Source organism: Lutjanus erythropterus, chromosome 6 (assembly GCF_056507025.1).
Source record: "Lutjanus erythropterus isolate fLutEry1 chromosome 6, fLutEry1.hap2, whole genome shotgun sequence".
Taxonomy (NCBI): Eukaryota; Metazoa; Chordata; class Actinopteri; order Lutjaniformes; family Lutjanidae; genus Lutjanus; species Lutjanus erythropterus.
The window spans coordinates 25,752,798-25,896,976 of NC_139322.1; the positions used below are offsets into that span (position 1 = coordinate 25,752,798).

At 38.2% G+C, this 144,179-nt stretch overlaps 6 protein-coding genes across 9 annotated transcripts; 1 reads left to right on the forward strand and 5 right to left on the reverse strand.

Annotated features, from left to right (window-relative positions):
- Positions 1 to 2,268: 2,268 nt before the first annotated feature.
- On the reverse strand, positions 2,269 to 67,278 carry pex14 (peroxisomal biogenesis factor 14). 4 transcript variants are annotated; one of them, XM_084721387.1, is made up of 10 exons: positions 67,193 to 67,278; positions 64,947 to 64,997; positions 39,895 to 39,979; positions 32,319 to 32,444; positions 28,944 to 29,029; positions 25,229 to 25,331; positions 18,573 to 18,670; positions 8,983 to 9,074; positions 4,558 to 4,961; positions 2,269 to 3,121 (listed from the first exon to the last, which is right to left on the reverse strand). In XM_084721387.1, exons 1-10 carry the CDS (start codon positions 67,226 to 67,228, stop codon positions 3,102 to 3,104), a joined length of 1,101 nt encoding a protein of 366 aa, XP_084577513.1. In that variant the 5' UTR covers positions 67,229 to 67,278; the 3' UTR covers positions 2,269 to 3,101. The 4 variants fall into 4 exon arrangements, with proteins under 4 accessions (XP_084577513.1, XP_084577510.1, XP_084577511.1 ...); XM_084721384.1 differs by having other exon boundaries at positions 4,492 to 4,961; XM_084721385.1 differs by having other exon boundaries at positions 2,269 to 4,961.
- A 3,035-nt stretch (positions 67,279 to 70,313) lies between these two features.
- Positions 70,314 to 76,631, forward strand: dffa (DNA fragmentation factor, alpha polypeptide). The gene is made up of 6 exons (XM_084721388.1): positions 70,314 to 70,559; positions 71,769 to 71,927; positions 72,023 to 72,177; positions 73,061 to 73,265; positions 74,447 to 74,574; positions 75,225 to 76,631. The coding sequence occupies exons 1-6, from the start codon at positions 70,466 to 70,468 to the stop codon at positions 75,447 to 75,449; spliced, it is 966 nt and encodes a 321-aa protein (XP_084577514.1). The 5' UTR covers positions 70,314 to 70,465; the 3' UTR covers positions 75,450 to 76,631.
- Positions 76,632 to 79,691: 3,060 nt separating this feature from the next.
- On the reverse strand, positions 79,692 to 86,094 carry masp2 (MBL associated serine protease 2). The gene is made up of 6 exons (XM_084721389.1): positions 85,992 to 86,094; positions 85,693 to 85,918; positions 85,433 to 85,610; positions 83,089 to 83,220; positions 80,072 to 80,268; positions 79,692 to 79,868 (listed from the first exon to the last, which is right to left on the reverse strand). Exons 1-6 carry the CDS (start codon positions 85,997 to 85,999, stop codon positions 79,695 to 79,697), a joined length of 915 nt encoding a protein of 304 aa, XP_084577515.1. The 5' UTR covers positions 86,000 to 86,094; the 3' UTR covers positions 79,692 to 79,694.
- A 22,719-nt stretch (positions 86,095 to 108,813) lies between these two features.
- On the reverse strand, positions 108,814 to 110,071 carry sst6.1 (somatostatin family member 6.1). The gene is made up of 2 exons (XM_084720018.1): positions 109,680 to 110,071; positions 108,814 to 109,310 (listed from the first exon to the last, which is right to left on the reverse strand). The coding sequence occupies exons 1-2, from the start codon at positions 109,782 to 109,784 to the stop codon at positions 109,083 to 109,085; spliced, it is 333 nt and encodes a 110-aa protein (XP_084576144.1). The 5' UTR covers positions 109,785 to 110,071; the 3' UTR covers positions 108,814 to 109,082.
- Positions 110,072 to 115,732: 5,661 nt separating this feature from the next.
- Positions 115,733 to 120,680, reverse strand: srm (spermidine synthase). Its single transcript, XM_084721391.1, has 8 exons — positions 120,361 to 120,680; positions 119,885 to 120,005; positions 119,687 to 119,779; positions 119,425 to 119,578; positions 119,253 to 119,336; positions 117,163 to 117,308; positions 116,880 to 117,002; positions 115,733 to 116,760 (listed from the first exon to the last, which is right to left on the reverse strand). The coding sequence occupies exons 1-8, from the start codon at positions 120,489 to 120,491 to the stop codon at positions 116,743 to 116,745; spliced, it is 870 nt and encodes a 289-aa protein (XP_084577517.1). The 5' UTR covers positions 120,492 to 120,680; the 3' UTR covers positions 115,733 to 116,742.
- Positions 120,681 to 124,676: 3,996 nt separating this feature from the next.
- Positions 124,677 to 138,078, reverse strand: exosc10 (exosome component 10). Its single transcript, XM_084721392.1, has 25 exons — positions 137,920 to 138,078; positions 136,627 to 136,763; positions 136,102 to 136,225; positions 135,911 to 136,015; positions 135,558 to 135,717; positions 135,343 to 135,451; positions 135,180 to 135,255; positions 134,994 to 135,104; positions 134,627 to 134,770; positions 132,828 to 133,018; positions 131,743 to 131,899; positions 131,395 to 131,543; positions 131,149 to 131,199; positions 130,924 to 131,035; positions 130,752 to 130,799; positions 130,567 to 130,642; positions 129,686 to 129,795; positions 129,504 to 129,596; positions 129,339 to 129,407; positions 128,149 to 128,254; positions 127,999 to 128,072; positions 125,366 to 125,546; positions 125,179 to 125,243; positions 125,020 to 125,096; positions 124,677 to 124,919 (listed from the first exon to the last, which is right to left on the reverse strand). Exons 1-25 carry the CDS (start codon positions 138,040 to 138,042, stop codon positions 124,889 to 124,891), a joined length of 2,679 nt encoding a protein of 892 aa, XP_084577518.1. The 5' UTR covers positions 138,043 to 138,078; the 3' UTR covers positions 124,677 to 124,888.
- Positions 138,079 to 144,179: the final 6,101 nt, after the last annotated feature.

Here is a 144,179-nt window from a genome sequence, read left to right on the forward strand (position 1 = left end):
GTTTCCTAAACTTTGCTACATGTTTTGCCACCAAATACAGATATGAGCAATGACACATTCACTTTATAATGAGATACAGTTTCCACAGCTGTGGTTTTATCTGCTATGATCTCTGCTCGGGATCCAGTATCTCATAGAGTCCCTATATGATAGTATTTTAATCTAAAGCAGCATCCTATCAGCATATAGTTTGTGTAAGAGAGCACTGATTTCATCAAACATTCATGCATAACACACTTGAATCTTCTGCTGAGTCATCAGTGGTCGAGTTGCATTGTGGGGAATGTAGGCACCAGGTTTTGACAAGGTAGAAGAATGGGTGAAATAAAATTTAAAAAAATATCTCCAGTTCTGCAGCATCAGTATTGAGCTTTTTTTTCTCAAAGCATTTCTGACTGTTTAGCCATGAAAAAATGACTTATGCCACCAAGGGGAAATACAGAGTTTTTTTTTAAAAACATGGGCACATTTTATTAAATATCTTGAAAGTTATCAATCAAGATGTTTGCTGAGCACTTGAAAATGAGAAAACTAATGTTTTTTGTTTGTTTGTATGTTTTGATTTGTTTTGTTTGTCTGTTGGGGTGTGTATGTAAATATATGTAAATATTTAAGTTCACCTATTGATTTTGTTTTATTTGGAAAAATTCAATAAATATACTTTTCAAAAAAAAAATTGGGGGGGCAAGTTTTGGTGGTAGAATACTTTCAAATTACATACATATTCATACATGTTTCATGCACTAACATAGCAATAGCTAATGTGTGTAACTTTTTGCAAATTAATGTCCTATATACTGTAGGTTAGCAACATTAGAGCATGTACCCATGTGCAGCATCCGAAGCAGTACTTTAAGTAGGATTAGCATGTTAACAGTATAACTAAATTTGGCTCTGGGCTGAACAATTTTGAAAAAATATCTGAGATTATTTTGACTGATTTGCAATAGCAATATGACTTGTGATATTAGAGAGAATGATATTTTTACATAATTATTCTCGTTTTGATTGACAGTTCTCCTGCTCATAGACCTTATCTGACAGTGCCTACATGTACCAGAATGCACTGCCCACAATGCTGTCATCACTAACCTAGCCTATGGCTATTGTTTTGACCAAAATATAGTGTTGGGTGACAAAAATACTCATCCAGCACTCCCCCTGGCTACTCTGAGGTAGAGACTAGAAAACCACGCTGCCTGTTGTGACACTAACTGGAGACTGACATGAAAAATGTTGAATTTTCCTTTAGGAAATATTGCGCCTCCTGTGATTTGAAAATTCCAGTAGGCCATATTGGCATTTCAATTTAATCTCAATTAACTAATCAGTCCAGGTTTTGGCTGGAAATGACACAAAAAAGCTTCACTTGCTGAAAGGGTCTGAGTGTAAAACTGAGCCTGATATTGATCTAGGCTTTTCTCTCATGCCACCTCAGCCCATGTGATTTTTTTTTTTACCCCACTAGTTATGAGAATTTAAGCAAGGCAAAGCAATCTCTAGATTCTGCATCTATAAAGAGGGTTTTTTGTTTGTTTGTTGTCAACCTCACAGGAAGAAGCTACACTGTGGTGACATCAGATTGCTGTGAAGAATCACATCTCACCTTTTTGTCTCTGCAGCCATTACCTGTACACCATCACTCTTTCTTTTCCCTCTCTCTGCCTCTCACGCACCCCCAATGATTCTGTGCATTAGATCAAGCAAACATTATAAAACTGAGTATTAAAAAATAATTTAACTCTAGAATCTTCAACAGCTTCAAAATAATTAAAATAGAAGAGGAAACCCTATTTGAGAAGCCAGCACCCCCACAACAGAAACTAAAAGATTGACAAGCCACCTACAGAAATAAACAAAACTTCACACATACACTGTAGAACTATGTCACTTACTCATTCCAAGAGAGAAAGCTGAAGAAAGGCTGAAAGTCCCTGCTCCGTCATGCTTTCTGAAAAATCAGTAAAGGGTGATTCATGATTCTATACAGAGTTTGCACACAAGTACTGTAGTACTCTCATCTGTATCTGGTCTTAGAGGTACTGTACGTCACAGCTGGTTAAGAGATGAGACACACAAAAAAGAACGTTTGTGAGCTAAGAAGATTCATCAGAGACTTTGACTAAAAAAATGGTTTTAGAATTTTTTTTCAAATGGTGAAAATTTACAGCACTGATGTTAGTTGATATATAAGGCTAAAATGATTAAAAAAAAAAAAAAAAAAAAAGACGTTGTCTCACAGAATGGAAAGTCTCCCATGGTTTGATTTTATTTTTTCCCCAAAATATTTAGCTAAACAGAAAAAATAGACACAAGAAGTTACAGAAAACCCTCCTGCACCTGAATATAGGCATCCAAGCACATTCACTCACATCTCAGAGATTAAAAATGAAGATTTGTTTACTTTTCTTTCATTTAATGTTAACTGGACGGATGGAAACATAACTTAGGTACATTTTACTCAATTATGACTCAGAATAAGCACCCTGTTCTTTTACTGCAAGTCAAGTATTTAGCTGAGAAAGTTTCAAAACATATATACTTATGTAAATAAGGGAGAACAGACAAACATGAAAAACAGTAACTGAATTCAAGAAATGCAAAATATAAACATGGAATCCCATGAATACTATGTTTATCATTTAATGGTAGCATACAGTAGTATTCTGTGTCCAGCTGGTTTAATATGAATATAATAGAGATTCTGCTTGAAATAAACCAAATTTATTACATTTATGTACACTGTTGGCTGAAATTCAGACACTAATCAGCAGGTTACAGAGCAAACAATCACTGAGACAACAGTGGCTAAGAAGCATAAATTCCACCTCTTGATTGTTTACTTTCTGTATTTAAAACACCGTTATTCATCCATACAAATTCATCTCAAATCAAAAATAGATATTTACAGCACACTGCAATGCTATTGTGTCATCATTCAACACTTTTAACATAAGATCAATCAACCAAACTAAACATAATCTGCAGGTTAGAAGTGTCACACAAACGTGTCGCAGTGCCCCTCTACCTGTTCTGTGTTCCTATGAAGGCCATGTGATGGAGGAGGAAATGGCACGAGAGCTGATATCCCTTCTTCTCACTCATGGACTCTTCTTGTTAGCTGGAGACAGAGTGAGTAATTCAATAAGTCAAGTATTCATTTATTACTTTCCTTTTCAATCATGGGGCAATTTTTTTTAAACTTCCCCCATCCACCTCCACACTGAGGAGAACAAAAAGTGATACAAGTTCTGCAACTTCCATCTGTGGCAGCCCTCATCGTCTTACTGCAGCTTAATTACAAAATATTGGCGCCGTTTTCTGTAAAGATTACTCACTGTAGGAGGCCCTACATAATTTGGACCGCAGGGTTTGTCACGGAAAATAATACAATGCAACTGGGCTTTCTGTATTAGATTTCCGCTTTTAGCCTCCTTGACATTTCAAGCTGCATGAACTAATACATCTGTTATTTGTTGATCATTTGATTATTAACATACTTCACAAACCAAATCAGCTGCCCTGCTGGAGACACAGATACAGCTCAGCAGACAGCCTGTTTTTTTTCTCGCCTGCAAACACGCTCGCAAAGATGCACAATTCAGCCCTCAGTGAAAAAGGAAAGCGGGGGGAAAAAACATTTATCTTCCCCTCCTTTGAGCGTATGAGCACTCTGACACCGGCATGGAACAAAGCCCGTCATCACATTCTAATCTCGAATTTCAGGGCTTTTATTTCACCCAAATGCCACCCTGCTGGCCTTGTGAATTATTGACAGACTGACACCAATGCGAAAGGACACATAAAAGAGGCTAAAAGCTCCGGCCCTGGAAGAGCTTGTCTTCTCCTATTGCCGTCAACAGGGAGACAAACTCTGCTAATGCTTCTCTGGAAGCTCACGGTAACTTTGAGACTGAAGTAGCAACATATGACTCCTGACCTACAGCTGCACTATATAGGGGGAGAGATAGATGTGCAGCACTGCCTCTTTGGTCTGCATAAGAGAGCCTTAGTACAATTACAAGGGCGCCAAGGCAAAGCTGTGAATTATCTGATCAAATCATGAAAATTAAAAACAGTAAGTCACATACGGTTAGTGCTGCATGAAGCCTTTTAAAGTCATTCTGATTTGACTACTGGCCGTCACTTCTGCTTTCAAAGAAACGTCACATCGTGGTACTCGGCTCGGCATGCAGTCATTTAGTTTGCATGATGAAAAGTAAATCGAGGTAAGCTGTGTGTCAACTAGACACTCCAATATTTGTCAGTTTTGCGTCTTCTCACGCCCTCGCCTACTCCTCATTTTGCTCAAGATTAAGATGTTACAGAAACAAGTGGAAACAGACAGTGAGGATGGATTTAAAACATAAAAAACAAACAGAATGAGTGTGAGCAGAGAGGAGCAGAATAAAAACAAAGCCGTCAGCAGAGATGAGAAGCTGTGTTTGGAGAGTGTTTTTGTGCTTTCTACTGTCATCTAATCCACCTCACTCTCATTGCTGGCACCCTCGGGCCGCCTCAGTTTGTCCACCTGTTCGTTAATCTGTCCATCCCCACCTCGCCGATCCTCTGTCTGCATGCTTAGACCGTCCTCCTCCTCCTCCTCCTCCTCCTCCTCCTCCTCCTCAACATGGCTGACATCATCCTCTTCTTCCCCCTTTTTCTCCTCCTCTCCCTGCACCTCCATGCGGACCTGGTCCTTCAGGTCCAGGGGCAGTGTAGTGCTGAGGCCCACAGGGCCGGCATCTCCGTTGATTCCATGAGCTCCATCAGGCCCTCCCAGTGTATCCTGGGAGCTGTGATGTCCATCTTTAACAGGGGAGGAGTTGGCCGACTCATTGCTGACAGGAGAGATGTCGCTGCTGCTGTTGACGGACGGCGAGCCGGGAGCTGAAGGCGGCTTCAGGGGAATCTGCCATGAGGGGATTTTAGGAATAGTTGGAGTAGAAGGGAATTGTTTCCTGAAAAGAAAAAATAAGGAAGAAAATGAGGTCTGATCACAATCTCATTGGGATCAAAATTATAGCCCGACTGATGTTTTTGGCTGTTACTGATATTAGGGTGTAAAAAAAAAAAATTAGAAAAAAAAAATCTGATATTGATATATCAGTATATATTCTTCAGACAGAATATAATATTCAGAATACAGAATATAACATGATACACTAGTTATCTTCACACTAGTGAAGATATGCAATGGAGGCATGACATTTAACAGTTTAACAATAAACTTTATTGTCCAAAAAAAGGGCTCTAGACGAGCCCCACTTGTCACAAACTAGCTGAGGGAATGTGACAAGTATTACTACTAGAATTCAATAATGCAAGTTTGATGCTGACTGTAGGAAGGGAGAGACCGAGTGAACACAGGGGCCAGTTTTTCCAGCACAAGGCTCACTTTAGCTTAATGTGTAACTGTGTGAGGGGCATCATAAAAATGATATCAGGACACTGAAACAGTACAAGTTTCACCAGTATTTTTTAATAATTACAAGTAACAATAAATAAAAAACAAAAAACAAATGGAGCAAAATATATGTCTGTATAAAGCCTGCATAAGAAAAAAAGGCAAATTGTACTTAAAATACTACCTGTAAAAGAAACTAATGAAACTAATAAAAAAAATCTGCATCATGTGTTAAAAAAAAGCTTCCAGAGTGGTGCATATGGACAACATGTATAACAGATACTGATTGATATAGACTGATATAGCAATAAAGGGCCAACAACATGGGGTGACTGATATATTGGTGGGACTCTAATCAAAATGTCTGAAAAGAGCTTTCTCACAATGTAATCAGTCATAATTGGGCAGAATGCAACCACAAAACTACACATAGCTTCTTATGTCAGGTGGTGAGTGAGAACATAGCCTCAACACGAGTTTATATTTTAGCATGCAGCCACACACAAAGCACCCTATGTAATTCTCATAATTATAGCCGAGAAAATGGCATTTCCCCCCCCAAACAGCCAGATGTTCATCACACCTGGTAAAGAAGCTCTAAGATTTTTTTAATTACATCCACTGCAGCTTTAAAGATCAAAAAGACAACGTTGAATTGTAATGGGATCAGCACTTCTTGGTGGTTAAAAAAAGAAAGGAAAAAACAGTTTGGAGATGATTTGGATCATTTGAACAGGAAGGGAACACGTTTGGAGACAGATGGTGATACAGAGCCTTTATTTTGTGATTCAAGCCTTTGCCAGAAAACTCATTGTGAGAGTCAGGCTGGAGTCAAGAAAGCAAATGACAAAGGGATTATTACTGATTAGAATGTACGAGAGGGAACAAAACATGCTCAACTAGACAGTTCTGAGGCAATTTTCGTCCTCGCCCGCTTTTCTGATGTACACTCTTACTTCAGGCTTCATTATAGACACTGATACATAATCATGCATGCTAATGGGCCTGACTGAGCTGGGCTGCGCCTGACTAGATTGAGGAACAGAGCTGGAAAGAATGAGGGGACGTCCAGCAGTATATCGCAGAAATATTAACATGTGGTGATCAGATTGTACCCTGACAACAGATGAAATGATTGACAAAAGCATAGACATTTGATTTTCTAGTTCATATAAACGTTTTCTCTGGTTGTGTTTTTATATTCATGTGTATCTAGCTCTCATAAAATAGCTGAAAGTTGCATCGGAGCAATTATGTACATGTGCCTGGTCACCTTGCTTACCAATAAAAGCATTAAAACACAGAAGAGCAGCTGATGCCTGCAGTATGCTAATCAGCAGAGGCAAGTTGTAAAGTAAAAGAAACAGTGCATTCAGTATTATAACTTCTAGTGCCCAAGAGATTACACATTTTTGAGATTAATGATTACGCTTTATGTAATTTGGAAGAGAAATGTGACTGTATGTGTTCTTTAACTTTATTTATGTATGCACAAATACAAACCATCAGACTGTACTGTAAAAGCTGGAATACAAAGATGATGCATGATGTTGGTTTTGACATTGTTTTTTGAGATCTAAACTGAGAATTCCAGAAGTGACATATGTATTTAAACAGTAAATCTTAACTCAAAGCAAACTTAGTGGCTTTTCGGAGAGCTTTCGACCACAACACACAGTCTTCGCAGGCAGATGAGAGGTCACTCGGTTATGTTCAGGCCTGCAAACTCCAGTGGGATGAACAAGCTGACGGTTCTGAGAAAAGTGTCGCTGCCGCTGAGCCAGTCAGAGCTAGTTAATTTCACTTTGTTACAACAATAAATATTCATCATTTTTGTGCACTTTTGGAGTGTTTGTTTTGCAGCTGGCATTTCCTCAGAGCTCTGACTGGACTTTTGATCATTATGAGGGTCTGGTAGCTCTGAGTAACTGGATCACTTCCAACTGATGCCTGCTCTCTGCATGATTAAGTGCTGATGCAATTTATTAGTGCTTTAAAACACAGAATCAACTCAGGAAGGGGTTGTTGTGATATTATGACCCTGCTAGCACATAAAAAAAACACAAACCATGTCCCTTGCTCCTGAACATATCTGTCATTTTGCAGCATTAAGCTGCATTTTCCTCTGGACCTTTTCTCCTTTTAATGCACTACTTCTCAACTCCGCCTTTTCTCTCTTTCTCCTGTGCTGTCCTGTTTTTTCTCCACACTGCTCAACCAAGAGGTGTATGTGAATGCAACAGGCAGAAATCATACCATAAGGTTAAAAGCAGGTGGAGGGGCTAACAGTTTACAGTTCTGAGCGACTACAGCTGTTGTTTTCACTTTCATTTTCCCATTTCATTTTGTATTTTTAACACTGGCCTGGCACTCTGAGCCAATCAGCTGGCCAGGCCACCAGGAATTCTCCTGGTGCTCTTGATGGCCTCTCAGGGCCTGATTTCAAATAACAGAAACCCACAACAGTTTCATTTCGAACTTGAAGCCAAGCAGGGTCTTGCCTTAAAGGACAAGCCTGCTCCCTCTGTAGATATAAACAGCTCATTCTAAGGTAACAAAAACACAACAAAGAAAACATATATACAATAATTTTGTTTTTCATTTTTGACCATCTTACACACCGGACCTTGAAGTGCAACGTGTCTGTCCAAGTGGAGAATGAACGTCCCCTCTCCCCCAAAATAATACTCTTTTTCATTCAAAACATCACATTTTTCTAAAAGGCAATGTATTTTCTAATTGTCAGTCATTGACCAGGTCTCAGTTGATGGCTATCCCTAAACCACGCTACGTGTTTCCATACTTCAGTCACATGATGGCAACAGAGCAAAGTCAAAAATTAACTTTAATGCTCAATATGCACTATAACAAGAAACAGGCTGCTTGGCTCGTTTGACACTTTATACACATTTCTTATTAAAATATGTATCATTGTTTGTATCTCAGATTGATACGCTATTCTTCTCTGTGATATGGGCAAACCACAAACAGTATTTTAATTTCAAAGGGCGGATCCATCATTTTTAAATTTTTCTGTTTCTGTTTTTACAACATTATGTATCTTCTTAGTAGTCTTCCCTATGGGTTCAAATCCAAACATTCAAATTTCAGTTGAAGTATGTATGCTTTAGCCTTACTGAAATACTTTCCGAAGCCCTTGTAAAAACATTTTCCCACATGACCTGACATAGGTTTCTGCATGATGATGTTGCTGCATATAATCCCCCTACGTTGAGGGAGGGGAGGGCATCAGCGCTTTAACCTACATCACTGCTTTTTGCTAGCACTTGAATGGGTGTTTCCATTTGAAAAACCCAGAAAAGGACGCAAATGGAGTTGCCCTTTAATGTCAGGTGTGCATGAAATACGGCCAAACACCTGGTATGCTTGAGTAAATTATTAATAATACCAAGTCGGCGATGTGTTATTAATGTTAAACACTGTGAAATGGTTCAAATGGACTGCATCCAGGAACTCAAAAGTTCATGAAAACAGTGAACTATCCAGCCTTAAACTAACACACACAGACACACACCTGCGGTTTTTCATGTGATGGGGTCTGGGGACTTTGTTACCTGCTGAGCAGTAAGCCCTTCAAAGAGACGATCTCAGCCTTCAGCTCTCCAACTGTTTGGTTGTCCAGGATACGGCTGGTTGAAGATGATGCCTAAGGGAAACACCACAAGTGAGACGCACACAACTGTCACACGCACACAGACCAGCACTGTTCAGGTCACATGCAGGGTCGCAGCACAAAGTCAACATACGCCTTTCAACAACCTCTATGCTCGGTCTCAACAATATCAAACAATAGGAAAGCTTTGTTAAAAAGGGGCATAGGCTACAAGGTAAACAAATATGGCAAATGCAAATGCTAAAAGCCACAGGTTTTTGTGTAGTCAAGTCATTCGTCACCATAACAACCTCACAACTGCCTACTGCTGGTGATGACAGAAAGGAGGACAGACAATCCCACTACAGTCACGTTTATGGGCTCTGCTGCTCAGAAAGTCCTGTGAGTGGGAATCGTGCTGTTTTTACATAATTTTCCATACTATCTAGAAAAGATTAGGCCACTGTGCAGTGTTTTGGATAATGACTTTATCTTGAACAATGGCCACATTCATGAAGGCAGACCATAGCTTAGCAGTTTGTTTTGTTCTTTTTGTCTTTTATCAAAGGCATGTGTTATCGCACACACTGGTGCGGCATGAAATGCTACAGGGTATTTGAATGGCAAATTGCTGCCAAAAATCTGTTGACCCAGCACTTTTTTAGGGATAGGCAGGACTTTGACACAGGCAGCTATAAAATGACCAGTTTTGATAGAGGAAAAAAAAACATCACATGGTATGACAATACAACAACAAATATACAAATTCAAAACTGGACTACAACTGCTGTAAAGTCCTGTAAACTGCTGGGTCTCTGTTAAATTAATGAAAACCTTATAGAAACCGAGACGGGGAAGACCTTAAAGGGATAGTTCAGATTTTTTATATTATTTATTTATTTATTTTTGAAGTAGGGTTGTATGAATTACTTAGTGATAGTCAATTTATTACCTGCAGAAAATGTCAGTTTTAGGTCCGTCAGCTTTTAGGTGGGTAAAATACATTTTTATGCTGACCCTGTACACAGCAGCACATTGCTTATCTTCCACGCTGAAGTACTACAGCCTGCTTCTCCAAACTGGGGGCATGTTGACTGGCATCTACTGGTAATACTGGGTGTATTACTACAACTATTAGAGTTGCACTTGTAAGCACTTTCACAATCACTGGTAATTGCATATAACAAAAAATACCAAATATGTTTTTCCCCCTCAATCAAAACGTTATTTCCACTTAAACATAATGAATATTCTCCAACAGCATTAAATAGTCTATAAAACATAATATAAAGATGTAAAGGCAAACACATTACACACACACACACACACACACACTTATCTGATAGTATATCGATATTTAATTTTTACGTAATTGATCAGTTATCATCTCTGCTAACTATTGTACCTCATACAACCTAATTTCAAAAAATTTGAATGACCTCTTTAAAGGCCCAACATGGAGGTTGGGACCCTCAGGGGGTCTCAAGAAAAAAATCTGAGGGGTTGTGAGATGATGAACAAGAAAAGAGAGAAGAAGAAAAAACAACTCTGTGACAAAGAACAGTGTATTCTTTCTGACATTTCAGGAATCACTGCAATTTTATTTTGAAAAACTGGGAGTTACTCCTCATCAAATGAAACAATTATTGGTTGAACTGCTCATAGACAAATGCATGGGGCATCATGACAACGCACTGCCTGGCTGTAAAAGGTTTCAAGCCAAAAGGCTGGAAACCAGTGACGTACATAATTGCTCCCCATTCACAGTGTATTTCCTGAATAAGAAGCACAAACATGTGCAAGAACATGACAGACTGATGAGACCAGAGGGAGGAGAAGGAGAAGACAAGGGAAAAAAGTGGGATAAAAGAAAAGTAAAAACTGTAATTAAGACTCTCCTGACTCACCAGAGGAAGCTTGTTAGGAAACGTGGACCCCCTATTGAGGGGAGAGGGATAACTTGGACTCTTTCGCTTGTAATTAAATCTAAGAGAAATTAATTGAATCACATCTGAAAGGGATCAGACTCATTTACAGTGGAAGGAGGGAGGCAGAGGAGGAGAAGTGAAGGGAGACAGAAAAGGAGGAGAGGAGGGGAAGGAGTTTTTTTTTTTTTTTTTGGCTCTTATCGACTCCTAAACCTCTCTGATAAGGAGCCCTGTTTTAGAGGTGGTGCATTGGAGGCCGGCTGAAGACACTCTTATTACAGCCGTCACCTCATTAGAATCATCTTAATCCCTCGCCTCCCCAAGGCACCCGTATAATAAGGCTAGATTCTGCTTCTCTCTCATTTTACATCGAAAAAAATTAATTGCTGGATGGGCTGAGCTAAAAGACTTCCGAAGCACAGAATCAACTCAGGAAAAATGCAAATTTCTCCAATTCACTGAAACGTGTCACATAAGACAAAAAAATGCTTTACACTGTGTTGCACCCACAAAGATGAATTTAAGATTAGTTCTAATCATAGTTCAGCAAAACTAGGTTTAAATTTAGTAAATCAAAATGTAAAATTAAGCAGAGCTCTGTTGCACATTTAAAAAGTAATATTAGTTTAGTTAATCCAAGATTAGTGGTGTAAACTGAATAAAATAAAGTTTGATCAGTACGGAAATGCTTAGCAAAATCAAATGCGCTGTTGAGACCTTGTAAGTATAAAAGAGTTGGGAAACCATTAACTTTCCCCACTCTGTTCTTAACAAAACATCACATTATGTTTGCTAGCTAGCTTAAAAGCAAAAAAGGTTATATTGTTTGCTAGTTTACTAAAAAGTTGGCTAGCATAGTTAGCATACCCATGATGGCTTAATAGAAAATAATATCGCTCAAGCCATCTCAAAAAAAGCAGCAATTTTAAATGTTAGACCTCCTTAAATGTATGTTTAAATACTGGATCATTTTAAATGGATGTCTAGAGTAAAAACTACACTAAGGTTTAAACAGAGGTTTTAATTTAATCATTCTTCATTTTAAGTTGGTTTAAAAATTTGGTGCAACATTAAGTTAAACCATGATTTAATCAGGTTTAAAAGTGAATCCTTGTTGGTGTAACCCAGCCTTACAGTAGGATTGTTAACCAGCAGCTACATAAACATAATGTGCATTAGCTACAGAGCAGCGCCATATAATATCTCACATCAAGACTTGTCACACAACACTACCACTGACATATGTCTTATTAAGTCTGAAGAAACCTAATTAAATGTTGGGCCAGGACTGAATTTCAGCTTTGAGATACATTATGTGAGTGTGTATACACACACACAGTGTGTAAGAATCTTGTGTTAAGTGCACTAGCAGCCTGGGAGGAGGCTGAGTGGAGGGGTATCAGTGACTGGAGAGATTGAAAGAAATGCCGCTGACTTTAAAAGCCCCACCTGAAGTGCTGACACATATCCAACAGACCGCACAAGTGTGTTTTAACAAACTGCTGATCAAAATATTTAACTTCTGCAATGATTTAGCAGCTTTGATTACAAAAGCATCATCCTGAAGCTACTTCCAGGTCTGTGGATATACAGCATGACAATGCAGAGTCACTTAATGTCACTTTTATTTTAAGTTATTTATCTGCATAATACAAGCATATATATTGTTAGAAAATCACAAATCTTTTTTGTTTGTTTATCTTTATGTTACACTTGCTTTAGCAGTATAAAAATCAGTTTCCCATGCCAGTAAAGCACGTCTAAACTTAAAGTTTGACAATGCAGAATTTGATCTCCATATTATTTATTGTATTATTACTATGATTATGTATGCCAGGCATAAGCCTGGAGAGTATCATGTGATTGCTTGAGCATGTGTGCGTGATCAGTGGACAAAGGCTTATCTGCACTTAATCTCCCATACTACTGGACCATCAGCCAAACTTCATTATGTATATATTCATGACTGTATGCTGGGCATTATGTTTTCAAGTCATCCCATTCTTATGAATGTGATACCTCAAGAACATCTGGAGGAAGTTCCTCAGACTTGGTATAAATGACCACTTGGACTCAGGGATGAACTAGTTAGATTTCAGTGGTCAAACCTCACTATAACTGTATTAAACACATTTTTGGCCGTTGCTCAAGAATTCGTACACAAATTAGGACAAACTTCCACACAAATATCTAATAGGACACTAATAGTGCTGCAAAGTTAGTACTTACATGTGATTAGTTACATGTAATTTAATTACAAATGTAAATTATTATAAATGTAACAGTTACTGAGAAAAAAACATGGAACTGAATTACAATTATTGATCCAAGTGTTGGTGATTACAAAGGGGTTATTTTGCAGATCTGCACTCTACTGAGTGCACTCTTCTACTTTTACCAGTAATAACAAATATTTGTTTGTTTTTTTCCTACTGTATTTAATTTTAATATTTTGATTTCTGTATGCTCTTTGGACAGTATGTAGCAATTTGTTTTCTCTTTTTATATAAAGTCCTATACCTTTCCAATTTCCTTAAAGATTATCCCCAACAAAAATATATTTTTCTCTAACTGTTAATATTGCAGATTCATGTGTGACTGGAATGTATTTTGTATTCAATTTAAATGCATGCATACATTTTGTATTTGCTTGTTCCTGAGATGTGGACATACAGATGTTAAGAGGCTATATACATTACCCTCTTCAACTCAACTAGGAGGCCAACGTCCACTGCCGACATAACTGTGTTTCAGAGGCTGTATGATTGCCAGAACAGGAGTCCTTGCCATCTAATCAATGAAAAATGTTTTTTCTGACAGAAATCTCCACATATCAAAGGTTTTTAATACCAAATTACAGCATTATTTATCCTTTGGTGTTCCTCGAGGTCTTGGTACCTTAATGTGGTATTTTGGAGGACCATTTTTATCTATTCTTGAGTGGTTCAAAATGGTTACGTTTGGGACCAAATCTGTATAATAAATGGAATTAAATCAAACATTAATGCAACAATTTATGAGACATTATAATGGGTTATGATAGAGCATTGGAGTAGCCATCATATACTGTAATCATACTCTTAAGCCAGTAAACACTATAAACTTACAAAATTTAAATGGCTATATAGCCAACACCTATTTTTCTATGACCAACGTACAGATTACGTGTGACAATATTACCCTGAAGAAGCCAAAATGTGAAAAAAGTGAATCATAAACTTAAAAATAAAAAGATTCAGAGTTGAGTTTGCATCTCTCTTTTCATTCCTCTGGTGTTTGACTTCGATCACACTTCCTGGTGTACAGGTGCAGGGCTCTGAGGGCTCTGTTTAGCCCAAACGGTGGAGTGCATAATTCTCAATTTGGCACGGCACATCGCAAAAAGCATCATCCATGAACAAACAACCAACAAACAAACCCAAAATAACTAAACCGATGAGAGACATGCCATCTTTCACATAATTAACCACCACTGTGCTGGTTAGACGTGAGTTTTACTGTGTAAATACTATATAGTAAAGATTTCCTCTAACTGGTTTAAAAGCCTTGTAACTAATATGTCTCGGGTGGGTGCCTGAGTGTAATAGGGGACGGCCTCTTTCTGCTGGTTAACTAAGTGCTTCGAGAAAAAAAGAAAAATATATATTACAAGCAAAGAAAAAAAGAGTATCAACTCTAGCAGCACCCAAGGACGGCAACGCATCTGGCTAAATGAAGATAAATGCCTGTGGACCATTAGCAACAAGATAAGATCTTTAACAAGCCTTGTTTAAGAGTGTCTGAAGGCAAATTAATTCACAGTTACTCTGCCGGCAGACAGTGTGTTTTCGTGTAACGCATGTATATTTATGATGGAATTAGTTTCAAAAGGAAGTCCCCAGAGGAGTGTTTTTGAGTGGAAACACTGGTACAGTGCAATTGATTTCACTCTATTTATGCACTTTCCCACTGGCAGTTCGTCTCGCACAAGCAAGGAGGCGGTTTCTAATCTTCTATGTAGTATCCACTAATAAAGAGAACGATCAGTGAGTTGAGACAGCAGGGCAAACACAGTTAACAGGCAGATTTGTAATGATAATGGAGCAGAAATAGACTTGGCTGTTTAACATCAGGGATGAATCATCCAGAGGCAAATCTATCCTTAACATTGGTGGTAGAATGCAGCAGTGTCTACATATGTAGTAGTAAAAGATTTAATACTTCTGTGAATGTAAGTTTTATTTCTCTTAAATCCTGATGACATTTTGTGCACAATTTTCTTTTAAATTTCATGTTAATGAGCAATTTTTACCAAGATAATCCCTCTACCTGACAGGTATAGCATATAGAGATGCTGATTAAATAGCATGATAATTGCATGCTGACTAGGATGATAAACCATGCCAACAGACCAATCTGAGGAGATTTCTGGAATTATTTTGTACTGCCTAGGGGCACACAAGTGTGATTTTTGCATTGTCTCGCCCTGCCTATTTTACTTAATTTGTTTATTTATTCAATTTTAATTTTGTTATTTTAATTGTTTTTTGGGATGGAATGTCTCCTTTGATGTGTGGAGCTATCACATACAAAAAGTTTAATTATTAAAAAAATAGCATGATTACTGCACAGGTGTGCCTTGGAGTGGTGATAATAGGTCACTCTAAATGTGCATTTTGACCTTGATAAAAGACATTTATTAGTTACTGAAAAGTGGATATTTCACATATGGCTCCAAATAGTATTTTTTTTTCTCCTCAAGGGCAAAGTCTGTTTGGCCTACCCTAATACCCGAACCAATCACACCTCAAGCTAAACTTAACCAACCCAACCAATGAAGACAACAAGCACTAGCCAATCAGAGGCAGAGAAGGGCAGGTCATGACTTCGCCCTCCTGGGAAAAGAATTTGGTATCTGTAGCCCTATGTAAAATAGCCATAGTTCAGCATTTTAAGGTAAAACTACTGGCCTATTATTAAAATGCTAAATTATGTCTATTTTACGTAGGGCTGAAGATACATTTTGTTTTTGTCATAACTCGTTCTTCACGACCTCTGATTGGCTCATACTCTTTGCCTTTATTGGTTAGCTGGGTTAGGTTTAGGCATGGGGAGTGATTGGTCAGGGTAAGAATATCAGGGTAAGCCAATAAAGAGTAGAATAGGGTGGGTCATGACTTTGTCCTCCTGGGAAAAGAAAATATTGCTATCTGTATGTAAAACAGCCACAGCCTTATGCCTAACAAATGTCTTTTTTCAACATAAACCTGCACGTTTTAGACAATTATAACCAGTCCAAGGCACACGTGTGCAATAATAATGCTGTTTAATCAGCATCTCTATATGGCACACTAGCATGGATTTTAACAAGTTTGCAAAATTAACCCTTTGAGAAATAAGCCTCTTGTGTGCAGAGAAGAAGATCTTTTACTTCAACTCACGAAAAAGCAAAAACAAAAGTGCTGCATTAATATTTTTGTTAATATGTCTTTTAAGAGTCATGATAATGGAGAAGATAGCGAAAAGAGAGGAACTGTCTCAGGCTCTGAAGTCTGGAAATGTGCAGCATCAGCGTGTGTGTGTGTGGACATGAGTCAGTCTGTCTAAACTCACTTCCATAATGAGGTCCCCAGTTTTAGGGACAGTAAACTCACTCCGCAATTGAGTGGTTTCCAAACTACGAGAAATGTTTACTTAGCAGCTGAGGAAACAGCAGTCTCCATGTGTTTCGGGTTAAAGGCACATTTCCGCGTTGAGATGTATAATTGCTAAGCGTGGCGCACTTTGAGCAGCGTGGTAAGGCAAACCCCAAAGCCGCAAACGGTGAATGATAAGTAGCTCGCCAGCTCCCAACATGTGTTTCTCATCAAACATCCCGGACCTGAAAACAATTTCCCAATTTCCCCCATGGCCTGAGACAACAGAGGGCCTTGTGCCGACTCGCAGGGAAAATTTAAGATCAACACTATAGCTATAAAGCAGAGTTTATGATTTGTTTAATGGGTGTTTTGATGTGAATTATACTTTTTATACACTACTGCTGTCCAACAAGGCACTCATAGCAAATGAAGTAGACACTTTTTAATCCAATCTGTGATTTGGAGATGATGAATGAAAAGAAAAAATATCCCTTGTCCCTTTATGCAGGAGGGAACTCATTGTTTTAAGTGGGCCTGACAGAAAATCTTAGATAGTACTGTTTCAGACCAGCATGGGGTCAAATCAGATCATTGCTCCTATGTGCTCACACATGCTGATTTGCTTTCGACACCCCTCAGAGAGGCTGTGAGGCTGAGAACTTGAAACAGCGCAAAATGAGCTCTGACTCGACAGTTTTTGATGAACCTCGTCCAGGGAAGAGATTCATATTTTTCTTCCTCGTTTGTGCTGAAGCAGATGTGTCCGCATATGTTTTCCTGCGATATCCAGATGCTACAGTGAAACACCCATGTGCTTAACAAGCTGTGGACATAAAACATTGTCTAAGATTGTCTCTTCCAAGGCACTTTTTTAGAGCCCGGAGATCATAAAGCGATTTACGAGCGGTGTTATAAAAAGCAAGCAACATTTCATCTCAGCACATAAGTTTTTAGAACAGTCACTCAGTCAGATTCACCTAAACAGTTACAATTTTGAGGAGATTATGAAGACTGTCCATAAAAATCAAGGCGAAGAGGAATGACAATATGGTTAAAGATTATGTTCTCATGATGAGATGCTCCATGCTATCTTGTGTTCCGATGATATACAGTATAATAAGACTGTCCGTCACAGGTAGTTATGACTCGGGCCGAGCACAAGAGATTTTAGTACACAGAAGCCCTCAAGAAACCTTTTCTCCCTCCTCATCAATCCGGAGATTTCAAACTGCAACTTTACGTTTACTGAGCTCCTCTTTAATTCCAGAGTTACTGCCTGTCGAGCTTTCCTCAAAACATCAATCACATATAACAGACCTTAAAGGTGCAGCCCGTAACTTTCATGTTCAAATTACAGCAAAGATGCACTTAATGCCAGCTTTGTGAAGTTCTTTCATCTCATTGTTGTTAGTTTACAGTTAAGATATAATACCAGAAAATATGTAATTTAGCGAAACATTTAAGATACAAATTAAAGTAAAAACAACTGATAAAATCTGGGGTAAGACCAGTAAAACTAATGTAAGGAGAAGAGTGCAACAAATCACAAAACTCACATTTTATATGATATTAATTAATTAATCTTATACTTTTGATTTTGTTTTAGTCATTGTCTTGTGACTAAAATACCATTTACTTTTAGTCATATTTTAGTGATCTGAATTTATTTGGTTTAGGTCAGAGCTGGAGATTCTGGAAAAATAAAGGGAGTCAGGTCAGACTCTGCTCAGCTCCCCCTAACATTTTTGTCTGTTTATTTGTTGTTGAAAAGTGTCAATATATTTTGTCATAGTTTTTGTCATCATCTTTTACTTTTTATTTAGTTATTGTTTAATTTTTGTCATTGATGAAATCTACAGTGAAAATTATAAGCAAATGGATTTAACACTGGGATCAACTACTTACCATTAGACCACTTTAACTGAAATTACTGATATTCCCGCAAAGTGTAAAATGTTTTTGTTCCTAAGTAAAGGGTGCTGAATTGCTGATGAGGTGGTACCCACCTCTGCTGCAGCCAGCTCCTGCGAGAGCTCCTGGATCCTCTGCTGTTGCTGGATCAGGAGCTCCTGGACGGAGACCAGGGTCTGCTGCAGCTGGCTGACTGTGAAAACAAGCAGAATAACAAATGATAAAATTCTGCACACTTCAAACAAACCAAAAAAGGGGAAATAAGCTTGAATGATAAGGTTGTTTTGGTGCCTCAAAACTGAACATTTTATTTGCAGAGATGATGACAGAATTGAGGAGACTCAACTTGTGTCACTGATCAAAGCTGTCCTCTAAGAATTGTAATCAAAGCTAATACCCGGTAACTTTAGTCGCAGCTTTTTGGTCTGAGGCGCTGGGGGTAGAGGGTGCGAAGGGGAGGAAGGGGGGCACATAGGATGGAGATATTAATCTCTAGTGCCTGAACTTAAATCAAATAACAGTCTCTAACCTTCCATTATCCACCCAGACACTGCCTTCTAATGCATCTTAAATCCTCAAACGATCAACAAAGGAAAAAACAAGGCTCTCATTTGGGAGGAGGCTGCCAGACAAAATGTCCCCCCTAATCCTAATAAATATTGTTCTTTTTCCATTGACTTTGAAGATTGAATTAGTTCAAGTGTTGGTGTTGGACGAGGGTGTATGATTTCAAATAACACCGGGCACAGTTTGTTGCCCCCTGCTTCCAGTCACGCGTGTATTACCAAACAATGCATTAAGTTTCCCCGAGCTGATTATATTACAGAAAACCAATAAACATTCATATAAATCATGGGCGTGTAAAGTGTTAAATCAAGCCTAATAGGATTAACATCAACAGATATTGTGGCGGTCCACTGCTGAGGTTGTCAGGCCAATGGTTAAAAGCCTGTGCTGTAGCCGGCTGGACGGGATGTAAAGAACCCTCCTCTCACATTAACCCAGGCCGGGACAAAAGACAGAGCCTGGCTCAGAGGCTGTGTTTCTTTTGAAAAACCAGCACAGACAAAATATTTGATCTTTCAAAGAAGCTAATATCTTGTAGTGACACCTGTGTTTAAATGGGTGGAGTTGTATCAATATGGGTGGGGTGCTGAAACGTTTGATCTTTTCATGCTTGCAGAATCTTACTACGGGATACGAGTTTGAGCAGGATCGTTATTGTACAAACAGTCTGAGTTTGTTACGTGGTTTGTGATTGAGAGTGTGACGAGGCTTTCAGAAGAAGGCGATAAAACTACAATACTGCAGCCATCCCTGAAAAAAAAAACGGGTGTTACTCTGGTTTTGAGTCACAATTAGGATCATTTTTGGATCAGCAAAAAAAGGGGTTAGGGTGAAATTAATTTAAAATGGACTATTTTAGCTCTCATGTAGTTGCATCTCTGTCTGTAGTCACCAGTAGCAAACTTGCTAAATGTCCTGCTCACAGCACTATCTGATAAGTTACACATCCCAAACATTAGCCTATCAACACTGAAGGCTACTGTGTCTCAGATAGGCAGAAAGACTGGAACTGCTACGGCGAGCAAGTGGAGCTATGTGTCGAAGAGAAGGCAGCAGATATTACTGGCGTTCCAATAAACATAACAATCTTATGATCTGTTTCTATGGTGACAAGCATGCCCTGTTTCCTGGTTACACCACTGAAAATACCCGAAGTCACAGCATACAGGATTTCCTTCATTCCTTATGGGAATGGATGTGCATGTAGATGCTGCATCCGGTAGCTGCATCAAACTTCACAACTTTTCTCTTTCACGAAATACACTTGCAGGCTTTGAAAAATTAAACATAGGTAAAAATCCTACGGGATACAAGTTTGAGCATGCTTGTCGGCCATTAGGCAAACACTTTTGAGTTTGTCACTCGGTTTGTGACCCACAGTGTGACCAGCCTCTCTGAAGACGGCAATAAAACTAAAATACCGCGGCCATCCCTGCTTAAAAAAGGTGTTACTCTGACAGGGTGTGCACGCTAAACCAAGCGCTGCCCTATTAGTCTCCGATTCCACATCGCCACAAAACGGCTTATCCAGATGTGTAGGTCAGCCTGCCAGCCGGTAATGCTGTGCCTCCTGAATTACCACTGGCACCACTTTTTCAGCGACTTCAGCCAAACAGTCTGATTCTTTTCACGTCTCTCCACAAAGTCAACTCCTTTGTACTGTTGAGACACTTGACAAAAATGCCTAACTTCTTATCCCCAGTTATCATAGATATGAAGCCAGGAATAATGAAGTCAATGACTTTGGCCAGGCATGAATCAGAAGGAAGCTGGAGCTGTGTGTGTGTGTGTGTGTGTGTGTGTGCGTGCGTGAATCGGAGACAAGATTATGTGTGAGGCTTGCAGCTGCTGTGAGGAGGGTGCACATTGTGTATTCAGTAAATTATTCAGTAAATACCTCGATATAATGTACACTACATATGTCCAGGCCTGTCTCTGTCTTTAATGGCCAGCTGGTCACCAATATGGCTCCCACCGACAAAGAGTGCCCAAACAGCCGCACAATTCCATTACAGCCTGGGCGCGCTGAAGTAGTTCCAAGATCCATTCATTAATTGTCTGTGTGAAGTTGTAGGCAAATCATAATGGGAGTCAAGGCCCCTACTCTCGAGCTGGGGCTGGCGAGAGAGACTAATGTGGTCCCCATTCAAAAGGATACATCACCTCATTGCGCCCGGCACTAGAGAAATACATGAACTTTAACAAAAGGGGGTTCAAGCAATTGGCAGCGGCGAGGCAGTCGGTCGCTATTACTCAGTGCAGTGAGGAGAGAGGGAACGAGACGAGAGGAAGACAAAGGGAAAGCAGAGGGAGAAAACTCTCAGTGTAATTGCAACCCCTCTCCCCAACTGTTAACTACAACAGTCATTAACTACAATAGCAGCTTGGCTACTGCAGTCATAGCAAATTAGTTCCCCACACTGGCTGAAGAAAAGACCCATGTTTTTTTCTTGTTTTTTTTCCCATTGGAGTCTCACCTACTCAATACAAAAAACAGGAGGAGGACTCTTACTAGGGCTGCGTGATATATCGATATTGTCATTATAAGACTAGGTTCACAGATCAATTTGGCATAAGTGTTGTCTTTTCTTGGTTTTAAAGGCTGCATTATGGTAAAGTGATGTAATTTTCTGAACTTACCAGACTGTCCTATTATTTGCCTTTATCCACTTAGTCATTATAGCTACATTACCAATGACTATTTAAAGCAATATGAATATCAAGGTATGTGGTAAAAAATATTGTGGTATTTTGGTCAAACCTAGCTCCACTACAAGCAATGCATTTTAAACCTTAATAAACATTTTAAACCTAAATGAAGGGATTATGCCAAAATTTACTTAAACCTACTACAAGGAACCGATTGTGTTGATTTTGGGGGCCTCTGTGGACAAAAGCAATGTTTACACCACCATAACCGCAAAACATCAAAAATAAAATTATGTAAAGAAAAATCTCCTCCTGCTTCTCTTTAAGTGGCCAACTTACCACTCTCTCTAACTCTGTCTGGGAAAATGTATACACAGGCTCATTTCATCGGACTTCACAAAGAATCCAACCCAATAGCAGGCATTAAGAATGACTATATAGTAAATAGCCAATCTTCTTGCAGATGGTCTTGTTTGCTTATGTAGGTCATATAGAGACATCATTATTAAATTGAGACTGTTTTATAACCGGTTAGAAACTCCCTGTAGTAGCTTTAAAATAGTCATTCTACACTAAAATGGTCCCTTTCAGTGTTTTAATATAATATATGATGTTTGGGATTCATAGTGCTTGTTCATTAATGCATATTTTGCATTTTACTGTTGTATATATTCAATCAGAATCAGAATCAGAAATACTTTATTGATCCCGGGAGGGAAACTGTTAGTGTTACAATTGCACCCATTCAAGAAAGACTAGAATATAAGCATATAGAAATATAGAATAAAGAAATTCAGATGTAGAGGCTTCTTCTCTGTATAGGTAAAGCTTTTAAGAAATAAAATAAAATATAAAATATTCAAAAGAATAAAATATATGTGCATTGTGCATTAAACTATATACAACAACAGAAAAAAAAAAATAAAACGAAGAGGTGTAAAAAATATGTAAACGTATACCCTTATTTATGTGAGTGATGTACAATATATACAGCAGTGGTACTCATACTAGTGTAAAACAACAGTATGCTGAAGATGGGGACAATTGTTACAGGATACCTGTATTATAATAAGAGTATTGGTTGATTTAAATGCTCATATAAATGCTTTGTTAATTTTAACTTCTTTATTTTAATCAGTATCAAAGCTGTATATTCTTTAAGAGCCACATATGGTTGCACTGTTTGTAAATTTTCTCTATGTTGTTTCAGAATATGTGTATGTCTATACATATATCTATTAATTACAAGCCTTATCACCCAGCCCTTACTCTTACTGTGGAATCCTGTCTTCGCCAACAAACAAAACAGGGTTTGGAAGTTGGCAAATCTCCAAAAAGTGATAAGTAGAGCAAGAATGGGCAGTGAAATAGCCAGAGGAAATGTGTTTGCATAGTTGGGAGAAAATGACCATAAAAGAACAGATATTTGTTAATCAGATTCAGGGTGGCACACCTCGCACGCAATCTCACACAGTTGCTGCCCTCCACCTACCTCTTAGCCAGCCAGAAAACAATAGCATGGGTGTGACTGGATAAAATGATAACAGCCATATTTTCATCTACACTGTGTTGGTCCGTGACAGGCGCTGTAAACTCAAACACTTAATTTGTTTTAATTTGGAGATGAAGGGACAATCAAACAAGGGATGCTTGTGTTTAAACTGACACAGCTGTATTCATGACTCAAGTTACAGTGAAGGAAACATTTGTTTTTGCTCCTCTTTGTCTGTTTACAGCTCAAAACCTGATAACCGCTGACCTGATGGTAAAACAGTTTTTATACCAGATCTGGAAAATCCCGGATCAATTTGGCAAACAGGAAAGAGGCATTTGCTATAGTAACACACTCTTGAAGTTTAATATCTCATAAACAGGTGCACACAGCTCAGCTATACTTGAATGTGATCTTGTTGAAGTAAAGTGACCAATATTTAAGTTCTGCTGTTAGGGGTTTCTCATGTAAAACAATGACAAAAGACATAATTCGATGTAGAGTTGCAAATTTTGTGCGCTCTCTTTAACCTAGAGTTGAAAGTGCTAACAATGGATTAACAAATTAAGATACAAAACACTTTTTCCCCTCATTTTAAGTTTCCTTATACACCAGAAAAAAATGCATCCATTACTGATATTACTAGACTTGTGATTTGTTATTTATTAGCACATTTTTAATCAGTTAAATTCTTAGTTAATCATTAACATCCACCAGTTTTTTCGTCAGTGTTACACAACCATCATTACAGATGAAAATTTATCTGATGTAACTTAATGAGTTTTAGTCACGTTATGTTCAGTCATGTTTAATGACTTAATTCCTCACTCTCTGATGTATCCAATATATCCCGTGTTTTTACAGGAATCATAGCAACTAGTGGCTAGCAGGAAACACACCGTTACTCTGGGTTTGAACATTGATGGAAAGATTTGGGATCATATAAATATATAATTCACTACCTATACAACATATATGGGGACTCTTAGACATTTTTACAGAGAAATGTTATATATTGTTGCTTTAAATTGGAATTCGTATAACAAAAACTCATTTTGATTTAACAATTATTTTTTAAAAAAAAAAGTTAAAGACTTAAATTATGTAATATACCCCTGAAGCTCTACAGTTTCATGAAAATTGCTCAATACCCAACCTTGAAGATTTTCTTTTACTGTTTGGTTCAATGTCCTGCTACCTCCTGCCTATAGTTTCTTTTATTAAACTTGTCTTAAAGTCTCTGAGTATTTTGAAAAGCAGTCCGTAGGTAAAAAGTATTATTATTCCTTAAAAGTATAGTTTCTCCTGGGCCCACATTTCTGCCCGGTCGCCTATCTCTAACGGGGTTTGGTACCTTTCAGGTGAAAACACACTCCAGTTCGACACTACTGCTAACGAGAACAAACTTTCTCAGAGTGCCTCTCTCATTTACGCCTCCCTGGATTTTTAATTATACTGACAAAGAGCTAGGAAAGCATCTCTCTGCCTGCTTCTCTCTCGCTCTCCATGCCTGACAGCCAGGTTGAGATTCCTCACCTGTCCAACATGGGAGCCGCACCTGTCACCGTGCACTTAATCACACTAGGGCCCAGTGCTGAGCCCAGACGCCACACAGTGCCATGCCGCACGCACACCCTGCACATACACATGCACGCAAATACACATCCACGCACAGAAAATTAAAATGAACTTTCTCGCCACCTACGGGGAAGAGGGTGGATGATGATGATGGCGGTGGAGGTTTGGATGGGGGTGAGGTTGGTGCAGGGGGAGACGGATGGAAAGGGGGAGTGTGAGAGAGGATGGGCGGGGGGAAGAAAAGTTGTCATTTCCCAACTCCTCATTAATATTCCGAGGTTAAGAGCTTTTCAGCGAAACGTAATTAATTGAGCCCGAGCCTGACAGTAAACAAGCAATTTCAAATTAAAGCGAAATGACAGCGGCGTCATTTGTTAAAAACGTGCGGGGCCCCCCGATTTTGGCGACAGATAAATGAGGGAAAATGTTAAGGAGGGAGAAAGTGATGAAGATATTAATCTTCACCTGTCTGTGTCAGCGTGCCACTCATTGCCGCAATGTTGCTCTCCATCCTCTGCAGATGCTTCTTGTCCTCTCGGCTGCCCATAATGAGGGGAAGGATGTATTTCTGCAATTAAAAGCATGGCACAATATTACACTTCTCTCTTGTGGGAAGGGGCAGAAAGATGGGGAAAAGACAGGCGCACCTACACTTGGCAGTGGAGGGTCAAATGCATTGTTTTATTGGACAAGTACCTCATTGTCTAAACGGCCTGATTACATGCATGCATTCCTGAGTAAAGTGTCCAGGCAACAGATACAGGTAGATAGAAAACATGTAGTACTGAAACCATTTGTAGATAAGACAGTAATCAACAATCATTTTAGCCATTCAAGTTACTTTGATATTGTTGTGTTTTAGACTCTTGATTGGGGGGGGGGGGGGGCTATTTCAAGATGCAACCTATGGTTAAGAGAGATTTTTTTCACAACTCTGAAAATCTGACAATTTCTCATACTCTATAAGAGATGTGGATCTAGCCACCGTGATGTCACCCTATTGTTTGTGACCTTTTGAAGCCTCAAGTTTGACATTATGGCTATTGCCATTAGGGCTGCCCCAGACTAAAAATTTTCCAATCGGTGCTGCATGCACAACTCGGCTATCACATAGGTCTGCTATGATTACACTGATGAGCTGTGCAACTCCCTACCTTGAACTGAAAAGTTGAGAATATTTAAACTTTTCTATGCGTCTAAAAACAACAAAAGTAACTTTTTGCGCAGGTCATACGAGGAGCACACACCAGGAGTCCCGTACCAAAGGAAAACAAAGGTTTAGCTTTGTCACCCCCTTAGTCAACTAGTCATTAGATGTTTTTGATACTAATTTAATTATTTAAATATATACTTTTGGGGCCAAAAGCAAGCAATAACAAACACCTGCGGAGTCATCAGCATAATGCATGATGTATATAAATTGAACTCTTAATTTACAAACCCGCTACTCAACCACTTGACACCTCCTGACAGCATAATTTTCCTCATGTCTTTATTGTCCCAGGACAAACTGACCTCTGTTGATCTCCGAGGCTGAGTCCCAGTCTCACAGGATTGCTGACTAAGCTAACTAGCTAAAGTTAGCAGCAGTGCGTTAGTGACTACAGTTTTACAAGACAAAAGGCCTGTGTTACAGTAATCCCGTAGTTGCCATCTTGGTTTTTTGAGCCAGAAGTGACCATATTTGAACACGACAATGGAGCTGGGGAAGTTGTTACTATAGCAGCATGTCAATCACAAGGTAGCCACTAGCAGTGGGAGGGGGAAGAATTAATACAGCATAGTATCGGAATATTTTGTGTGCCAATGTTGTAACAATGCAAAACGGCTAAGAAGTGATCTTTTATTATATAAATTAAGAATATTGCAAACATGCGTTAAACTTTTAGGTACTAGTATAAAAATTTGCTTTTTCAGTCCACTAGATGGTGTCAAGTTCTTTTCTGGTAAGGTCAGCAGAAGTCATGGTCAGTGGCTTTTTTATGACAGTGTTGGTTGTTCTTTTTGCTCAGCAATCTCATTTTGCTGCAATAAAAAGGATTGCAAGGAGAGGGACAGACTGAAGTCTTCATCTTATTACATAAAACTGATGTTGACAAAGTTATCGTTTGGGGACGTATTTTGCAGCTGAAAAAAGGCAATAAATCACAATATATAACAATATATGTTATCGTAATACTCAGTATATTGCAAAATGTTTAAAATCAAAAAGCATCTTGTGTAAGCGTTGTGATAATATCGTATTGTGGATCCTCTGGTTATTCACTCCCCAGTAGCCATGCCCTTAAGCATACCCTGCTTTATCTTCTCTAAACTGGGCCATAATTTACAAAAGGAACACCTTACTGTATTGAAACAGATTTTAAACTAGCAATTGACACAATAAACTCATTAGGAAAGTGTTTCTGGAGGTAATAAATCAAGGGAGAAGTAGGATCATTGTCTCATAGACTTCTATACAATTTAATTATTTTTTGCAACTAGTAGTGTTGCCCTACTGCCCAATAGAATGAATGCATGTTTAAGACACTTCCACATAGGCTTCACTATTCAGACCCAGAAACGCCATCCATTTCTCTTAAACAGTCCATGTACTTTAGAGACTAAACATTTCATTTGTGAGTCAAAAACATAATCAGACTGATCTATCATGATAGTAACTGTTAGTTGCAGCCCTAAAAACACATTTCCAGCAATATAAGTGAATGAAACCCAGAAAGAGACAGTAAAAGCAGGACACAGGCATACAGGGAAAAACATGGTGGTGAACACTGAAAATAGTCTTCCAAAACCAAAAACAATGTCATGTTGTTTATCATCTCTCTGCCACTGAATAAACAGAACTCTACCAAAATGACACATCTGTCTGACAGCCAAATGAGGACGTTTGTTATCCAGTGTGAGTGTTAACCAGATGAGCAGCTCATGAGCATCTTACTGAATGCTTTACATGTGTGTGGAGCCCAGCTCATCAAATAAAATAAATTTTCATATGAGCCTGGAGGGCCTCATTGAACTGCATTCAAAATAATAAACATTCTTTTTTTGCGGTTTGTTTTAAGGCTGAATAAGGATCACTTAATTGCTCGCACCTGGTTTGCAGCTCGCTGCTGTCTGAGCCGGGTTTTCTCTCCAGCTCAGGTGGCAAGCAGCCACACCAGTGCAAGTAATAAACACTTTTTAGAGAAAAAGATTAAATGAGTGTCAACACGTGGTAATTAATAAGTGGGTTGCTGGGAGTGTGGTGTTTACAAGGTGCACCATAACATAAATAAAGTATGGGCAGAAGCTTGGACATATGGTGCGACTGGCGCTACGCTCCAGTGACATGACAGCAACCTGTGCCGTCCCGCCAGGGAATCCCACCTCCCAGACAACCAGTGGCTGGCAAACCCTGCTGCACGGAGGAAACAGTGGACTGGTTCAGTGTGTGTTTTCCTCAGTGAAAGACCGTGAGGACAGAGCAATAAGGAACAGGAGACCCTGAATGTGCACATGCAGAATTATGAAAGGCAGACAGGGTCAGGTAGGCATATGCACGTACATGATACGCGCTCTCTTTCTCTCTCATACACACAGAGAGTAGAAGGGCCTGTCATCTAGGCCAAGAGCTACTGCTGGAGCTCCTGTCCTCCTCTAAAACGAGAGTAATGGCTTCCACATGCCACTCAGACTACTACTAACAACCACTATGGGATTAATGTCACCGGGGACAAGGGGCCTCATGAGCTCATGTTCAAGGGCTGCTAAGCCCGATAAAAACCAGGGTGATTATTTTTAGAAGGTAGGACGTCAAAAAAATGGCTGTGTGCTGTGTTAGCAACTATATTTTTTAAAAGGAAAAAAATATATATCTGAGAGGAGGAGGGAAGGGGAAGTTAAAGAGAAGGGGTTCAAATGAGATCATGCTTTGACGTAAAGCAGGGGAGCTTTAATAACAAGACCAGAGTGATGTTACATACTGCAGAGGCGCCTTCTATTCTAGCACCATAATTCATCATAAACTGATGTACTAGCTAAGCCCACCAATTTAAATGTAATATCAGGGAAAGGCAGTACTGACAGATCTAAGGATGCAAAGTAAAATATGTATAACAAATTTTAGAGAAGCATTAACTACAAAAACAAAGTCAGTGAGGAAGCATAGTCAGAAGGGCAGAAGAAAAAGGGTGTAACTTACTTTGTAAAGCTGATGAAAGCCGAAGGCGATCCCCACCATAAGTATGGTTAGGGCACCATAGTCTCTCCATCTGTAGCCTGTTGGACCTGTAGAGGAGGATAGATCACTTGAACACAGTAAAAAACTGATCTGAAGACAGATTTACTTTGCCTCTTTTTCTGCCTCTAACACTAACATATTAAGTACATTAACCTGTGAAAATACTGTGACGTGAAGCTTAAACAACCATACACTATCTTACATATTACCAATAAATCAAATACACAACATTTGCTGAGAATTTCTGAATGCATGTTAGATGTTCCCATGTACTTTTCCTTGCATTCCAGGTGGCCATTGTTTTCCATTCTTTAGAGTAAGGCATAGAAACCCATAAGTTGGTTCTGGAAACTTGAACAAGTCATACAGCTGATAAATGATGCTGCAAGTGTAAGCGTAATTCCAGTCGGGGCTTTAGAAGACTTGGATAACACTAGATGAGCAGAATCAAGGCTTTTTTTTCAGTTGGTTTTTCAGTTTGAAAACTGGTCACCATTTAATTACATTCTTTAGGATATTCTGCAACACTATTTTCCTGTCAAACTCCAGTAGTATTTTGTGGACAAGAAAACTAAACCCGAGCTTCAGTCGGTGAGTAGATAAAGAATGAAATTTCATTACTGGGTAAACTGTCCCTTTAAGAAATCCCGACAGCATAATTTTCAATACTATCACAAATACAGAGGCTCCTGTTTCTATTAAACTGATACAAAGATGTAGCACATGACACCAGAGGTCAGTTTCACTACTGGTGGACAAGGCAGATGAGAAACATGGCTTCCGGGAAATTAAGTAACAGGACTAATTAGAAAATATAAAAATAATACCAATGCCCCTGTTTAAGAGAATTTTGGGTTTAGTTCTGATCATAAAGGTGAGCAAGCTAACACTGCAGACCACTGATTGGTCTGAGTAGCGCAGTGTGTTGAGTATGTAACTTTAGTAAGAGAGTGACAGTGAATGCATGTTGAGCGGAGGAAAAGGTGAGCAATGAAGTTGTTGGTCTGACAGTGGGCCATATGTACAGTTTGAATTTGTCAGTGAATAAAGGCTGCTGTGTATATGCATGTGTGTTGTTTCCAAACTGCAGGAATAGCTCTGGCTATTTTAAGGGAGTCAAGTTGAGCCATTTTACACAAGTTTTATATAAATACTGCCATAATACCACATACTCCATGAAATAGGCTGCAACGATGCAACCAGAAATCAAAATTACTACCAGCCACATGCTGGTAAATATGCTGAAAAAACACTGATAATCTATCAAGTGGCTGGTTAAATTGTAGCATTCACTAGCCATTTTGCAGATGGACAAAAAACATAATTTTGCATTCTGGCTGCAGTTTTTTATATCCATTTGTTATTTAAATCCCCAAATATGTGGAAAAAAATAGGGTCCAGTTTTAAAAATACTGGAATTACCCTTTAAGGTACAGAAATTGTACATTGTACATGTTTCAAAATGTATTTGTACACTTAATGAGCACAATGCACAAAAAATCATCTCTTTGTGATGTTAAAAAAACATTCCATCTATTTCTCCATCTTTTTAAGCAAACCTATAAAGGTTAAATCTATGGCGCAAATCCTGCTCTTCCAAAACGCACACCATTGTCTTCCACTTCTTTCGAGGTGGGGCCTAATACAGTGCCTGTAAACCTTTAAACAACTGAAAAGGCAAGTGTGTGTGTTTGTGTGTTTAGAAGTTGTCTGTCTTGCTGAGTGACAGATAATGTGAAAGTGTGTCATTGTGCAAGCTGTCATCTGGGTAGGCCAACTGTCTGTCAAAGTGGAAATTCCCCACATAAGAGAGGCATTCAACTGAAAATGTCACTAAACAACAAACAGGTCTGGAGGAAATATACTGTATGAGTTTTTCTTTTATTTGCTCTGATGGGGCCCAAATGAATAGGAAATTATTAGAGGCTAAGCCACTGAAGTATACCATTGATATTCTATTACAGGTCTGATTTCACCTAATGGGTTATGTGGTACATGTTTACAGGCTTGAAGTAAGTAAACCAGATTGATCTTGTGCCTTACCACTTGTGTGATTTGACATGCAAATAAAATGAGAGATCCACCCTAGTATTGGACTATATGGTATATTTTCAAGGTGAACACTATTTTATTCTTCTCACTCAAGGGCACGTTTCATTGCTGCTGCAGCATTCAGGGATAAACCCCTAACCTTTAGTATCGAAAATTTTGAATCATTCTCCAGCATCCATATGGTAACCACATAAATTTGGGTCTTCATCAACATTATAGCTGCGATAGACTGCCACCTATCCCAGAATACCGTGCTTCTGAAAGGCCTGGGAGTCCTTGGGATGGGTGGTTGACCCTGAACAAGCCTGCACTGCATCACCAAGGGTCTTCAGATGCTCTTTCCCCCCCCGTTAGGACCTTTCATTCTTCTTCTGTCTCTCCCTTTTTCCTCCACCACTTCCACTCTGCCATCTTCCTTTTTTTATTTGGTCACTTAAGCTGTGGAACTGTGGTCTCCATCCCCCGTTTTTCCAATCTCCTCTCAAATTTATTGGGTTCAGTGGAGGCCTTCCTGTCCTTCTACCGCGTGGAAATAGAGATCAGAGTATCCATTACTTCGACAGAGATGGATGCGGGTCCCCGTGCACCGTCCCCATAACAAGGACATCAAAGGGAGGTAGCCCCCTCTTTTCAGCATGACCCCCCATACAAGACTCCCCGCTCTCACCTCATTATGCAGCTCCCTTATAGCCGTTTTGATATAAAACCCCCCACTATGGACGGAGAGCCGCGAGTCTCCCTAACTACATGGCCATCCCATCAACATCACTTTCATTACAAAACATGAGATGCCAGGGGAGTCAAGGACAGTGTGGTAATAAATGAGGGTGGAATACATCTGGAATCATTGTCATATGGGTTAAGCATTACGCGGACTTCATTCTGCATTGGTAAATCAGTGGACAGCACTCATAACCTCCTGAGGTAATAAAGATACAGGTTGCCGTGTGGGGTCTTGCTAAGGTGGAACCCCTTGAAACAGAGCGGTGAGAGACTTCATGAGCGTGTGCTGTGCAATATCATATTCTCTCTATCTGAATGCACAATCAAGGCAAAAGTTGTATGGCGAACCTGTGTGTAATACTTGTAAAGATTGGTGAGCTACGGATAATCCTGTTAAACTCTAAATGAATAAAAACAAGAGGGAAGACCTCTAACAGCAAACCTGAACAAAGATCTAAGTTTTAAATTACACTCAAACATAATCTCTTTTTCCAGGTAAAACGGTGCACATAAATATTAATATGATGTATATGCACCAGGTGTCAAAGGGGAGAAACTCACTGTGTGGTGCAGGAACCAGCTGAGTTGCATGGAGTGGATGTGGGGGGCCCACAGGACTCAGAGGCAGGATTTCTTCTATGCTGCCTGAGCGCTGGATTGCCAACTCTACCTCCTCATCCGTCAGCCCTGGAATCAAGACACACACCTTTAAGAGACATTCGGAGGGGTTTTAGTGACTGCATGTTAATGGGAAACACCAAATGGCTCCTTGGCTGTCATAATATATGCTTAAATACTTCCCAAGCTCCCCACAAATCTTTTAACTACAATTTAGAGAAAGTATGTCAAATCTTCATTCAATTTTACCTACCCTCTTCTCAAAAAGGCATTTTCATTTCATAATTCAGAAATTCCACTGAGAGTTTCCGTTTCAGGGACATCCATCACGGGGAGATGGTGTGAAAAGGTTCACACAATGAAATCTGAAACTCTGCTAGCCTATTAACTGCCACCAAAGGCAAAGAAAATAAGAGTCTGTCCACTTCTCCAGTTAAATTTCCCATGTGGAGATTTCATACACCCCAGACAGCGAAAATGCATTATTTTAATTTCTTCATTGTAATGTAAATGTATTACATAATTTTGCAAATGCCAATATAATTTAATCTTCAGATCTTTTTAATGATTTTAGTGATGATTAAATTGCAAAGGGCTCCCTGATGGAGAATCAGAAGGGAGGAGAAAAAAAAATCTAATATGAACATCTCCTTTTGTGGCAAGAAAGGATTTTATTTCAGGCGCCATATGCTGCCATTGCTGTGGGTCTCATCTTTTAATGAGCATCTTAGTCTAAACAAAGGAAAATAATTACAACTGTTGATGAACTACATTAAAAAACAACATTAACCAGAAAACAATTAAGAGAAAACTGAAGATAAAGAATCAAACCTGGTATGTACAGTAGTTTTTAGATGTTGATAAGCACGGTTTACCTTATGGTAAAAAAAAGTCCATATTATTATTATTATTATTACTGCTCAATTTAGCCAAACAGGGTAACTATGTCTAACATTTTACAGTAACATCCTTTAGCCATTTCCCTTGCTTATTGACTGAAAATTCCCTGTGTAAGAGAGCCTTTTACTTGAACTGTTCCCACAGGAATAAGAGAATTTACACAAGTTCAGAAAAAGCTTCTTCCACCCTCTGAGAGAAATCGATTTGCAATTGGAAAAGGGTCAGTTTCAGTCTTTGAAGAGATGTCTCTGTCATTTGCATTAATAGCAACTGCACAGAGTAAGATCCTAATATCACTGGTGCAAGACATGCATAGAGCAACATCCATGTGCCATTAGACAGCCTTTTCCATCGTGAAACTTAAGCTATATAAGACAATTATTGAAGCAACCAGTCTCCTTTGACAAAAACAGCAATTTTACCTCAAAATAGACAGGAGCTGCTCGGCCATTTTGTTTGTGTTATTGTGTGACTTTGGTGAATTTGAACTAACCCTTTAAAACACTGAAGTCATAGAATAACACAAACAAACTAAACAATCAAGGCAGCAATTCCTGTGTTCTGCCAGGTAAAACTGCTGCTTTTGGCAATTAAGTTTCGTTGCTTTCAAGAAAGCAGCATTTGGCTTATAGAACAGTGGTTTTCAGTCCGAAAAGGCTGTCCGACGGCAAGGTCAAGCTGTACAAGAATTCGAAATATAACATTCACTGATATTGATTTTTCTTTTAGGTGGCCCTTTTTTCAAGTGGCTAAAATACATTTTGCTGCGGACCCTGTCCACAGCTGTACTTTGCTTAGCTTCCTCCAGCAGTACTCCTGTCTACTTCTCCAAACTGGGGGTGTGCTGACTGCTATCTACTAAAATTGCATTCTATAATCCAACCTATCACTTTAATAGAAACTGCATAAACCTGTAGAGTAGAAATATCAATTCCTTAAGGTGGATGATATAGTATAAAAAAACTTTTAATCAATGATTCCTCCCATCTGAAAATGTGTTTAAGTAGCTTGATTGTGAGTCAGATCTGAATAGCAGGTTGAGCACCTTGTTCAGAAATCCCACGTTAACCTATCCCTGTATCAGCAGCCGAAAAGCATAAAGAAATCCTTTGATAATCTTCCACACAGCTTACGCCAAGAGGAGGTCCCTCCCGTCACCTATTTAAATGCTCCGGGGACTTCAAATGGCCATGAAAATTGTTGAATAATTGAAGGCAAATATTGGCCGGCCTGTAGTCTACAGCAGGTCCTGAGTGCCAGGAAGTGGTGAGCGCCATGTGCTGATTTTGTGCAGTCAGACTGCACTGTCAAATAAGCAATAATGTGTCCCTGGACTCCTGATTCATCTGACCACAGCAGACTACATGGTGGCAGACTATTGAGTGAGACATGCTAGGATCTCAGTTTCACCGAATGAGAAGAAAAAAACAACATGCTTCAGGTTTTTCCTTTCACCTTGAAATGTAAAGTCTTCTTTAAATAATCCACATTTAGGCTGCGATCAAGCATAATGTATGTACATCTTAATGGCTGTTCATATCTTTGATGTTGTTTATGCAGCAAATGAAAGGTTTTCTTTTTCCTTGCATCAAAATAAAATACATGGAGATTCCTAAAGCTGTTTTCTAGTCAAATTACAGCTTGCTAAGTTGTGTTGTATGCTCTGATCTGTTTATTGTTGAGGTGAAGACAACAGCAAATGAAAGAGCCCTTAGATCCAAAAGAAAAGGGAACAAGGTGAAAGTGAGTTTTACATATAAAAGGAAAAGACAAAAAAGGGATTGTGAAATTTATTATGGGTTCCAAAACCTGTGGAATGACCCCTGGACCCCTATTTCAGATCGACCTGTGGGGAGATGAATTTTTTAAGACATAAATTACACCTAATGACGACACCATAAAAAAGAACAATAATGGAAAGCTATTCTGTATTTCATTATACTGTATTATTTGGTGCACCTGATACACGCAGTGCCTGTTTATGAGTCACCGTATTAGCAGATGCTCAGCCAAAGCATTTGCTTTGACCTTGCCATTCTCATTGGGGCATGAAATTACGGTGCTGGCACCTCGATATTACAGCTATAAATACTGTAAACTGCATATCTGGGCTACGTTTTCTATTGTCTTTCAACATAAACCTGATCGGTATTTATTTAAAGGAAAACCCATTGCTCGTCAGGTTATTTACAGCTCTATTTTCAGTGGCTCATATTCTCCGGGTATTTTTTAAGGGCAAAGAGGCAGCGAGGCTCTTACATTAAATCCATTTCTCCAATTCTGGCACTTCTGGACTTTATGGGTCAGCACCTAGGCCGGACAGCCAATTATAAAAATTGCTTACTAAAATATTTTGGGTGGTAAAAGGTGAATGCCTTTTCCCACTGCCCTCCAAGGTCTGAATTATGAAGTTGCCCTTGAGTGAAAATTACTTACATTTTGAATATCGTATTTAGAAAAAAAGAAATGCATGGCAGGGGTCATAAATAGATGGAGGTCAATGGGTTATTAAGAAGTCGAGTGCAACTTCAACCTGTTTCTCATGCTGTGCCAGCGGAGGAGATTCTACATGTCATTTGGTTCAGTACAACTGCTTGAAAATAGCATGCCCTAAATAATGACCACTCTCATAGAGTATTCATTTATGTATTAAAAAACGGGACTCTGCTCTCATTTCCCTGCTTTATCGCCTTGTACTGATGACAAAGTAGGCAAGGCCTAGGCTAGGTGGCGCCGTGGAGTAATTTATAACCACATCAATCCCTTTACCTTCTATGCAGGCCTTGGTCATTGTCATTTTTGTCCGAGAGGTGAGTCACATAACCCCACTTACAAACAGCATCCTATTAATATCTGGGATGATGAACCTTATCCTTACCCTTACCTTCATAGCAGGTATGGTAATAGACCAATAGCCTACCTGTGTTCCCTGTGACCCTCGATCACTGGCCCTCTACTCAGGGTGAAATCTATTAGCATTATTTATTCAACTCAATAACAACTGGGACGGTATAAAAAAGAAATAAGTCAAGCCATCATTTATGTCGCACTGACAGAGAATGTACTGTGGCTGTTTCACATGCTGAATTTACCTCTAATGCAACAATGTATGTGTGTAATCTGTGCTTTACTTTCCCAGACAAACTGCTGTACTCTGTCTGTTCATCTGGGAGGGGCTGAATGATGTCAGTTTAGGGGCCACGGTCAAAGTGACATGTTGAAAGCTGGAAAATGTTGTTGACTTTGTCCTGAGAATTTGATTTTTTGGCAATTATGTGTGTAACTGCTAATTGTCTGAGGATAAATGGTAGTGCCAAAATGGGGCCCACCGCTCTTTAGTCGTTACATCTGTTAATTGTAGAGGACATAGATGGCACAATTCACTAGATGAGAGACTGTGGCACATTATATTTCAGTCAAACACAATAAAATTTACTTGATCTTGGCAAGGAACAAGTCATGCAAAATTGCTTCAAGATGGCTTTAAATGCAATTCATTTCCCCACTCCCCCTGCAAAAGACACAGAAAAAAACATCTCTGCGTTTAAATCTTGATTTATATTAAATCTAAGTGACAAAGTTTCAATATTTCAGCCAGTTTATTCAACAAGGACTCAAGAAGGGCAGCTAGAAATATTGGACTGCATAATTGCCAATTCATACCCTGAAATTGACAGTTGAAGGAAAACAGAAAATTATATTTTTCAATGAATATTGAAATAAACCACACTATTAGGATCTCTTTGGAAAAAACGAGATGTAACCAGAGAGGCATCCTTCAGTGCAGATTAGGGCACAAATGTGCAGGGAAATAATATGCACGGGCAAGATTATTGTGTAAAGATTCTGCAACATGCAATCAAAGTGGGCCCTATTTTCCCCTTCATCAGCTGTCCAGCGTAAGTACTGGCAGCAAGAGGAATCCAATTTAAATTCCACTCTACCGGGAGATGGTATTGTTTCATTTTATGTGTGCTTTGACATTTCTGGCTGTTAATATAGAGTAAAATCCGGAAGTATTTACATAAATATGACATTAAACTGTATTAGAAATTAAGACTGACACATGTGCTGTGGTGACTGCGGGAGGAGGATGATTGAGCTTCTAGGTCAAAAGGTTGAGAGGACAATACATGCTGGGTACAGAAACAGGGGAATTGTGAGTGCTAATGTGAGTCCAAATGCTATGCCTATGCAAAAGCTGACTATGGCTCAAATGAGACAGAAAAGGATGCAACCAATTGGCAGCAAAGAGTTAATTACTATTCTAAAATTAACATGTGAAAATTTTTAAGGAGGAAAAGCGATGATTTCAAAATGGGACTTGTCAATATAGAAACTTATACCACACATACAATAGAATTGTCACAATACCAACATTTTAAACTCTTAGATCACTTTATTTAGCTTTGGCACTTCAGATACTAAATTTAATGTATATTGTATCATTTTAAACATATGATGATCTCTGAACTATGATGGATTTAAGATTTAATGATCCAACAGGATATAAAAGTGGTCAAGATTAGCACAACCTTAAACATCTACAGCAATGAAATGCAACAAACAAATTAATGCAGCAGTAATATTAACCCAACATAATGGGCTTAGTGCCAATATGAGACAACTTTACTGCAGAATGTCTACTTTATGTAATTTTTGCTATAATACTTGTATACTTTTAGCTAGTAAGGTGCAGAGTATTTGCTAATGAAGTATTTTCCACTAGTGGGAATGGTTTTAGCGCTGGGTAATATGAACAAAATCAAATATCACAATATTTTTAACCAAATACCTCAATATCAAGGTAAAGACAAATAATACAACAATAATACAATGCATGTGCATATACACACATATATATTACTCTGAATGCAACAGAGAATTACAGCTCAGATGGAACTTCTTTCATTTAACCCAGGATGAAAAGCCTCAGTTTTGTAAGAAAAACTATATAATAAAATAAATGTGGCTCATGATTTATCACTTGAAGGAATGTCATTTATACTCCTACCATTCAACTTAGATTAGTTCTTTACTAAATTACACTCAACTAGATAATTACTGTGTAAATGTTCAACATGGAGCTTAAAATAGCCTTTGCCTGACACAATTTCCTGTAACACAAACATTTACAAACACTGCTCTAAGTGTGAAATAAGTGTGTTCAAGACAGAACAGAAAAAGGTATGGGGTTATAGTAAAGCACTTTCCTGAAACAAGACAGGGAATCTCAAGTATGAATGTAAAGGATTTCCAGGTTCACTGTTGTATGACTATACAATAAAGTCAAGAGTTATCCTATGAGTATTGCAGAGTGCTACTCAAACATACTTTGCGTTTAGTGTTTCATTGCTCTATTTTCTCTCATCTTTAGCCTCTCTCTTCCTGAGATCAATGTCCTCATGCAAATCGAGGGTTCTTGTTTAGATCTACAGTGGAACAGACTTTCCAAAATAAATCTGCATTAAAGCGTCATACATATTTCATGGACTTAAAGTGCAGTAAGAGCAAACCATTTTGGATACGGCGGAGCTCTGTGGAGTTTACAGCAAAGCAGAAAGTAAGGAAACGTGGCGTTGTATGACATCATTTTGGTATCGATGAGGCCTTATTGCATTTGAGATAACCAGCAGTAGATCATGAACATGCCTTAGTTGTCAATAATGAGACGCAAAGACAAAGAAATTTCAAAAGATATCAAGAGTCATTAGAGCCACATGAGATGTGTGTAGTAGCAGCCGGCAACCATGGATTTGGTTTCGGGTTACCTTCCCCTGTCATGGAGCTTTTAGGCTCACTTTTCACTGTTTGGCTACTCTAATGCTGCAGGCAAAGTCCCCCAGCCCTGCAGAGGTACAGTCCCATAAGTACACAACTGTTTTGTGAAGAACTGAAACAAAAAATACTCACCACAAAAGAGTTTATCTGAGGTAAAGCCACATACGCTCTCTGTACATATCGCCACTACTCAGCCATAGGCCGACTGTAAGAAATACATGCTGTAACACCGCACATTTCCACTGCCGTATTATATTGAACCAACTTAAATGAGTTCAGAGTAATAAAGCTTTTTGCAAGTTTTATTGCTCAAACAATATTCTACCATGTGTCAGAAATAATCTCAATGAATTGCAAAGAAACTGAAGAGCCAGCAAACATTTACACCCATCCCTGCTTAGAAAACCTCCCCGTGTCATGCCTCAAATTTACGATAACAGTTAAATTAAGTAAAAGGGTTAAAATGCTGGAAGGCAATATTGATAATTCCATTGAAAATGCAGAGGGAGTTTGTCAATATTAATTTTCCTGAACCCAAAGGAGCATCCCAACTGTGTGTGTCATTTATTCACAGGGCCTGAATCATGCACTCTGAAGCTAAATCGACCCCTGTTAGACCCCCCCAGGGCAAAGAGCTACAGCCATGACCTTTGACCCTTATAGACCAATCTTACAAACAAAAAAAAAGACACAATGTGTGCATCTTTGGCCGAGCACATTTTGTAAACAAACACATATGGATTATGATGTTAATATAATTTTCTGACAGATTCATATTGTTTTTTTTCAAGGCTTCCTGCACTCAACATAAATAAAGAGCAAATCAAATATCTCTCACCTTTTTTCTTCAAGAATGCTTTTCTGGTGGCCAAGGGACTCTGGCGTACTTTCGGGTTCTGTAGAAATTTTACAGCAGTGGTAATCTGGGAAAAGACAAATAGGATTTATTTCCTCACAATGAGATAATGTGTGAGGAAGGAGATCAGGTCTTCGGGAAAGTGATGCTTTAAACTGTACTAACAGCAGTCTAGACCTTCTTTAAGAAAATGGTTCGTTATAAAAAAAATTAAAAAAAATAAATGGATTCCATTTCATAGTTCCTTCTAAGCCCCCACACCCTGCAGTGGGGAGAAAGACCACCTGACCACTTTCCAGCTAAATGTGGGGAATGACCAAATCAGCAGTTATAAAATTAGCCCATCAAGAGTGCTGGACAAATGGAGTATGGAGCTTAATTTGCTATTACCCTCTTAAAGACAAACTTCCATTCTTAAGTGCGCAGCGGAAGAAAATCTATACTTAATGCAGAGGTGATCATTTGTATCTAATAACTTGAGAATCCTAGGCTGAAAACTTCTGTAATTCTTCCAGTTAAAAACCTGCCATGATCAAATCACCCAGCCTGAATGTTGTAATGACTTGAAACGTTAATGCACTAGAACGTTAAATAGCATCAGAACATCAGTAGTTTTAAGTGCACAGCGTTCATCGATTCTATTATGTTTTCCTTCGAGATGCACCTTAATTTTCCACCCCAGTATGCATTTCCAAGAATCGGAGGGAGAAAAAAAATCTTCCTCAAATGGCATTAAAACATAAATTTGAAGAGGGCGCCATGAAGTGGCGCCTCCTAAAATAGATAAATATGTAAGAACACAGAGAAAGGGGAAACACACTGGAGGGGAGGTTTAGATGACTTATTATCGCACCTGTGGTCCCCGTGATTCAATTGTAAAAGTCATCCCTCTAATAGGTTGAAAGGTTTTGATTACTCTTCTTTTCTCTTAGTGTTGAAAGATACAAAGTGATTGAGCGCCCTGCCAGTGGTAATTCGTTTTGGGTAATGCATTGCATATACTATGAACCAAAAGAATAGCAGTTTAAACTTGTCCAAGGGGTAGGTGTGGCAGGGAAGATGTGTAAAGAGCTGGATTTCTGCGACAAACAATACAGTACAGTAGTGGATCACAGCACAGGCAAAGTTACAGAACTTATGAAAATATAACTGACTTTTCTTTAAAAGACTATGAACAACTTCAAAAGCTCCTTAATAACTCTTTTCTTTTAATTAGGTAGTAAGATTGTCAAAAGTATCAATACTTCAAAACTTTTTCAATATCATATGTTTAAAAATAATGCAATACTAAGATCTGATCATATAGAAAGAACCAAATCTATAAAAAGAATAAACAGAAGTGCTCATTCAAGACCTTTCAGTTCAGTTTAGTCTTCATTTCCTGCCTGAAATTCAATGTGCAGCAGCAGCAAAACTACACAGTCTTCTGTGACTTTTTTTGTTCAAGCACTGTACACAGGTTGTTAATTTTCAAAAAAGAGAGAAAAATTATCCTAATTTGTGTGCCTCTGACTTTTCTCTTTTTGCCAAGGAGACAAAGGAGGTATTATGTATTGTTTTTTTTTATACTAGTGTTGTATCCAGGGCTAGGCAAAATGGCTAATAAATAATATCTTAATAATACTTTTAGCCACAATATATAATATATATCTCAATATACACATTTCCTCTAAAATAACACCATAAATTCTCAAATAGTGATGATCTGTAGAATAAGATGCGTTACTCTAGATTAAACTACCCACCTGCATACAAATTAGGGCAGGGTGATATGGACAAAATCAAATAGGCCTCTCACAATATATTTGACCAAATAACTTGATATCGATATAGAAACAAAGTTGTAGGAAGGCTTTCACAAAACATTAACACAATGACAGTTTTGATAAATAATTATCAGTTATCATCAGTCAGTCATCAGTAATGTGGATATAATGAAAGTCGCAGAAAATTCTATCATTTTCTGTGATGTAGCCTTTGAAACCAGAAAAAGACATTCATGCCATATCAAGATATAAAGATATCCAAAATCTAAAAGACATCTAGTCTCATGTCGTGATATTGATAATATAAGAATACACTGTCCAGCCCAAGTTATACTTAAGTTTAAAATTCTGACAACCCTATTAGGCTCACACATGAAAATACATGAAGCATCCACAGACTTGCTGCATAATTATACTTATATTGTAGGATGACCGTAAGATAAATGCAGTAATGAAACTTCAATAGTGAATTTTATCAAAGTGCACCAGATTCATCCCCAGAGATGCTGCCACAATTTATTTAGACACTAATCGACCATTTCACTGTGACACTACTGTGACCTTGACGTACATAAGGGTTACGCAAGGGGTATGGAATTTCCTGTATCTCTATATGCTGAGGGCTTATTAAAGTCAGTCACCCGTAACCTTCATTGTGACAAGCAGATTAAACCATTTGCATGGTGAACCCCCAACTGATGTTCTGGGCCAAAAGATACAGTCAAAACACAGAGAAAATATCCCTTTGATAACAAGACAAAATCATCCCGCTCTTGGCAAAAGCTCTTAGTGTTCAAGTAAGTGAGCCAAATGAGACTACTTGTGGTGACAGCAGAAACCAGAGATAATAAACACACTAAAATCTAATATTGGAATATTTATTCCAGTAAATAACAGAGTGATGTAGGCCCTGTGAGAGGTAATGATCTATTAGAAGGAGAATATGCTGAATGAGCAAACCTTGTTTACATTGCCCTAAAATTTCAATAGCACAACATTGACAAGAAAATTGTGTCAATGTTAATAGGCATAAGTATGACATCTTAGTGAGGACCGCAGCTAGCTCAGCGGCACACTAATGAGGCAAATGTCCATTTGGTTAAAACTGTAGTGGTAGATCTTCAGGGAGAGGAAAAGTGCACTTCTTAGCAGATGACATAGATGCTTTGCACAAGTTCCACCCAGACATCTCAATCAATTATAACCACATTGCGCAGGTTTCAGTCTTGTCTTGTTATTGACTTATGGATCATCCCAGTTATAGTGTTGGGTAGCACACAACTGAGCTTTTAAGGGGGTAAGATGGATAACAATACAAGGCACATTTGGGTTGGCAGCATAAATATACTTAGATAGAAATGAGGTGAATTTCCTTCCTTTTCTGAAATCATTTTTGGTTAAAACAGCAATTAGGCTTTTTTGTAAATCCTGAGTAAAGCTTTGACTTCTAATGCACCAAAGTGCTCCATGTTAAAAGCAATAATCTTTGCAAACCCGATAACCAATAGAGTGTCAGGTAAAGCCGAAAAAGAGGCGAAAACTCAATCATAGGAAGAGATAACATTAACCAACACACTTAAAGGGAGTGAAGTTGATGAACGGACAAGATTACAGCAATGTTATTGAGTTTGAATTGGACAAGACTTTGCACTTGCCCTGCTGAAAATTACAATTGCGATACCTTGAATTGTGAGAAATGAGGACAAAATCCAATTATGTTCGAACCGCATGGTTGGACGCCTGAGGGAATCCATGTAACCAGTTGTATATTTTTGCTCCGACTAGTAATACCACTTAACTATAATATACAGTAAGATGTATGGATATTTTGCAGGTGCATTATGGTGCTTCAGGATTTGAGCAGTTGGGAAATTCAGACTGTCTATACTGAAAGAGCAATGTGCTCTATGTCTTACAATCGTTTCTTCTGGCTGGTTTCAGTATTTGAAGTTACAGTAAGCTTCACTGTTTGAAATGAACTAGAGAACATCTGAACCACAACAGATGGAGAGATAAGAAACGACTCAAGACTCTTGTTTTCAGTCTTAATTATTCAGGCCAACCCAAACCACCAGTTAACTAACAATTACTCTAAACTGAAAGTGTTACGAGGTAAAAAATGTGGTGTTTGCAACTCTGACTTTCCCCTTTTTAAAGGTTTACTGGATGTTGCTGATCTCTGAGCATCTTCTGAATCGGTTTACAGACATTTTGATTAAAATAGAGCTGCAACAATTCATCAACTAATCCAGTGATTCCCAAAGTGTTTCAGTTTTGTAAATTCGAAATTACCATAACATAATAATAATAATTCTAATAATAGTTCAGATTTTTTTTCAAAAGTAATAACAAGTAATGAAACAAACCAAAGGATTTAAATTTACATGGTATTCTTCACTTTTCTGACCTAGTTTAACAGGTGTTACCCGTAACATTAACCCCGAAATTATATCTCTAATCTTATATCTCGTCAGTCAGATTAGTCTCGGGTCGACCAGAGCTGTGACTAAAGGTTTGGGCAGGTTACAGATGATTTTCAGATTTCATTTTGGCTTTTGGGAAACAGTGATTGACATTGTTCTCCGACAATGAAAATATTCATTAGTTGCATCCCTAGCTTGAAATACTACACAGAATACTAAACAGGGCTACAACTAATGATTATTTTCATTGTCATTCAATCTGTTGATTAGATTCTCCATTAGTTGTTTGGTCTCTAAAATATTTGAAAATGGACAAAAATGCCAATCAGTGTTTCCCAAAGCATTACCAAAGAATTACCAAAGAAAGATGACTTCTTCAAATGCTCTGCTTTGCCTACAACCCAAACATATTCAGTCTACTTTCATAAAGGAGCAAAGAAACCAGAAGCCATATTCACCTTTAAGAATCTGGAATCAGGGAATTTTGAATTTTTTTTTCCCTTTAAAAACTACTCAGACCAATTAATCCATTATCAAAATAGTTGGCAATTAATAATCAGTAACCCAATTAACTGTTGCAGCTCTACTATACACTGTTCCAGCCCAGGGCTTCATTTAAACTTAATTTTCCACCCATAATGTCATGGTATCATGGAACAAATCCCTGCACAAAAAGATGATTCAAAAGTAGAAAGTTGCATCTAGTTTTAAAATTGTTTAACAGAAAATAAATTTCACTTAGCAACTCCTTAATCCATGTCATCTATTCTACAAAAAGGTACCTGTACACATTTTTTTCTGCAACAATGAAGACATTCAGAGGGCATGATGAAACTAGAAGTTGGGAGGGGGGGCTAAAAGGAAATCATTAGCAAGTATAGGATTCAGTCTCAGTGTGAATCAATTCATTCCAAATTGCCCTGGCCTGTACATTTGTGGAGAAGTGCCCCTGATATAATAACAGACTGATAGACACGAACAAAAATTGCGTTAGGCTAGTCTCAAATTTCCCCCCCAAACACACGTTTGGAGGACCAAAAGCGAGAGAAAGTGAGAGACGGCGAAAAATGAAGCTCTATATTAATTTGGCGCTTTCATGGATGATTTGCTATCAGGGGCCGGCTGTCTTAAATGACTTAACCCAATACCTTTCTGATACCAGAGCCCTGCCAGAGAGGAATGAAGTTTTAATGCAATTATTGTGTTTCCTTTAGTCGCATAGACTGCTTGATGTGGCCAACAGTGCTTTTTAATCTTTTTAAAAGAGCAGCTTTAAATGCCCTTCTAATTGTGACATCTTTCCCACCTTAATGTGACCTTTAGTGGAGGAAGCAGGGTCTCATGGGAGGAGCTATGGAGAATTATTGACCCAGAGAGACATCAGGAAGTGAGTGGCAGAACTGATCATTTAGCTAACATTATCCATACTCGCTCAAACACTGCAGGAGCTTCAGCCTCCCTGCTGGCACTGACACACTGTACAGACAGAAGTTTTCTATGTTGAGCCTTCTTCTCTTTTAGTGGTTTTCAGAGAAGCAACAAAGTGAGAAAATAAAATGAACCACTACTGAAACTTAACTTGAGCATCAGTAAAATCTGATAAGGGAGCACTGGTGAAACTACTTCTGGCAAAAGTATGAGCTGGTTAAAACCTTCTTTTAAAACGCTACAGTACATAAAAGAGTAAATACAGTGGGTTTGTTTTCTGTGTCTTATACCCTCTGAATGTGGTCAATCTTTATCGAACGATTGTAACTTTTGAAACTTAAAGGTCATAGTCAACATTTCGATAGATGAGAAAGGGTCATGGAAAACTTCATTGACATTTTCTTTGCAACGGTTTAAAAATAACATACAGCAGCACTGTATCAGTGTCAGTTTTAGAGCCATGGGCAAGGCTACAATCATGACATCAAAAGCGCATTATGCAATTTTTGTAAAGGGGGAGGGTTGGTGGACGGAAATCGAGCTTTTTTCAAGACCACTGCATGTACAGACCAAACTTTCCATTCAGCAGCATTTCCCTATCAGAGCGCTGTCATCACAAACATGGAAAAGTTGAGTAGGTTCAGTGGTGAGAAACACTAGAGGCTAAAGTACATTTGATGCAGCGAGGACATCACCAAACTGTAAAAACTGTGCAGAGTACAGATAAATACAGATAATACAGCCTTGGGAGTCGCACTAAGGCTATTAAGGAAAAAGAGAAGTTGTCCTGTTCTCTTCTCACCCTGAGTTACAGAAAGCAACTTTTGTTTGGGTGTAAAATTACATTTCAAAACTGTGGCAACATATTTTATGAAAAAATATGCTGGGTATGCATGATGATGTCATGTGATTGCTTCACATCCTTCATATTGTAAATTTAAGTGTTGATTAGATCCCGACAAATACTGGATTTTTGGGGCTGATGCTGATACCAATATTAGGGAGTAAAAAAAAAAGAAATGGATATATCAGTATATATCCATATCTCACTTGCCCAGCTGGACAAATGGCATTACAGGAATATACTATGAAATTTTGATGATTGATTCATTGTTAGTAAGTAATTTTTCAGGTAAAAATGGCTGAAAATGCTGTTTTTAGCCTCTTAAATGTGGAGATTTCCTACTTTTCTCCATTTATTATTCTTCATTTATTATCATTTTTAAACTGAACATCTTTGGGTTTTGGTCCAACAAAACAAGACATTTAAGGCCGTCATCTGACTTCGAGACATAGCAGCCCTATAACGTAACACAACAATCAACTTAAGTCTTTGATGTTATTTTATACATATATACACATATATATATCTCAATTAAAAACATGCATTATGCTCTGTAAAAGTTTTCATATCAATGCATCAATATGCTGTTCTGATATAGACTGACAGAGCTGTGATATGTCAATACCAGGTCAATGACATTGGTCAGCCAAAATATCCATCTGGCTCTAGTTATAATATGAAAATTAAAAAATAGGGACAAAAAATATTACACGTGTTTAACAGGTTACTGTTTAAAAAATAACAATAATTCAGCCTCTTTCATGATGTGGATACACATGATGAGAAAAAAAAAAAGTGAGCACACGTTAGTGCAGCATGAAAAAACAGTAGTTCATGCAGACAGCAAAGAGTTCTTAAAATAAGATGGAGCAACAACAAAGCGAAGCATTTCTTTTGTTCCTGTGAGATCTGAACCTGAAGAAAAACATGTGGCATGCAGCCAACTCAAACCCATCTTGAGAGATACGGTATAAAGCCAAGTCTGACATTTCTTCATGTGTAACTGTCAGTCGCGCTGCCTGGGGTTGCCCTTGCTTAACTAGCGAGACAGATGACTGTTTAGATAAGGACGTCCCCAGCGGGCCCTGAGAGCCCCAAGAGCCCCTGATGACTAAAGAGTAGCGACTCCGTCAGTGACACCTCACTTTCACCCACTTTGGACAAAAATACTTATACAGCCCACAAATTCCTTTTAATTCAGGTAAAAGGCCCAAACCATGAGTCCTGCGCTGCTCTGAGAGATGAGGGTCATCAGAGATTAACCCATGGCACTTTAGCAGTGGGGGTGCAAGAGGGGAGTCGCAGCGAAGCACAACAAACTACTTAGCCACCACAAAACATTCCAGCCCCTTCTCAGCTGCAATCCAGTAATGGATACTTCCTCAGCTCCTCGATTGGTCAAAATGTTTTCATACAATAATTTAATTCAGAAACACATTTACAAAGCAGGAGTAATCAATTTTAATTAGTTGATTTTTTTTTCATTCGCATAAAATTTAATGTACTGCCATCGATCTCCTTTGTTCTTTAATGCAGTGCCTCTTTCCTGTAATTCGAAGCTTTTCTTTTTCTTTTTTTTCCCCTTTTCTTTTACAGTCAATGATGACATTCTGTGACAAGCGGCTCCATGTGCTTTTCAGTACGAGGAATGAGCGCTACTTAACACAAGAATGCTCACAATGCAACTTTAGACCAGTGGAATGTGCTAGAAAAAAAGTGGCTATAATTTGGTTTCGAAATGTGTTAAGTTTAAAAAGTTTTGCTGAAAAATGAAACAACAAATCAATTAATACATTTACAAAAATATACAACTGCACACTAACTTTGGTCATGGAGCTTTGCTTACTGACTCTGAGCAATATAAAAATTTAGGTTATTTTATTTCACAAAACAATTCTGTACCATTAATTTCAATGACAGCTATTTGTGGCAAGCAGCTCCGTGTGCCTTTTTTAGGAGTAATAACTGTGTGTGAATGTGCAAAAATGTGGTTATAAAGTGATATATACAGCTCACAACAAAGTGGAGACACTGTGAAAAACATAAATAAAAACAAAAATGCATCAAGTTCAGAATGAATGTATATTTACAAAAACAATAAAGTTTATCAGTTTGAACATTAAATATCTTGTCTTTGTACTGTATTCAATTGCGTAAAAGTTGAAAAGGATTTCCATATTACTGCATTTTGTTTTCATTTCTGTTTTAAACAGCGTCACAACATTTTGGGTGTCAGAGTTTTATACACCACTTCACTGGGGTTGTACGTGTGACATGTTCAGTTTTGTTCAAAAATGACACATAAAATACATGAAAGAACTTGGTGACTCATTGGTTTCCCACTTGAATTTCCTAAAAACATGAATTACATTACTTTAAGTCATTTTATCTTACAAGTAGAGTAGTCACATCAAAAGAGAATTTTGAACTGTGACAAAATACTTGTATATAAAAAAAGATACTCTACACCTCTTTTGATAGCACTGCAAAAAGGAAAAAAAAATCCTCAGCACACAAAACAGAATTTTTTTTCTTTGTTTAAAAAATTAACCGTTGACATTAACACAGTGCTGGTTTAGAAAAAGTCACTGAACGTCATCTGGTTTTGCTATGCTGCCAAATTTTAGGCAGGAAAATAAAGACGGAACTGAAGTGAGATCTTAAATGAGTGCTTACACAGTATTTTTACTATGAAATGTTAGCCTAGTATTGTATTGTTTTTAAACGTGTTGTTGAAAAAGCATTGATACTGCAATATTTTGGACAAGCTTACTTATAAGATCATGGTATGCAAATTTAAAACTGCACTCAGATAAAAAAAAAACTGTTGTTTTTGTTTTTTGTTTATTGTAGCCACAATAAACTGATCTGCATGAATCTGGTGAAAGTTTTTCTGTCAACAGAAATGGCAGACACAACTGGCCATAAACAAAACAACAAAGGCTTTTCTTAAAACTGCCACTGCTCTGTGTGTGTTGTCCTTTATATCATCAAGGCCCGCAAGCCTTTCACATTCAATTAGTTGATTGAGGCAAAACGCAAGCGGCACCAGCAGCAAACAACGTGAAGCTTGTGTCCGAGCGACACACCACAGAAGTTGTGTTGTGGTGTCAGAAGAAGAGCCTCCTCCGTCAGGAGCAACGTACAGTGACAAGCCTATCCTCCTCTGTTGATCCAAACTCACACACACCCTGCAATACACACAGACCAAAGTGACTTGAAGTGAACCACTGCGATAGGCAAATAAAGCAGGGAGCTGGGGTGAAGATGCAGCGACTTGGCATCAGTTTCGTGTGCAATAGTCCTGCTGGGCCAGCCTGCCAAATTGACTAATAAAACTAGAATAGAGAGGCCAGCGACAATAGAGAGAGGTGTCCTTTTATTGATCAAATTATTCCTACTTGGGTACACTGTGCCACCGAATGAGAGTATGCTCGCAAAGACAACCAGACAGATTGTGACATTCCAGTGACATTATAATCACGCGTCAACCCTTCTCCAGTCAATAGGCTGAATGCACTAATCGTGCGTCTTGGATCAGCAATTTCATGGTCTTCAAAGGGGGCCAGGAATTGGTGGCATGACCCTCCACACGGGGTGAGACCCCTCTTTCCTCAGCGAGTGCCACGGAGAGGAGAAGAGAGGAGAAGGATGGCGCTGAAGGAGACGAGTCGAGACAGGAGCGGAGCCAGAGAAGATTAACATCGCCATCTACTGGTCAGGGGTGGTACAAGGGGAGTCAAAGGGGGGAGGAAAAACCTGGCAGTTTACCCTTGCGGCCTGTCTTTCACTGAGACCTGTCAGAAACATTTAGACACACTTGCCAAGACAATAGGCCACACATCCACAGCAGCGGATAAGTCAGACTGAAATCACCATTGAATGAGGGAGGAAACTTAAGGCAACGGACCTTCGTTTTGGTTTTGGTGAAAGAGAGCAGGCAAAGTCTGTTCCTGATCACACTAAGTGACAAAGAAAAATGTTGGCTAATTCTCTGTTTCTGGAGGCTTCCAGCTGCCAGTAAGAATTTAACCTCGAGAGCAGGACAAGCATAAAAAGAGTGTGGTGCTGACAGCATCAGCAAACAACACTCATCAGGGTCACAGAAAGTAGCAGTTCTCTTTCTTCTCATTTAACCCGATGCCAGAGAGGATACAAACACGACAGCTCGTCAGATCGAATAATAATTCTTCATTTCAGCCTTTCTGAACCAGTGAGGCTACACACTGGATATTTCATTGGTTATAATGTCATAAAGTGACAAAAGCATGTGTGACATTTGGTTTATATGTGCCACACCTAAACGTAATCCTCCTCTTCTGAGAAGTTCAGAGAGAATTTTCAGGTTTTGCAACATGTTTTCTGATGCAGATTGTACATGTAAATAACTGACGTGGTAAAAATGTATTTGATGTCTCTCTTATGTTTCTGAAGAGGTACACATTGTAATGTATTCTTCTTAAGAAGGCCATGACCAATAATATATCTTAAGAAACACGTTCCCCACTCCATCAAAATTCTGCCTCCTACAAAGGGAAGACTTAATCAGATCAAAACTACAGAGGTGAGCAAAAAAAAAGGAGTAGTCTGAAAAGAATTTTGCACGTTAGTCTTGCACAGCACCCATAGTTTTTGTGACTATGTGAGAGGCAGTGGTCAAAGTTTAGGCGTCAACACCCATCTGAACTCTGCATAAACTCACGTGGTGACAGGGAAAAATACATGTTTTACCAGGCTCGGCCAAAAGAAAGAGGAGAGAGGAGACAACCCACAGTGAACCACTATAATGTCACACAGGGTGGCGTGTTACAGCAAAGGGGCTGAGTTGGCAAGCAGCTCAGCAGCAGACGCACACCTGTTCTGACATTTTCTGTCGACCTTGACACAGAAAACACATGACAATGCCACTCTCTGCATTTCAAAAGTACAGGGCTGTTTGTGACGAAGCCCCTTCACTTCCCCTTTTCTCGTCCCCATGATACCTAAAACTACTTTCCACGCAGTATGAGGAGGGGGAGAAAACCATGACGCAGTCCTGTAGATGTGAGGAGGGACAGACAGGCGACAAGGCACGCAGTGACAGTAAATAAAAAAGAAATACAGGGTAGACTGAGTCATATTTTGGGACAACCAACAGAGGTGGTAAATTTACACACATTCTTTACTCACGTAGAAGTAGAGATACTTGTGTAAAAAAAGACTCCGGAATGAACTTTGAAAGTAGACCTTTGGCGGACATTTCTGCCAGCAGTTTCTGTGCAAAGCTAACTGAACTTCACATCATATTAATATAATTCAAAGACTATTACTACTAAACAATTCTAACTATAAATAAAATACATTATACATAATATAATATATTAAATAAACTTTGCTCGAATGTGCAAATAATTTTTTAAGAACTTGAAAAATTATGATCTACATGAGAACACACTTAAGATCTAATTAAGCCCTCTTTCTTTTGATGAAAAGTCTTTAAAAACTTAACAATAATTCTATTATTGCGATATTTAATGATACTTTGAAAAAAAAATCTTCAACTTTGTTAATTATACATTTTGTTTCTTTTTTGGCAAATGAATTGCACTCAAATTACAAGTGAATGGAGGTGGGAAGAGTGTTTATAACCAGAACCGTAAGAGCATAATAATCTGTAACTCCCCTAAAAATTGAATGAAAACTGTAGTAACAAGCCTGTTTTGAAAAGGTAAGGTGTATACAGAACAGATATTTGTGTTAAAATACAGGGGTAAAATGAAAAAAGTGTCAGAAAAATAAATACTCAAGTACAGATACCTGTAAAAACCTACTCAAATATAACAAAGTATTTGTGCTTAGTTACTGCCTACCTGCAGTAAGTACCAAAGAGTGTTTGCACTTTCCACAGGATTGTAGGTTACCAATGCCTCCCTTAAAATCCCGAATTCCCCAGTAAACACAGGCCTTAGCCTTTCTTCAATTTATTGCATTTCTATCATCTCATTCTCACCCTTCCTTTTGAAGTTCATGACAGAGCCACAATGCATCCATCCATCTACTATTTTAATCAAAGAGAAAGCAAAGTACGACTGCCAAGAGAGCTGCACGGGAAAACAAATGCAATCTTCCTGTTAATCACTGCATTAACAAGAAGTCGACAGTCTTGACGCACATACCAGGGAGGGGAGCCAGTCCAGGTGTTGGATAATTGTCAGTTGTGCCAGTGGCTACGGTTGCTTTTTTACTGTGCCAGCCTCTGTTTCACTGCTGGTCTACACTTGTGCCCCACCTTAATGATAGCTTTTACAAGTCCTTTCTGCTGAAGACGGCATACAGACACAAAGAAGTCTTGGCAAGGGTTTTCTCCGTGCTGACTGGAGTGGACTATGGATAAAGGCAGTGACGTCCCGCTATAATCAGTGCCAAGTGAAGTGTAGCTCTATTTTAAAGAGGCATGAGGAACGTCTAATTTAAATGAAAGGCCAAAAACCACTTGAAAAAACACATAGAGGCTTTGTAACCTTTTTGAAAAACAAGTCCATATATCCTCTTTCTGGCAAACAACCATATATTAGAAACACATCACACGAGCCCAAAAAACAACTTGCCAAGACAGCAACTTGTCAGAAATGAAGTGTTTGTTTCATTCGGAAATAAAACTCCTTTCACTACAGGTGTCATTCTGAGAAGAGCAAATGAATTGTAAGCCAGGCGCAACTTTTCATTATAGCACACTGAAAACTTTGCAGTTAACTGTGAATGCACCTCTGTATCACACATCTAAAGTTAGGCTAATATGAGTGCATTTTCACTTAAGTGCTCTATTTTTTACAGGGTTTTAAGATAATTTATCTCAGTTTCTGTATTCTGTCACTTTCATTTTCGTCTGGAGAGTAGCCCACTATCTCTTTTTTTCAGATTCCCCAGATAAAGCCACAATCTCAGGGCGCCACACACAGAGAAACTCTGAAATCCCATTAGCATTTTGCTTTCATTATTTTTAATCAAACCCCTAAAACTGACACATATTAATTAATATCCATTACCAGTTTTTTGCCCCTCTCCCAGAGAAGACGTTGGGGGGAAAAGAAGCAATTAACTTAACAAAATAATCAAAAAAATTGTTTCAGAAATCCCTGATAAATGTCATGTGAGGTCCCATCTAAATGTAAGAAGTGTAATACATTCTTGCTGTCATATTCCATTAAACTGCTATTACAGTCTTGATAGAACTATTAGTCACTACATTATTAATAACATTAATGTATTTACATTTTTGGTGTACAAGCCTGCTTTCATGCAATAATTTATGAACCCGACTTCAGATATGTTATAATGTTCCCCCATCTCGGCTCTTTTGTGTTTATTATTGATTGTGAAAACAGTCAAAATTCCAAGTCAAGTCCCCCCCTCTGCCCCCCACCCCCACCCCCACCCCCGTAATGTATTGGAGTGGGCTGTTTACATTAAAGGACTGGAATAAAGTGCATTTACATCTGAAGCATAACTTCATAATTTACATTCCAACATTTATTAGAGGTGACAAACGAGCATTTGGTCCACTCGTGCTTTTCCACAATGCAGCACTCATTCAATCCATATAAATTACAGCTGGGCTAGGGAGTGCAAGAGCAAATTATTTTATTATATTTATGCATGTATGACTCTATAGGGGGTTACTAAGACAAACAGGGAATTACTTGATTAGGCCAAGTGTGGTTAACAAAGAAAGAAATATGAGACTGAGTGTAGAGCCAATCAAATTTCAGCATTATTTAAATGTTTGGCCCCAATTCAAATGTCTAAAACACACAGATTTTAGTGTAAAAGCTTTAGATATACAAGATTAGTGTATTTATAAAAATGAGCCTATCTTTGCTACGTTTTACAATAGACTACTGTGTATTTTATACAGAATAGAGAGCTATTATAAGTATTGCTGTTTCAATAGCTGACTCTTAGCTAGAGCTAATATTATTCAATTAAAAGAAACTTGCCTAAAAGGCAGTATTATATTACATAATTAGACAGGGCAGCATTTTCAGAAGTGTAGTTACAAATGCACTGAGGGGATCCCAGCATTTGAACAAATATCTGGCGCTGTAGGGGAGCTTGCCGACAAATTAACAGCTAATAACTTACTGGGAAGCCAGATAAAAAGAGAAAAAAATGTTCCCCAAAGTGTCAATTACAAATAATTTTTCCTCTGATTTCCAAACTTGTGAAAGCCTGATGTGCTGAAAAGCATTTTCAATAGTGTGCCAAAATTGCATCTTGTTCATTTATTTCTTTGTGTTTTTTTTTCTTTTTTAATTTTTACACACTGGATTCATTGAGAGAAATAATTCAGCGTCGGCAGCAAGATTGTTTAGGATAGCTCTGAAAGCATATGGCTCCCTTGTGAGAGCACTCGCTGGTCAGAGAGGAGACAGACAGACGGGTGCAGGGACAGCGGGGAAATGAAGGGGGATTCAATCAAATTCATGTTCATTAAAATCAGAGGACATCACAAAAATGAGAAAGATGCTGACAAATCAAAGGGTCTCAGTACCTGAATTACCATAGTCATTTACTTATTAAAGCCAGGATGCTTCCTGTCAATCAAGAGCCATCACATTCTCCATTTGCGGCGGAAAGCCAGCGTAATTGCTTCTCATACTAATCAACACAACTTGTGTAATTATGCCTTGAAAGTGACATTGGAGGGTAAGAGCGATGTGAGCAGTCTTGACAGCGGAGACATCTCAGATTCATCGGGAGATTTCCAGCCTCGCTGCAAGGAGACAAGCCACTCTCAGACCAAGTTACTCACTCGAGCAGTTTACAACCATAAACACAAAGAAAAGACGATAAATCAAGCTGAAGTAATTACAAAGCAGAATCGAGAGTATAAAGGAAGCTCAGCTCAATAAGGCCACTTTCCCAAGTATATTGAGGCAAAATGACTACGCTGTAATTAAACTGGTGTCGTATTTCTATCATTTCTTAAGTAAACATATTATGACAGTTCACTAAATTGTGGGAGAATAGGAAATTACAGCTCTGTTACCATGCTGTTTACATTAATATACTCGGAGAGACGAAAAACCCTACAAGTTAAGTCCTAAGTATTCATTAAATTTTATTGAATTCGGCTTAATCACAGACTTTACATGTGTCTCCAAAATGAACTTTGCGTAAAACTAGCTTCAACATTCCTCTGAGCATTGGAAAACTATCCAAACCATATTCCCAGGCTGCATCTGTCACTAGTCACACTGTGGCCCAGCCAGGAAGGTCAGAGCGAGGTCAGATTACTGCAACAAATCAAGAGCAGCGGGTCACGACATGAAACTCTATCTACATAAAATATGTGTATTATTGACATACACTGACAGCAGCTTCTTCTTCATTTGCTATGAACTTTACAGTGAATTAAAGGATTTTCAATGCTCTCATCAAAATCTCAAGATAAAAGCATCATTGTCGGGGGTTGGCAACGCAGATCTGGTCCAGCTCAGCACATGAGGCAGAAACCACAAAATAAATAAAATTTATAAAACGGGTTGGACTCATCTGTGCTCATCATTTTCAAAGAGGTAGGAGGAACCATCAGGGAAAAAAAGTCACCAACATCAAAAAGCAGTCAACTGATAATTCTGGCATACTATGAGGGGACTGAGTGTAATGATTTCATCTGCGAACAGAAAGGAAGACGAGAGATTTATGGCTCGTAAAAAGTTCAAACGACAGAAAAACCAAAAATCCTTGTTTGTGTCATTCCTCACTCATGACCTCGAAACTTAAGCACATGTTGAAGACAAAGTAAAGAAATGCTCTTTTGTGGCCAAATAAGAAAAAAAACAGTACAGTAACTGACACAGAAAACAGAGGCTTTTACCGGAAAAGCCTGTGTGATTCACCCTGATATGTTAAGTTATCAGCACACATATGAATTTGTTTTCTCTGATCGCGTAGCTCCTCGAGCTTAATGAGAATGATCAAAATCAGATAACATGAGGGTTTGACTCAGTATATCCATTAGAATTTCAACTAGGGCTGTCGCAATATTAGATTTTCACTACATGACTGTAGTGGCAAAAATAATTTATGATTAAAGCTGCAACAAGTAACTTTTTACATAATTAAGAAAAAAATGAGTCAAAATCCTCTGATTTCAGTTTCTTAAATGTGATTTTTTTTCTGGATTATTTACTTCTTTATGACAGCAAACTGAACATTTTTTGGTTGTGGGCAAAACAGGACATTTGAGGATGCCGTCTTGGGCTTTGGACAACAATGATCAATCTTTTTCACTATTTTCTGTCATTTTACAGATCAAACAACTAATTGTTTAAGACAGAAAGTAATTGACAGATTGACAATGAAAATAATTGTTAGCTGCAGCCCTGTTTACAGACAAGCATATTAATTTCATATCTCTCTAAAAAAAAAAAAAGTAAAAAAAATAATGCTATGCTAAGTGCTAAGCGCAGAAAGAGTATCTGTAACCATAACTCTACAGAAGCGTCCAAAAAGTGCTATTACACTTATTGAATAGCATAATCATAATGATATAATCTGTAAACAAAAAGGAGGCAAAAGATTTATGGTTCGTGCAAAAAGTTCAAATGACAGAAAAACAAAAATTCTCATCTGTGGCATTCCTTGCTCATGACCTCTAAACTTTAGGACGTGTTGAAGACAAAGTAAAGAAATGCTCTTTTGTGGCCAAATATGAAAAAAACAAGTATAGTAAGTGACATAGAAAACAGGCTTTTACAGGAAAAGCCTGTGTGATTCACCCCCTGCATTCAACTCTAATGAGTCAAAAAGTGTGACCTGCACTTAAACAAGAAGTCACAGCCAGAAGCTGTAAACTCATTTTCCCCATCTGAGCCAGCAACGTCGGCAGGACCTGGAAGATGTGCTCCGAGCATGCACGATAAATCTGACGTGAAATCATAATCATAAAAGCAATTAGCTGACCCTGCGCCACTCGTCCTTGGACATGACAGTGAGAATTCATACAGAGTCCTCTAAGGAGCCTCACTGCCGGGTTGGGCGAGGAGGGGAAAAAGTGCAACACAGCAACAATAAAATGGAGGGCCCTTCCTGTATCATTAACCACTGAAACAAACAGCGAATGATGCACAATGAGTGTTGTGCTGAGAAACAGAGAATTGAGCTTTTATGCTTTTCAAAGAGAAAACTTCACCACGACCACTGAAACAAACTGTGGTGTGCAGATGTTCCACATGTAAACCCAAGGAGGGGTATAGGAAACTAAATACAATTCATGTCATGTCATTATCATATCCTACACCAGTAGTTCTCAACCTGTTTTGCTGCAAGTGCCCACAAAGAGACCGAGTTGGCGTTCACAACACCCCCTCAACCAGTCTAAAAAACAGTCTTCATTTCCCACCATGCTTGTTGGACTGAGTAGTTTGTTAAGTTTGCCATTTTACGTCACAAAATTATTTTTTGTGTCAGTTTAGAACTCATGGTTGATGTTGGCAACTGTGATTTTTGTGCTGGTTTATAGTTTTAAAGCCACTTCAAGGAACTTTTATATATGGTTGATTTTTGAGGCCCCTGTGGACAAATGCTGTAGTGTTTCCACCATATTCACAACATATTAACATATCAATATTTTATCAAAAATTAAAATGACAGAAATAAAAATCTCCTCCTGCTTTTTTTTAACTGGCTAACATACTACTCACTGCAAGTTTGCCTTGTAAAATGTAAACACAGGCTTGTTTCATCTAATTTCAAGGAGAATCTGACCCAATGGTCATACAGAGGCATCAGTAATAATTCGACTGTTTCATAAACAGTTAAAAACTCTTTATGTTTGATATTTTATGTTACAAAATGTAAATATTAGTTTTTCTTAGTGTCTGTCTTTCTTTCAAGGACACAAATGGTAAAAGTTGGTAATTGTAAATATGTTGGTTCATAATTTCACAATTTTAACTATTAATGAGGTGGCTAACAGTGGTGAATGACTTTAAGGGCCTCATGTCACTAAGAGCTAAGCTACACTAGTTCCTTGCTCTCATATGGTGCTTGTCTACACACACACACACACACACATACATATATATATATATATATATATATATATACACACACACACACACACATACACACATATTTTTTCCACATTCTCCACATTTAAAATAAATATCATCTGAAATTAAAGCTACAACAAGGAAATTTTAAAATGTGTTGATTCTGGACGAGCCTGTGGAAATAAGAGGTAATGCTTCCACTGTAATAACCACAAAAAAATCATGTTGAAATAGAATCATCTAAATATAAATCTCCCACTGCTTCTTGTTAACCATCTAACCTAAAACACTCAATGACTTTACCTGAAAAAATGTTAATTCAGGGTTATTAACAATGACTGTACAGAAATAGCCAGTCTTCTTGCTGATGGTCTTGGTTGTTTGTGTAGGACATCAGTATTAAATTGAAACTTTCATAACCAGTTAAAGGCTCCTTGTAGTACCTTTAAGCATGAAAATATCAAGATAGCTGCTCTCCATACACGGCTTTGTTCTGTGCTTCTGTAGAGCATCTAGCATGTTTACAGTCAATGTGACAGGAAACTGAATCTATTGACTGTGAAATGGCAGGTGATCAGATTGATTCGACTTTTCTCTTTCAAAGAGCATGTTAGAATCTGAGAAATCTCTCTTCACACACCCTTGCATGCATGCACGCACGCTCACGCACACGTGCAAACACACACACACACACACACACACACACACACACACACACACACACACACACACACACACACACACACACACACACACAGTTTCTCCCCATCACTTCCCACCCAGTAATTACAGCGAGGCCGAACTAGTGGCTGCCACCTAGTGACCGTCTTCTCCAATAATCATGAAATATCTCTATGGCTCGCGCACCCACTCGGACCATAACTCTCCTTTACTGCAGACAGCTCCAATAAAGGATTACAATTACAATTAAAGTAATGAGCAAAGAGGAAAAAAGGAAAATCTCAGAGAAGGTTCCCTTGACTAACTAAATGGCAGCCTAGTTTCTTGACAGAATGGAGTTACCATACCAGACTCATTATCAGCTCCCATTTCTTATTCTGCCCCAATAATTAATTTGGAGCATGTTGAAACCTGGAGTCCTCAAAAATTAAAATAATGGTTTTAAAAGTGATGAATGTGAAATGAATTGAAATATGAATTATCAAATACGAGATTAACTTCTTGTTATTTTTGCTTTATGGAGGTGGACATGTAAAATGGTTCAAATCACTTAAAATCTATTATAGTGGGTGTTTTTTTTTTAAATTGTACAAGTCAAATCATCCAGTAAAAGGACTGGATAAATTGGTGTTAAAAGGACACATCTTTCTACAAACACATGTCCCATGAGCAAAGTCATTAAGGACAAAAAATAACTGAGTCAAGACCCCAGAGTAACCTCTGACTTCCTGGTATCACCACTGTGTTACATTTGCGTTACACCCACACATAAGTGGCAAGAAAAAAAAATCTCTTTTCAGAGCGAACATATGAGGAACATCTGTCTGCCTGAGACTCATGGGGCTCAACAGAAGATCCATCAGGGAGGGAGAGGTGAAATGAGGAGAAAAAGAGCCAGAGAAAGACAAAAGGGGACAGTAGCAGCAGCACTAGTGCCTTCATGTCGCTGGCTGGAGCGATTACTGTTGGCACGTCCTCTGCCAACCTGCCAGGTCCCCCACAACTCCTGCACTTAACACACTGTTCCTTTCCCCCCCTCTATAGTATGATGGCTATTGCAGAGGGGCTACGGAAATTTGGAGACTGCTGAGCCAAAACAGATCACTTCAAAGCGGCTTATTTAACGCTTGCTAAATTTTTCATCACAGTCGCTTAATATCCTGGGGAAGGGGAGCTTTTGAAGTTGCTGTGAGACCGGGGATGTTCTTCTTACAATTCTTTTTCCCCTCCCATTACCACCCTCCCTCTGCTGTACTAAAACCCCCGAACCTAAACACATACACACACTTGCTCAGTTAACTCTACGCATGATGCACCCAAATACACAAACACATGCTTTTTCATTTGGGGCCTGTGATGTGTCAGTGTGCGGAGAGTGAAGGACAGGTCTAATTCTACCAGGGACACCCAAAAGAATTAGAATCCTATTTGTTGAGGGGTCAGCTCGGCTGCACACAAACACACATATGACCCTTCACATATATGCACAGCAACTAAAAGTTTCTCAGTGAGTGGCAGCGGTTATCCCTTTTTTGTTCTGGATGTACACAAACTAAATGAAGGACTAACTGACTGTGGACTAGAGACAGACAAACATATCAGTCGGCCATAATTATCAGCCTGATACTGGCCTAGCACAGCTATATTGGCAAACACTGGTATCAGCGTACATATTGTCCGATATTTTTTTTAAGTGAACATAATGCATTTTTTAGTTTTATGGGCAGCATTTTATGTATATTTTATCTATTTTCTTAATTCAGATTGTTTGTTTTACCCAATCAGAATTGTCGGCCCTGCATTTATTTATTACGGTCCTGTAAAATCCAACAAAATATCACTACGTTTTGTGCAAAGGAAAGACATGATTTTTTTTGTTTCTAACGTAAATTCTAACGTAACTGTGATATGTTAGAACATAATATCCATCCAAGTGCATTGATGCTTTCTTACACTCCTAATGTTGAAATTGGATTTTTTTTCACACGCTAATATTGGACAGGCTCTACTCTGGACATCTGATAAGTTAACCTGAAATCAGCACACATGTAATTTTGTTTTCACTGATTGTGCATTTCCTGACAAAAATCAGATATCACAAAGGTTTTACCAGGTATATCCATAGGAACTGTGACAAGACTCATAATAAATTAGTCACGACAGTCAGTCTTCAAGTAAAAAAGACAAAAATTCTCTGGATTTAGCTTGTCAAATATGAAGATTTGCTGCTTTTCTTTGTCATATAGGATAGTAACACAAATGTTATGGTTATGTGACTGATAGTTGGATAAAACAAGGAGACTATCATGGACTCTGATCAATTATTCAAGACATTTTTCAGTCTTGATGATTAATTAAGACAGTGATCAGCAGGTTAACTGATAAGGAAAATAATTCTTAGTTGCAGCCCTAATTTCTATATTGACAATGAAAAAAATACTGTTTATACTTGATTGATTCTTGTTTCATATTTTTTATCTACAGTTTCTGAGAAAAGTAAATTAGAAAGATGGGTTTCTATATTATTATCACCATATTATTTATACATGTATTATATGTATAGTAATATAGTAATGGTAATGTGGATATGATGACCAAGCAGATATTCAATTTCATTTCGCCAAATAAATTTCACATATTTAATTACTTTAACTCTAATGCAGCTTTTACGTTACGGAAAATACAGCATTTCAGTTAAACATACACAACACAACAATGTGAACAAACATACAATATCTAGTCTCATGTCACAATATACCCCTACACTATTCTGTCAGTGTAGTTCCTGGTTTCACATCTGACCCTGTTTTCTGATCATGTGATCAAAGGCATTTGTACATGATACTATTATTGTTGTGATGTGTTTGGGTGGATTTGATGGCAATGAGGACAGAATGATTAGAAGAGACGAGGGGTAAGCACAGAGTGTCACTGCGGGGAGAGAGCACAAAGACCAGGGAGACACCAGCAAGAGGCTGGCAGGGGTAATGGCCATGGCAGCGATGAGTGGAAGGTGGGAGGAGGGGTTCGGGGGGTTATAGACGGAGACGAAGCAAGCCAGGGTGAGAGCGAGCAAAGAGCAGCGCCAGAGGCAACAGCAGCGGCTGGCAGCGACTGGTATACCAGTCAACTGTAGGGAAACACACTCACACAGAGTCACTCCCACAGTTTTTTTTTCTCTCTAACTGCAGATCCAGACCTGCCCCTCTGGCCTGGATGGTGGCAGAGGCTGTGGCACTGGCCCCTGAGCTGGGCCTTCCTGCCACAGAGGAGAGTGCGCGCCGTGCAGTGTGCCAGGGCCTGCTGATCTGGGCGAGGTGAGTCAGAACCTGTTAACATGACTGGTGTCCCCAGCCTGACACACTGGCTTGTCTGACATGCACATGTGCACATAAATGTTATACAAACGTGTGTGCGCTCTCTCTGCCTCTCCCCTCCCAACCCTGCCAGCACTCCCTTTCCTCTCATCCAGATAAAATCCTTTCAGACACAAATTTCAATTATTCACCTCATCCAAATAATGCCATGTGACAAGAATTATCCCTACTGTAATAATCCACTTAACTGGGAAAGAGCAGCTCATCAAAAAGAGAAAGGAGAAAAGGGGTTGGAAGTGAGGGTGGTGGTGGTGGGGGAGACTTGTCAGCCAGTCTCGAATCAGGACCCTCATAACAAGAATTTCTTCCCTTTTTGAGGAGGCAGTCTTGAAGCGCACTGGGATGATGAAATTGAAGTAAATTGAAAGAAAGCCTGGGAGAATGCTCCCACAATCAATAACCCCAGGATTAAATTAGCCTTGGCATGAAGGGATGATGGGGGGAGTATGAAGAGTGAATGGTGGTGAATGACATTGAGACATGTAGACTGAACAATACAACACTCCTCTAACCTGGATGCTGTGTCCATACAAGGACAGTGAATGTACCTGTGATGTATTCCATCCTACTTAGCAATAAAGCTATAATCGTTGTCATCACTTGAGCCGAACAAGTCGTATAAACACTTTCCTTCACACATTATTGAAAAATGGGTGATGTTTACTGTCATTAAATCTTACTGGCTTCGCATGTTCATAACTTGGACAACTTAGGACTTAGGACTCTGGCTTGCAGAGCAGGCTACCTGAAAATGAAACCAAAGCGACAATTCACTCAAAATCAAAACAACATATTTTCCCCTGGCCTGTAGTGGTGTTTATCCATCAAGATTTTTGTGGTGTGAGGTGCAGAGTTATGAGCCATAGAGATTTCAGCTTTCTCTCCAATACAAGAGGACTAAATGGCACAAGTCCTGTGGTGCTCAAAGAACCAATAAAAAATAAATAAAAAAAATTCTCCTCTTACCTGCAGTAGAATTTACCAGAACCACTTTCTTTCTAATTGAAAGAGGGCACTTCCTACATTAAACTGTTCACAACAAGGTCTGTGGATTATTTTCAATAACCAGGTTATGATTTCTGGAAAGGGACACCGGTTTTGAATTTTTCAAATGTACTTTTTGGGCACTTTGATCACCACAGGACTTGTACCATTTAGTACCACTATATTGGAGGGAAGGCAGAAATCTCTACAGCTAATACCTCCAAAACTCTGCAACTCACACCCATTAAAACAATAACAAATTATCTAATTTTATGACATTGTGAAGAAGTGTGTGATTGTGTGAGTCATTGTCTTCACTGTTAAATAACCACTATTGTCAATAAAAATCTGCCTTAAGTGACTTTGGCAGAAATCATGCTCATGAATGAGGTAATGCATTTAAGTTTAATTCTTGTTACATTTAGACATGTTTGCTAACTCCCTCTCTCACTCCCATGTATTCAATGTATTTCTGGAAGTTATAGCAACTAACAGCTAGTATGAAACACACTGTTATCTTGAATAAATTACAGATTTCTCTGGGTTTGACCATTGGTAGAAACATTTTAGGTAATGTAAGTACATAATTCAAAACATATTAAATATGTCTAGTGTTTTACTACATTGTAAGGCAGAAATGTTATATATTTATATAGTTACATATTGTTACACATTTTTGTGGGTGCAGGAAGGACTTCAGTCGTGTTGTGTGAATGAGAAATAGTCTATACTATTAGTAAAGTATAGTTAAGTTTGTTTTATGGTGCATCCTTTGTTCTATTGGTGACAACTTATTGGCATACTGATTCAATATCTTCCTGGACCCAATTGTGGATCATGACACAGAGTAAAAAACCATGGGCTAAACTAAAGATCACAAAGCTATTTGGTGAATGTTTTATGTTAAACATGATTAAAGCAACCCTGAAATCATTGTGACTGCTAAAAAAGACCTTTCTACATGCTTTTTACTCTCCAACGACAACAAGGAACATAAAGTACACTCTCATTATGGGCTTGGGGACATCAGTGATGCCAAAGTGACTGGCTGCTAATTGGAAGCCTTTAACACTTGATCTCGCTTGGGAATGTGTAATATCATCTTATTAGCCACGAAAAAGTAATTTGTTGCTGCAAAGATGAAAACAAACTTCTTAAAGTCACCACATCATAAAAAAGCTCAATGTTCCTCAACCATGCAGCTGATTTCACTGGTTAGCACACTATCAGTGCAAAGGGACTGAGCAGTGAAATCAACTGCTAAAAAATTAATCTCTGTAATTGATATTACATGGTGAAGAATCATAGCATGCAGCATTCATCCATATTTGAAAATTATAATGTAATAAAGATTAAATTAAAATTGATTTGATATAACCTGCTGTATCTAACCAACATGCACTTACATCAAAGAGGCATATGCACATTCCTTTGTTATTCTAGTCCACATTACCTTATCAGTCAAGTAATTTGTATTAAATACTAATCCTTACCAGTGCTTCTCTGGGGGGAGCTGCTGCATCAGCTCCAGGTAGAAGGCCAGGCTGAGAAGACAAACACTTATGTTAGAGTGCCATCTACTGGAGGACAGAGGTTATGTGGGTTTAATAATATTTAGATAACAGTGACATTTAGAGTGATCTATCTATCTATCTATCTATCTATCTATCTATCTATCTATCTATCTATCTCACATATCAATGTACTGAAATAAACTGAAGACTGAATAAAAAAGCTTGAAATGAATGGTGCCATGATAGCTGAGTTGGTAGAGTGTGTGCCCCATGTTCCAAGACTAAGTCCTCTGCAGGGGCTGTGGGTTTGATTCAAACGTGCAGGCCACTGCTGCAAGTCATCCCCTTACTCTCTCTACCCCTTTTCTGTCTAACTGCAGTTGTCCTATTAAATCAAGGCCTAAAAGGCCAAAAACAACAACAACAAAAAAACATAATAATGTCATCCTTAACATCATATATTTTAAAGTCTCAAACCCATTTCAACTTGTTGGCCTGTACAATAACATCTCTGTCATCTGACAGTGATAAATAATTCCTTTATAATTTGCTGAATGAGCCAAAAAGTTGGATAATAGAGTAAAATCATTTGCATTGCATTTGTCTAGCCTTCATCTGTCCCATGTAATGCAGATTAGTATAGGAAATAGGAATACATAATGTGGGTAAATGTGCATTATTTGGTCTAGATATTTCTGTATAGGTATCAGTTGCTCATGCACTTGCAGTGGCGGAATGTAACAAAGTACATTACTTATGTACTGCACTTTATTATAAACGTGAGGCACCTGTACTTAACTTCAGTATTTCTATATTATATATGACTTTACACCTTCTGCATCTAAAAGGCAAATGTTTTACTTTTTACTCCACTGTAATAGTCAGACACTTTACATTACTAGTGACTTTTCAGATTACATTTTTTAAAACCCTTCTGTTCAGGGAGAATTAAATGTATAGTCAAATTTAGTGATTTTAAATTGAATGTTTGGGATGAAAAGAAGGATGAAATGTTCCTTTATGAATTAAAAAAACCTCTCATACTTCTTAAAGCTATATAAAAATTTAAAAATCGGCTTGGATTTGCTGGAAATGCATTGCCACAAAAGTGAAAACGGGGCTGCTTTTCTGAGCTCACAAAAAGTTGATTTTTTAGCGATTTATGATTCTCACAGGACAGTGATGCTGTATGACATCTAAAGCAGCAAAATGCAACATACACATGAATGTTGCAGTAATATTAATCAAAAACATAAGGTAAACACTGACAGGGACAACTTTACTGCACAATTAGTCCTTTTATTGTCAGTACATTTAGCTGACAAAACACATCTACTTTTACTTCAATAAAATTTTGAATGCAGGACTTTTACTTGTAGTGCAGTACTTCCACAGCGTGGTATTGGTACTTCTACTAAAGTAAATTATCTAAATACTATGTATACTGCTGTGCAGTCGTTGATAAAGTAAGTAGCTAAATTGTTTTGTAGTTGTTAGCATGCATGACAGGCATGAATTCATTTCCTCACTTAATTTCCTCTCCCCTGCATGATCTGTCTCAGAATTTAGTCAACGTTACCTTTCTGTGATTAACTTCAGAATTACTACATGCATATTTAATTCTAGATAACATTATGATATATTAGCTTGCTAAAAATGAAAGAACTGTGAAAGTACCAGCAAAGTGCATATCTGTCCCTGACGAGATGTATGAGCCACAACTTTCTATAACATTTGTTTTCTCGGAATAATCAATGCTTGAAGGCGATTTGAACCACCACAGTGTTAGCAAAGAGTATGAACCACCTGGCTTGTTTGGCTAACAGTGACCTTTCAACATACCATCATTAACTGCACAAAACAAGACAGAGACACGCCAGTCTACATGGTTAGATGGAAGGATGCACATTTAGTCGTGGTAAACAGCTAGCAGATAGAAAGCTAAATATGTTTTGGCAACATGTGATAAAGCACAAGGACGTCAGCGTGGCCTTAAGTGTCCACTTGTCAACACAAGCATGTCTGACAGACAACTTTTTCAAACGTTGCGGGAGCTAGCTAGCATGCTAACTAGCAAACATGCTAACCTTCGCTAGCTGAGCAGTTCTGAAAGTAACGAACTAAAATGATGTCTTTCTGTGGTCACGAAATATAAACACATTATAAGAGTTCGCTGTCGCATGTGGGCATCAATAGGTAAATGTTTTAGTTGCATAAATGTAGACCTGTGTTGGTGGATCAGGTTGATCGGTGGATGCCATCTTCCTATCCCTTGTTTGCTTAAGAGGCTGCTCGACTGATCCACGCTCGGCTACTTTTCCTGAAAGATATCAACGGTTCATATCAATGGTCTCTACCCAAGTAAAAAAAAAAAAACATCTTAATTATATAAATGAATAAAATAAAATTAAGGGTTTATTTGCAAAAACTGAACTCTTTTGTGCATTTCAAGGAATATCTAAATAATTAGGTGTTGGGTTGTTTTGATAAGATATCTCAGTTTATTTTATTATATTTTATTTTAATGAATGAGGGTTTTTTTTTTAATGCGTTCTCTGGGGAATCAATAAAATGGTGTGGGTTTCTTAATTTTAGGATGCTGTTTATCTGTTTGTAACCCCTCAAATAATAACAATAATATAAAACTTAAAAGCTAGTAAAACTATATTTTGAGGCAGACCCTCTCTGCAAGATGGCTCCAAGATAAATAATAAAGATCTTAAGATGTATTTTATTTCAGGTGAAACTGTACTTAAGTGGTGCATTTTCCTACACAAATTTGCAGTTAATTGAAACAGCAGAGGTAAAAACTGTGAAACCGAGGTCATCATGGCTCTTAATAGACTCAGCGCCCTGTGATTCTCAGGCCCTGGAGGAGTTGACCCCTTTGTTTGATAATCCTCGCAGTCTGACTGCTCCAAGATAGTCTTGTAAATCAGGGCCAGTGACTGATATAGCCAATCCGTATACCTGTAATATTTTTTTAATGGAACATTAACTTTCATAATCGACACCAGTGACACATAAAAGAAGTAGACTATTACTAAGACCATGATGTCTTGTGAAAATAAAATGCTGTCTTCATATTCCCCGAGAGAAGGTGACAGAAACATTTTAAGTAAACCTCTTTTAAAAAACAGAGCTTTTGGATCAGCATCTAGCAGCCATTATAGTGGTGTTGCAGGCCTTCCAGCTTCAGTTCAGTACAGGCCATACTTGAGTATGTGGTGGTGGAAATGTGGGTGGAAAGGATGGCATTAATATAACCCTTGAAAACTTGAAGAAATGGAAGGGCAAATTTGGGACATCAATGCACATACCATAGTGAGAAGTGAGAAAAATGATGCCAGTGGCCATATAATTAAGGATTTGTTAGATGAGAGAAAAAATGTGCTGAAGTAAAACCAGGATACAGGAAAGGAACCAGTCATTGATCTCCCATTGGTTTCAAATAGTATTACTCCAGTGGTGACAGCAAAGTGTACTTATCCAGTCTTAATGTAAGACAAACATTCATGCATCAGTGACTGAAGTGGACAGAAGTGGAACATGGATGTTTGAGAGAGCTAACTGGGATGAGTTTAATGAAGAGTGATGAATATATGAATCAGACTAAATGTAATATGACCACAGAAACCCTTGATAATTGATTAAAAAAAATAACATATTAAAACAGCTGCACTGAGATCCACCCCTAACAATAGAGGCAAAATAAAGAGGAAGGCAATACAATGGTGGGGCGATATAGTACAGTATAATAAAATGTGCGATGAAGGTAGAATACCAGCAAGTTGGAAAGAGACTGTTAATACTCCCATAAGGAAGCCAGGGAAAGATACAAGTAAACCAACAAATTATAGACCAATTGCCTCAACACTGCACATATGTAAACTGGTGGAACAAAATGTAAATTAAAGACTGTAAAGTATTATTAAAAACAGAATATAATTGCAGGATGTCAAAGTGAATTGGAAACGAAGGGGTGCTTTGGATCAGAGTTATGTAAGAAAAGTGCAATAAAGAAACAGTAGCCACTGTGTTCTTTGATGTGGAAAAATCATGTGATGGGCAATGGCAAGAGGGGCTTTAAGTTACTTCTAATGGGAAGTGGAAGAAAGGTTTGGATAATGGACTTTTTAACCATCCAGGTAAAAGGAGAGTCTGACATTTTCAATAAGTATGAGGTAGAAAATGGGATACCTCAGGGGAGTGTGAAAAGTCTTTTCTCTATTATAATAGATATAATACATTTTGGAAACTGTATCATTAGGTATGGGAAGGCAGAATTTGGAAGACGTATTTTAAAAAAATGCAAGATGGAATAGACTGAGTTGAAATGTGGTTTAAATTTTCAATTAACAGAACAAAAAAAGATGGTTTGAGAAATATTTGAAACTACATGGACATAATTGGTTTTGCACCAAATAAATATATATATGTAGCTCTAATTAGATCAAGTTTAAACAGTGGGAGTTTAGTTTATGGATCTGCATAAAAAAAACGAACATGTAGGAGCAGTAAAAATTTAATCTGTGCGCACCTTACAAGTTGAGATGGGAAAGATATGTCACTGTGTTTATGCAGTAATGCAGTAGTGATATAGACTATAATGTCATTGTAACTGTATGATAATAATGACATGTATCTTGTTTTACTGATTTAAGTGAATGAGTGTAGTAAAAGTAGTGATACACAAGTTATACATCCAGTCAGCTGCAAGCCCTGCTAAGATGTGTGGGTAAAAACCTGGTCACAAGAAGTTACTGTACAGATATTACTGTGTTTTTACACAGTCCTGAAAGAGAATAAATTACCCCCTGATGGCAAAGCAGTAGTTGTTCTTGTGTCATTCCTTTACATCCATGGCACACAACATAAAGCTTGAAGAAAAATGTGTCAGGGCAGACTGGCTACATATACTTTAACAATTTTCTTTACTTTTTTCAGTATTATTACTGTAAAATGTAGAAATCCTTATCATATGATACGTACATGTAAACTCATTTAACCTTATTTACAGGGAGATAAACAATTGTGGATAGTTCTGCCCTTCAAATAGCTGCTACTGAGCCTATAATGTATACCTAGAAAAAGGTTACAATGTTCAGTCATTCTTGAGAACTGGGGCAAAAACATATTTTGATGGGGGTTTTATATTTTTATCTATCTAATATCTAATATATATCTATCTAATATATATATATTTTATATATATATATATACAATTTGGCAAATCTTTTGAATATTTAGTGGATGTGTCTGACAAACCGGAAGCTGTAGGAGTTGTCTCTTTCCAGAAGATGGCAGTGTTGGAACACTGAGGATACCAGCTGCAGCTTTACCGTAAAGAAAAAGAAGAAGAAGGGGGGAAAAGCCACCGCGGCGGTTCCGTGTTGGAAACTGATGAAAACGAGATCGTGGGCGAGCACTTCTCGATATTTGTTAGTGTAAAAGAAACCAAAGAAAGGTAAAAGAAGTTTCTCCGCATAAATCCTAGAATGACAGATAGGAAACCGTGTAAGGTGTGTAATTTCACCCGACAGAAGTCTTACGGTTTGGTAGTTCCCTCCTTAGATGAGCTGAAGATAAAAGGTGAGTTGTCAGACTGACTTTAACTTATAAACATATCTGAGAAGTGACTGTATAATTGTATAAGGCCTTTATTTTAATGATAATTAAAAACTGTGTATTGTATCGGAAAAATTTAAGAGAAGTTTAACATTAAAGTGAACCCCACTCTTGTGTTGGACTTTAGTTTGGATAACTAGCTACATAAAACATTTTTTTTTATTATTATTTGAATCGGCCAGTGTTTTTCTAAACAGGGGTGCTTGTGAAACACAAATGTTGTATCGTGGGATGATCTTCAGCTCTCTAAATATCCGCCATTATGATTCTTTGTGCTCGGTTTAAGCTCACTTATCTGTCATGATCACTAGTGAGCTGTGTGTGCACGAACATTTCCATCGTGTCCAAACCTGCAGGAGTAAAACATGAGAAGTCAGACCTCCTCCTGAGCTGCTCATTCCTAGGATGCTAGTCAGCAGGCGTTGTCCAGATCAATGCACTCTGCAGGGTCTCTGTCTGTTAAAAGTGTTTGTATTAATACACCTTGGCAAAGTATATATATATTTGATAAGGTCCTGTAACTGCAGATATAATTAGAACAAATATCCAGGAGCACATTCACCATTTAAGCCTTTACATAAAGTTATACATTACAACTGAATGTGCTGTTACAGGCATTCGTGATTACTTTTGTTAAATATTTTTGTAAATAAATTGCACCAGGGGTTTATTTCTTTTCATATTTGGCAGTTATTCTGCCAAATAGTTCTAGTTCTGTTTACTAGGATGCTTCACATCACTCCAAAAGATTGAGTGAATTCTGCAAACGAACCCGCCAGAGGCAAATCCACCTGACACATTACTGAAATAATATGGATTCATAATGGACATAAACATCATTTCAAAAGGCGAGCCAGAGGATAGGCTGACAGAGGGAGTTAACAGCACAACCACTCAACAGCAGCATGCTGTGTGACAAATATGAGCAGCTGTGATGAAAGAGGAGGTGACAGCTTGATTGACTTGTTCAAAGTACGAGTCATTGGTCTTTGCTTGAATCAGTTTAAGATCGGATGGTATGTGACATGTAACTGCCTAAAGTATTTGGTTTATTTACGATCTTGGGACTGGGTTTCCTGATTGTTTTACTATGACTTTTGAGAATTCAAGTTGTCTGTGGCCTAATAAAGGATATTATTCACACAATCTGTTGTTTCTTTGTTCTTCCTATAGGATGCGAGTTTCTCGGGTTCAGCCCCAGTGACCCGGTCACAGTGGTCCTAGAGGATGATGGGACAATAGTAGAAGATGAGGCATACTTTCTGTGTTTACCCTTGAACACAAAGTTCATGCTGTTGCATGAAAAAGATAAATGGTCTCCAGCTCGCAGAAGTAAGCAAGTTTCCTTCTGTCTGTCATTTCTCTACAGTCTGGATTGATGAAGTGCTCAGCCTGGTGTTTTGGCACTAATCGACTTTTCATTGTAGTGGATGGTGGCACAGCCTGGATGGCCAGGGAGTCTGTGTTGCTGGAGACTGATACTGTGGACACGTCCAGCGCTGAAGTACCCTGGTGGGACCTGGCTCAGCAGCTGAAGCAGGACCTGACCACAATCATCCTCATGTCTGAGGCAGACTTACAGGTACCAACATTACTCCTCTATTTCACCAGCACTGTTTGCTCTCATACCTATCCCAGCATGCACTGGCAAGAAAACAATAAGGAAATTCTATGTGAAAACCCATTTTTGTCAGTTGTCACCATCAGCTTTGTCCTGTTAAAGGATGACATCATTAGGAAACTATGGGGTTGTCACAGACAGGCCATGGACATCAGAAAGTATTGAAAGATGGACTAACATTCATTTTGGTGTTACACAACACCAGCCTTATCCTTTAAATCTAAAATATGCAACTTTGCCCTGTGGCAATAAGCTTTCTTTTCTTCCTTAGTCAGTGATGTGCACAGTATAATATTTGTCACAAAAGTGGAATTTTTTTTGCTTTAACCTATCATGATGAAGTAAATGTTGATTGTTGATTGCACAGTTTAATGGCTATAGAAGAATGACACCAGCCACATTTAGATTGTTTTCCTGTAAGCCTCGCTTTCATTGTCTGTCCACCATCATGGGGATTTTTCCAGGGAAAATGATGTCACAGTTATTCACTACATGAATGAACTAACTCACACTTTTTTCCTAATGTTTTCTTCTAACTTTACTCCACTCTGACACCAGCTCCTGCTGTAGTTACTTGTTTGTGCGAAGGAATATCTTCACTCAAACTATGTTATTACTATGCAGAGCACATCATTACAATAACTTTTGCCTGTTTCCAGATGCAGTATAAAATTGTGACAATATTTCAAGTTACCTCTTCAGTGAATATGCTCCTTTATTTCCACTTATTTCCAAAGTGGTGTTGATCATTTATTCACGATGCCAGGCTCTGAGGAAACAGAATGCGATGCAGTGTTGTTAGTATATTACTGCTTCATGTAATTTGTGTCACATGCTCCTCCAGACCTTAGTGGATGCCCCATGCTCTGAGCTAGCCACTGCACTAGACTTCCAAGAGAAGAGGGCCGAGGACCTCCAGGAGACACTGCAGAGGGTTTTGGACAGACGAGAGGAGGAGAGGCAGTCCAAGGAGTTGCTCCAGCTCTACCTCAAGGCTGTGGAGAAAGAGGACAGACAGCAAGAGGAGCCTGGCCAGCTCAGCCAGGGAGGTACGGATGTGTCATTATGTGGTGGTTTTCATTTTTACGATCTGGAAATAAATATCCTAAATTAAGATCCAGGACATTTCAGTCTTGGCTTACCCTGTCATAGTTTGGTTTCATAGCTTTTAGTGAGGCTTTCTGACACAATCATAACTACAATGAAAACTTGCTTTTGGTTGGTAAGTCATTTTCCTTCGGGTGTTTCAGTGGGGTTAAATAAAATCTGCAAGAGTATTTCAAAGCAATAGTAGTTCTTAAGGAAAAACAGCAGTCATTTTTAGAAATATGGTCACTTTAGGATTATTGAGTTTGTAAGTGTATTACAGTGCACAGTACAGTATTTACAGTATTTGCAGAGCCAGCAGTCTGTTAGAAAAAGTCTCAAGCAGCCCTCAAGAGACTGTTGATAACAAAAAATACTCTGTAATATCTTGTTTCTGGCTTTTCACTTTTGTTCTGATCTGTTTTTGTGATTATCTCTTTTCTTTCATTTGTTTTATGCTTTATATTGTATTGTTTATTTTATTTTTTTTTACTAAAATTAGTTTGTCATATTATTGTTGTTATTATTATTATTATTATTATTATTATTGTTATTATTATTATTATCATCATCATATATGTGTGTGTGTGTGTGTATATATTATACAGAGTGTTTGCTGTAAAAATAATAACCCTAACCCTTCGTCTATCCTAAAAAAATATGAATAGCTGTGATCAATAAGCATACAATATCCAACAAAATAACTAATCAGCATTTAGGCTAGGTACAAGAAGACATTCTGAGGAATAGAGACATATGAAAATATTTTTTAAGTGCAGATTTTAGACACATAAATGGTTGAGACAGATAAAAAGCAGGACTCATGTTTAGAAAACAAGAGCACAAACCAAGAGAGACTTTACTTTACTTGAGTATTTGTTTTTTTCTCTACATATTTCTTATGTAATTTTCCTTTTACATTTCAGTGCCAACACTTACCATTAAGTCAGTAATCAGTCTGTTCCCTCTGATGCCTTAAAACTTTTAGCAGGCTCATAAGTGGAGAGCTGTGCTTATACCTTTTAATCACTAGGTGGAACCATTGTTACTGCTGAGTAATCCCACCTCCTGTAGTACATTCCTGTTACATTTATGGCCTTATGCAACAAATGAAGCTGAAAGACAACCTATTTTAATGTGGCAGGAGCCGGAGACATGGACATGCCAGATGGGCTGGAGGTGGACTCTGCATCTGGATTCATGTCCAGGACACTGATGGTCCTGAAAGGCAAAACAAGCCCAGAGACCAGACTATCTACTGAGGATCTGCAGGTAGTCCACTCAGAACACTGATCCAGCATGCTTAAAAAACATCTGCAGATGAAAATACCACTTATTTGACTTTTATACTTTTGTGCACTCTGTATGACTGCAAACGCTTCAGACAGACCTGAGCAACCAAGGTGCATTTACATTTTATAACAATGTGGGGCCACTCTTGTCTTATACTTCATCATATTCTTATATCATTTATTCTGACGCGAGGCTCATGCTGTAACACACCCTATTGAGTCTAATAAGCGGCTGTAAAATTGATGAAGCAATTACGCGAAACTGCAAGCCCTAACAAAACACCCATACTTTCATACTGAGACGATTCTGTTATATAATCCAAAGGGCATTTACTCTGGCTAATAAGTGTAACATTTTGCCCTCTCTCATTCACATAAACAAGGAGAGCAAAATATTAGAGGCACCTTTCAATATAAATCAATGTAATACTCCAACACCACTAACTACAACCTCGAATCAACTCTTCTTTGACACAAAAACTGAACATTATATAAGCCAGAATACACTATGTGGCTGTCTGATTGGACTAATTTAGGTTGTGTGTTTCAAAAAAATGATAAAACACTATAAAGTATCATGTGTTCAGATGTCCACTGTTTGAAATGAAGCCTTCTCCCATGTGTCTGTAGATGGTAGTGAGCAGGGGGACGGAGGCGATGGAGCAAGTGGTGGGCTGGGACAGAACGAGGACGTCAGCGCTGCTGCAGGCCTGCGAAACTGAGCTGACCAAACGTCTCCAGCAGATCCAGGCCGTGCAGTCCATCAGGAGCAACGCACAGCCAGACGGCAGCCAGCAGATCAGTGAGAAGAGCGTGGAGGAGGGCATGGAGACACCAGCCCAAGGCAGCAACTAGGCTGAGGCTTCACCTGAGCAAAGACTGATAAGAATTCACACTACCTGCCTCAGGGTCAGTGGAATGGGATTTATCCTTTGGTACCGATGATACCCATAATGCTAGAATCCATGAATGTTAATGATGTTGACATTTGTATCATTTTGTTAAATTTGCAAACCGCTTGAATGCGTTTGCCTCAAGAGGGAGCAGGGTGATTTGCACAAGTCATGTTTATCAAAGACATGTTTACATTAACCACAGGCACCAGCTTCGATTGGCTCCATATTTTGATGCATTCCAGGCTGTGAAAATAATCACAGATAAAAAAAACAAAAACAAAAACTTGAAGTAATTGTTAAACAGTTTGGGAAATACACTCATTTGTTTTCTTGTTGAGAGTTTGATGAATATTAAGCTGGAGCTAGCAACAGACTAGCTTAAAAACTCATTATAGTATGTGTGACTCATGAGCTTTAGGGACGCCAGTAGGTCTTTTAGCTTTTGATACCTTCACACAGCCAGGCTAGCTGTTTCTTGTCTTTATGCTAAATGGTTCATATTTAATGGACAAATATGAATGTGGCACCACTCTTTTCATGTAACTCTTGGCAAGGAAGAAAATGGAGTGTGGAGTTTTTACTTTAAGGTTTTATATAAACTGTTGCTGTTCAATCAGCTTCCTGGTATTATTGTTTACATCCTGCTCCCCCTTAAACACTGCCAGTTAAGACAGAAGACGTGGACTGTTTTTTATTTTAGAAACTCAGGCTATGTAAAAGTAAGAAATATACTCTGAACTGGATATAGAAACCCTGTGGATCTCCAGCATAAATTGAGTGACCAAGTAGATAGAAGTCTGCTGCAAATAATTTACATATGCTGAAATTAGACCTGTGTATTTATCTTGAGTTTAGGGGATATTTCAGTAGTTTTACAGAAGCAGTGTGATTTTATTTTAAGCAGTTGGAAACCATGTCAATCCTGTACCCCATAACATGCTCCTGCTTGTTATCTTCCCCAATGACTCCTGCAAAAACTGTTTAAAAATGTGATGTTCCCACTATAGTGCCATTCTTTTTTTCTTTTTTTTTTTTCTCAATAAGTTTTGAAGTTTACAAGTAGACCCTTAATGTCAAGCAATTTCTAACCGGTGCTGTAAATGCCAAAATATTTAAGAGAACATAAAATTATTTTTACAAATATACACTAGCTAAAATGTGGCATTTTGCTTTCCATTTTATGAAATGTCTTCATTAACTGGTGTGTGACTTTAACATGGTATGCACAGGAACTCTCCACACATATAAACCATACCAAAGGAACTTGTACAGCACTATATTTGAGGCACATGGAGTGCAGACAGAAATCTTATCAGATATTTGTAAATGCTGATGATTACCAAATATGTAAATGTGTAAAACAGAAGTTTGCCCAAGTAAATTAATCAAATGTAATTGGATACACAGATTAATTTATCATTCTAACAATAAAATCTCAGACAAGAAGATAAGATGTAAATCACTTTATACATTCAAGCCTCACTGAACACATTATGGAAGACCTTAGACATAGTTTAATCTTTGCGTTATGTAGAACCGATATTTCAGGATGAGAGCCGATTTAAGACCGTCAGTTATATGCTGTTATTAAAGTTAGGTGTCAGTCTAGTGGTGGTGTGATGTAAGGCAGTGTGTAGAGGATCAGTCTGACTCATAGGTCACGTTGGAAGGTAGCCTTTGTCACGCCTGTCATCTCGTCATCTGTCTCTTGAATAATGAACAGAAATGATGGTGGATTTGGATTTGCGGAGGGATTGTCTTTTTGTGTTGCGCTGACATTAAGATGTCATTACCAGCCTGTACTTTAGTATTAGATACAGGGAAAAGTGGGCAATTCACAAAGATGTATTAATTCAGTTTTGTGTATATGCATAGCATATTACACACTTATGCAAAAAATTTTATAACCCTGTGAAAATTATTATGTGAGTTTCCCAAGACATTCACATTTTGTATTTAATTTAAACTCTAATATTAAAATGACTGTACAGTTTGTGATTTTAAGTGCTTTTATAAATCTGTTAATGGTGGTAGGAGGGATTTTCTAAAATAAACTAGCCCTTAAACTTTTGACTGAGCTGTTTGTTTTTTTTTTTTTAATGTAATGAATGTACAAAATGGTGCACTGATAAATATCACTGACCTACATGATTCTGGTATTCTGCTTTTTAAAATTATTTTGGGGCAGCAATTTATATTACAAAAACATACAGCAACACATTTCATTTCCTCCAGCGTCCACAGATTTTACATTCTGGGAGAGGTCAGTGTGCACATGAGCAATGAAGAGAGGGTGAGAGAGGGATAGCTGTCATTAGGATTTTACTGATATCAATATCAGAACATATTGATCAAATAAAGATACAAAATGAAAAGGTGTGAAAAGATTCAACAGTTAATTTTTTTTTTTTTTCAGAAATAAGTTCATTGTCTCTTGAGTTATTGCTTTAGCTGCATTTTCAACAAATTTAGTAAATTTAGCCCTTGCTTTTGAACATTTTGTCCTGTCACCTATATATGTAATGTTAGAAAAATACTGATAGCAGCATCATTTGTCCAAGAGCTTATTGATATGTAGGTGAAAGAAATGAAATAAAAATTCAAATGGTTTGCTGGACTAAAAGAACACCGCAGGGTCATACATTTGATGCCTTGAATACATTACCATTTGAATCTGTCAGTAAGGGTCTTACACATTTGAACTTGTAGCACTAAATGAACATACATTTCTTAAGATCAAGAGAAAAAAGTAATCTTTTTAATAACATAAATGTTATTTTCTATATCTGTCCATTTCTATGTTTTGTAGTTCAGGAAGTAACTAGTGCCTTTTGGGGGTTACAAGCAGATAACAATTCTGTTATTTTCTATAGTCAGAAACATTATTCACAATAATAATAAAAAACATTTATTGGCACAGTGAAGCTCCTCTATATCTCTGTCTGCACATACTGTGGTTCATGCACCTGGTGCAGGGTTGTCAACAAAATAGTGATGGGCATATTAGCTGTAAGCCTATTGGCTGCTGCCATATATTTTCCAGCTGTTGGTTAATGGGTTTCATAGTGTGCGTAATTCCTGTGGAATTGGCTCCGACTAGGCTGAACAGTTAGAAGTGAGTGAGTGGTGTACGGGAGCAGTCGATCGTGTTGTCATGTGTCACAGTGTCTTGGTGGATTGAGTTAACAGTGCTCAAGTTACAACTGTAGCTTTGCTCTGTAAGCACCCAGTCGCCCCGAGGACTCTGTGGGCATTTCATGCTGGAAACAAACCTTATCCCATGAGGTCAGATAACTTGCAAAGAACACGTCCACCTAAGACCTTATGACGCTGGTGGGTTGCAAATGCCAAGGTGATGTATGGGTCAGCACATACCCCGCCAAGCTCAGTTGTGGTGCCCTTCAAAATATAAAGTATGTAGCCGCATAGCATCTCAGTCGACATTAACATAATGAGGTTATAAAAAGAGTCACAAGTGCAGAGGAACGTGGCAAAAAAGAATTAAAAAACACCAGAAACAATAAAATAAATCGACACAAGTGTGTGTCTTACTCGCATCCACACAGTCAGACGTGCTCTTTTACCCCACTTGTGGGGCATGGATGGAGAAACTGTTAGTGAGTGAATGCAAAAGTGTTAAATGAGAGGCAATTTCATGGGTCTGAAGAACCCTATAATGACTGTTTTGATAGAGGAGTAGAGCTGGGATTGCTGAGAACAAGCTGCATTATGTATGAAGGTTAAACGACCAGCATTCACTGCTTCTTAGACCAGACTGAGTGACTTCTAGAATACTTGACGCAGTTTATTTATTATTTCTGCCAGAGCATTAAATTGTGTTTCTGTCTTAAGCTAAAAAAGAGCAGAATGGTTTGCATTTAGCCACAGTACTCTGAAGAAAGCACCTTTTTTCTAATTTAAGGGATAATTTGCATTATTTGATGCAGGGTTGTATCCGGTACTTATCAGTAGTCTGTGTATTACCTACAGTAGATATGGAAGGTTATTTAGCCACTTAAAAAAAGGTCACTTAAAAATAGATATCAGTTTAAGTGTTCGCTATGTTTAGAATATTTACACCCAAACATACAATTATGAAATTTCTTGAAATTTTGAGATTATCTTTGTAGCACCACAAAAGTGCCACAATGTAAAAGTCACATGAAAAATTCCCAGGTACTGTATAATGAACGAGCCATCAGTCCTAGGATGAAGTGAGGGAATCAGCCTTGGTACTGGTGTACTTGATCTTCCATCCCTTGTTTTTCCCAGTAGCGTCAGATCTGAATGCAACATGAACCTCATAACTTCCTGTGTCGATGCGAGCTGGTGGTACTGATCCACAGAACGGTCCATACTCTTGTCCAGCCGTTGAAATCTTGTAAAAAGAATAACATCAATTAAGAAACAGAGATGTTGATTAGTTAAATGTCTGTCAGATTTACGTCCAGCCAGACTTAAGTATGCAGGACATGGCGTGGTCATACAGTATATCACCCAAGGAAGACAAGTCAGTGACAAATTTCTTCCTGAAGCATGAGGACGAATACATTGCTCATGTTGTGATAGCACGTGACTAACCTTTAATATATCATATGGACAGGGGACCTCCGGGTGTCCCTCGATGTCAAAGGGTTCCAGGAAGTCCAGGATTATTCTGTAGCCCTCCAGCAGGCGGATGGTGTGGTCACACAGACTCATGGGTGGGTAGGGACTCGGGTAGTCCGGACTGGTCAGAACCCCAGACAGTGAGGACAACACCTGGCTTTTGCATGGCACTACAGGGAAGACTCGCACTCTCATTAAAGGGACAGTTCACCCCAGTGAAGTGCTGTTTATCCATCTAGATTGTGTTGGTGTGAGTTAAAGACTTGAAGATATCGACCATAGAGATGTCTGCCTTCTCTTGAATATGATGGAACTAAATTGCACTCAAATTGTTGTGCTTAAATAAATAAATAAAAAAAATGAAAAGCTCAACAGCAATGTCCAGAAATCCAGAAATCACAACCCAATTACTCAAGATAATCCACAGACCTTGTGATGAGCATTTTCATATAGGAACTATTTATGTGCCTGTCAACATTGGGATTTGAAAATAGGAACATTTTCCCACACTATGGCCCAAGGCCTCCAACCACCCCTACTACTGACCACATACCCTTTACACTTAGGAAAGGCCAGAGACAATGAATCATAAAAACACCACGAGGCAATCACTTTCTGTAAAATATCAGTGCAACAACAATTGGGTGACTTGGGCGTGCATATGTTTTGCAGATTTGCCATGCTGGCTTATGACACACTAAAATTTGTGTGGCATATTTAAAAAAAAAAAGCATGACTTTGATCAGTGTTGCTCTGCATGAGGTAAGAAAACCTCCCCTTTGGTGAAATGCTTGCAGAGACTTTTTTTCCCCCTTTTGACAGGTACTCCATCCTTCTCACGCCCATCCTTGCGCTTTCTCTTCTTTTTGGCTGGACCACAACCACAACACATGATAGATAGTTAATCAACAGTATTATGAGTCAATGTTTAATTCAGCATGTATCTGATATATCATCCAGCGTAGATTTGAGTGAAAATTCTTTTTAATTTTTTTTTAAATGGTTCACCTCTCATTCCCACAGTCTTCTTCTACTAAAATAGTGCAGCTAACAAACAGGGGCTGCTGGAGTGGAGGGGATAAAATATTACACTTATGTGGAAATATAGTTTATCTTTATGGATTATAATGATGCTGAATCAATAATAAAACTGTGGACATTTGATATGCTTTATGTGTTTCTAGCATTATGCATTTTGACATGAGGAATTGTTAATATGTCATATTTCTTGAAGGGAGTTAGGTGTAAAAACACAGGGAGCTTTAGTTTATCCAAACTGCTAATATGTTTATTTTTTAACATTTGGTCATGACTACAGAAACATCAGGTAATTGCTCAAGCATGATAATGTTGTCGGACGTTGATTGTCTTATTCCTGTATTAGCAGGTGCCCTTTCATTGAATATGACTTCCTTTCACTCAGTCTTGCAGCTGATGTTCTACATACTGCCACCTGCTTTACTGGAGGGGATGTAACAAACATATCAAATAGCGCCAATGGGTTACGCCTTGCTTGTCTTTTAATAGAAAAGTTAAAAATAAAGAGTTCACAGGCATGACTGCTTTCCTTTTAACAAACTATACCCGCCAACTGTATCCCTGCACAGAAGGAAGTGTGCATTTACTCATGGATGAGAGGCTTGCGCTCATGACAGCACAAGATGTAAACATGAATGGCGTCCTCCTCAGATAAGCTGTAACATTAGCATCACTGAACTAGGTAGCATGGTGATACGGTTGGTGGGTGTAGTTTGTTAGAAAACAAACAGTTCCTACATGAAACTGCTCACAACAAAGTCTGTGGATTATTATGATTATCTTCAATTATATTTGAGAGAAGGCAGACATCTCTATCTCCAACACTCTGCAACTCACACCAAAACTACCTGGATGGATTAGTAGCACTACAGGCCAGAGGAAAAATATGTATTTTTGATTTTCTTGTAAACTATACCTTTAAAGATGGCTGTTTTGAGGCATGTATTGAGACATTTTGTCCACTCCTCAGGGTTCATATCCTTTCAATGTAAATTTAAATACTCATGAAAAACTCTACCTGCATGGATTATATTGGCTGCAAAAAGTTTTTTGATAAGAAGAAAACCTTTTATTCATGTCAGCTGAGATATTTCCTGGCAACATAAATGATGGTATTCATTTAGGTCTGCATTATTGCCTCGGCAAATGTGCAGATGTTGTCACAGACAAAAACAAATGAGTATAGCGAAGAGGCCGAGTTGCTGTAATTCATATAATTAGTACAATCTGTAGGCAGATAATCATTTTTGCCTATTCATTGCATGATTTGTTTTGTCACCCTTTTTCCTCTGGCAAAGAATAATAATTTAAGGCACATCAACCGGTAATTGTGATTAATTACCTAGTGTCAGTACACTATTAGTGCTGCACACAGGTATCAATTTTTAATGCCATTTTGAAGTTGCTTTTCCCTCAGGAATCGACAGTAATTAACCTAGCCTTACACCAGCTGGCGGAGATCAACTACTTTATGCATCAGTTTTCAGTCTGAAATTATTCAGCACAGGCCAGTTATGATAGACTGAAACACAATCTAGAACAACATCAGTGGTGTGAAATGTCAGAACATTGTTTTTTGAAAATTTGTTCTGCACTACTGTGAAATACTGAGAACATTTTGACACGCAAATGTTTTTTTCTTCCAATAAATGGGTGAGGTTTACCACTCAGCAATCTTATCTCTATTTGGACAAACAAAGTCTGAACGTGTTAATTTTTTTTTATAAGACTTCACCATCATTTAACTAAAAGATTTGGCCATTATTTGATTATATAATCAACAAAGTCAGTGGAATTAAAATACACTGAAGCCAAATACCTCAAACAGAAGTGAATGAGCAGTAATGGAAATTGCAACATCAATATCTGCTGAGCAGCAGTGTATTTAACTTTAGAAACACCATGTAGTGTATTTACAGAGATCAATAGGCAGTCAAATGCTTGGCACTTACCTGTGCAAGACCTGTTGTTATCATGGAGAAGGTACCCTTGTTTGCACGTGCAGTAATATCCACCGATGTAATTGTGGCAAAAATGATCACACACTCTCCCCCCGTCTATCTTGGACTGACACTCATTGATGTCTGTTAAAGAGCAAAAGGTTAAAGAATGACACACAATACACAGTACAATACATAAGTACTTTTGCATACATGCTTTAAAGGGAAAAAACAGCACTTTTCATATGGATGTCCAGTCAGTCAGGGTTGATGGTAAATGAAGTCTATTGAAGCAGTAAATTCCTCAGTGAGTGCTATATTGACCAAAAAGTTGAGTTCTCCTGCTCATACCAAGATGCACTGCATGCAACACTCTGACACCCTCGCTGGCGCGTATCACCACCCCTACATGTAGCTACACTGTTACATTGCTGGCCAAAACATAGTGTTAAGTGACAAAAATATTCATCCAGCACACGCCCCAACTACCCAGAAATCCAAACTGAAATAGTCTGTAGTGTTAACACCAGTTGCATCACTGTGAAACCACTGGATAAAGGAAGAACAGCAAATTTTGCAGCAGCAGAACGCAGATTTCTTGTTCAATATAGCACACTCTGACGAACTTATTGCTTTGATCGATTACATTCACCTGCCACATAAAAAGTGACAGATTTTCCCTTTAAATGGGGAAGGCTGAATTATCCATGTTTGTCCTAAATGTGCCTGATCTCAGTCAGATAATATATGATTATTTGTTTGAATTTGTTTGATTCTTTGCATTGTTCAGGTGACACAGACACTAAAATTTGCTGGTGTGAATCAAGTCTTGCTCACACTAAAGAAACTAAACGAAGAACTGTTTAAACAAAGCGGCTACAGCTGTGATCGTTACATCCAATTAAAAAGAAAAATCAAATTGGGAAAGTAATAATTGCATGAAAACAGAAATTGCAGACAGGCTGCAATTTTTTAACTTCAGAGGCATTAACACTCCCAGAAGTAACTGGTGGGTGAGAAAAAAAACATTTTGCTCAAATGTAAGGACAATGAAAAACAGCAAGAAGTATTTGCTTTGTATTGTTTTTTTTTTTTACTATTTGGCAAAGTTGTAATTATGGGAAAAAACAGTTGATTGTTTCATTCAGCCCAGTCTCATTCATAACTAGTCACTTACCGATGATTTATCACCGCCCCTCGCCATCTCATAGTAAAACACATCATACCTGTTATAGCGGCTGTATTAGACACAACAAGAAAGCCTGTTTAACACTGTGAAATGGTTGCAGTTTGTGCAGGATTAAACGCAAAGACTACTTGGTTAGGTTTTAGATAAGACCATGTTTGGGGTTACAATAACTACATTATGTGACGTGACTTCACTGAAGCAACTTGTGAGACAAAAGTTATATGATACATGTAACAGTATGTACCTTACAACTTTTAATAATGTTTTGGTACACGGGACACAAACTCCAGTCTCCTGGGTAACAGTGTTTGTTTGAGTCATCAATCCACCCGACGTCTTTCAGCCACTGACGGTTACTGCGGGTGTCCATATGAGCTGCTGAGGTGCTGTAACAAAACATTAGTATGTGACTAGCTAGGAATGAGACTGGACCCCATTGGATGTATATAGGGAGGTGTGTCTCCTCACTTGTTCATGTGTAATGAAGGGCTGGGAACTCACATGTGGTGATTTACCATTAAAAACACTATAAAAAAGCTAGGCTCAACAATCAACTACATTCAAGCCACCAACCCAAAGTGTCTGTGTTCTGACTCGACAATCAACTAACTTGTCTACCTGTGATTGGCCAAATTCTCCCAACACAGGCTACATTTAAAGCCTGAAAACAAACTCAAGAAGAGCAGAGGTCTAGTTTTTTTGACCACTTGAATTACTTTTGGCTGACAGGTAGAGTCAGTGGGATTTATTTTAGCTGTTCGTAAACATGTCAGGATGTCAAATACATTACCAATGCTGACATCTGGTGAGAAAAAATAAGGTGCTTTTGAGTTTTTAGGAAAATGTTTGCAGATTGTGCCTTAAAAGGTTAATATGGAATATTTGCCCCATGAAACCAAAAAATAAACTGCATACCCCAGCTTTAAATCAATTTGGATAGGTCAGTGATGTAAAATGACCCTCTAGTAACTTATGTTGCGCTTCTTAGCAATGTGTGCCATTGTTTTGTCACTTTATTTATGCTGTTTATAGTCTTTCTGTATATACCTGCAATGATATAATCCTGCTATTATCTCCTTAGAAACTCCATTACACATTGGTCTGTGTAATTACAGCCACCAAAAATGTATCTGCCTTGTGGCAGCAAATGTCACTACTCTGCATCACCTTCTGAGGTGTAAAATGCTTGGAAGCCTGTGAATCGGCCCTCGTTAGAGTAGTCACTCCTAAAGACCACTGACATGAGGTTCCCGGCTGACAGGATGACCGTGTTCCTCGGGGTTGTTTCAGAGTTCTTCTCTTCCACACCGCAGAACCGCAATGTTTCATTCCCCTCCGCCAAAACCTGGTTTGACAAGGTCAGAAGCTTTTTAGTGAGTGGACTACAGAGTCCAGTGGCAGATAACGGGACATTGTCCAGCATGTACCTGGATGTAGTCATATTCACACTGGTTTGAGGGTTCCATGCTGAAGTGGCTGAAATAGAGTTTGACCCTGTGGCCGTCTGGGACACTGATGTTCCACACTATGAGCTGGTTGTCAGGGTATGGCTGGGGGTAGTTGGGGGAGGTGAAGCTGCCATACAACCCTGTCATTTCCACACTCAGCGAGATATGCAGGAGGGAAAATAGAACAAATACACAGCAGCGCCCACTGGGCAAAATCAGGTGTGATGGCAGCAGTTTCAAGGATTATTTAGCAGAAATAAATGCAAACTGACACTCACCTGGCCATGTTGGCTTAACAGTCCACAGATATTTTGCGTGCTTTGAAACGGTTCACTCTCAGTGATCTGAGGGTAAATGAACCCGGCTGGCCGCCTGGTCGACATTTAGGTAAACAAAGTAAGACAGGCACATGATCAGTATGTCATCATTCTCCACCTCCCTCCGTCACAGAAATCTATCGAACTGATGAATGTCAGAATAATTTATTTTCATTCTTATTCTGTCAAACTAATTTTCTTTTTGCTTTATCACCCCAAATCAGCTTTAACAAGTGGGAAATGATAGTTTAGATGAAGATGACGATAAATAGTGCTTCCACAAAACTGGTTGCACTGATAGCACTGACTGATGGCACATCACTTTGTTGTCAAAATCATCAAACTAAATTTAAAGAAAACAACAATTTAAACCTCATTTTCTGTAGTTTTTGCAATCGATTACTAAAATATATTTATTTAATTTTTAACCCTGTACAGCCATTTATATGATCCATGAGTTTTTTAGACTTTGACGACATCAGAATGATCAATACTATCCTGTTGTATGCAATGTGTTGTATGACTTCTGCACTCTTCTTTTTCCATCTTCTGCAGCAGCCAGCCTGTGTGTGCAAATTGAACATGGCTGCCTAGTTAAGGTAAAAATAACATTCATATATGTAATTCAGATTTAAATATAAATAGTACCAATAATCACTTTATTTCTTATACCTTATTTTATATGAAATTCTGTTTGTGTATCAAATATGATACAGCAGGTAAGAAAATGTATCTTTGAATCTCTCAATCATTATTCTATTGAATTTTATGATGCATTCTCACAAATACACCATTAAATAAACTAATTAATTAATTATTTATTAATCTTAAGATAAGGAAAATATGGAAAATGAGATATATATGCATTTTTATACAGCCTGTTGTCATTGTAATCACTTGGATGTTGTTGTTGATGCTGATTATTAGCAAATGAGTACATGCCACACTGCTTGCCAGCCATATGCATTCTGTCCATGCACTGACTGAAAATTGTCAATCAATGGATTTTCATAAATGCCCATCTTAGCAAATATGATAGAAACAAAATATCAAATATGTAAATCTTACAGGTACTGCTATACAGCTCTGGAAAAAATTAAGAGACCACTCCAATTTTTTCTTAAATCAGCTTCTCTACATGTATGGCAGCCATTCCATTCCAGTATATGTTGAATCCCAACACAACCACACCTGATTCTACTTAAAGAGGTACTGATGAGGTGATCACCTGGACCAAATCGTATTTAATGAGGAACAGTATAAAAACACTGCTGTGGGCCTAACTATCCTCTTGCAATAGGACCAGCTGGATGTCAAAAACAGTGTTGTAGTACCTCAAAAGTAACTGGAATAAAAAAAAAAGATTGACCATGGCAAAAGAGTTGAACAAAGTTTTGAGTGAGGAAAAGAAGGGTTCAATTCTGGCTTTACTAGCAGAGGGATACAGTGAGCTTCAGGTTGCTTTGATCCTTAGAATTTCAAAGACAGCAGTTCATAAGAACAAGGTCAATCAGCAGACATTGGGAACAACAAAGTTACAGACTGGCAGAGGGTGAAAACGACTTTCCACTGACCAGGATGACCGCCAACTCAATCAAATGTCACTCAACGACCATAGGATGACATCAAGTGACCTACAAAAAGAATGGTAAATGGCAGCTGGGGTGAAGTGTACAGCAAGAACAGTTTGAAACAGGCTCCTAGAGGCAGGACTGAAGTCATGCAAAGTTAGAAAAAAGCCTTTCATCAATGAGAAGCAAAGAAGAGGCTGAGGTTTGCAAAAGACCATAAGAATTGGGCCGTAGAGGACTGGGGCAAGGTCATCTTCTCTGATGAGTCCAATTTTCAGCTTTGCCCAACACCTGGTTGTCTAATGTGGAAGATCGGGGGTGCTTCAGCAAGGCTGGAATTGGGCAGATGTGTCTTTATGAAGGGCACATGAATCAAGCCAGGTACAAGATTATCCTGGAAGAAAAGTTGCTTCGTTCTGCTCGGACAATGTTCCTCAACTCTGAGCACTGGTTTTTCCAGGAGGACAGTGCTCCGTGCCACACAGCCAGGTGTGGATGAAGGACCACCAGTTCAGGACCCTGTCATGACCAGCCCAACCTCCAGACCTGAACCCCATTGAAAACCTCTGGAATGTGATCAAGAGGAAGATGGATGGTCACAAGCCATCAAACAAAGCTGAGATGCTTGAATTTTTGTGCCAGGAGTGGCATGAAGTCACCCAACAGCAATGTGAAAGACTGGTGGAGAGCTGTGATTAAAAATCGTGGTTATTCCACCAAATATAGATTTCTGAACTCTTCCTAAGTTAAAACATTAGTATTGTGTTGTTTCAAAATGAATATGAACTTGTTTTCTTTGTATCTGCAAATAAATGCTCTATATGAAAATATTTTTTATTTTGAATTTGAGAGAAATGTTGTCAGTAGTTTATAGACTATGACAAAAATGTTCACTTTACTCTAAAACAAGAGGAACTGATAATTTTGCAGTGGTCTCTTCGTTTTTTTTTCCAGAACTTTATGTGTCCTGAAATTCAGGAAAGAATGGTGAGACAGAGAGATGTGACTTGACTCTGCTGAATCCTCCACAGTTTATATTTATTCACAATTCACAATCACATCACATTCATCTTATACTGTCTTATACTGTCCTTTAACCATTTTCTGTTTAGACATATTTCCATGCTCAAAAAACACATGTAAAATAAATCTTCAACCCTCAAAACAAATATTTTGTCTCTGAGTCCAGTCTTCACGTTAACTTTTCCAAATAAGTTTGGCTATTTTTGCATCTTAAAGGCACTGACACACACATACCATGAAGTTGCTCAACAGCATTAAAAATGAAACATACTCACACACTTAAATAACAAATAATTAGAAATAATTGTCACTAAGCATATTCAAATGTACACTGTAACAGTCGAATATATGAAATGTGCCTTTAAGATGTGTCACTTAGCAGCAACGTCATCAAGCAGCGTCTGTTATGATTTGAGTTAGTTGAGAGTGTACCCAATGCTGGTCGGATGTATTTTTGTGAGCTCCTACTTTCCTTCCTCCTCTCAGCTCAACCGTGATGGTATTAAGTTCGTGTGGTAACTATTTTGTTCATGTATGAAAACATAGTAGCCATACAACCGGGCTTGGTAAGGTTGGAGTGTTTTTAAGTTGATGTAAAAAATAAACGACGAGCATTTGTGAAATCCCGCACTTCTGTGGCCTCGAGTTTCTGCCTGTCGTCTCACTCCAAGCTACACGGATTCAAAACCATCACAACACTTACACCAGTAACATATCAACATTTACTCTTAAAACCACTTCTTTTGAACACCATTTAAAATATTATGTACCTTTAAACAGGTCAAATAATGCACATAGAGCCAGTTACAAAAAAATAACATAAATAATGGAGATGTGCAGCCCAAGCTAACATTTTAGCATGTGAGCTAAAAAAGTAAAGAAATGAGTGCATCGGCATTACTGCGACTCATGGCAAACAGCCTCTTCACAAAAATGAAATTAACTCATTTCACCGGTCACTTTACTTTTCTCCTTGAACTTAAGTTATCTACCAGCAGTCACATAAATGCTATAGAAACATCTTTTAGCAAAAGGTCCAATAAACACTTAGATTTAAAAAAAATCAGAACTTCTTGAAAATTATTTGATGTATCTGGCTTTACAGGGTTTAAAAAAACATCTTACATTAAAAATATATTTATTAAAATACAAATCACCACTTCCATCACACTTCAGCGTCCTGCCTAGAAAGTCATGCTGATGCTGCTAATCTGTTTCAGAGCCTCCTCTCATGATTTATGGGCAGTAATATTGTTAAACACAAACCTTTAGAAAAAAAAAGAAAAACACTATATGCACAACATTTTCTCCTTCCGGGCCTTTTGTCTGTACCTTACCAAGAGAGGTCAGGAGGTATAGTCAGTCGTTCACTAATTATGGTTCGATTCCTGATTCCTCCTGTCCACCTGTTGAAGTGTCCTTTGGCAGGACACTTAGCCCAAAACAGCATGGCAACATTATGGCCATTGCTGTGTGTGTGAAGGAGAAAAAATGGGAAGCGATTTGTAAGGTAGAAAAACGCCGTATAAGTGCAGTCATTTACCATAATTACTGTATCAGAACAAAAAGAGTCAGTGGTATGTCAACAGCAGTTTCCCAGTGAATGAAACCAGACTGCGTCATGTTTTTTTGTTACATGTCTGCGCTGTGCCGGTGCTTTAAGGTCAGATTGTATTATGTGAGGGAGTTGCAGCGTATTCAATGCTGTCTGTTCTGATGGAATATGGATATTGATGTAATTCAGAAGTGATGTGGCCTTTCAACCAGCATCAGTTGTTGTAAGATAAGTAAGCTTGTAATAACCAACCTCCACTTTCCCTAATGCTAAAGCACTAATGGCTAGTATTTGAAGCGAATTACAATAATTATCCACATAAACATCAATGTTAATTTCCCCTTGCAAATGACCTCTTTGATGGTACTCTTTTTAAACGGTGCCACAACCTCTTGCTTTTCGCCTGATTGTGAGCTGGTGGGATGTTGAGCCACAGTGGAGAGAGTGCTTGATGGCAGATGTTCACCTCTTGGAAATCATCCAGGTGCCACTCAGGCTTTGATGCTCCGCTGTGATGCACCAACATAAATGACACCCTCTGACACTAAACAAAGCATTCCTGGAAAATGTAACTTCATCATAAAAAAACAATTAATATTGATTGCTGCATTTATGCCTTGTGCATCATTCAGACCCAGGGTGTCATTTCCGTTGCCTCTGGGAGTGCAAATTAATTTCAAGCTCCTGGGCCTTGATTACCAGAGAACTAAGTGGGATCTTACCTGTCAAAATAGAGAAGTATCTTCTTCTACTAGATTCTCTGAAAGAAGCCACCTGACAGTTGCAATTGCACAATTGCTTTAAAGCAGAGAGACACATTTATTTTCCATGGGTGCCACATGAGACATTGATCCATGGGCTGGACAGTCCATATCACGTTTAATGTCCTACATTAAACAAATCACGCTTTTGCTTTTTATCACTCACCTTTACCTCTCAGGTACTGCATCATACCCATGTTACAAGTGAAACATCTCTCGCACTTTATAAAATATTGTAGCATACTGTTCTGGCTTTGATGTTAGGTAGCATTATAGTTTTTAACCACAAAATGTCACTTCAAATGTAGAACTTTGAGCTAAATTATTTTGTTGGCGGGATCCAAACTTGAATTGTGAACAGTACGCAGAAAGAGATGAACAGTGTTAACCAGAAGAGTGTACCCAGTAGAGTGCAGATCTCTGCTAGGCAACCTGAAAAGAAAACTGGATGCAATCCCTTCACCAGCAGTGTGATTAGTAACTAATTTAATTTAATAATTTTGTAAGTAACTGTAATTGTTTACAATTACATTTATTTTCCTATTTAATTACATATAACTAGTTACATGTGGGACAGACGTGAGTTTCCAGTGACCTTTGACCATCAAAACATAATCAGTTTATCCCTGAATCCAGCGGTCAGTGTTTGCAACATTCAAAGAAATTCCCTCAGAGCGTTCTTGAAATATCGCCTTCACAAAGATTGGACCGACATGAAGTCACTGTGATCCTTACCTTTGACCACCAAAACATAGGCTGTCTTTGTTAGATTTTAATTTCAGTATTTCTAAGTGGCCACATTTCTTGCAGGCAACATGAAACCTTTCAGTGTGTCTGATCCAGCGTGGGCTGTATTCTGCTCAGGTCACTGGGCAAGTTTCTAATTGTAAGGGATCAGTGCCCTTGGAGTTAAAACTTGCCCCTTGCATATTTTGCCTACTAATTTGTGTAAAAACAGTAAAGTGGGATAAACACTACAGCCTCTGGTTGGTTCTTTTAATGTACAGATGTTTTCTTTTCAGGTGAAACGTATGTAAATGTAATATAAAATTCCATGTGTATGTTCTATGGTATTTATTGCTATTTTATTGGTTCATAACTTTGTTTCCCCCCTTGTGTATATTATTACAACTTTTTTCTCTTTTTTAAAATTTGATGGGTGAAACTGAGAGTCTTCATTATCAGCAGCATCCTAACCCTAACTCTAACCTTTCATGATAGAAGATGAGTGATTGAATTTCCCCTCACTACAGTTTGTTTGTCATCATCAGGATCAGGATCATCCTCACTGTGACAATACTCAATATCTAGCTAGAAGGACCAACTAAAAGAAAGTCTTTAAAAAAGGCCTTCAATTTAAAAAAAAATTGCGAATCACAGAGGGCCTTCCACAGTCACGAATGTGAACAAAAAATTAGGTGTTCGAAATTAGCTCCAGACACACACAAGGAAGTGATTACAGGATTCCCTCCTGGCTTGTCCTCGGTGAGGATAATAATAATTATTAATAGAAAGGTTTGACACTTACAAATAGCTGCATGTACGTACAACAGCCATCTTCTTAAAACTTAATATGCACTGCCTCTCTTCAACTGCATAACCAGTGCAACTAAAAGTCCAACCCCTGATACCTCTACTACCTCAGGGAACTGAGGCCTGGAAATGCTCCAACCTGGTAGTTACTGATGGTTAGTTAATGCTCACATCAGGAAATAAACCAAATCCCAAAATCATCTCTTTAACACTCATTTTGTGATAGCTCACTGTTTATCCAAGATATAGTTTCACAAAACTCACAAAAGACTGAAAAGTCCGCTAAAAGCACTCACTGCAAAGTTTTCCAGTAGAATTTCCCTTTCTGAAAGCAGGGTCTTAAGGTTTGCCTTTGCAGACGGTAACTCTACTTTCTAAATGTCATTGCAGTGATTGACACTGAAATGCCATAGCTGTAGTAATTAGAAACTGCGAGACAGCCAATCTGTCTTAATGTACCACGTGTTTATTTTATTGAGTGGATAAGATACAATAGATTTTTTTGGTGGGTGAAGGACTGTTATCTTCACTGCAGCCTGTTCTAAAAACATATCCCTCTAAAATGCTTACAGCTGCCCACAGCACCTTTTCCACTGCCTGCTCTTTGTCGCTGCTCAGCTTTATAACCTCTTCACACACTAAGGTTATACCTTTCACACCCTGAGGTTATACCTTTCACACTGTAAAATTGTTCCTGAGGGTGTGAAAAACCTTTGCTTTTATTGGTGCGAGCTGTAGACTGTGAAGAGAATATTCAATACATTAATACAAAGAGAGAAAAAGAGAATAGCACAATTAACATTTAACAGATTAAAATTGTGAATATTAGGAAGCTGTGAAATACTTAAGGTGCTTGAAGTAATATTACAATATACCACAATGGAAATCTAAAAAAGTAATAAAAGAAAACCTAAAAGTAAAATGCAAGGATTCAAGCAGAAAGATACAATATTTTTTGTAATATTGTGTAGTTCAATTTCTTTAGGTCGAGCAGAGGAGAAACAGACTGACTGAACGGATGATGTCACCTGAAGACAAAACCGGAGCTGCTCTTTAGACGGTGAATAATGGAACAGCTGCTGACACCATGACAGCAGCCATGGTGATTTGATTGGGACATGAGGACATTGTCTGATTCATAGCTGAAAGGCCGTCATTTAAATAAAACCAAAAGACCTGTCCACTAATACATTGTGACAGAACTGCCTCCAAAAGCTGTCATCAATTCATTGCAAAAGGAAAGTTTTGTATTTCTGGAGGTCTGCTTTCCTTTTTTTTTTATTAGATCTTTAAATTTGTGAGAATGTTACTTTAAATTTTTCTGAAAATTACTGAAATTATCAACATAACTTGAAGAAATAACAGTTTTGATGTTACATGTATGACAAGATGCCTTTATATGAGGACACAAAGTCCCTCCTCTTCTGGTGGACCACCATGGGATCTTACTTTGGAAAAAATATGTACAGAAGTCAAGGGCAAGAAACATATATTTTTTTTATCTTGTTTGATTTGTGCTACTAATTACAAAAATGATCTTTGTCCTAGACAAGATTGTCAGAGTTTGCTGTATATTTGTCATAGTTTAGTTTAGTTTCATGTGAAACCGCTCAGTGAACTCCATCTCTTGTCTCACACGATATACGTCACCAACACCAGTATCACTGTCACTGTTATCTTACCTGAAGTGTTTATCCTGTGAACCCCGGTCCTTTTATCAACCAGGAAGTGAAAGAATGAGCAAACCTGTTGCTCATGTGACTACATCCTGGTACTAAAACATACAAGAATTGTAGCTTCAGAGGCTAACATCAGCTTTTGAGAGAGAAAGTCATGATGGCACTCACGCAACTTTTGGGAGTGCAGTCTTTCTAATTACATATCTTCACAGTCTTATACTTCAACAGCTTTACAACAAACTGTAAAACTGTCTACTACTATGTAAACTATTGTGTAATTCATAGCACAATTCACATAGGATCAAAAAAGGGAAAGTACTTTGGCTTTCTTTTTGTTACAAAGGTATTTACTGAAGTTGCTAACCAGCAGGCTTCAGCCTATTCTGTCTCATAATATGACTTTGTACCTCAGTGAATCTGTAGCATCCAGTCTGCTCTCAGTCGAACAACACCAAGATGATTTTCTTGCCATGTTTGAGTCCTGGAACACTAGGGCTCTGGAGATGGGTGCTGACTGGTGCCTGACCTCTGTCTCACTCCTCCCTCCTGTCCCTGTCTGAACTACTCATGTCTTTGTTGTCCCCAGCGTCAGAGTCCTGGTTGGAGCTGTTCTAAATCACCTTGATACTGTATTCCCTCCCATGATCACTGGGAGGCTGCTGAGCCCAGTTCTGTTGCCCACTTTCCTGGCTCTGGTTCCAGCACCGCTTAATGGCAGCATTCTGCATTAGGTCCCCCTGCCCCAGGTCTGAAAACTACTGGCACTATAAAGACAGACACTCCCCAAGTCCCCCAGCGTAGTGGCTGCGCAGCTGACTGAGTTAACTAGCTGATGGCAGCGACAGATAAATGTAATATGCTGCCCTGTATTTTGAGTACAAATTCAACAGTTTGCCAATTCTTAAATGCAGTTTGTTTGTGAGTTTTAACCTGTTCAGATTATTTTTTCTGATGCAACATTAAGGAGTGTTCATTTACATCTGCAATAGCCAGAAACTGAACATGAAAAGTGTCATATTGATGTGTCATACATTACCTGAAGAGCTTAACCGTGACCTAAATCAAGCAACTCTGAATGTTTAAAGTGCACACATTCATTAAAAAGGTTTCAGGATACATACGAAAACTGGGGCAAGTATTGCACATGTGCGTCAGCAACAAAGCACCCTTGCAAGACATTAAACAAACTCAGTGGTGTGATTGTGCATGTACCATAGATAATTTGCTCAAACACACAGATCTGAGCATGCATTTGAAACGTGCAGCGACACAAGGCACAGGTCGTTTTGATTTCGGCATGATCAAATCTTCAATGTCCGTGTGCGCAAGACAGACAGTGTCCTCCCAGCACTTGTTGTACCATGCAGTAATGAAGTGCTTCCTCATAGGAAGTCAGCCAGTCATTAAATAAAGAATAGGCTGCCTGAGATCAATCGAAAACACGAAAGGACAGTGACTTTTTGTATCCAGACAGTCAACAAAAGGCAGTGATGGAGATGCAGGGAGAGAGAGCTTCAAATCAATGTCATATCAGATGCTGGAAAGAGGCAAAGAGGGGAAAGTTCTTTTTTTCCTTATTTTGCACAATTTTCACATCTGTCTGCAGTATCTCTCTGAACATCACATGTGCAACACATGTGCTAGAAACAAATTATACTCCCAGTCATGCTAGTACACTTTGTGAATGTATTTACCCTCACTATGACATCCTTCTGCCATCTTCATCCTCACTCTCATCCTCTTTCTCCTTTTCCACCGGCTGCAATCACAGTCGTCTCAAACACCCACATGCTGTAAACTGTAATTAAGGACTTGAATAAGTGGGGATGTGTCACTTGAGCTGAACACAGAGGAACAATGTAGAGTTAATCCACTGTAATTTGCTCGTCCGCTGCAGTTTTGCAGAAACTAGAGTTAAGGCTTCCATAAGCACACACTATCTGCTGCACATAACAGATGGTCTAAAAGCAGCACAAGCCGGCATGTCGCTCAGTGTCAGATACACATTCACTCATTTGCCTGTCTTTCAGTGCAGAAATGTGAAATGTTGCTGGCAGGAATTCATCCACTGATAATGCACAGAACAGAGAAAGCAGGTTTCAAACATTGTTGCTTCTGGCTGTTCCGGGGACACACTCTGTTGTTGTTGCCTTGAATTGAGGCTCGAGGCCAGATGTTCATGAGCCAAAGAAACAGAATTGATTGAATGCCGTCAATATATATTAACATTTTTCTTTGTTCTGCGGGGAGCAGCAGGTTCAGTTTAATGTTCCATTAACACTGCCATTGTTCTTGCTCATTGTGCGTGGGCGCAGAGAATACATTACATTGCATAAAACAAAAATACACCTGGAAATGTCTCACAGTGATTTCTTGCTGAAGATTCACTTCAATTTCCTGGGTGTTTTTTGACCACCAGGAGCTTTCTCTTGGGTGATGTGAGAGAAATTACATGAGTAAAAATGGGACTTGAAGAGTGTATGAACATGCAAATGAATGCAAAGAATAAATGCTGTTGGTGCTGTGCTGTCATCAAGGTGGCCATAATCAATTTTCACAGAGAATACACAGAGGAAAATATGCTACGAATGATATTCAGTTTGAAAAACACGAGAGTTTTAGACAAATGTATTGAGTATGAAACCTCAATTCATTCTGTGCATTAGGAAAGTTTCCGTTTGATTTAAATTGATAATTTAAATCTGACTGCCACATCAAACAATTAAACAAGTTAAATATATTGTTCTAAATTAGTTCCCCAATTCTTTGTGACTTTTTTTGTCATGAAAACTGAAGTGTTCAAATGATGAAGTTGCTCATTAGCACAATTAATGACATTTTTATTTATTAAAATACATTTGGACTTTCTAGTTTTCATGGTTTTAAGACATCATTTTCAATAAATTGGGTCCATTTTGTTTAAGCTCTTATGATGTTATGTCTTACAGCCTGTTCTGATTCCCAGGTCATCAAATACCATCACTTTGTCACACACCAGGCTCGTGTTTACAGCGATGATGCTTTGTGCACAAACAGTCAAAGTTGATGGACAATGTTTTATGTGAAGAAGTCGACCATATTATAATCACTATTTTGTTGTTGCTGTTTACATTCAACTAGATACAAATTCAACAAAATGCACTGCAGAATTATTTCCTTGGTGTATAAATTTATGTATATATGTAAATATTGTTTTATTTTACTCTTTTACTCTATTCTATTATGATTTCAATTATCTGTATATATTTTATATGTGTGTAGCATGAAGGGACTAAATCATCGCTTTCATTTGCAACCCTGTGTTATGTAATGATAATAAATTACCTTGATACCTTGAACTACTACCCTGATAGACCTGAAATAATAAATAAATACTAGGGGGGGGAAATATTTTGAATGCTGGGAGACAACAGCTTTTTAAAACACTGATACATTATCTTAAAAATCCACTGAGATGACATGGGTTGTATCATTGCAGTGAATGCATATCATTGTAACAGAGCCTTGGTGCATTTACAACAAAGTGTCCCAAACACTAAACCCACATGTTCAGTGTATAATTTATTGCACATCCTGGTTCCCAGCATCCCCCGATGCTAATGATCAAGAATGGCTCCTGATGAATTGATGTTGAGCCTTTTTGTGCTGGATTTCATTCCGGACGTCAGGCCCATTACTCTTCCAATTTAGCGCGGCATGGCTCTTTTTCACAGATAACAAATGCGGTCATTTCCTTGCTAATTCAAACAGGCCCCAGCTTTAGCAATTCAGTCGACTGCCATAAGGCAGTAAAGCATCCAGTGACGTTGGAGCGCACAAGCAATGATGAGAAATGGCACACAGGTGCTGCTCCCTGAATCCCTTCCTTCATTATGGTTCCTCAACACCACAGCGCTTTTTCCTCCATTACTTTTCAAACAGCTCTCTTTTACAAAATGACTGAATTACAAAATGCTTGCTTACTCACCAAGTCAGAAAATGCCTCAAAGAAAAAAAAAAATATTTACCTCTATTTAGTTCTTGGTAAACTGCATGAATATTTCTTCTAACAGCATAATATATCGACTTATCATGAACATACCCACATCACTGATATGAAAGTATATAATAGTGCTGACAGGTCATGACTCAATAACTCCAGCAGGGATATTAATGGGGGCGCTGTTTCTTGTATAATTGATTAAACATTTTCGGGTCTGTTAGGCCTGAGAAAAATGATGGTCAGCTTGAACATTAAACATAGATTTCCAATATGAGTAATGGCATGACTTTCTTGTCTGCAGCGGCGAGGACTTCAAATGCCATTAATAAACGAAAACCATCACTGTCACCCATAATGCTGTGGTAACATTTAGGATCTCAGTGGCTTACATCACTTTTTTTTCTTTTCTTTTTTCTTTGTCTCTGCACCAGGCCAGACAATTTGACATAAAGGGATTTGGTGTTGGTAGAGCAACTGCAATCAGGTGTATTGCCATCCCACAAGGGCCCAATTGTCCTGAAAATAGTCATAAGCAGCACTACAAACTGGGAGAAAATAACATTACTTGAGATCCTCATCTGCTGCTGTGGCAACAAATCTATTACAGGTACAAAGGCTGAGCCAAACAAGGACAGGGTTCTTGTAGCTAATCACAGGAGTGTCACCATTGTTATTAGAGCCCTATATTGTAGGCATCATACAGGACACGGCAGTGCTTAAATAAGACAGTCAATATCATCTTGTGCTGCTTTCTTCCCTCCCTGCAGCCCTATTCTTCTAATGATACTATCACCATGAGTGACTCCTGCTCATGTGTCTGACACTCGAGTATAAACGCCAAACTAATGAACTGTGCCATAACGCTCACCAATTTATCCTGACAAATAACTGGTTTACTGATAGAAGTAACTACAGTATAACGGAGCAGAAGCCAGCGATAGAAACAGACAGAAAGTATATGACTTGAGTGTTTGTTTCTTTCCTTCTTCTAATCAGCTTCCCTCATTATAAAATCAACACTGTACAACTGCTGAACACAACTAACACAATTAAGAGTGTTTTTCTTCAGTAATAATAACCTCAGTGGAAACTGGTCTTGCTGAAGGATTTGAAATCTTCACAAACTTGAGGCACGTACATTAATTTGTGTGGACAACACATTCTCAAAGGAGGAGTCAGAGCAGATCAAGTGATGAGATTAGTTGTCAGTGTAGAGAGTCACTGAAGCACAAACAATTATTCTTTACATGTTTTGCATTGTCGCCAAAAGTACAACCACCTCCGCACCACAACCCCCTGGCTTCACTGCCTATACAGTCTCCTGCCATAATGCCTAATTTAAATAAAATTCAATGATTTGTGTGTCAGATATTTAGAGGAAAATACATGTTGTGCAAATAACTGTTTCTATGAAGCGTTTTATGTATAGCATTGTACAAACTGCAAAGATACTGTCTTCTGATGCAGTTAAGCAAGATATAAACTGGGTTTTGCAAACATAAAATTTCTTTAACCTACAAAATCTGAATAAAACTGGCTTAATTTCAGGTTTGTTTGCTATAAGAATGGTAAAAATAAAAACTCTCCAGGCTAGATTTAAACTGAAAAGGTTTGAAAGTAAAATATGTCAATGTGTCATTATGTCCTAAACCATTGCCATTTATTCACCTACTTTTCTGCCATTTTTTTAAAAGTTCTATATTGTACAGTATGGATTGTTCAGTGGGAAAAAAAACACACACTATTTTTCCAATGAGACTGGCTCACTGTTGTTTTCACAAATGAATTCATTCAAATTCAAATTTCACAGTTTATCTTAGGGCACAGTATAATGGTGACATAAAGGTAGATGCAATGTCCCTGTTTCAAAGCCTGTTGACTGCTTTCTCTCACAAAGGCAGAAAATGTCTATTTTGGCTATTAGATGGATTGCCAAGGACATTTTGGACAGAAATCCCACCGACTTAAATGCTCCCCTGACTTTTTTTCTAATGCCACTGTGAGGTTTTAATTTTGTTTTTAACTGAAATACCTGTCAGCTAGCAGATGGATTGCCATGAACTTACATATTTGTGTTCTTTTTTTCTTTCCTTTTCTGGTGCTGGCAGTCCTAATTACACTGCAAGGGGGAAAAAAAAGTTAATTGTCATCATCTGAGTGCACAAATGAGCCATAGTTTATGACATCTCACCTTAACCTGATAAGATTGCGACTTAAATAAAATCCACAGGTTTGTGGATGAAATATTTAGAGCAAAATATGTATTGTTCAAATAACTATTCACATGCAACATTTTATGTCTAGCACTGTACAAACAGCAGAGACATACTGTGCTAATTTAAATCAAGCCAAGAATGTAAACCAACTTCATTGTTTTTGTAAGTTCACAATGTAAATTTGCCCTTACCTGCAAATATCAAGCAATATCAAGTTGATTTGGCACGACATACTTATAGCCCTCAATTTCAATTGGAAAGGTTTAAACGTTGAGGCTTTATTGGTATAGCACCAAATCTTAACAGAAGTTATCTTTGTGTTTAGTGTTATTTAGTGAATGTCTGCATGCTAACAGCTGGTGGTGACAGTGGTAAATGCTATACCTGCGTGACAGGACATAGGTGAAGTTACTCATCTGGTAAAAAAAAATCTCTGCTAGAAAGCCTTTCTAACACATCACCAAACCTGTCTGGGTAATTTTGTTACCTAAACCCAATCAAACTGCAACAGAAAACATAAAATATTAATGAGTCTAAGTCTCAAAATCTTATATTTCAACAATAATCTCCACATGAAAGTTGACCCCAAACTGAAAGTTCTATGCTTTGCCCATTCAGTCACCTCAAACTGGTCCTAGATATGGACTTTGTCATTAAAGCCAGAAAGGGCTTTCCGGCAGAAAAAGTCCTAAAGGTTCTCCCATGTGCTGCTTAACACTGGCATGTTAAGCCTCCTCAGGTTACAATGCTGGTGTTAGGATTTAGCTGAAAGCACCACCGTACCTATGTACAGCCTCATAAAGCAAGGCTATGGCCTCTTGTTTCAACACAGTCATCGGGGATAATCTAGTCAAAACTTTAGTCTATTTTTCTTTATTTTCTCTTTACTGGTCATCCTAATTACACTGTGAAAGCAAAAAAAAAAATCTCAAGAGGTAGTTGTCATCGTCAGAGCTAATGAGCCCTGGTTTAAGACATCTCATAATAAACTGATACGATTGCTACTGTTTGCTCCAATAAATGCAACCTGCGGTTTGCATTCTGCAGCACTTAAAGGTCATTGTTAACTAAATCCTCGAAAACCCTGTGTTTTGCTTTCACACCACAGACCTGCCCAGCCTCCCAAAGTAGTGGCATCCAGAATGAACAGGGTCACTATAGTGACCAGCGTGCTGCATCCCTTCCTCATGCTGGTGACAGCTCATTTTCGGAGCCACGGCTTTAGCACTGAAAGAGCAGAGGGCCCTATAATGATCAGCTTTTAGCGCTGGCACTGGGCGGCTGAATAAGCCATCAGGCATCATTAGGCCATGCAGGGGAAAACAATCTCCCCATTCCCATCGGTGCTCCCAAACAGGAGAACTCTCTCAGAGAAACACATCAGAGACACTTAAACCTGTGTGTTATGTGTGCTAGAATGCTTTGCTCAGTTGCAATTGGCATCATTCAGAGACTTCCTATTGCTGATTATGTAGCTCTTTATGATGCCTTTTGAAAACTCTGAAAAGCATAATTCATTTCATCTGAAACATCTGGTTGTTGTTTTACCTGTTCACTCCTACAGCTCTTATGCTAAAATCTTGATTCAGAGAAAAAAGGTGGCAGCGACTGATCAGCAGCAGGAAGGCATGAATTCATAATATTTCCCACTGAATAGAGGAGAGTCACTTCTGAAAAGGCACTAATGATCTCTCAACAGAGTGATGCAAACCAACAAGATACACAGAAACATGTCAATTATTCTTACTGGGCATGCACTATCCCTGGAAGCTCTTTAGAAATGGTTATTTTTATATTTATTTTACTTCAAAATGCCTCAGCTAGTCAACCATACTGCATTTGTTCGGTGCTCTGGATGCAACCTATCTAAAATGTCACCACTAAACAAATTGAGCCCGGCTGACAGAGATGAATAAGGCTGCTGCGGGCGCTGTGTCCAGAGTCACTGGGTTAATAAAGTACAAGTACATGTCTACAGACACAGAACTTCCATCTCCACTGTTCAAACAAAACATGTACACCCACTCTATAATGTAGCAAATAAAAATTCAGGAATGTATAATGAGTATTTTCCCTCTCTTTTTCTTAGATAAGACATAAAATGAATGTGGTTATGTTGTTTTATATTCAGTTTACTCTGGTACACACTGAATTGGTACATGCTTTGAGTACACAACATATTATATTAACAATATGTCAGTTTCAGTAAGTGGAATCTGTAAAACATTTCATTTACAAAAATCATCCCAAGTGCTTTTTTATGTAAATCAGTTTTGTTCAGCATATTATAACTCTTTGTTGATTGTGTCTGTTGTACATAGAAGAGGACACGGCTTTTTCTGTGAACCTGCCTGTTCACACCTTTCCTCATAAGCATTATCTGAGGGTTGGGTGTTAATTTGGCCTGTCTTGACCGATTGAGGACATGTTAGGGAACCGTTTGATGTTAACTGTTTCTAAATCTTCACAAGTGTGAGATGAAAATGAGCTCTGACACATCAGTAAAACACAGAGACAAACAAAGTAACACCATGTACCGTTCGGTGAGCCTGACACAAATCCTGAAATAAATCCTTCTGCGATACAGTGTTCTTCCACTGAGTTAGCTGTGGTCCTTGAACCAGTTCGGTTCAAGATTATTCGAACCTTGATGCTGTCTGGCAAACCAGCCAACGTTTCCACCAGTCCTGGACAGAACCAACCATTGTAATCAAGGATGCATCATCAACAGAGGGCATTGCACAATACACAACGAACTGCAGAACATGACACACCCACTTTGGTTCTGGCTTAAAGGCATACTTCACCAAAAAATGAAAATTATCACTATCATTATCTACTCACCCTGATGCCGGGTTTAGGTCGGTTTCACAGGAAAACAGCATTGCAGAATCTCCAGTGACCAGTTTTCAAACATAAAATTCCTCCATACTGCTCGTCTCGTCTCCCAAAGCCCTGACATGCCATTTACTTGGCAAGTAATGAACTTGGTGTAAGCCAAGACGGTGAAAACATCATAGTCAAGTGAAATCTCTTCACTCTTTTCTAGTCTGGCCTCCTCGAGACTCCTGGCCAGTGATAAGAACTTTTTCCCACACACTTTTGACACTTTGAGCTAAATGATCTGATTTTCGTTCCCCAGGGAATACAAAAAAAGCCCATACAAAAGCTGGCAGACACATGATCCAGGCATATTATCATCTTATAGAATTGTTATGGCAAACGTTACAGTTACAGCAACCAGTTGCTTCTTTACATTCAATAGAAACAGAGCAACATGAGTATTTGGAGTCTCTGGACACCTGACAAATGTACTCCTGACAGCTCTGTTTTGGTCTCCATTAACTCCTGACTTCCTAGATAGTACAATTTCTTCTCCAGCTAGTCATTAAATTTCCCTGCTGCTTGGTGGTGGGCAGATAGTTTACAGTGGGTTTAGAGCTTGTTTGCTGCAGCCTGCTGTTGCTGGAAACGGGGTTGATGAGGTGGTGAGAATGAACCGTACACATAATTTGGAGAGAGACCTGGAAGCAGTTGTCCACCAGAGCATGTGCAAGAGACACCTCTACAGTTGACTGAAAATCTCAAATCTGCATTTTAGTTTAGTTTAGTTTTTTTGTTGTTGTTCTTGTGCTGCCCTCCAGCTGTTTCTGGTAGTCTCTGATGGACAAATAGCTTTACATGTTGCTAAAGTAGCTGACCAACAGTAATATTATTTGCCATTCATCTAGTTAGCTCATTTAGCCATGCAGCAAACATTTGTGGTCCTGGCTGATGCTGCTCAGACTGGAAGCTTGCAGTGTTGCTAGAACAGGAGCTCTGAACCGCAGGGAAGAGGTTTTCAGGCCTGAGGTTGTGGCGCAGACGCTAGAACCAGCAACAGATAATGGACACAGCTAATAGTACATTTGCAGTTGTGAATATTTGCAGTGATTTCTCAGATGACCTATAGTCACTATTTTTACACTGAGAGATAAATTTAGCCAACATGAAGTAGCCACAAGTCATATCATGATGTACCACCAGCCAAAATTATACGTGTGTAGTCACATCCCGTAAAGTTTACAACTATTCTCAGCATTTATGTAACCATGCTGGGTTCACTTTGAAGTTGTTTTTTTTTTACGCCTATGAGTATTGTTATTTTTAAACACCGGCACATATGAAGTCACATTTAAATTTGAATTACACAGTTAGGCCTGAGCACTCCGTTCCCTCCTCCTTCAGATCAAAAGGAAAGCCAATAAAATGCTTTGCTTGCAGGCATCAGCTTTGATGTTGCTCCTCTGCATGCTCATTTGAGCCCAGGGGCATAAAGTCAGGAGTGGACAGCACCTCTACCGACATCAAATTGTTCTGTGTTTATAAGCTCAACCCTAGAGATACCCAGAGATTGGCATGAGATGCAGCTTTCTGGGAGTGGAGATCTTTTTGTTTTTGACAGTTTTCTTTATTCTTCAGAAATAATTGTTGCTTTTTCATAAGATAGTCTGGTTATTCTCCCACAGGCTGTAAACCTGGAAATGTGTCATTTTGATGTGTTTTTTTTCACTGCACAGACTTATGAAAGATGCTGCATGATGAACTGTAATCAAGTAAGCCCACAGGAGCCTTTGTCTATTCAGCATCATTAAAGGGAGCGACAGAGCAGAGTTCCCAGTGGTTACAAGAACCATGTAATTACATTGCTTTGAAATTTGTGGAACTGTAACTCACCATCAAGTGGTATTTTCAAGGGATCTTGTCTTCGGGATGGATCGTTGAAGAGCTTTTCTCTCCAACCGTCTTAAACAGCATACACAATGAAAATAAAAGGATGACATCACGGTGGCCTTTAATATTCCACCTGTAATTGAATCAGTGTCGCGAACTCGTGTTAACTCATGTCTCTGAGCTTGTGAAATAAGCACGTTTATGAATCATTATGTCCTATTCATCCTGTTGAGGAAGATAATGAGACAGTAACCCAGTTGAGAAGAGTGTATGGAAACTAGTCTGGGCTCTGCCTTCCCTCTGGCTGTGCAGGATTTCTGTGGACTGCGGTCGAACATTGTTGTAGGTCATTTAAGAATTCATACATTTTGCTATAAGTCTTTCATTGGATTATTGCCCAAACCTCTGCTAAGCAATGGACATTACTTACTGCTGGCAGAAAGCTTCAAACAGAACATTCATCAGGGGATATTTATGATTTTTTTTTCTAAACTACTGTAACCATTTTTTTGTTAACAAGAACAGCAGTTTTAATGTAGAACTCATTACAAAAACCAAACAAAAAATATCCCCAAACAAAAAAATAAAAAAATAAAAAAATAATAACAAAACTTTGTGTGGTCTTTGCTGTACAGGTATGATCTACAACTCCTTAGCACAACAGATGTAAAGTGACAAAGGAGCCGAGGTGAATGTATGCTGGCTTTTTGCTCTGACATTTAATTTGAGTTTGATTCTGCGCTCCCACTTTTTCCGTTCACATCTCACAGGTTGATTAGATCATTGCAGGGCTGCTTGTATATCATATATACTGAAACCTCTATTAAGGAGGAGAAATCTCTGAATAAAGGAGTTCATCTACAAAAGAGAAGTGCCAGAAAGTTTTAATACATTTACTGCAATTTTGTATTTACATAATGCAGTGTAATAGTGTGATGTATGTGTTAACTTCCTGTCAGTGTTGTAGAAATGTTACCTTAGCCCTCAAACTTAGTGATTTTTCATCTTTAATTTAGTTATCTCAATTTTCACAGTTAGCTTGGTACATGCTGTCATGTTGAATAATGTTTCTGGGAATCACTGTCTTAGATAACGGTTAGCAACTTTCCCTAGCCAGCTTGCTAGCATCATCGTCTTCATTCAGAGATAAAACCCATCAAAAACATCTTGGCCCATCTTTCAAGTGCTCCAACAATCAACAGGTCTGGTTTGGTTTAAATAAACCTTCAATTCATCTGTTAGATGTGACAATATTCTGCTTATATTATGCTTGTTCTACCCACTGCTTTTCAGAGATGCGGCATGTTTGTAGGCTGGAAGTCAGCATCACACTGGTTTCCTCCACAAAAAGCCTATGGAATTTTTCCATTGGATTTAGGAAAAGTGTGGAAAAATAAGCTTTGTGGCCATTTTACTTCGCAAGACAATCTTCACAAACACCATATTCATTACTTTTAAAGTACAAATGCAATCACCAGAGGTAAAAACTAACGTTATAACTACACGAAGATTGCATGACGTGTTTGGTGGAAGCAGCTGCCTTTTTCAAGGATATTTAAAAGCTTAAAAAAAATCATGAGGGTATTTGCTAATGTATTTTATGTTGTCGAACAAAATCTCTCAAGCTTGTGTTAACCACAAACCTTATTTCAGGCAAATAATGAAAAAGTTGTAAACAAACAACAACATTGACTTTGAGGTGTGGTGAGGGACACAAAAAAAGTGCTAATATGTTAACTCATTTCTGGATTTTAGGACTCATTCCTGCAGCATGTATATATTCTGTGAATGGAGAATATATATTTTTATTCAGTAATGCACTGCAGTGATTCCCAACCAGGGGTACTTGTGCCCCAGGGGATACTTCTGCTGTTGTTAGGTGGTACATGGAGAGACTGTAGAGTAGCTCGACTAATTTGAAAAAATAGAATAAATGATTTGATAAAAAAAAAACAAAAACAAATACATCCACATATTGCGCCTGATATATCAATAAATCAATGAATGTATTTGCTTTAATGTGTTTTAATTGCATTTAAGAGTGTGTGAAATCTAGTTAGCAGGCAAGCAAAGATGATAAAATTCACTAAAAGTAATAGATTCACTGTTAAAATAGACTAAAAGTAATGGACAAATGGTTTTCAGCTTTTGTCACTCAGTAGCATGAATGCAAACTTGACCAAACCAAACCAAAGACTGATACTTCAATTGTATAAAAAACATCCACTATTATATCCACCTTTATATGATTCATAATTAAATAACATCCTGTTTAAATCAATTTAAATGAACACAGAGACTAGAGATCAGCTGACAGGGCTGTGATGGAACGTTTTACAAAAAAGTTTGGGAAACACTGACGTGCTGAAAGTGCTGTCACGATTGTCAGACATTTGCTTTTGAATACAAAGTGTTGTTTGTCTATTTTTGGTCAGTGGTATGATTGGATTTATTCACAAATATAAAAATAGAACTTATTTGAACGGGCTCAAACAGCAAGATATTTCACCTGCAAATAATTTAACACATGAAATCCATCAGTTCACTAATAAGGACTGTGGGTCTGGCTCGAAAGTCGATATTTGATTGTGGCCAGCACCTACTCCACGCTCTGACTCAGTAAGTGGTTAAAACACACACATACAGACACACACACGTATCACACTGGTCATACATGCCACAGGGGCTATGAGAGCGTGTGGTAATTGCAGTGTGACTGATTGAGAAGCGGGTAGCCAATGCAGGGTTTCGTTTGCCGCAAGAATCGAAAACTGGGTTGATAGGGTCACACGGGGAACACTTCATTATCTCGACATGCAGTGGCAGCAGCAGCCTTGTCTGTGCTTTCGCTCCCAAAGACTGAGGTCAGATTCATATCAACACTACACGCCTTTGTTTGACCAGCGCTGATCTTTAGACCTCTTACTGTTTTCACTGTTTAATTGTACAACAGGTTCCCACCTTTCAGACTGCAAGTACTGTAGCTGCTGCCGCCGTCCAGTGACAGCATTCAACATACACGGGGAAGCCTGTGATTTATTTACTTTCCTGTTTTACTGACTTGTTTAACGACCTGTGATTCACTGAAGCGTCTCCCTCAACTTCTGACTAGAAATTGATGCAGACCACTAATAAAACATGTGCCAAGATGTTCAATTCTTTCAGCATTGCAAACTCTCATCACCAAGTTGGATTAAACTTTTTTTCTTAATATATAAAGCATAAACATTTTTATTAAATTTAAGAACTGAATAGTTTTTATTAATAAATCAGTAGTAGGGTGTTCATTTTAGGCACTAAATGTGGCACTTTTGTTCTAATTTTTGTATCTTCATTGGTATATAAAATATTTTTTTTCCTTCTAGAGTATTTTCTTTGACTATAAAATAGAAAGACAGTTATACAGCAACGAGTACAAAGCAGAAAAAGTAAGATAGCTACATTATGAACAGCGCTCTCTTATCTCTTAAGAAAAGCACTGAAAAAAAATGAAAATATTGATTCACTGGCTTTTGAAAGGGTGAAAATGCATATGTAATCTAAAAGTATTGGTCATTTATGACTGTGACTCAGTTTTTAAATTTCTGCAGTAACAGAAAACCCTAACATATTTCCATGATTCAGTGTAGTAAATGTTCCCATCCACAATAAAAATACAGCCATCATTTTTTGCAGGAAATTTGACTTGTATTTTAAAGGCAGATGGAAATGATCTTTTTTGAACAAAAGCAATTCACTGTGATTACCATCTCAAATATTATATATTCATGCTTTATTGTTTGACCCTGAAAGAAACATGTTACATACATAAATACATACAGTGTATACATAAATAGATACATAAATAATTAATATTCAAACAGACACACTGTCTCAGTGAAGTCCATCAATGCTGCATGTCTGACAGGTGTAGATGATATGTACAGCTGAGGTCTACTACAGTTTATGAGGAGCTGGGAGGGAAGGAGTACCGTGTACAGCAGCCAGAGCCAGGTGGTGGGTTTTTTTTTTTGGCACTGTTAGCAGGAGGTGAAAGTTTTCCAGAAGAAGTTTTTACAGGGGGCTTTGCGGTCACGCTGAGGCAGTGATAGCCTGTTGTAGACAGCCCTCTCCTCCAGACGAGACTCCAGCGGCTCCTCAAGATCCACAGGTGCCGCTTCGCCTGGCAGCATGTTGGTGTCCAGAGCTCCGTCCAACAAGCCAGACACCAGCTTCAGGATCAACTCCTTGCGCTCTTTGCTCAGCTCCTGACCAAAAAATTAGAAAAGAAGAGAACATGTTATTAAAGAGACTAGATCACGCAAAATATGAGAATTTAACATCTTGCAGCTTTTTTACTGGAAAGCTCAAGTGTTACAGTTTTTTTACTTCTCTCATTTAAGATTGTATAAGTTGACAGGATAAAATAAAAACTGAATTAGTTTTCTCTTGAAAATTGTTTAAAATGCAGATTTTTGTTCATTTTACAAGCAATCTTGATTGTAAGTTCAGTGATTCTTATTAAAATTCTGATTAAAACATTTTTTTCCACCAAAAAGTGGTCAAATCTATCAACAGTAACAGTTGAAATTAAGTGCAATGAACTACATATGAACAATAAGAATCAGCCTCCTCACCCTGTTCACATGGATAGGGCTTCTATCCTCCACAGGAAGCACGGCGGCTGCTCTAACGCTGAACAGAACCCCCATGAGAGCTGATAACACCACCAGGAGCTGCATGCTGTGACAGGAGTGCAGGTGACGGACCAGAGCTACAGTCACAGGAGCAGGAGGCTCACAGAGGTAAGAGTGTGTGTGTGAGTGAATGAGTGAGTGAGTGAGTGTGTGTTGGAGAGGAGGAGAGTCTGAGCAGCTCAGACCAGCCAGAGATCCAGAGGAGAGTGGTGATGGTGGTGGTAGAAAGTGCAGTGCAGTTGGTGGCAGCTGGTCACGAGATTTGGAAACCACTGATGTTCCTTCTGCTGTACCTCCAAAGTCCCTCACGCTTTTATACACCTCTCCCCCTGTCTGCCACTGACGTGGAGGGTGGTGGGTGTATGACGGAGGGTGGAGGGTGTTTGGGGGGGAGGATGTGTACGTGAGCGTGGAAAAGGAGGGGAGATGAAGGGTTCAGGACAGAACAAATGGAAGCGTTCAACAGTTAACCTTTTTGACAAATTGTGAGGTGGTCGTGTTCATGTGATTCACCAGAGGGAACATCTGCAGCAGACGACGACGTCACTGGGCTAAAACCAGTGTCTTACATCAACATGTAACTAATATATCGACACTTATGATAGACAGACTCAAACAAGACCTCTTCAGGCAGGTGGATGGACGATTCCTCAACTCATCAACTGTGTGATATCGCAACACTCAAGACCCTGCAGCGGCAATCAAAAGATCCAAAGCAGACGACAAGCTGACTTATTGTTGATTAGTGTTTCACACTGTAGTTCTGTCAACATCTGATTCCTGTCACGATGCTTCTCTGTGCCTCTCTGACACCTAAAGATTACAATTGAACTGTCTGACACTTACCATGACTTGAGGGAAGGAAATGCACACCACCAATCTAGCAGGGTAAACAGTTGTTAAAAAGAAGAAGCAATTCTTCTTCAGTGAGATGTACAATGGAGGTGATACTTAACTTTAACATCAACAAGGGCAATTTTGTACATTTAACTTTTGTTTTCAGGGTTCCTACACTTTTTCCAAAGTCAAATTCAAACACTTTTCAAGAATTTTCAAGGTGCATTTTCAACAGCTGTAAATTACATAATCATATATGTATACTCAAAATTATTATTTCATTTCTTCATCACATCAAATCAGTTGTAATTGTGCTATGAAAAACCAGAATTATGTGTTGTGACTGAATTCTACAGAAGAGTGACAAATTAAAGGAAAAGACAACAAAGTTTCATGTTTATACATATACATATACACATATATATATATATGGCATCCTATATAATCTGTCTCAGCAACAGGGTTGGGAGGGTTACTTTAAATAGTTACTAACTACATGTTAAAAAATGTAATGAGTAACCTAATCCATCTTAAACTAGAGGTCATGATAATGAATTGACCGTACAGGAAGCAGGTTTCACTTAAACTACAGTAGTGCTGTGATACTTGCGAAGTGTTGTAAGACGTGCACACTGTGTATGTTTTTTTTTCAGAAATGTGTTTTAGAATTGTAATCTTGCTCATAATTCCCTGTTTTACTAAAAGTAACTGTAAACTGATTACATCTTTTTGTTTAAGTGTAATGAAATACCTTTTTTTTGTATCTGACCACGTAATCCCATTACATATAATGTGTTATTTCTCAGACCTTCTCAGCTAATATCCAACTTATTTAATATCTTTATCTAAAAAGCAAACTATTCAGTCAGGGAGTGATTTATTATGAAAGTTTGCAATGACAGTTTCAAGCAGTTTATCCAAAATTCAAGCACTTTTCAAACCTTGAAATCACCATATGAAAATTCAAGCTCTTTCAAGGATTTCCAGCACTTGTACGAATGCTGATTTTTATTTGCTTTATATTATTATTTTGCCTTTTTTTTTTTACTTGATATATAGTCATTTTGTGCTACCTAGTGGAGACAGGAAGTGACACTGAACTCTTTCCAGTGGCGTCCAAAACAAGTGACAAGTCAGAGTCTTGTCAACCAGCAAGGCAGCTTTAATTTGTATCTGTATTTGTTCAACCAAGAAAATGTTGTCTCTGTATCTGTATTGGGACAGAATACCAGAAGTGGGTGTGGTTTATACTGGAAGTTAAATTGGGTCATTGTTTTTTTTTTTTTTTTTTGCTGTATTATTCTCTGACCTAATACTCATTGGTAATGCAATAATTGTGCCTTCAAAAAATCAAAATGATTTAATTTTGGCATGTAATTCTTAAATATATTTACAGATTCTCATACTTTACCTTTCATCCATCTCAGTCTTTTTTTAGTTTTAGCTAAACTACGTTTTATGAACTGTGTGAGCCAACCACCGCCTCCCCTTTAACTGGGGATACTGAAAAATCAGAAACTGAAAGAAGTTTCCTAAATCGAATGATCCTGTTTAACGTTGGAAATAGAAATTCAACAACAAAGATATAAATTTATATAGAAATATCCTTCAGTTGAAGGAAATATGTCTTAGCACATTGAATCAGTGACTGGTTAAGGCAGATTCATTTTTTTAAAACTTTGCTGAGGAAATCATAGTGCTGAATTTTCCCAAACAATAATGAGCAACTTTGGACGAGAGAAATATCCATTTCCATTGCTTTATTTATGGTTTTCAAAATAATGTATCTGGATTTGGGTGCATCCCTAATTGGCAGGTTTGGGGAAAAGACTGATGAGTGATATCAGCTAGAGAACCAAAATAATACTCCATCTCAAATCAAATAAAAATGTCTTTGTAAAAGCTGCTTAACTATATTCCAACTGGATTTGCATAATAATAATAATAATAATAATAATAATAATAATAATAATAATAATAATAATGATAATAATAATAATAATAATAATAATAATAATAATAATAATGATAATAATGATAATAATAATAATAATAATAATAATTATTATTATTATTATTATTATTATTATTATTATTATATGTGTCTAGAATTTCACTGTGTGTGTAACAATGACTGTGATTATATTCCATTTAGATACATTATAGGCTGCAGCTGCAGTTCAATTAAATTCACACTATAGGCTAAGCTGTTTGGATTCAACTAGTGAGAAATTGTTTCCGGCTCTCAGTGCAGAGTAAATTACCTTTTTTTTTCCTTTTAGCAAAGTCCTCTACAGGGTGTTATGATTCATATAACATTGGCTGAAAATATGAACGAAGCAGAATACATTACAGTTTTTGCTTGTCTCTAGTCATATACAAGTTTAACAGCAAGTGATTACATTGCATTGTCTGATATAATACACTGGTAATACCATGTGTCATATTTTGAAGCTTACATGAAGACTCATTTATGTCACTCATGTGTCATATATATATCTTTGAATGCAGCTAAATAACAACCCTAAATGTACTTCACACGCTAAACAAAGAAAAGATTTGTGTGAGCTTCTTCTAAATTACTGAAAAACCCAATTATACTGGTCTACAGTATATGAGGTAATCTCCTCACCTAAACTGATTATGAGAGAGCTGATGTTGTTGTTTCAAGTGGTTGAGAAGCTGCCTCAACCTCCAGGATACATCTATGAAATAGCACAATCAACAGAGTTTACTGTTGTGACGTCTTTAGACAGTGCTACAGGCAGGGAACATACAGTACTTATACTCCAGTATGTCTCGGCTGATATGTTCTAATGGATTTGATGTGCTTTCAAAACAGTGTTTGAGGTATTTTCTTCATACACTGCTGATCTGAAGAAGGCCCCGAGCCAGTCCAAAGATTAGCTGACTGTTGCAATGGCAATATATTGGCAATTCAGTACGTTTGAAGAATCAACAACAACTGGCCTCCTTAAAAGTATTTGCGGTCCAGCCTGTGAGAGACTTCAAAAAGTGAAAAATGTCAGCATGACGACTGGCATAGGTGCTCCAAGATCTTATTAATGTGCGTGGAATTCTCCATTTTCCCTACATCTATCTCGCGTACGGCCTCCAGCAGCACTCCAACAACTCTGTATAAGGGATCACAAAGGGACACTGACTCAAAGACCATCTGAGGATTTTATGTTGAGTGTTATCTATTAAACAGATAAATCTGCACATCTGTCAGCTGCACTGGAGGCATTTAAATGCGACTTACAGAGGAATTTAAAAAAGACAAGTGATACGTTATCTTCAAAGTTACTGCAGACCAGATATTATTAAAACATATAAACATCAAATTTAATATTTATGTTCTGTGGATATGTTTCATTTCCAAGATTACAGTGTGTTAACAGTTACTGTTCGTACACGCCAGAAGGCCACATTTTAATAGAAAATCAGCATGGACTGAGGTCTTACACGACAAGAACTAGAGTTGATGCAACCGAGTGAAACAGTAAGACTTGACACTGCACGACACTGACTGATCTGAACAATTGAATGGAGCCATGGGGCTTTTCATTCAAATTCAAAGAAAACCTAGAATACCAAGATATATTCTCTGAATATGCATCTGGAGAATTTGAACAGCATAATTTAAATTAATTCCTTTATATCTCCACAATGTGTGAAACTGACTTACACTGCAAAACAGATTATAGGATGCCATCTTGTGCCTGGATAATGAAACTGCACTTGGACCTCGTTCACACTACAATATTGTTCATACCACTGACTTTATGTATTTATAGACAAACCCCCGGTGCAAAAAAGTTGTGACGCTGTGTCAAATGTAAATAAAAAGAGAATACAATGATTTGCAAATACTTTTCAACCCATATCCAATTGAATACAGTTCAAAGACAAGATATTTAATATTCAAACTGATTAACTTTATTGATTTTTGTATACTACAAATGTACTGTATTCCATCTCCCTTTCCTTTATCAACACTCAGGAAGTGTGAAATGTTTGCATATATACCTTTTGAATCTCCTCCTATGAGGAGCTTTTCTCCAAAACCCATATGTACCTTTCAGCATTAATGGCGCCCTCAAAGATTTGACAGTTACCCACCTTCCATCAGTCCATCTCAGATGAGCTCAGTCTCCAGAGAAGTCTGCAGCATTTCTGGATGTTGTTGACATACGGGTTTCACTCTGCATGGTAGAGTCTCAATTTGCATTTGTAGATGAAGCGACAAATGTGTCATTTCCAAAGTGTTCATGAGCCTTTGCTGTAATATCCTTTTTACAGTCACGTGGGTTTTTAATGCAGAACTGCCTCAAGGGTCAAAAGTTCCAGGTACTCAGTTTTGGTTTTCAGCCTTGGCCTTTATGTCCAGATATTTCTTTGGATTCTCTGAGTCTTTTCAGGGTATTATGGATAGTGGATTGATATCCCTAAATTCATTGCAACTGTGTGCTGCGAAACATTGCTCTTTAACTGCTGGACGATGTGCTGACACACGTTTTCACAAAGTGGTGAGCCGAGCCCCATCTCTGCACGTGAACGACTGAGCCTTTCAAGGATGCCCATTTCATACCAATTCGTGGTACTATTTCCTGTTACCAATTAACCAATCAGCTTAAACATTAAACATCTTGTCTTTGTACCGTATTCAATGAACAGAGGTTAAAAAATGCAAATCATTGGATTATGTTTTTATTTATGTTTTACATTAAATGTCCCAACTTTTTCAGGATTAGGGTTTGCATAGTCTATGGTTTACACCAGACTAGCATCAACATGACTATGTTTAAGGTTGACCATTTGCAGTGAACAGCAGCTGAAACATCTCTCAGAACACATCAAATATTAACCTGCATTCAGTTGGGATGTTATACTGCAGTGGGTACAGACCAGCTCAAAGTCAGGTTTTGAACTTGAGGAGACCTTGAACAGATATTTTTTTCTAACCTAAGTGAAAAAAAATAATTCTTAAGTTTTTAGTTTATATACACACCTTTTAAAGATGGCAAAAACAGAACCAGAGCAAATTAACTCAAATTTAGTCCTGCATCTAGATGCCATTTTGTGTTTTTGTGCAAATAAAGAAGCATATGTCTGAATAAACCTGCTGGTGGCTGGATGCACACAGAACTCAAATAACCATTTTATGTTACCAATTTATTACAGTTCTTATAAAAACACAAAATCATTTCTCAGGTATGACACTATTTCTCAACAAAGACTGAATGTGGATTTACAACTAATAGGTAGTAACTTCAGATCAAACAGGCTTACTACAGGATAAGTTTACTACTGGTAGTCATTACCCAATATTGTAAGTTATAATTGCATAATTCATTTTAAAGACATTTCTTGCATTGCAAAGCTCCAATGCCATGCTTGATTTTATTTTTAACACTATAATATTAAAGGTGTTCATATTATACTGATGTCCAAAGCTGAGCATCAATTAAATTCAGTTGGTGATACTTCAAAAGGGACAATTTTCTCAACTTGAGCTTTCATCAGGGACACCATCTGCCTGCTACACTATGATAGATACATTAACAAATTTTATTTTCCAACAACAAACAACCGATTTCAGGCACTATAGGGTTCATGTGTAGACGATACAGTATTCTGAATATACAGTCATGACAGATGGTGACGGTGTAATCTCCTGTGAGCACAAACTGATATTAAACAAGTAAAAGTACAGCAATACATTACACATACATACTCTATATGTTATGTAATGTATTGTATAATGTGTAGATGCAGTGAATCCCATAAACAATACAGTTTCAGAGTGAGGTCAGGTTTGATGGCAACGCTCTTCCCACAGTAAAAATTAAATTGCTCTTAACAAAATGCTGATAAGACGATTACAGAGTAAGAATTAAAACCAAATACATCAGAAAAATAAATAAACACCAAGAGCGTGTAAGACTGGAAGGAGGGAAACAAATACAAACACTTTCTCTGTGTAACTTGGCAAGTTCCCACCCCACTGATTATTATTACCTGCCCCCACCCATAAAATCTGTGGGAGGCTACTCTCTTCAGTGGTGCTGAACTGTGTTGAGGAGGTGAAGAGCCATAGAACAAGGTTGTTTTTCTGTGGTCTGAGGGCCAGGAGAGGATGAACATGGGTGTCTGCTGGTGCTGGTCATGCTTCACTGAGTACCTGTCAAAGGTCAAGGAGATACTGAGCGAAAAGTAGCAAATATCTAACAGATTTGAATTAAACTCAAGCACATATTGCATGCAAATCATATATGAAAAATGATTCTTAACAATGTTTACCTTTCTTGCGAACTCAGGGAGGACGAATGATGCTTTGTGAATTTCAGAATTGTAATATTTAAGGTTCATACTTTCCATTTCTTCTTTTGACAGTGCTTTCACTGGTTCCTTGAAATTTGTTTCCTGATTCAAAAAAAGAAGGGGCACTTCAGTCATTCGATGCACATTACCAATCAAAAAGACACAGCTGACAGTTTTACGGTAAGCCAGTATCATTCACAGGCAATCCAGCAACAATCAGGTGTGTGGTGGATGACAAATGGAGAATGACTACTGCACTTACAGGATTTTTACTGCACAGCATGAATCCAATTTGGCCACTGGGATAAGTTGGGATGGTGCCGTAGGCATATTCCACCACGGGGAATAGGGTCTTGCAGAAGGTTCGCATCTCCTTTATCAGCTCCAAATGGAGCCATTGACACTCTCCTGTGAAATTGACACAAGAGTAGATGAAAGGGCATGTTAATTTCCCGTCTGCCTTTTTGGCACTGCTCCATCTTGAGGCAGTCGGAAAAGACCATGAGCGTGTTCAAATACCCATACTACCATACTATTTAATATGCCAGCAAAAGATTTAGATCTACGTCAAATGCAAGATGCCAAAAATACTAGCTGTCCTACTGCTTCCAGTTGTGTATTGCTGTATGCAAGTCATGATGCTTTTCTGGCAACTCTGATCCACAATCCTCTGTGTAGCAGAAGATATGTCACAATGGCTTTGTTTACATGCACACTAATGTTGAATTGGATACAGATTATGTAAAAAGCATATTCTGTTTGGATAGCCTGAATGGAGCACTTTCTGATGAAGACATGTGGGATATGCTGATATTATTCAGGTTTTGGGAGCATTCTTTGGACTTGTATACAGTGAATTCAGAATATCCGTCTCATTTGGGTTTTTCCACCACAGTTTGCAACATACAGCCTCTTTCTTGTTTACAGTCAGCTCTGCTTTGTAAACAAATCAACTAGCCGACAGTTTGCACAATGCATGCACAATAGAAAAGCCCACATTTCTGGTTAGAAGGAGAAGCGCATCTACTTTTAAACATTATGAAAGACTTGGATATCAAGAAGTTTCTGGATATACACAAATACTGCAATGGTGACCTTTTCAAGAAGGTGGTTGAACAGATGAAAGACGGAGGCTGTGTTCGCACAAGTCCTCCAACAGTGGAAAACTTGCAACCTGCAAAATGGCTCAAACAGCTCCAGGTGTTCCGCTTTTCCACAACTGGTACGAATATTTATTTTCACTAGCCATGCAGACAGTTTAGTTGGAATATTCTTTTTAATAAGGGCAAAATCCAGAATATTATTTGCATATAGACAGTCACTGACTGATGACAAGAAGCCACAATGACAGATGACAACGTGACAGATCCACGAGCAAGAGGGTCAAAGTTCAAGATGCAATGTTATGATGAAGTAGTATATCCCAGTGTAAACATATTGCACTCAACAATATGTACTTTGCAAGGGCAGCTGCAGTATGCTCTAAAAGTAAAAACAAAGTGTGCAATTTGGAACCCAGCCGCAATAAAGGGGAACAAAACAGCTCCAGAGGAGTTAATAAATCTAGAATTACTGCCTTGAGGTTTTATGCCTGCAACTTTGAAGGAGTTAATTGAATTCTTCAACACCATATTGACATGTATTACTCAAATGCTGTCTGCACTTTCACAGAATAGTACAGAGGACTGATAGAAACCTGGACATTGTGATGTCACAGTGAAGCTGATCTTTATCCTTTTGCATATAAAATGTCACCATTGTATTATTTGTGTGAAGTTTGTCACAATTACCTTGGCTTCTTTAATTATGGGCAAAAACATGTTTTGTGGGATCATAGTGACCTTGACTGCACCTTTTTAACCACATTTGAGGGACTTCTGTCAAAGCATTCTTAAGAACCGCATTTACAAGAAGTTGACGGATGAACTTTAGGTCACAGTGACCTTAAACTTTGACTACCTAAACCTAATCAGCTCATCCTTGACTTCAAGTAGACATTTGTACCAAATTTGAAGAAATTCCCCAGCATACCTGGGATATTGCATTCACACAAGTGGGATGGACATGAGGTCACAGTGACTTTGAACTATGACTGCCAAATTCTAATCGGTTCATCCTTGCATTCAAGTAGACAAGTGTACCAAGTTTCAAGAAATCTCATCAAGGTGTTCTTAAGATATCGCATTCACGAGGTTCTACCTATTTAAAAACATAAGTAATGACCAGATTTTTTTTTGACTGACTGAAAGAGGGATGTAAATGATCATTTAGTAGCACAGCTACAACTTTTACTGATTACTCATCAGCCTTTCCCCAAACTTAATACAACACTGTGGTGAAACATTAAGTTACCCTGGGAGCAAAGAATTCCACCATTTCTCAACGCTGCCTTCATGAGTTGATAGTAAGACTCCTTGAACAAACTCTCTGCAGGTCCTGCAACATACAAAAAAACACATGAATCGGACCGCCTCCTATGACAGCCGGTAAAAGAAAGATGTTGTAAAATAAAAGTGGCACTTACCAACAGGGTCTGAGGAATCGGTTATAATGATGTCGAAGGCATCCTGGTTCTGCTTCATGAATTCAAAGCCATCTCCAACATGAAGGGTGAGCTTGGGACTGAAAAACCCTTTGGCCATCCCTGGGAGGAACTTCTTTGATACATTAATGACATCCTACACAGCAGACAACATCAACACTGAGATGAGCAGGCCACACTCAAGTGCAGTATTAGGAACAAACAGTAATCAGTACAGTTCTCTTGTCGGTGTTGTTGCTCCCACCTCATCTATCTCACACAGAACCACGGATTCCACCAGTGCATTCTTCACCACTTCCCTCAGAACACCGCCATCTCCACCGCCAATAATCAGCACCTGCGGAAAAGGAAACTTGACTGTGAAGACAGGAACCATTACTCACTGTGAGTGTAGACATACTGCAAAACGATGAAATTTCCCAACAATAAATCTGAGCGATACCTTCTTGGGAGAAGGGTGGCTGCACAGAGGCAGATTGGCAATCATCTCTTGGTAGGCAAACTCATCCCTCTCTGTGCACTGGATCACTCCATCCAGCACCAACACATTTCCATAGGTCTTACTGAAAAATGACGTTAAAGTATGAAGCACGTTTGAAATCCTAAATCCCAGAATGTTTACAACACTTGAGCCGGTTTCATAGAGGTTGAGCAATATGGAGCAGCAGATGTCTAGCAAATGACTGCTACCATGCTTAAAAACAAAAGCTGTAAATCTTAACTTGTAAGCAGTTCTTGGAGTTAACAGTTATCATTACTACCGTTACCATCTTGACTACCTAGTTAATATTATTTGTAACTAACGTTACAAGGTGAAGAAACTTCTCCAGATCCTACGAGCTTCAGATTGCTCATTCATTTCTAATAGACGCTAACAGCTAGCGCGGTTAGCCAAGTTCTGTAGCTCAAAGTACTCACCTCTTGAAAACCATAACATCTTGAAATTTGGATTTCTTATTGTAGAGGACCTCTTCCACCTGGAGGCTCATCGCTTGCCCGGGCCATAACGTGCATTTTTCCGTAAACCATCCATCTTTGATGTAGTCCATGTCAGCAGCAGCTCACGGCCACAAGTAATACCAGCGTGTTTGTAAGTGTGGCGACGTGAGTAACGTTAACTTACGACAAGGATCTGACACTTGACCGTCGTCTGACAGCTAAACTTGATGGCTTCTATTTCAACGAATCAGGAGCCGATGACGTCAGTGACTTACCGTTTTTCGAGCCAATGGAATTGCAGGATATTCGTGTATAGTTTGTTTGACTCCACACCATCCATGGCGGTGATGTGTAGCGAGCACAGAGTAGTCCTGTTTAGAAGGTAACCCTTGATTTACAAAACTCTCGCGAGAATTTAACGTATCGCGTCCTCGTTTTGCACGTCGTATAAAGTTACTATGTTTTATAATGTGAGAACGCTGTGGTTAAGACCTTGTAATGCTTAGGGGTAGAAAACAGCTGGTTAACGTCAGGAAAAACCTGTGGTTTGGGTTAAAATTATTACTATCGCGAGATCTTTCGCGGGTCTGGGGTTCTTTTCTTGACACGACCCAGCCGAGTAACTGCATGCAATTAGTATGAGAGGCTGTAGCCCACGTGAAGCTAAACCACGGTGGTTTGCCACTGCGCCTGCGCGAGCCATTGGGGAGTGCGCGTGGCTGGCTCACATCTGCCTATTTAAGTAAAGTCTTTTAATTAAATATTAAATAAAATATTAAATAATAAAATTCAAAATTAATTTGGTACAAGGATTGACACTAGGCCTATGACAGATGACAGATACATTTGGTATTTTAGTTCATTTAACAGCTTCAACTGCATTTTAGTTGTAAATTCTCTGGTCACATTTGATGGAACAAAGTACAACAAACTTTGCTGGAACTTTTTCCACCATGTAGTCACTCAAAAGTTGGAAATAATAAACCCATAAATACAAACTGCTCCTACAGGGACTGAATGAATAACACTTTTAGTGTGTGTAGGCTGACATATAACTTCCCAAGCAATTAGCTAAAGAACAATGTTGAATTATTCACTTTATTTTAATTGTAAATTAGAAAAAAGAGGGTGGATTGACCATCACCACATTGCAGGCCTGATTTAGCCTGCATGCCTTAACTTGAGTATTGCTGTCCTAAAAATTTTAAGCCTAAGTGGTATGTCTCAGCATGTCTTGCTATTTGACTGTAAAACAGTGATAGATTGTACTGGAAGGTATGTTCTCAGGGTCCCAAGTTCCCAAGGTCATCTCTTCTGTTATTCATTTTATTTGTATATTATTTACCACTCCATCCTTTGTCTACCTGTACTTTTAATCTTATAGTTGCTGTAATGATTGATTTTCCACAGTGTGGGATCGATAAAGTTTATCTTATCTTACCAAGGTCCATTATGTGCTACAACATCAGACACTGGGAACACAGGGATGACCCCCTGGTGCAACATGTTCTTTTTTCCAGCACAAGTGGCAGCTTTAATAATAGTAATATACTGATGAAACAACAATTAATTTTTTTGTGATTTTACTGAAGACAGATTATATATTATACCATATATAGTGTGTATTTATTTTATGCTGCTCCTTTATTACTTTTTTTCTGTGCCTGACCTGCTTGATATAATGGTTTGACAGTTACATTTAAGAACAAACTACAGGTGATACAAAATGTATTAGTATTTATTAAATGCGTCTCTTCAAAGTCATTGTTAGTGATGGACAGTAAGAGCTGCATCATATATAAAGTATTGCTAATGGGTATACTCTCAGTACTTGTATTCATAGAAAACAATGGTACTTACTCATATGGCTATAATACCAGGACCAGTGTGCATTCATACAAGAGTGGTGATGTAATTTTGGATGTCAGGATTTTATTTTTCCTGTATGTTGTGTGTTTTGTCATTTAACCTGGGCCTGCTCAAACATATTTGATGAGATACAGCAGACTTATGACCATAACAGTACTGGACTGATGTAATTCTAAAAACAGTTAAACTGTCTAATATTTACTTTTGTAAGCCTAATTTTATGTGCACATAACCAACAACAGAGTCGGCACCGCATGTAATGGTTATTTTATAAATTGTGCATGAAAAACAAGACACGGCTGGACTTTTGAGATCTCTACAAAGAGAAATTTGACTTTGAAAACCATGAAGTCCAGATTTGACTGCGTATTTGTGGCATGCAATCTTACATCCTACAGAGAAACATTCAACCAGTGGGACGAGATGGAAGGATGATGATTAATCACTACACCCTCCAGTTCACAACTATTTTCACCCATATGCTGTTTGGACACAACTCATTTCCAGTCAGTGGACAAAAGACTGCTATTGCTAAAATAAAGTTCCCACAGTTACCAGAGCCAAGTCAAACTAATACAGTCACCAGTTTACTGTGTGGAAAAAGTTGAGATGAAAATCACAAACAGCTGTTACGTCACTCTTCTGTTCTCATTTATAGCTGTGCTCTTTGTGATAAGTCGACTCAGCATTAACCAGTTGTGAATGGTGTCTCACTGAGGATAGATCCTGTTTATATTTCATAAATTATGTATACATTTGAAGAGGTCTTGCCTCAAAGTGCTTAATTTACAGTTTAGTTTTCATTGTGAAAGTTTGTTTCATGTTTGTCTGCTTGCACAAACCTCTCCCTGGTGCTTACATAACAGAGAAATTTATAAAGTAAGCAAACCAGTCACACTTATCAGGGAAAGCCAAGAAGAATTTCAGTGAGGATCACAACCTTCCTACAGTAAAGAAATGTGATATTAACGGGTAATTTTTCAGAAGAATAGAGCCACAGGGTTAAAACAAAGAACAGTGGTTACAGTCTGGTCCAAAAAATGAGCATTATTACCCTATTTTTCCAACTTGAAGGGACAGTTCACCCCAAAATCAAATATATGTATTCCCCCATGACCTGCAGTGCTTTTTCTCAATATAGCTTGTTTTGGTGTGAGTGGCAGAGTTTGGGATACATCAGCTGTAGAGATGTCCTCTCTCCAATATAATTGGACTAAATGGCATTTGCTAACACAATCTAAATATTTAAAAAGCACCACAGGCCAGAAGAAAAAAAATGTATTTTTGATTTTGGGGTGGACTGTCCTTTTAAAATGGCCTAATCTCCACAAAAGAAAACACCTCATAAAACAGTCAAACCGAACAGCCCCACCTTACTGCAAAATCCAAATCTGTCAAAACTTAACCATTTTCTGTGTGTAGGTGGTTAGTTTGGAGGTTGTTGTGTCAGGTAACAACATTGACCTGACAGTAGAAGAGGAGGAGACTGCAGACTGAATTAGTCAGCTAACATCATGTGTGTCAGACTACAGGTTTAAAATAAAGAATAGTGGTTGCAGTCTGGTCTGAAACATTAGCATTATTCCTCTATTTGAGGTGAAGCTTCCTCTAGGACATCATGTTTTACATGCTAAGGTGCATAAACATAAACGTTGAGAACTCATTTCCAGGTTAAGGCAGTTCCTTATAATATTATAGTCTTTTATATAATATACTTTTGGATAGTTTATTCTATAGCAGAGTATCACTTCACTGATCACACTTTGTAAAATGTAGAGTAAGTTGTAACTCCAGCTGTCAGATAAACGTAGAGGAGTAAAAAGTATCTCAAAATGAAGTATTAAGTTACTTTCCACTACTGTATAGTAGAGTGACATAGGACTGAATTTTGGGTCCTGTTCATCCCACTCCAACAAAAATACTCCTGCTCCATCCCAATCCCATAAATCCAGTCCACACCCATCATGCAACATAATGACCAGCACTAGGTTCATATTCATATGAGCATATTTATATGTATATAAAAAGTGATGTATTGTTGATTTGATTCCCATCCTGCCTGCTCCTGTTGACTTTTTTCCGATCTGATTAAACTTCCATTCCATATATCCTGATGGATTCCTAAAAAAATGTCAGTCTCTTCTGTATAGAGAGTTACAGCACATATCAATCGCAGTTCACACATCTTCAAAAGAGTTATCGCCAAGTTTCAGTTTCAGTTCAGTTTTTGGAAGCAAAGGTAGAAATGTAGTCTTTTGACACATTCGCACAAAAAACACCCTTCAAATATTTTGTAATCTGGCGAGTCTGGATACATTTTTCTTCACTTTAAAATAAAGTATTAGCGCTGACACTTGGGGAGAAAGCGGTGATTGTGATACTGAATAATACTGCTTCATCAAAATGAAACTCAATGTTGGCAAGAATTTTTTTTCCTCTAAAATTATCTTTAATAAAGGGGCCTGTGCGTCCACATATTTACAAGGCAAACTGTTCCACAGATGGAAAAAATACACTTTGAAATTCATTAAATATTGAAATACTGAATTTCACTGGCATGGAGGAAAAAAAGGACAATGTTTCTGCAGCATGAAAAAAAAAGTTTTAAAATAAGACAGAAAATAGCATCAAAGAGAGTTTATCTTTTGGGCCAGTTATGCCGGAATCCTCTGTGGAGAATAAAAAGAGAACGGTTAAAACACACTGGGATGTTTGAATTAGCACAGGAAAAAAAACACTACAACTCTGTATTATTTGCTCTTTGTTTACCTGTCAGATTTTCCAGACAGGTAGGACATACTTCGGCCTCCTGCTCCGAAGTTGGATTTTTGACCCTTAGCAATTTTCTGTTAAAGAAAAGGTTTAAATTCATCAACTGCTAATAAAATTCATATTGTTAAATAAACACAGTAATTAACAAATTAATACCTTTTTCTTGAAATCATGGGGTTGCCGATTTGGATCAAACTGTGAACCGTCCTTTGATTTGCTGCCTGTAAAAACAAAAAGATGTGCACTGCTTTCAATTAAAGTCCATCATGTACAATAACTGTAACCGAATGTAAAGTAAGCAGTGATCAGTCCAATATAAGAGAAAAACAACCAGTACTCATACCAGCAAACACTTTGAGGTCTGACTGGCTGTAGTCGAAGGGCTTGAAGGCATCTTGAGGAGGTGGTTCTGTTTTCTGGGGCGTCTCTGCAGATTTCATCAACTTCTTACTTGGTTTGGGAGTTGACTCTCCAACCTCACTGGGAATCCTGTCTCTTTTCACTCCACCACCTTTTGCAGATTCCTAATGAAATTGGCCAACATTATATTCTGTACAATACTAAGATGAAACATTTTGATGAATGAATTCTTAAATGTGTGTACTTTTGTTATGATTATTTTTGATAACAATTAAAATGCATTAACAAACATACATCAAGGGACTCTAAGGAATTAAGGGGAATTATAAAGAGATTCAGAAACACTGTTAAGTCAACATGATACTGATTTATTAGTGATGAAAAAAGTTAAATTTTCACTTGGCTTCACACTCTGCAATATTAATTATTACATCCTTGTGGATTTTAATTCAACAGACCACACAGTTTTGTGTCATGAGACAGACACAGAAAACCATTCAGGCTAATCTCTTAACCTGCAGGAGTCAGTGACATAGTGCTTTTTTTGCCATAGAAGAGGCGTAGTCATTCTTCAAGATGAGACTTAAGTTACTGCTGCTGTTTATTTGCTAGTAAAGTCATCATCGCTGCTGAGTAGCGTAAGACGAAAAAGAAACCTTACACCTTAATGACATAATTGTATATAAGGATACAGTAACTTAAACCATTTGATGTTTACACAGCTTGGTACATTTTTAAATATTTGTTAAAGGTCTAGTGTGTAACAGAACCAAGGTTACATTATAACCTTGGTTCTCTGACCTTGGTTTTGTATACCTTAGAACGAGCTATTTATATCTGCAGAGGGCACGTGTCCTATTCTATGGAGGCTGCAGTGTTACATTGTCATGTTGTCCAGAATGGACAAACCAAACACTGAAGTTTTGAGGTGTAGGTTCTCGTCCTGGAAGGGGAGGGCGAGTGGAGGTGTTTGCAATCTGTAAACTCACTGCTAGATGACACAAAATCCTACACACTGGTCCTTTAAGTCTATGCTTAGTTAAAGTGAAATGTTAAGTTCCAATGTCCTACAATCCACCACAAATCTTTCACCATGTTTACATCCAAACTCTTTCAAAAGGGTCTCATGTTATAAATTTGGGGTTATTCTACTTCCCTCTGAATAATAAACCTGTAAGGATTGTTATTTAATCCACTTAAGACAGACGACGCCAAAATGGATTCACAATCTGTAACTACAATCACAACATAAGGTGTGAATGAGAGCATCAGTGTCGCCTCACTGAAGTACAAACCTGCCAACTGAGGCTTTAAACTGAAAACACTTCTGTCTACAGGAGTAGACAATAGTAGATTCTTTTAATTTGCTTTTTATGATTATTATGGCACATCAGATCTTCTGACAAATCATGTTTTCTTGTGATATTATCTCCCTGTGGTTGTTCCTGATTTATTTTTCTGACTTGCTTTATTTGACATGTTGGCACATCATCATGTTGTGATGATTAACTGTCACTAACAAGTGATGGTGAAGCCCTCTCACAGAAATGACCCTTGATTATATCAGTTATGGTATCAGTGCAGCAGAAGCTTTAGAAAACCACAAAGCTTTCTTTCAAACTGAAATTAGATGAGAAAACTTGACTACCACAGAGCCGACTGAAACTGACAGTTTGCCGGCAGAGCCAATATTTGCCTGCAGTTGGCAGGTTGACGAGTGTTACTTTCAAGTGCTGCTGCCAACACTTCTGACTAGAATGCATGCCACCAGACGGTGCCAACGTGCTTATTTGCCGGTGCCGTTTCAGCAGGGAGCGCCTTAAAGCCAAGTTTTCACTTAAGCCATCATCACACAATGGATTACTGTGGTGCACACCATCAGTGCAGCACAGTGAAGTAACATGTTTCTGTTGTGTTTTCTGTGTGCACCAGCGATTGATGGCTTCAGGTTCACACAGTGAAAGGCAGCGAGAGGGACAGGAGAGTCAAACCGCAGTGACCGCTCTTTTTGTTCTCCTGCACTGTGGACACAAGATGAAGTACAGAGACTTCTGTCTCACCGAGCGTTTAAAACAGAGCGGAAACACCATATGGTAGCAAGAGCGCATAATAGTAACCAAGCAGGAGGGTGCCAAGCAATATCCCAGAGAGACAGAGGGAGCAGAAAGTGGGCTTTTGGGCAGACAGTAGCTATTGTTGTTCCCCAGGGGGATAGAAAAGCGTTTGATGAGTGGAGAACGTGTCTCTAATGCTCAAATCCCACGCTGCATGTTCTCCTTCCCAAGACGCACCATGTGACAGATATAAATATTAAAAGGCCACTAACATGTCGGTGCTGCAGACTGGAAGCAGTGGTTCACTCGCTTCTGAGTCACCACATTTATGCACAGAAATACCAGCCGTGTCTTGAGAAAATGGGGGGCATAGCAGAGGGTTAAACTCACTATTAAAGCACCATCTTTAATATACTGTACTAGGCTCTTGGGTGAATATAACTCATGTTTTTCACCGATTTTTACTTTCCCATCAGGGATGTCAACAATGAAGTTGACAGAGGGCAAAGCCTATCTGAAGCGGTACGGAGGAAATGGAAGGACAAGAGTGCAAATGACTCACCGCCGCTTGCTGGCGAACCGTGGCAACGTTCTGGAGAGACTCCTGGTAGCTCTGTTTAGCCTTGTTTCTGTCTTCTGTAGGAATCATGGAAATATAGTGAGAAAAATAACTTTAAAAAGTGGAAATTTAGAGCAAGTTAGAGCCCGTTACCTGCCGCTTTCTTTGCGTGTTCCTTTGCTTCTTCTTTGGCTTTCTTCTTGGCCTCCAACTCCTTCTGTTGCTGCTCAATACTCTGCAGCTTCCATCTTTTACTGATCTGTAAATGTGAGAGGTTATAACACAGTGTAGTTTTAGTCCAAGTTGAAAATTGTAGTTAGTTGAAGTCACATTTTAGTCTTTTGCTTCAGTCAAGATTTAGTTTGTAAGTTTTAACTTAGTTAATGTTTTAGTCATAATTCTCTCAGTTTCATGATACTGTGATGAATTTTGTTGAAGAATATTCTTCCTGGCTATAAAAAGTCCAGTGAGAAGTAGCAGACCTTGAACTATGTGTTTAGTCAACTAGGCTGAGAATGTATTACTGACACAGTCTTTCACATAAAATTAATGCACAAGTCATTATTAAAACATCATTATTGGTTGTCAGACACTGATAATGTTTATTACTTGACAAGACAGACTTTTTATATTACTGAGGTCTTCTGAGAAATTCAGTGTCATGTTTCACTCAGTATCATTCTGATTTAATAAATCAGCAGTTACAAGAATTTGTAAACTGCATTGTTAGAGCAGACAAGCATTATCTGGGAAACATCGTGTTTATTCACTCCACATGGAGCATGAATGATGAATGAATGATATTTACATTGTGAGACAGAGACTGCGGGATGGTGTGTTTGTGGGTGTTTTTAAATATTTTTCTTTCTGCACTTTAATTCACAAAGCACTCCATCCTCATTGGGAAAGATTACACTCAGTCTCTCTTTTGGTCTGAATGTAAAAGACAAGTGTCCACAGGTCATCTCTCCTCTTTCTTTCCTTTTCTTCCTAACTGACAGACCCCTGCTGAGGATGAGGCTCTCCTCATTACAGAGACCAGCTGCCAGCAGCAGCTAATGGTTTTGTTCAGCTTTTTAAACTAGTTAGTGTTACTGGTGCTGGCCGATCACTATGATGCAACTTAGGTTGTTTGCTTCAACAGAGGCAACTAATTTTGTCTTGTCTTTATTGGTCAGGGAATCTTTAATAGACCTTTTGTCATATTTTTTATGTGAATATTATTTTTTCATTTATGTTTTCATCAAAATTTAGTAATGACCTCAACAAATTCTTGTTCTCAAAACTTTTGTTGGCAAAAATGTAACGACATATAGTTAAGAGGAGAAGAAATCTTTAATTACCTCGAATATTTTTGAAGACGGGTCAAACTTGGCATTCTTGTTGACGTGCACATCAGTGGAGGGTAAATACTGAAATCACAATGAAAACGGTTGAAAACTGCATGTCTGGTTGAGTAAAATGCAAACACTAGGATCAACGAGCGTTGATAACTGGTCATTTCTTACCATTCTAAAAGGATTGTCAAAAGACTCAATGATGCGTCTGGCTTTCATCTGAGCCACGGGGAGTATCTCTTCATCCTTCGGTGTTTCCACCTCCTTCAAAAGGAAGCAGAATTCTCACATTTGACATCATCACTACATACAAATCCACTGGCTGAATAAAGGTAATTATAAGGTGGTCTAACCTCAAACAGTGTAACTTTTGCTGGTGCAAAGAGGGCATTTGTTTTCTGTACATCAACATCCATCTTATGGTCATCGTCTGAGATGAGCATCCCTTGTTTCACAGGCAGTTCTGAAAATAAATAAATGAGTTCAAGGCATTAAAATATTAAATCGCCAGGATAATAGGGGTGGGCGATACCAAACTTCGTTCAATATTACACTTTATGTACATTATACATATACATACATAATATAAACATATATATATATCTTTAACATGCAATTACGCTGTGTATTATATATTTTATTACAAGGCAATATTATATATTTTTTTTCTCAGCATAATGCTACACACCATGTGTATATGACAACATGTGCAGTTATTCTGCACAATCATTTATAGCTCTGTAAAAAGTGAAAGGTGTATATCCCCAAGAGTTTGTGTATAGAGTTTATTTTCTCTGTTTTTTTTCTTATTCTTATATTATTTGTTTTTCCATTTATCAGTGACTCTTCTTCTACCTGTACTTTCGATCCTCGAGCTGCTGCAGCTAGTGAATTTCCCAGTTATGGTATCCATGAAGCTGATCACATTTTATCTGATCTCATCTCATCAGTATGACACAGAAGTGTGCATCAGTGCATGGCTGCGTGCTTGGTTCTCATGCCTCATAGGTTTCCACAGTCATGTGACACGGGCCAGCTAAATGTCAGGGCTGTTCATTAGCATTTAAACATTAAACAGTGAAGTACTGAAAATATTTGTAATTGATGCACCCACCCACATTTTGTACTTTTATTTTTTTTTCTTCTTTTTAGTAAGTAATAAAAGGCAACTTGTGAGTATCAAGTTGCCCATCCCTACAGGAAAATGCACAACATTTACGAGTATCAAGCTTACCATCTGAAGAAAAGGGGTGGAGGTCACTCTCAGAGACCCTGGATGTATCATGAGGACCAAACAACTTGACCTCAGACTGAAAAATAATACAAGATCATATTTATTATTTCAGTTGAAATTTCTTCAACATCTATTGAATACAAGAACTAAAAAAATCCACGAGGGTTAATCAGTTTTTGACCAACCTTTTTTATAGGTGTGAGTCCCTTCTTCTTTTGAGCTGCAATCTCAGCCTGTGTGACGTGTGGAAAACAATGTTTTACTGATTGAGGCACCGCCATTGACAAACACAAACACTGAAATTACACCACAGACAAAAACATTACATTTTCTCTGCTGCCACCCATCTTTTCTCACCTTAAGGAGAGGCATTTCTCTGGCCTGCTGCACCAGCAAATGGAGCTCATTGACCTGCTGCCTCACCAGTGGGGGTACAGGGTTACAGCAGGCAATGATGCCCTGAGGCTCCCTGAGAAGATAAAGACAAAATACTGAGCTGGAAGTTATGAATAAAAATACTAAATTCCACCTGCACTAGAGTGAGAACAACTCACACTAAAAAAAATTAAAATAAAAACTTACTTGGGCAGCTCCTCAGATATCTTGATCATCATGTGAGTAGGCAGGACGTATCTAAACAGACAAATAAAACTACATTAAAACATGTTAAGACAAATGTCCAAAGACTATGAATGATTATAAAATAACAAGGAGTTTGTCACAAAAACATGTGGGTTGCAAAATCTGGCTGGGCATGAACTATAAATAAGAAAAACAACTCTAGCAGATTTCCAGAACAGCAAGTCCATCCATTTCCAAACAGCCTACCCGGTGCTTTCATCTTCCTGCCTGGCCAGCTTGTCCCTCCAGGCAAACAGCAGTCTGAAGGCAGCGAGCTGCTGGGTGTTAAAAGACCTTTTCTGCTTCCTCTGCAGCTCCAGATATGACTCCTCTGTGTATATGGGCTTCACATATTTCTGCATGGAAGAGGGGGCACGCGGTGAATCGTGACAAATGTCAGAAAAATGCAGGAGATTATGGTGTGAAAATGTAAAAATATGAAAGCAATAAAAGAAACCGTGAAAGTATTGGATAGAGAATAGTGGAGGTACGGAGGATGATTTTTAAGTGTCAGTTTAATCTTCTTCTGTTGTATAAAGGGAGATTTGTGCTCACCTTCTGCGAAATGTCCCTGCTTTTGTTCCAGACACTCTGCAGAAGGCCAGGCTGCCTGTGGTTGAAGTCCAACAGCTGTGCCCTCACACAGTCGTAGATATAAAGTAGGTAGTGGGTGTCTGCACGGGCATACTGCACCATCTCATCTGGCAGTGGGCTACAAGGACAAGTTATGGGACATTTTTTAATTCGACCGCCTAAAGTCAATAAAAGTGACAAGTATTTTAAAAGCAATCTGTCAAACAATCTGAAATACATGGTGGTTTTTCTAGTGGCATCTGTCAGTGAGGCTGCAAATACTTTGATGAAAATGCAACTACTCCTTCTCTGGATATTTTTTGTGTTCTTGTTGTTTTAGCTCATTGCAAGGATGACTGATGTTAGTTTGTAAAAACTTTTACATTTGTATTGACGTTATATTAATGATGATCAAATTGTCAAATAATTATTTAATATTGTATTGTTGTTGGATTTTAAACTCTGCATCTGAATAAAGTACTTAGTAAAAACTTTACATCTTCTATAAATAAATAATATCCACAAATAAAGTGCTGAACCATGCTGTTGTAGGCTACTTGGCTATTTTACAATGTTTATGGTTTATTTATCATTTCATAACTGAGGGTTGTATAACAAAATACCAGTTGTAGTCCATTTCGTGCTGCTCACAAAAGAAAAAAGATGATATAAACACAAGTCATAAAAACAAATTATTTTTTATGGTGGAGTGCAATAAGAGACAATAAGAGCACATATATATCTTGCAGAAGTTTCGCAAATCTTATAAATCTAGGTTTCCCTTCTAGACACAACTGTGCAATGTGAAGGACTCCATGGAAGAGGACCTGCACCCTCTGTAGACATATAGGGCTCATTCTAAGGTAATAAAATTCACAATTCTTATTTTTAGAAGTGTTAATACACTACTGAAAACATTTGAATAATATATTAAACCTCCATTCCAAGGAACCCTTGAAAATCTTACACTCTGAACCTCTAAGAGACGAAAAAGAAGTCTATGCCACAGTTAATCCTTAACAATAATCAAAAAAATAAATTGAACAGCCTGTCAGGTATCTCCATACCGAATCCTCCAGTCAGCCAGCTGGAAGCGTTTGTCTGAGGCCACATTGCAGAAGTGAGTGAGCAGGTGGTCGAGGGAATGTCTGGCCAGGTTCAGAGCTCTGCTGGCCTGATGTGTGTCGAAAAGGTTGACGACATACAAGCCGAAGTCCCTCTGGAGCCACTCGATGTCGGAGTCGGCGCCGTGAAATACCTGAGACCAGGAGAAGAAGAACATTCAGCTGAAACCTCTCTGGTGAGGTACCCAAATCAAAAACCAAAAAATATTAATTTGACTGGCACAGATACAGAAAATATTTGAACTAAAACTATTAAAAACTGGGGACGCACCAGGTGACATTTTTCCATTTGGATTATTTTCACAGATCTCTCAGTAGATCAAGCCCACGCAGCACACTTTTTCACAGGTATCCAATGGTGTGTGTGAGTCATGGCGGCTCCCACACGCCACAGGACGCCGTGCCAACTTTATTAAACACGTCTGAAAATGGTGGGGCACCTCTGAGACACCTCAAAGGTTTCAAGATTATATCTTTACAAACTTAATATTACTACATTGGTGGAGCTTTTTTTCTTCAGGTAACTTTAGGACAGTTCAGATGCGACCAGCTCATAAAATAGTCTGAGCCATCTTCAATTTCTTCATTCCCTTGAGGTCATTTTAAGGCCATTTTAATTGCTGAGACTTGAGAATGCAATCACACAGCTTTACAGTGCAAAAAGCAGTAAGACTACCAAACAGGTTTAATTATTTAAGCCAGCTACTTGGAAGTAAAACCAAAAGTTACTGCACTAGAAATATATGTCCTAACTGTCCACTGCATTGTAAAACTCCTTGTTTTACACATATTACTCTATCAATTTGGTCAAAGTTGAACCTGGAGGTAGCTCTACAAGATCTAAAGGATTTCTATCTTCACTTTCAGTGGTTTAGTTAATGTGACATGTACTTATTTGTAAATTTGTGGTGTGCATTCTGTTGTAAAATTCTGCTGAACAGGGTCATCATACCCACAGGTATTAATACTAATATAATAATACTGATGGATAAATTTTTCATTCACAACAGAGAGCACATGGAAATGTTGAAAAAAAAAGACAAAACCAAAACAGTGATAAATAAACAAAGAAAATGTACAATGAAAACAGTGACACAGATCGTGCAGTTGCCCATTTTGAATGCAAACCTAATCAGACATGTAATCTTATCTTCCCTTTAGATGGTTAAAGTCACAGACCAGGATACAGGAAGTGATTTGTTATTAGAGAAGAGTATCAAGAACCAGTACTAAATTGGTACCAGTTCTGATATTGATAAGCTCCTGGTATTTATTTCACATAAATTCGCTCTCAAGGCCACATTCAGACAGAATCAGGCCTTGCAGGGATTAGCTGCAGGGTTTTGTGATGGTGTGGGATGTGCGTGTGTGTGTGTGTACACGACTACACCTATGCTGTGTCTCTTGCTCTCCCTTTCAAACAAATGGACATAAACTAAAAGAAGCTTTTTGGTATTACTGTTTTGGAAGCCATATGTACACGACAAAGCTGGGTACATGAAAGAAACCTAAGAAGTAGACAGCTCAGACAGATCAGGTTGCTTTTTTCCAAAGGTTGACTCCGTTTCAACTTTTCCGCCACATGCCGCTGCATTTTTTTTCACATCCCTTCCACCGCTAATGTAACCATGTGAGGGTGTAGCTGAGACAGACTGAGAGAGCCAAGCAGTGAAGTGCAGTGTGTGTCCAGTTTGGGATATTTTATATTTAAAATCCTAGTGATACCCATCTCCATCCATTACCTTGACAATAGCTGGGTCAGTGAATGCCTCGTTCAGAATGTACATCTCGCTGCGGAGCTCCAAGGTGTCGATGATGAAGTCCTCCTCTCTGGTGGAGATCTGCATCAGAGAGGTGATGCCGAGGAAACTCCTGTACGAGTGGTGCTGTGATGGAGAACAGACGGTTAACAAAACTTCCGCATACACACCTGCAGCTTTTTATGACAGCTTCAACATTTACCACAGTACTTAAATCAATGCCTTCCCGACACAAGATGTCAATGTTATAAGCCTCACAAAGGCACTAGGCGTCGTTTAGCTATTGTACTGGATCACATTAAACTGTATTGGCATATATGGAATGTGAGAACTTTTTCTGATATCGTACCTCAAGGTCAACTGCAAATTCAGGCAACTTGCACAGCTTCTCATTCAGAGCCACCAGATCCTCAAGTGCGTCAATGAAGGTGCACGTGGTCTCAGTCATGGGTTTGTACATCTATACACAGTGACAGATTTAGTATAGGCCAAACAAACAATGAAAGAATCATATTATGAGGTCACTATATCTTACCTGCACTTCTGGTTTAGACAGAAGTCTTTCTGGTATTGTAAGATGGTCCAGTTCATATTGGTATGGATGTGCAAACCTACATGGATCAAGATCACAACTTTAGATACACAACAAGAAATAGTAAAAGACAAACTGTTAATATTTGACAAGAAACAAATCTGACATGTCTTCAACATGTTCCTGTGTTCTCTGCTGGTGAATGAAGTCAGCCAGGGCAGCCGGGACATCGAGGTCCTCAGGTCTCGCTTTACGGATTTGTTTGTTGGTGAAATCTAAGATTGGAGAGAAAAGATGTTACAAATGATTAACAGCTGAGACTGTAAGTCAAATGAATGTTATGAAAAGAGATGAGAAGAACATAAGAGTGCAAAGTCTTACATGAAGGAAGAGGCTTGACTGCATTAGGCTTTATGAAGATCTTGGGAATAAATGGTGTATTGCTGTTGTCGACCTTTTCCTTGAACTTTAGCTGAGGTCTTGCGACGTTCTTGGCGTGGAGCAGTCGGAACATCTCAGAACGGCTGCTTGAGCCTGAACCCTGATCAATAAAAAGCATTGTTTACCATAAGGTGTGAAGCGCTGGTATGAATATTTAACATGCGTTCCAAAAATAAATGCGTTCCAGTGCTTTAAGTGCTGGAATGCCAGGACTGGAACATAATGTTTCAGCTTGAGTGCAGCCCAACAAACTGACATCTGCAGTCTAAGAGCTGAGAGGTTAATTAGCCAACCTTGCGATTCCAGCTGGAAACGACAATCTTGGGAGGCTGAAACCCTGCGGGCATGACAGGCTGCTGGCTCCTGTTCACCCCATCAGCTTCATCAAGAAGAATCCCCTGGAAAGCAGATAGAAGGGCTTGGTTGGTTTTAAAAGACTTTTTAATGAAGAAATCGGTGTTAACACCAAAGCTGGAGGTCATACCACTCTTTCCAAGATGACATCGTTTGAGTCCACAACCAAGTCAAACCTCTCTTCCACCCCTGTCAGCTTGTTTCTGTCTCTCACGTGAGATCTGCAGCCATGGTGCTGCATCAGCTGGCTCATGCTAGCACAGGGACACAGTGACAAGAATTAACTAACTGAGAAACAGCAAGACAAACATCACAGACTAAATGAATCATAAGAGAGACGTTGCATTGAGTAGTCTGGCAGTGCACTAATGCAGAGGTGATGTAACACCACTACAATCAAGTTTGCCTCTGTTTCCTAAGGCAACACACATCAAGACAGGAATGTTTCTCTTGACCAACTGTACAAATTCACGTCTTTGTTCAACAAAAGTGATCTTTGACCTGCAGATGTGCCCGAGGTCCACAGCTCCTGACAAAATTACTGAGTTTCCTAAGTGAATGAGACGAGGAGTGACCATCTGTAATGTTAGGTGCAGGTCTGACTGAGCCAAAACTCAAAAGAGGAAGCAGCAACATAATTTAGACTTATGCTCACCAGTGCAGGAGCTTATCTCCTTGACTTTCACAGAACTCCTGGAATCCTGGGAAGCTCCGATAGAAATCATATTCATCTCCTGCTTGAGGCAAGCCAGCGGATGCTTTGGTGGCGGATAATACAGCACCCAATCCATACTGCAGAGGAGAGACAGGCTGAGCTGTTAGGCAATACTTCTTAAAATGTTTTCAATATGGTCAAATAGGGAAACACGATAAACATATAAATTAGTCGACAATGAGAGATATTCATATTATAATATACTATTCCAACAATTAAATATTTAATAAATATCTGATATAATAATGTCTGTTAAACAGACTGCATCAATGCAGTTTATTTGAATTCTTAAAAAAACAAAAACAAAGTATGTTTGAGAATTTTTTGTTTATGAACTTTTCTAGAAAAACTAAATGGACTTTTGAAGAGTCAGAAATGCTTTTTGTATTTGTGGAAATAGGGACGTCTGTTAGATTTGGTTCTGTCAGAGCTGTTAAATAATAAATCAAGCCATCTTTGCTCACTACATCTTCAACTCTCTTATCCTCAGATGGACTAATAAACTACAGGTTATATGAATTTCCTTTTAAAATACAGAAATTTGAAACTAGCAGTTATCTGATCATATTGACACAATGTAGAAAAAGTGAGAATTTAGAGCAGAGAAACATTAAACTGTAGTGTGTATATTGCTTTATAGTTCAGTGTCTAATGCTAAATGTTGAGTTGTTTAGTTTACATGAACACAGTATTTAAACACGGAGTTCATATTTAAATATATCAAAAGTGGAAGCCCTGTAAATATATACATGTAACATTTATGATATCCTTTTATAGCTATCTATCTTTCATTTCCAACAACTACCTGGTTAGCTAGCTGGTGAATGCATCCCATTGTTTGATATTGGCTTTATTTTCTCATTTTAATATATATCTTTTCAATTTGCTTACAGTGGAACTGCGTGGGCAATTTTAAACCATTATTTTCACATGTATCAATACTTTTGACACAACAGCTAATCAACATCATGGACAGATTAGTCGGTCCTCCATGAAATGTACCTGAAAACAGTCACCAAGCTATTTAGCCCAGAAAAGTCTCAGCTCTCGCATTACTCATAATTACCTTAACAATTACAATCAAATCTTAAGTGAACACATAAGTTAGCTGTGCATGTTTGCTACCTAACTTCTACTGTGGCTGCAGCTCGTAGCCAACAGATCCACGTTGTCCACTTCACTGTTAGCTTAACGGAAAATAACTCTGCGTCCAGCCTCTTTAACTCCACTTACTTTAACAAACGCGTCGACGTCTTTAAAACCGGGACACAGTTCGTTTTCCTCGTCGTTGTTGTCTGAATTCATATCTTGAAGCCCACTGTTTGTGGAGTCACCACTCTTGGAAGAAGCCATCATCTGTGTACATGTGAGCCGCAGGAAGCAGCAGCAGCAGCGGCTCCTCGGTGTTTTCTTCTGACGCGCTCGGAGGGGAGCAGAGGCATAGACAGCGCCCCCTGACGGTGTGGAGGGGACAGGCCGCACTGCCGCAGACTACTTTCTATAACATACATGTTAATCAGAGCTTATTAAAATGATTGATTGTGAAACTAAAGCGAAGAAACACTCATATGCTGTGTTGTAATGTTTATTTTTTTTCACTTATGTCATTTGTAGGTGCTCAGATATCTAATTGTAACATTTACGCAACAGTGTGAAGTGAAACTGCTACAAACAATTTTATTTTCATTTTCATTAATTTGACCTCATCCTCTCTTTTTTCATTTGCTGCAAATGAAGACTATAAATTAATATATTATATTATATTATATTATATTATATTATATTATATTATATTATATACAGTAAATATATATTTTTGTCAATGCTTTTATATCTATTTCTTTTATTAAATTATTATCATTATTATTATTATTATTGGTAATAGTAGTAGTAGTAGTGGTAGTAGTAGTATAGCAATTTACGGCAGACTGATAAAAATAAATTAAAAATATAAAGGAGGTATAAGCTACAGCATTATGCAAAAGAAACTATGACAAATTGATTGAAAAGACAATCAATAAAAGAGAGAATGCATTTGTATAAAAAGGGCTTCAAGAGGTGACGTAACAGATTAAGTCAGACCAAAACAAACAGAAAAAAAATAAAATGTATGAGTGGACTTACTCCTAAAATTTATAACCTGCATTTTTTTTTTAGGTATCTGTAACATTTGATGTTTTATTTGTGTTAATGTTGTGTTGACTACTACCACTCAGACTTGATCCAAATCCAGATTGGATCATTTTCCCCCTGCATGGTGAGGCTCTGGTCGTCACCGTTCCCATTCAATGCAGTGACACTGCAGACACATCCTCATCTCCTCTGTGCTGGCTCACCCATGGATGGTTGCACCAGGACGCTGGTGCCATGAGGGGGCAGTATTGACATTTGCAACCTGCAGCTTTTAAACTACAGCATCTGCACTGTGTTTGCAGGGTTATGGGGAAAAGTAATATACACCAATCACGTCTTTGTCAATATCTCTGTAAGAGCTATCTAAACCGTATCTAAAATCAAAGCGTTTTGCAGTTTTCAGCAGCAGATGAGGTGATACTATGGATATGAAAATCATACATAAACCCCCTTTGCTTTAGTGTCTGCTGCTGGAAAAAGAAGTTACAGTACTCTGGCGCTGTGATTCAATGGTCAATAACATGTGAAGAGCCATTGGTGAAGTATTGACACACCAGCTCATTACGGATGATCTGTGGTGTGTAGGGAGAAACCTCTCTTTTCTTCACTTCCCCTTCCTATTGATCCCTTCACAGGGTCCTCTCCCTCTTATTATCTTAAAAGCATCACTGCAACACTGGCTCAATCAATATTTCACAGTAGCTTTCCATGTCATTCCGTTGTTTTTAGTAGAAGGTATCTTGACTTCAGCAGATACATGCTCTAATAATCCTAAGAAATGAATCAGTATTCTTTGCAAAAGCTGCAGAGCCAACAGCTTGATACACATTAGTGTTAGATTGTGTATTCTTTTAGGGATTGCATGTGATTTTATTGTGATAGTCCTCATTACATAATAGAGCAATTAGTATATGCAGCAAAAAATCTTTGCTAATGTGTTCTTTATCCAGTGAATAGCACATTACTGCTGCCATTTACTCTCATTTATATGCTTTTTCATAATATTATGCATTTTATAGCTTTGATGGTGCCCCAAAGCACCACTCAAATTCTTCCTGCAGTAAAAGACAGTAAAACTGCTGATGCTGAAAATGACACGGTGCCACACACATAACTCAAAAAAAAAAAAAAAAAAAAAAAATACAAGAGAGAGAAAATCCTCAGTGAATTGTTTTTATTAACTCCCTTGTTTTAGAAAACACAAATGCACCAAACAAACAATATCATACATGCACGGCTTCAGCATATCAAGATCAGCTGATGACTTTTCAATGTGAAAATGTTAAGTTGCCACAATCTCACAGAGATCACCTGGACATCAAAATACTGAGGAGTCACAACAGAAAGGCCAAGCGTTGTCACCCAGCAGAGCTCTAATTGAGTTTTTTCATCAATCTTTATAGAATTACAAATTTTGGGTAACTCATTTAATCATTTTTCTGATCAATCCTGCCTTTTCTGATCTCAAAAGTAGCAAGAAAATTGTAAAGTTGTATTGGTATAAAAAGACAAAAAGTAGATTATTGTATTATCTACTGTGCACTGGCCGACTACCTTGTAACAGGTAGCGTTTGTGTCACTGCACCAAAAAGGCTGTGTGTGATAGCAGCTGCTAAAATGTTACTCTCTGCTCATGTTTTTTTCAGATTCTGGGGTTTGACTTAGAATTACAATTGGAAGTGGGACACCACAGTTTGGTCTCCCAGTTGGGGGCATTGCTTCAAATCACAACAAAATTCATACAGTATGTACACTGCAAAAAAAAAAAAAAAAAAAGAAGAAGAAGAAAGAAAGAAAGCTGAGAAAACTCAATTTCAAGGTGACTTGCCTTCAGTAGATATTTTTGATCAAACTCAAAAACTCTTAACTTTAAATAAACTAACCAACCTATAATCTCAGCTCAGTAAATGTAAATTTAATCAATGCAGAGATGTTCGCTTACCCAAATTGTATTCATCAAGAAAAGTTACACTGTTTGCTGGTTACACGGTCAAGAAAACTATGTCTTGTTTGATAGCTAGCCGAAAAAGAAAAGTTATATTGTTTGCTAGGTAGCTAAAAAGTTAGTTGGCCTAGTTGGCCTTAACAACTGAAGTAACAGAAAGAAGAGACACACTCATTTGGACTGAGTCTGCCCCTTAACTTTCTTCAAGGAACTTGTTTGTTTTTTCTCAGTCCATCTAAAAAAAAGGCAGCCATTTTAAAAGCTAAACCTTCTCACTTGTAAGATTAAAGTTAATACTGGACCATATTTTAAATTTGAGTTGACCGTTTTTGTGCAACAGAATGAAATTTAATCTAGATTTAGAGTAAAAAATAATGTGTGGTTTAAAGAAGAGTTTAAATATAATCTTTCTTAATTTTAGAGTAGTTTATATAAGTTTGGTAAAACGCAATTTTAAATTAAGTCATGATACTATAATCATGTTAAATCAGACTGAATCCTTGTTGGTGTAATCAAGCCCAAATCATTAACCATTATTCACTTTCACTTCAATCACTTCACTCAACAATTTTTAGAGGTTTGTAAAACTCAAAGATTCAAGTTTTTCTAAAGTTCAAAGTTTATCTAAAGAAAACAAAACATTATTAGCTGGTAAACCTCCTCTTACTTCAAATCTTTTGAAGTACGCTGCCTTGAAATGTTGAGTTTTCTCAACTTTTTTTGTTTTTACGTAGTACAGATTACTGTATGAAGGCAAGAGAGATCTCCACGCACTGGCTTCTGAATTAACCACCACTGGCTCTTAAATGTTATTTTAAAGCAACACTTGACCTTTGTGCAGAATTTTTCAAAGAAAAGAAAAAAACAATCAGGAACCATATCAAACATTAAAACAAGAGAAAATCAAATCAAAACATCTCCACAGTACTGATACATTACAAAACAAAGAGGTTGGCAATGCTTCTATGTATCCTAGACACAAGTTCATAAACTGCAATGTTTCTCTTTTTTAAGTTGAGTATAATCAATAAATCAGCCAGAAAGATGCATTTTCCCGTGTAAACATTTGTTAGCTTTAACAATGACATTCTGTGATGAGAGAATGTATACAGATAAACCACACGTAAAGCCACAAAAACAACAGAACAGGATTCAAAGACTGCTCTTGGAAAGTTATAAACACTCATCGGATGGAGAAAACCTTTAATACAAACTGTGCACCTGACCTGGCCCTGGATTCTGGAGACGTTTTCCCACTTGTTCCTTTGCACCCCGCATGGTAATGTGAAAGAAAAACAGAAATTTCCATTCAAACTAGTTTTTTCCTCAACCTCCCATACTGACCTTATATTACTTGCACTACTGTATTTGAATGTCTGCAATGGTTCTGTCGCCCAAAGCCCTGAACCACGGTTAAGTAAAAGAAATTAGTTTTTTCCCAATCAGCAGCGTGGTCCTCTTGAAAACAATGCTCCGTGACACCATAGTGTAAAGTAATACTCAGACACACACACTCACACACACCCTTGAATCTTCCTGGTGTCATCTTGATGGGATTGTCCTGATTTAGTCCTCCCTAAGTCCTGATCTATTAGTTATCGTATATCATATATTAGTCTTTTGTGGGTGTCATTAGTACCATTACTCCTATGCCCTTTCCCATAGAATCCCCTCAGGCCTCCTCTAATTTACTAAGATATTTTAATGTCTGCTAAGTCGCGGCGCATATCAGGGCTTTCCATTCGTCAGCTCAGACTGTTAAATAGACCTCTTGTGTCGGGCGCTGACAGGTCTGTGATCTATCTGCTCCTGCCACTACGGGGCCTTTGAAAGGTAGGATGAAGCAGGTCTGAATACCTGAGCAGTGGGGGTTTCGCTGAAATACATAAATAAACAATGACAACAGATACCACACATAAAAAAAAGCCAATACAACTGACAAGAAAGGACAGATTCACAAAGTATTAAATCACAGCTGACCATACATTTTGCCAAATAATGTCTAAGCTGGTGGCTAGGTTTCAATTATCAGACTGGCACAATTGGCAGCACTTTAAGCCTCTCATCTCAACTGCGATGGCGGATGATGCACATTGACTGGCACGACTACTGTGTGTTGCCCAGATGGATGAAGACTAGGGCCGCAAGTGATGATTATTTCCAATTAGTCAATTAGGCTATAAATGTAAGAAAACAGAGAAAAATGCACAGTTTCCCTCAAACCCAAGGTGTTGTTTTAGAATTGACCACGAGTCCAAAACCCAAAGATATTATACCATGGCCACTGAGGATACGGTATTTTGATTGGCTAGTAGGTGACCGTTTATGTCTGGTAACCAGATGCTTCTGACACACAAGGTTCATACAGATTTTTTCAATTTAAATTCAAGCACTTTTCAAGCACATTCAAGCCTGAAACAAAATTTCAAAGCCTTTATCAGTTACTATAAATGCAATTGCAATTTCCTTTATACTCACAGCAATAAGTGTATATTGTCACTTTGTTCATTTTACTTGTTGTTGCAACAATGTATTGACTTTGACTGTATGTTTTGTCAGGCTGCAACTGACCATGGTTTTGATTATGGACGTTGATCATTTTCTCAATTAACTGATTAGTTGTCTGGTCCATAAAATGTCTGAAAATGGTGAAGAATGTTGATCAGTGTTTTCAAAAACCCAAGGTGGCGTCCTCAAATGTATTGTTTTGTCCGTAACCCGAAATTATACAGTTTACTCTCGTAGAAGAATATTTTTTCTTTAAAAATGTGTCAAAACAATTGATCAGATATTAAAATAATTTGTCGATTAATTTATCAGCTCAACTAATTGAATAATTGACTAATTGTTGCAGCTCTAAGTTTTTGATCATGATTATTTAATGCTTGTTCATTTCCAGGCTGAGTAATGGATGGACAACAATATGTCCTTTCATATCAAATATTAAATATGACTTTTGCTTTAGATGAGTGATTGTGTAGATGAAACACCATATTAAGTTGAAAATCAAACATTTTTCAAGGAGTACAATTTTATGTTCCTAACCTTGAAAACATAATGTTGAAAATGAAACATCTGTCTAGACTTTGTACAAACCATGAACAGAGGTTTTTGCTTGCTATAATAAAGTAATGTACCACGATTAAATTGACTTGACAAAAGCATCTAAACACATTTTCAACCACATCTCAACCATTTTTTTCAACAAATTGAGTTCACTCAGTTGTCTAATTGAAGCGAGGAGCTTAAGGGGAAACTCAATTTGCTGCTGAGGTTTGAAAGTTCTGGATAAAGCTAGTAATGTGACCTTGAGCTGAAACTGTTTGTTGAAACTATTATTCCAGACGCGAAAAGTGAATTTTCACACTCAAAAATTTTTACACTGCTATTCTCTCATCTTGTTGTTTGACTGTGC

Coding starts and splice junctions, on each gene's coding strand:
- pex14 (XM_084721384.1), bottom strand. CDS start 67,228: ATGGCATCCACCGATCAACCTGATCCACCAACACAG. Junction 39,980..64,946: donor CTCCCCCCAGAGAAGCACTG/GTAAGGATTAGT, acceptor GTCTTTTCCCAG/ATTACCACTGCTGTAAAATT. Junction 18,671..25,228: donor TGGCACGCTGACACAGACAG/GTGAAGATTAAT, acceptor TTGTTTTCACAG/TCAGCCAGCTGCAGCAGACC.
- dffa (XM_084721388.1), top strand. CDS start 70,466: ATGACAGATAGGAAACCGTGTAAGGTGTGTAATTTCACCCGACAGAAG. Junction 72,178..73,060: donor TGTCTGAGGCAGACTTACAG/GTACCAACATTA, acceptor ATGCTCCTCCAG/ACCTTAGTGGATGCCCCATG. Junction 73,266..74,446: donor TGGCCAGCTCAGCCAGGGAG/GTACGGATGTGT, acceptor TTAATGTGGCAG/GAGCCGGAGACATGGACATG.
- masp2 (XM_084721389.1), bottom strand. Junction 85,611..85,692: donor GTGAATATGACTACATCCAG/GTACATGCTGGA, acceptor TTGTCAAACCAG/GTTTTGGCGGAGGGGAATGA. Junction 83,221..85,432: donor AGCATTTTACACCTCAGAAG/GTGATGCAGAGT, acceptor GCTCTTTAACAG/ACATCAATGAGTGTCAGTCC.
- sst6.1 (XM_084720018.1), bottom strand. CDS start 109,784: ATGCAGCTCCTGGTGGTGTTATCAGCTCTCATGGGGGTTCTGTTCAGC. Junction 109,311..109,679: donor GCCCTATCCATGTGAACAGG/GTGAGGAGGCTG, acceptor TTTTTTGGTCAG/GAGCTGAGCAAAGAGCGCAA.
- srm (XM_084721391.1), bottom strand. CDS start 120,491: ATGGACTACATCAAAGATGGATGGTTTACGGAAAAATGCACGTTATGG. Junction 119,579..119,686: donor TTCTGTGTGAGATAGATGAG/GTGGGAGCAACA, acceptor TCTGCTGTGTAG/GATGTCATTAATGTATCAAA. Junction 117,003..117,162: donor TGCTGTGCAGTAAAAATCCT/GTAAGTGCAGTA, acceptor TTTTTGAATCAG/GAAACAAATTTCAAGGAACC.
- exosc10 (XM_084721392.1), bottom strand. CDS start 138,042: ATGATGGCTTCTTCCAAGAGTGGTGACTCCACAAACAGTGGGCTTCAA. Junction 135,452..135,557: donor AGTCAAGCCTCTTCCTTCAT/GTAAGACTTTGC, acceptor CTCCAATCTTAG/ATTTCACCAACAAACAAATC. Junction 125,097..125,178: donor CCCATGATTTCAAGAAAAAG/GTATTAATTTGT, acceptor TTTCTTTAACAG/AAAATTGCTAAGGGTCAAAA.